This window comes from Adiantum capillus-veneris, chromosome 10 (assembly GCF_014529385.1).
Source record: "Adiantum capillus-veneris isolate H3 chromosome 10, ASM1452938v2, whole genome shotgun sequence".
In the NCBI taxonomy this organism is placed as follows: Eukaryota; Viridiplantae; Streptophyta; class Polypodiopsida; order Polypodiales; family Pteridaceae; genus Adiantum; species Adiantum capillus-veneris.
The window spans coordinates 19,015,194-19,159,372 of NC_140940.1; the positions used below are offsets into that span (position 1 = coordinate 19,015,194).

Consider the following 144,179-nt stretch of genomic DNA (forward strand, 5'->3'; position numbering starts at 1 on the left):
CCTTAGGCCTTCCTCTTGTTTCCACTGATAGTGCAGCACTTGATGATTCTCCTGTGCTTCTCCTTCGCATTTTCTCGCTTAGGAGAACACCCACAACATCATCAAACTTAAGAGTATTTGTGCCAGAGATAGAATTACTTACAGCAATCACAAGGCTGTCCCAACTATCCGGTAGAGATGATAGTATAAGGAGAGCTCGCACTTCGTCATCGAAATTGATTTTGACTGATCGAAGTTGACTTATGTTTGTGTTAAAGTCATTTAGGTGTTCTGTAACTGAACCATTCTCTGCCATCTTTAGATTAAACAAGCGCTTCATAAGAAATACCTTATTGGATGCCGATGGTTTCTCGTAGAAGTCGTCAAGTGACTTCATCAAGTCCTCCGTGGTCTTCATCTCCGAAACATTGAAGGCCACCGTTGACGCCAAGCTTAACCGTATTGTTCCCAGTGCCTTTCGATCAAGGACAATCCATGCTTCATCTGCCATTGTTGCGGGCTTCTTCGCAAGACCACCTAGTGGAAAATAAAGGTCCTTCTGGTAGAGATAGTCTTCAATTTGCATCTTCCAATGTTGGTAGTTTTTGCCATTGAACTTCTCAATCTTGAGCTTCGCTTCCTCCGCCATAACTCCCACTCAATTCAAGGAATCCTTTCCTTGAGATAATTTAGCTACGAGCAAACCTTGCTCTGATACCACTTGTTAGGAAATAAGACGTAGCTAAATAGATAATTGAGTAGATTACTTAATGGAGCGAGACAGATTTATATACACGAGATTATAGAGTAGAGAGAGAGAGAGAGAGTACACACGATATACGTGGTTCACCCAATGTGGGCTACGTCCACGGGAAAGCAGCCACTCAATGGCTTTAGTACTTCAAAACAAGAAGTAGTTTACAAAGGAATTATACCCTTAATGGAGCTCCCCCGAGGCCTTTAAAGTTGCCCCTCATTCTTGTCCGTGAATATTTTGGTTTTCGATGAGTGATTTTCCTTCACGCACGATGGCTTCTCCTCATAATGGGGGCCTTACAAATGTGCGCTTTTACCACAGAAAATTACAAGGGTAAATCAGGCTCCATACTTAACAGTTACCTGACTAATTAGGTGCACCCGTCCACGATTAACAACCTTAGTCAATCCCCACTTACCACTCCGCATTCACACATGATTCTTTTGTTTTCTAATTACTATCACATTGTTTTAACACTCCAAATAATAGTTTCTTTTAACTTTCCGTCACAACAATTCCTTCAATCAATTATTAAAGACATCATTGAAAGCATTCTTTTAGAAAAGAGACATCTTTAAACTTAAGACAGGGTACTGTCAATCAAAACATTGTCCATAATAACCATGACCAGTACTGTTCTTGTCTCAAGACCACCTAAAGGTGAAAAATCGGTACCCATTCCTTATTCACAATCCGGAGTGGATAAACCCCCACCCAAGGTTCCGGGTTCCCATACACCAAACCGGTTGCCCATACAACCGAGCGGCTCCCCTAGGATAAAAACGGTATCCTAACTTATGTAGAAACATCAAGACATGACAGGGAGTAAAAACTCATCGTTCATGGGGGTGACCGACTTATCCATGGCTGGAAAGCCATCATTATCATCAATTTATACAAAGGAGTCAGAGGTGTCTTGAGACAAGTTGTCTTAAGGGTGATGAATCATATCTTTCATAATTCAACCAGTTTTAACCCAAGCAATCCTTTCCTACTTTATAAACAATTGCACATTGGTTTCTTGAAAATTTTATTCCGTTCTCGACCAACTATTCCTTTTCTGATTCTTACTCACTCCTTACGTATGCAATGTTAACTTGTAAAAGAACTTAACCTATTTAAAGACTTAATTGAATAATGGGAAACCCACCTGGGACCGATCGGCCATTTGCTGTTGCGCTGGCACCTGAAGACTCTCCTCTGGAGGCCTACTACTAAGCCCAGCTTCATCATCGTGCAACACTCTAGTTCTTTTTAGAGCTCTGCCCTCATCATCAGATGTAGGATTGACTCGGGTCTTTTTAGGTGTCATAACTTCTTATCCTTATAAAAAGAACGTCTAATCATTAGATAAATTATTTAAAATCTAGACTTAACATTTGTATTCAACCGTAACCCATCCAAGGTTACCTAGTAAATTTTTATTTGCCTATATAGACATGATAGTTTTTTCCACAGCTCCCCTAAGGGTTTATTAAGATCTTTTTTTTAAAATATCTTTTTCCTAATTTCCCCATCAAACTTCTAAGCTTGGAATCTGCTTATTTTGAGCTTAATATTATTTCTATATATTTTCTCTTAAAGACTTCATTTCCTCAACTTTACATCATAGGTTTACACTTGCTATAGTTTTTCTAAAAACTTTTGACCACAAAGTCTATTTATTTTAATTAATCTTTTGCTAAAAATAGGACTTTTAGTCAATTATAATTTTCTAAACTCACTAATTAACCATGGTATAATTATCACAAGTAGATAAGAATTTTGTGACCTTTTGTAATTATCTCTTAATTTTCCAGCTCAATTATCTAATTTCCTTCTTTAATTTTCAACCAAAAGTAGTATAATTTAACTTAGATAAATATCTATACAAATTTTCTAACCTTGACATAATTTTCATGGCCTCTATATCATGTAATCTAGCTCTGATAAATAGCATGTAATCATATAACATGATTTACTAATTTCCCCCTTTTAGTTTTTAGCTAGAATTAGTATAATTTGACTAAACTAAATATCTATACTAAGTTTCTAACCTTGAAATAATTATCACAACTTCTTTATGATATAATATATCTTTAAAACATAGCATGTAATCATCTACCATGATTTACAAATTTTCCATTTATTGTTTAGGTAAAATTAGTATATTTGATTTAGATAAATATCTATACTAATTTTCTAACCTTGAAATAATTTTCACGGCCTGTTGATCATGTATTCTAGCATTGGTAAATAGCATGCAATCATCCAACATGATTTACTAATTACTACCTTTACTTTTATCTAAAATTAGTATAATTTGACTCAAATAAATATCTTTACTAATTTTCTAACCTTGACATAATTATCAAGTCCTTTTAATTATGTATTCTAACACTCCTACATAGCATGTAATCATATAACATGATTTACTAATTTCTCTCTTTAATTTTCTCTTAAAAACAATGTTTTTCTATCAACATAGTTAGCTAAACTAATCATTTGTGGTTAAGCTAATTATCACAGCTTCATTAAGATGTATTTTAACTCTAAAAATTATCTCAAAGCTATTTAGTATAATTTACTAATTTTCCTTGTTGAGTTTTCCTTAAAAACAATGTTTTTTTAATAGGATAATTAGCTAAATTAATTATTTATAGTTAACACTAGTTCTAAAATTGGACACTTAAGTGTCCTATTTTTTTACCAAGTTTCGGCAATTTATTTGTCAAGCTAAAAAGAAGTTTTTTACACCTTGATTCTACCATAGATTGGTTATGAGGGAAAGAAAACATTGGATTTTTCTCCATATCAAAATGCAATTTGTATAGAGAGAATTTTGGTAAGTTCTAAGACATAAATTTTAGTAAAATTTGAAGTTGTTTTGCCAAAAAAATCATATAACTATTATATCTTTTTGTAGAGATGACATTTTTTTTGTTCATAAAAGCCAAGTGCTAGCACTTAGGGTTACAAGACAATGGAATGCACTTCAAAGATAAGTTTTCAAGTCATATGCAAGCTATAGACATAATTTCATACTTGAGTACGTTGTAAATAAGAGCATAATTTTGGTGTTCCAAAGGTCCCCTCATGAAATTGATACTATTCTAGTGCAATTTGACAACTACAAATGACTTTATATGTTTAAACCAAGAAACTACGTAATTTTTGGGCTCCCTAACTCAATTCAATCTCGTTGCTTGAACTCTATCTTGAATTTGTTATCGTGCAAAAACTCTTGAAAATCTTGAGTTCTCCATAATAACATTGAAACCAAGATTTTAGGCACCCCAATTGTGTATGTACCACGTAATTTGATAGATTTAGTTGATTTACATGGAAAGTTAGATATTATTTGAGGTTTTGAATGCTTATGTCTCAAGAATGAAAATATGAAAGTTTTCTCTTATGCAGTTTTGAATATTTAAAATGATCCAATAATTGTTGCATATCAAAGCCCTTCTACTTGCCACCTTGAGTGCTCAATGGAAAGGGCAAGCAATGTATCACTTTTTAAAACTCACAAATACATCAAAAACATTTTTTTAAAAAATACAACGATATGCTTGAAATGACCATATCAAGCACATGGAACTTTCCATTATTTTATATACTCCAAAGTATGTTTTTTGCACATGAAACTTTCAATTATCTATAGACAAACTATGGAAGGTCCCCTAAAATTTTCTACAAGGTTGCTTCATTTTTTCTTGAGCTTATAAAGACAATTTCTTCAAAGTGTCAATTGCACTCTTACGAGGGTCAACTTGATGAGTATAGTTCTTGATCATGATAGATTCTAAAACTCAAGGTTATATTTTTAAAAGACCCTCTAGCTAACATATTTAAGCATATCAAGAGGGTTTTATTAAATAAACCGTCTAATGCAAGAAGTATTTAATTTAAATTTGTTAAAACAGGACACTTAAAGTGTCCTGTTTTGGTACCAAACTAGTGTTAACCTAATTATCATGGGTTTAATAAGATGTATTTTAACTCTAAAAATTATCTCAAAGCTATTTAGTCTAATTTGCTAATTTGCCCGTTTAATTTTTCCATAAGAACAATATTTCTCTACCAAGATAATTAGCTAAACTAATTAGCTGTGGTTAAGATAATTATCACGGGTTTCCTAAGATGTGTTTTATCTCTGAAAATTATCTCAAAGCTTTTTAGTCTAATTTGCTATTTCCCCCCTTTAATTTTCCCTTAAAGACAATGTAATTCTACTTAAATAATTATAGAAATTATTCAAAAAAGCAAGGGATAATTTTTCTAGCATGCTGACAGTCTAATACAGCACTGATAATTATCTTATCTCAATCTAAGTTTAGTTAGTATAACTATAATTAATTTATGATTAAAATGATTAATTTCAACTCTAATATAGCATAATGATAAATTAGATTAGTATCTCTAAGCTTAATATCACTAATCAACAGAGACTTAAGAATTGGGAGATAATTTTAGAGTGTAAGTAATTGTTGTCTTCTTAACTACTTGGATTAATTAAGAAAATGTAAGTAGATCAGCATAATTTTTTTGATTAAAAAGGTTTAGTGCTATTTACCGTGGATTAACCAACTAGAGTTTTTCTCTCTAGTGATTTCTGAGTAGAGATCTCTCTAGGTGAGAGAGAAATGGGCAGGACTTCGAGTTTGTGTAAAACGTGAAGCAAGGGGTCTTATCTATAGGTTTCTAGGCACTCATAAGCTCTCATAGGATAAAAATGGTAGTTTCTTGCAGGTCAAGCAGCCCTACAGCTCAAGCTGGCTCCCCCTGCTTCTAATTGTGTAACATTTAATGGCCTAATAACTTATTTGTAGCGGAAATTAGCATGGACATAGTGGGCATTTCATTAGAATAGATTCCTAATGAGAATTACAAGAGTGCTTGGGTGGAGAGAGCAACAAAAAGCATAACACCTAGTTAGATAGCATCAACAATACTTTCAAAAGAGAGAGAAATTAAGTTATTGACAACAGTTGAGGACCAGATTTTCATGGAGCCTGTCCCCCCTCCAAAAGGCTTTGTATTATGGTTTCTCCCATCAAGAGAGACATTGTACAATACAATTCTTTGTGTTCCTTCAAGACTAGCTAGTGCAATGAAGATGGAAACTTCATGAACTAAGCAAAACACTTAACAAACACAACTTGAATTATCCCCGTTCTCAGACCCAAGACCTCACACACCTTCGAAGATGGTGAGAGCTAGCAGGGTATAAGAGTAGATTGAGAGGAAGAAGGAGTATCTTACGAGAAAGATGTACATCTCCTCACATAATCACTCATATTAGCATAGCTTAGCTTAGTAATTATCTTGGTAGAGAAGATGAGCATGCATTGAAGCTTGGCTCTTGGTTGGATTTGCATCCACATGCTAAGAGAGTGTTGATGTAGGCTTCTATCCCACAAGCTTGGAGTAGGTGATGAGCTCTCCATTAAAGCTTGGGAGGAGATAGAGTATTCTTTCTTCAAACATGAGCTTGTGTGAGTGTGTGTGTGATAATGCCTTGCAAAAATCAGTCCCCCTCTCTCTCTTGGGCGAGCCCTTCTTGCTAAATTGGTCTGGCTTTTGCCTCATTGGACCTCCCCAAGTCAAGCCAATGGGTGTTAAGCAGCATAAGTGATAGCCTTCTGACATGTGTCCCCCTTTCCCCTTTTGTGAGAGCTTTAGGTAATTAAATAATTAAACTAAACCCTCATTGGACCCCTTTGCCTCCTGGCCAATAGGAATCAGGCAAGCCATTGGGCTTCTGAATGCTCATTGGACCCCTTGGGAGACTGCCCAATAGTCTTCTAGGAGACTTAATTCTCATTGTTTTCTTTTATTAAATGTTTTTAAATTAATTAAACTAGATTTACTCTAGTTTAATTCTCATTGGTCCACTTCAAGGGTCTTCCAATAGGAATTGGGCACACCTTGTGGGCATCTGGCCTAGGGAGCTGACATGTGTCCCTAATTCCATTTGTGTAAAGGGAGCCTGTGTGTGTGTGTGTGTGGCTTTCTCTCTCATCCCCTACTAAATGGGCTCGCCCCCTCCTTTGTAGGCTTTGAAGAAGACTTTTGTACACACACTAAGAATCCAATTTTCCCTAGGGTTGACCTTTGGACACAACCTTTGAATTTTGGAACCTTAGCATTTTGGAAGTCTTAATGGGCTGAACCTTAGGGTCTTTTTAGCCCATTGTTGCACATGGATCTTTTGCAGATGCCCCGCCCTTTTGATCCCTATTTTCCCTCCTTTGGATCCCTACTGTGGCCGGTCTATTAGCTTAACCAATATTCTAGCTTTTTCTCCCCTGGTACCTCCCCACATTAAATGATCAGTTTAATATGAGAAAATCATTTAGGAGAATTAGATATTGATTATTATGACATTACCTCTCTCTTGAAATCATAGTCGTCCTCGACTATGGTGTAGAGAAGATAAATCATATTCATGAGTCCTTTTCTTAGCGGGTAGAGGATCCCTATGTTACCCTACGACATCATTCCACAATGGATGACTAGTCCATTTGGCGCTTGAGAGCCTGAGGCTGCCGCAACCATGTCTGCACATTAGTCCTATCAGTCTTCCATAGTAGAGTGACAAGATCTACTTGGTGTTTGGGAGACGTCGTCTCTGCAAACTTGATCTAAGCATGCATACTACTTCATTTTTGTGCACAAATAAAGAAAAAAAGAGTCTTATAAGACAAAAATTTTGTTCATTTTTAACAGTTTGTACATTTGCTTACTCTTGGGAAGCATTGTAAGCATTGACAAGGTTTAGGTTATCCTTTAATTGTATGCCTTGCATCCATCTAGCATCTTCAAAAGGATAATTCTTAAACTTAATAAGATATCGTCGGATAGTCTTACCGCCTCTTAGTACCTTGTCTTCATGTCGGAGAATGGACTCGGGCTGCAGCACCTCTTCTTGGTCCTCGATCTCTGGTGGGTCTTCAATAGTTGGTTCTTGAGGTGGCTCTCCTTTGTAAGGCTTTAATAGGCTCACATGAAAATCATTGTGTATGAGCCAATGATTGGGCAACTTAAGTTGATAGGCCATGTCATTGATTGGCCTAAGAATCTGGAAGGGACAATAGTACCTTTTTTCTAGTTTAGCATAGTACTTTTGGTGGCCCATACGATTCTTGCCCGTCGTGTGGCTTAATCGAGCCTTGGGAAACTTTAACAAGACCCAATCGTTTTCTTTAAAGGCTTGGGCTCTTCTGTGCTTATCAAGAGTAGCCTTTTGCCTTTGCTGTGAGATAGAGATAACATCTTTAATCTTTTGAAAAGATTCTTGTAGGTCTCGGCTATACTCATCTGCAGCGAAGATCTTCCCATGTACCTTAAGTAGCAAGGGACTTTTTGATCTTCCCTCAATTACCTCGAAAGGTGCTTTTCCCGTGGAAGTATGTACAGTGTTATTGTAAGCATACTCCACTAAGGGTAAGTACTTCTCCCATTGGGATCTTTGATCTACTTCCGTTACATAGGATTTTAGTAGATCGAGAATTGTTAGGTTAGCTATTTCACTTTGGCCATCCGTTTGTGGATGATAGGCCGAAGAGAAATTTAGCCTTGTCCCTAAATTCTCAAAGAGACCCTTCCAGAAATTACTAGTCATTCTAGGATCTCTATCCGACACTATGGACATTGGCAAGCCATGGTATTTGAAAATTTGTGAAATGAAGAGGGTTGCCATTTGATGGGCTTTGATAGTCTTTTTGACAGGTATAAAATGAGATTGTTTACTGAACCTGTCTACTATCGTTCATATTCCCGTATTCCCATGGATAGACCTAGGCAATCCAAAGATAAAATCCATGGATATGCTCTCCCATGGTGAATTAGGGATTGGTAAGGGTTGAAGCAATCCAGGTTGCTTCCCTCTATCAAATTTTGTCTTTTGACATACCACACATTTGGAAACATACTCTTGTATGTTCACTTTCATGGTAGGCCAATAGAAATATGTTTCAATTCCCTTTAAGGTAGACTGAATCCCTCTATGCCCCGCATACGGGGGAGCATGAGATTCATACATTACTTTCTCACGCAGGGAGTTAGTAATGCATAGTCTATTGCCATAGAGAAGATAACCATCTTGTAAAGTAAATGGTTCTTCTTTCTTCCCTAATGCAAGGGCTGAAATCACATCTCTAAAATTGGGATCAATAGCATACTCATCTATCATTGAAGATAGATCATTGTGAGTTGCTATGGAAACCGCATTCACTCTCGGTCGTCTTGAGAGTGCATCGGCTACTTGATTATGCTTGCCAGCAATGTGAGCAATATGAAAATGAAATTGCAAAAGGAAATTTTCCCACCTCATTTGTTTGTCGAAGAGCTTGGTCTGCGTCATGAAGTACTTAAGACTTTGGTGATCCGTTCGCAGAATGAAAGGAGTCCCCAATAAATAGTGCTTCCATGAGTCTAAGGCATGTAGAACTGCAAGGAGTTCTTTTTCATATATGCCTAGAGCTTGCTCAATAGGGTCGAGCCTTCGACTCTCATAGCCTATGGCGTGCCCTTCTCGGAGCAAAAGAGCTCCAAGGCAATCACCACAAGCATCACATTGGACCTCAAATGGTTTTGAGAGTTCCGGTAGTGTAAGCACAGGTTGAGAGATAAGCTTTTCTTTAAGAGTTTCGAAAGCATTGTTCTCCTTAGCAGACCATGTATACCTAATGCTTTTCTTTGTTAGGTCATGTAATGGTCCCGCAATTTGTGAGAACTTTTCTATCAAGCGTCTATAGTATGCACACATACCTATGAAGCTTCTTAGTTCATGAAGATTCCTTGGTTTAGGCCATCCTTTTATTACCTCTAACTTGGATGGATCCATTTGGATGCCATCTTGAGAGATAATGTGACCTAAATAGTGAATCTCTTGCAAGAAAAATTCACTTTTCTTTCGATTAACATAAAGTTTATTCTCTCTTAAAACTTGAAATATTACCTGGAGGTGTTGCTTGTGTTCCTCCAATGAATTAGAGTAGATGATAATATCATCAAAGAACACTCTAGTGAAGGTTCGATGAGGCCTGAACAGCCTGTCCATCAAGCGGTTGAATGTGGCTGGTGCATTTGTCAAGTTAAAAGGCATGACAATGTATTCGTAAAGACTAAATGTAGTACGAAATGCGGTCTTTACAATGTCTTGATCAACTATCCTTATTTGATGATAGCCGCTTTTTAGGTCAACCCTACTGAAGTAGGTCGATCCTTGTAGCTTATCAAATAGGTCTTCTACCCGTGGAACGGGAAACCTATTCTTGATAGTGATCCTATTTGGTGCTCTATAGTCGACACACATACGATATGTGCCGTCTTTCTTTTGCACTAATAGCATAGGTGAGCAAAATGGAGATGAGCTTGGCCTAACCATACCCTTCTCAACTAACTCATGCACTTGCCGCATAATCTCCTCTTGTTGAGCTTGAGAAACTCTATAAGGAGGTTTATTAGGCGTTGAACTTCCTGGAAGAAGTTCAATTGCATGGTCATCATTACCTCATTTAGGAGGTAGCTCACAAGGGATGTCGTCAATAAAAACATCTTGAAACCCCTTGAGAAAATTGGATAACTCTAATTCCTTTTGGTTGCTTTTATTTTCTTTTGCTAAAGCATTAGGTTCATTTTGAGAGTCTTTAACAAAAATCATGTACATGGAAATAGAGCTCTGTATTGACTTGTTGAAAGCTGGTGTATGTACAATGGGGATGGTGTTACCCATTTCCTTAGCATCTATATACATGTCTTTTTCCCTGAACTTAAAGGAGATTCTCCTTTCAGGAAATTTAACATCGGCAGCCAGGCGGTCAAACCATGGTGCCCCTAGGATTACATCCTCATGCTTGAGAGGAGGATAAAGAAGTCCTCTTTGTCCACATAGCCTTGGACATGAAGCCTCAATTTCCCAATTAAGGGAGTGACTGAAGCTTCTTGCCCCTTGAAGGCACTGTCTGCGGGTAGGACATCTCCCATCTCGTAGGATTGTATGCCTAGCTTGGTGGCTAACTCCATAGATATAAAATTGTGAGTAGAACCAGGATCAAATAGAATAAAAGCATCATGTTCTCTTACCTTTCCCCAAGCATGGCATAGAGGAGATCCTTTGTGGTGAGTTTGGTGAGTCTCCTCCTCTTGGATTTCAACCAAGGAAGCTCTAGGAGGATCTTGGCGGTTGTTCTTTTGGGGACAAGCGTGGTGCGCATGCCCTTGTTCGCCGCACTTGAAACACCGGTTATCCTTACGATAACGCTCAAGCTCTTCAGGAGAGAGTTTATTATTACCTTTGTAAACTCCCTTCTCTTTAGCTTTGTTGGAGTTTCCCTTAGGAGACTTTTGGACATTTTCCTTCCCCTTAGGCTCATTGGAACCCTTGTTTACTGGGGGCTTATTATTTCTTTTTGCCCCCGTTTGGAAATTGATTCGAGAGGCGACCATAGTGTGGTGTATCACCACCGATATGGTACGTGGTCTTTGGGAGTTGACATACTCCGCCATTTCTTCGGTTAAGCCCGCACAAAATTGTTGCTTTTGCTCTCCAAAATCCAACTTTTTGAAGACAGTGGCTTTGAGTTGTAGGTCCCAAAACTTGTCTACATATTTGTGGATAGATTCATTGGGAGAGAGCTTTAAGCTTCTCCATTTGGTGAGTACTTTGTCTTTGGCATTAGTGGCCAAAACCTGCTTCAGAATGGAAGCTCTTAAAGCTTTCCATGTTCGTGGAGCTTCACCGTTGGCTCGTAGGCTAGACCACCATTGTCTGGCGGACTTTTGAAAGTGCATAGCTACATGGCGTAGCTTAGAGGACTCCGTGAAGCCCTCATCTCCAAATGCCGCAACGAATTGTTGGATAAAGGCCAAGACTTTGTCCGTAGCACCAAAGGTACCATCATAGGTAAGGAAAGAGATGCTCTTCCCTCCCTCTTTGAATTTCTTCAACTTGGACGACCTCTTCCATGCGGCATAGGATTTCCTATGGCCTCTTCTTTTTGATGGTTCAAAGGTTGCACCATCACTTTCTTCAGAAGATGAACAATTTGAAGAAGATGGAGAAGAGGGTGACCTCTTTCTCGCCTTTTTCTTGTCTTGATCTTTGTCGTCTTCACCATAGCTTTCATAAGAGGAAGAGGATGAAGAATATGGAGAAGAGGGTGTCCTCTTTCTTGCCTTTTTCTTCTCTTTCTTTTTATCATCCCTCTTTGAATTGTGGTGGGGAGAAGAATATAATGGTCTTCTCCGCTTTGGTGGTGATAGAGAGCGTTTAGCCCGCCGTCTTCGTGGAGCCATCTCCGCCAAGGTGGCGGGAGACCCGCTTCTTTCTCATTCCTTCGGTGGAGGCTCTTGAGTTCTCCTTTGGGAAGGAGATGCATCATCAATAAGTAAATTATTGAGCCCTTCATATGGATTCTCTTCTTCTTCCCGAATCGGAGAGAGACCTCTTTTGGTAGTCTCACAAGGAGGCTTCCTAGGTGTTCCCTCGTCATGGTGATGAGCTTCGAGAATCCCATGAGCACGGAGCTGCCATTGCACTTCACTTTTGAGAGATGGATTGCCCATGGCTTGTTGACGCCTAGAAACAAGATAGTTAACAAGCATTGAAGCATCATTAGTAGCTTGCTCATGAGCAAAATCAAAGTTATCAACATTAATTTCATTCTCTTTACTATTGTCAGCCATTCTAACAACTTTCAGGTGTAAACTTTTTAGGTGTACTTTAGCACTTCAAGCCCTAGTTGCTACTCCTCTTTACCCCTTTAGAAAAAGCACTCAAGCTACTGTACCCGCGGCTCAAATACCATTAATTGCAAGGAATAGAAGAGAGCGTCTTTCGACACCAAAACAGCACCGGCTCCTGTCAAGCTTCTAATAGCTCAATAGTGGTTAAGCCGTAGGCAAGCCCCGTAGGACTCCACTATTAAGACCATAGCTCTCGACGGTGATGCCCCGTTAACTGCACGAAGGCAGGCGCAGTGCAAGGCTGAAAAATCCCTATTCTACTTACTCACAGGAAATTAATAATACCAACCATTTGTAGCTAGCTTGAGGACCTCCCTTCTTGAGCAAGAAAAGAGAAACCTTGAGCTCTGATACCAATGTAACATTTAATGGCCTAATAACTTATGTGTAGCGGAAATTAGCATGAACATAGTGGGCATTTCATTAGAATAGATTCCTAATGAGAATTACGAGAGTGCTTGGGTGGAGAGAGCAACAAAAAGCATAACACCTAGTTAGATAGCATCAACAATACTTTCAAAAGAGAGAGAAATTAAGCTATTAACAACACTTGAGGACCAGATTTTCATGGAGCCGGTCCCCCTTCCAAAAGGCTTTGTATTATGGTTTCTCCCATCAAGAGAGACATTGTACAATACAATTATTTGTGTTCCTTCAAGACTAGCTGGTGCAATGAATATGGAAACTTCATGCACTAAGCAAAACACTTAACAAACACAACTTGAATTATCCCCGTTCTCAGACCCAAGACCTCACACACCTTCGAAGATGGTGAGAGCTAGCAGGGTATAAGAGTAGATTGAGAGGAAGAAGGAGTATCTTACGAGAAAGATGTACATCTCCTCACATAATCACTCATATTAGCATAGCTTAGCTTAGTAATTATCTTGGTAGAGAAGATGAGCATGCATTGAAGCTTGGCTCTTGGTTGGATTTGCATCCACATGCTAAGAGAGTGTTGATGTAGGCTTCTATCTCACAAGCTTGGAGTAGGTGATGAGCTCTCCATTAAAGCTTGGGAGGAGATAGAGTATTCTTTCTTCAAACATGAGCTTGTGTGAGTGTGTGTGTGATAATGCCTTGCAAAAATCAGTCCCCCTCTCTCTCTTGGGCGAGCCCTTCTTGCTAAATTGGTCTGGCTTTTGCCTCATTGGACCTCCCCAAGTCAAGCCAATGGGTGTTAAGCAGCATAAGTGATAGCCTTCTGACATGTGTCCCCCTTTCCCCTTTTGTGAGAGCTTTAGGTAATTAAATAATTAAACTAAACCCTCATTGGACCCCTTTGCCTCCTGGCCAATAGGAATCAGGCAAGCCATTGGGCTTCTGAATGCTCATTGGACCCCTTGGGAGACTGCCCAATAGTCTTCTAGGAGACTTAATTCTCATTGTTTTCTTTTATTAAATGTTTTTAAATTAATTAAACTAGATTTACTCTAGTTTAATTCTCATTGGTCCACTTCAAGGGTCTTCCAATAGGAATTGGGCACACCTTGTGGGCATCTGGCCTAGGGAGCTGACATGTGTCCCTAATTCCATTTGTGTAAAGGGAGCCTGTGTGTGTGTGTGTGTGGCTTTCTCTCTCATCCCCTACTAAATGGGCTCGCCCCCTCCTTTGAAGGCTTTGAAGAAGACTTTTGTACACACACTAAGAATCCAATTTTCCCTAGGGTTGACCTTTGGACACAACCTTTGAATTTTTGAACCTTAGCATTTTGGAAGTCTTAATGGGCTGAACCTTAGGGTCTTTTTAGCCCATTGTTGCACATGGCTCTTTTGCAGATGGCCCCCCCTTTTGATCCCTATTTTCCCTGCTTTGGATCCCTATTGTGGCCGGTCTGCTAGCTTAACCAATATTCTAGCTTTTTCTCCCCTGGTACCTCCCTACATTAAATAATCAGTTTAATATGAGAAAATCATTTCGGAGAATTAGATATTGATTATCATGACAAATTGAGTCCTTGGCAGGTCAATGATGACCCTCCCATTACTTGCCAACTTTAACACTAGGTTGATAACCTAACAGGACATAAAAGTGTCCTTTCAGGGTTTTGAGGAAAACCTTCAAAACCATAGTAGATCCACTCATTTTGTAAAATCCTTTCATGAGGTTATAGTTCAAGGCCTATTACACATGGAAAAAATAATAAACTTGTAAAATTTCTCATCTTTTGGTCAGACCAAGCCTCCAAAGTTGATGGACTAATACATTTTCATCAAAACAGTCATTTCTTACGTTTTGTTGCATAAAAATAAGATTAGGGATTTTTGTAGGACTTGAGATAAATTCCCTAGTTAACTTCAATGGGTTGGTGATCAGAACATATGATTGCTTCTCACTCACTATTTTTTGTTTTGCCAAAAGAAATAGGTACAAAAAAATTGAATTTTTACCATTCTACAAACCTATCATCAAAGTTTCTATAGCCACGCTCAATACAAATAATATATGCATGTTTTCTTAGTTCCCTATTGTCCTTTAAGTTCATAAGGAGCCATGGAGCATGTCAAAAGAATAATACATCTCTTACCTAGGAGAATCTTGGGGACAAAGATGAAGTGCTAAATACAGCAAACATGAAAAACCTGGGTTCAACATTATGAGTTGTAGAATCCCATAGAAACTATTCAATATCTAGCCAAATTTGATCCTTATGACTAGATATGGTTAGTACCTACAAAATGCATGTAGTTGTCACAAGAAAGTAACAATATTGAAAAAGCTATACTTGATATACTAGAATGTTTCGTTTTTCTTCTATAATTGAAAAAATCAACCATCGTTGTCTACTATACAAAATAGGGTATTAGGTGCCCCAAAACTCAAGGAATATTAGCTTTATGTTACAATATGCGACATAGAAAATCAAAACTACATTTGGATATCATGAAAGCCACCAAAAAAACCATAGAAGAGCTAAAATTGGCTAAAAAACAGGATTTGACAATTTTTGTAATTTGGTCATAACTTACAACTTTAACATTTATTTCTCCCTAGAAGCATCAGGACATGTTGAGGACTACTAAAGAGAGTTCTCTAGCATTATAGACCTCACAAACATGAATTCTAGAGTGGTATAGTTGCAAAAAGATGAAAAAAGCCAAAAACAGGACCCGTTTTTTCACATAGTTTAGGTTGTGAAATGTTGTGCAAGGACAAGGTTAAAGATGGAATTCATATTCCAAAAAAATGTCAAGTTTTTTTCAGCTCATGAGACAACTTTCTAGACAGATAACACCTCAAAATTCATTTTGAAACTCTTGACATAATTCAAGGAAAATGGTCACTTAACAGGACATAAAAGTGTCCCAGGACATAAAAGTGTCCCATTACCAACCTAGTGTTAAAATATCAATTCTGCTATATTTTAACCTATTTTTGCTTAATTGGTAACTATCTTGTAAATATCTTAGAGGCCTTTAGTAAAGTCTATGCTTAAATGATTACTGCAACAATTCAATTTTTCTTAATAATTTAATTTACATTGAATCTTTCGGAAGGACTAGAGGGGTCAATTTTTGTCCGAAGTGTAAAAATTTCTAGCCCGGGGTTTGCTGTGCTTAAGATTCCAAAAATACCATTTTTAATTGCTTTTGAAATAGTGCTTTACGTGTTTGTAAGTCCAATGCTTTCTCGTAAAACTTTGAGTTCATCCCTCTGCAGCTCGAAAGGTGGAGACCTTACAATCACCCAAATATAGCACAAATCTTAGGAGAGTTTGTAGAGGAGTTCTCAAAAAGGGGGATCAAACACAACACAGTGTCATAGGTCTACGCTTTCAAATAGAAAAAGGACGCAAAAGTGAAGGAAGCTCTACTTCACTTCAAACAATACATAGATAGATGCCCTATGAGAGAGCTACTACAAGATAAAAGATTATCAGTTCTCTTCATAGAGGGCTTGGTGAATGAAACTCTAAAAAAGGACCTACATTTGAAAGTATGTGCAACGATTGAGAAAGTCACTAGAGAAGCTCTATATCTAGTTGACAATTGTAAGGCCTACGGAGAGAAGAAATAGACAACGTGACTAGTAGTACCTCTTCTCCAAAGAGTAAATCTGCAACAACACAAGATTTTAAAACTCCTACAATGAAAAGTTTTTGATCAAGTGGTTGAAGAGGTGACTAGAAGAGTTAACCAAGGCTACAAACAGAACCCGAATGTACGGCAACCACATTTGAGGAGATATAATACTTGTGGAGGGGATCACCCCACTCCATGGCATAGCACTGAGCCAAAAATGCAAAAAATGCTAGGGCACCAACCACCTCTTAAGAATGGTGGTACAGTAGCCTAGTAGTCAACTACATTCAGCCAGCACAAATGTCACAACCTACAAGAAATCAGTACTCCACGGATGTGAATACACTCATCCTCATAGCCAATCAGGAGTATGGTTCAAAGAACATTCTTACCAGGCCATAAAAAACATTGGCTATATCACCGGCTATGAAACAAGAAGGTCCATGCTATGAGTGTGGAGGTGACCATTGGGCAAGAGGTTGTCCAAACAAGGGTCCAAAGATAGAATTATTTGGATTCTGTGATGAATGTGCGAGAGACCATCTACTCAAAAATTGTGCTAAGAATCCAGACTACAAAAGGGAAAGCAACAATGAATGTTGTAGGCATGATGTCTTCTTCAAGTGGATTTGAGGTAGAACCCACAATTTGATTAAAGGTGATGACTTGAGCTCAAGCTCAAGAAGATGCCAAAAAATGCAATCGTTGAGGAGTAAGCCACATTCACGGATTTAATATTTACGTAATTACGACAAATTTTGTCACAAGGTCTTATTGACACATTTACATGATTACACTAAACATGATCACAAAGAATCCGGTTAAGGGAGACCTGCAAACCCACTAAAGTCCCATCGGGCTTTTCCATTTTCCCTGCGGGCCCGTCGAGAATACTAAAAAGATCGGCGGGCTCACAGAATTATATATATGCGGGCCCAATCTAGCCCGCTGGGTGTTATTTCTTGCTTTCATCTTGAGAGAGAGAGAGAGAGAGAGAGAGAGAGAGAGAGAGAGAGAGAGAGAGAGAGAGAGAGAGAGAGAGCACCTTTGCGAGTACGTCGAGAGGAGAGAGGGAGAAAGGGGGTCATGTGGGAGCTTGCTCTATAGACATCGCAGCGCACGACAGCAATAGAGTACCTGACCACACTATCCGGGTATGTATTGTGTGTGTGTATACGTTGTCTGGTAGCATGCCTTTTGTCGTATTGCACGGCAGTGATAAGGTACCTTACCACACAATGGAAGTGTGTGTGTAAGTTGTTCTATGGAACAATTCTTATCATGGGGGCATCACTTCGGTTATGCGTGGAAGATGGTGTCCTTGTGGTAAGTATTGGCTTATTGTCTGGATACTACGTCAGTAATGAGAAGAATCTAGTATCCTTACAGTAAGTCAACTTCCCTTCCTCTTACCCAAACAACATATGGGCATCGATCGGTAATGCGGCTATATGATGCTCGTATGCAAGACATTATTTCTCCTTAGATTCAGGTGGCACTCGATCGATTACGCATCTAATAGAGTGTCGTTTGTTAGAAGCATCTATATTTGCATAAATGTGGCGTTTAGGTCATTAACCCGGCCTTATGAAAGTCATATAATTTGTATGTACATGTGCAATTATGAGATACTTGATCGGTAACACGACTGTGAAGAGTATTTCATATATAAAATGTATGAATTGTTTGATTTTGTTGTTTTTAATTGTCCATATGAAATTATATACTAGCTAATCATATTAAAACAGAATACTTTATTCATCAATCATCGCTATTTTAAATGCTTCATTTATATAAATTATATGCAAAAAAGTATTTGCACACAAATTGCATGTTAAATATTCTTTTTTATCTTTTTAAAGGACCTCAAGCATTATCGCTATTTTTAATGCTTCACTTACATAAATTCTTTGTAAAAAAGAATTTGCACACAATCTGCATGTTAAATATTCTTTTGTATCTTTTTAACGAGCATCAATTATCATTGCTTTTTTGATTGCTACATTTACAAAAATTCTATGTAAAAAAGTGTGTTAACTCAATTTGCTAGTCCAATTTGTATACTTCTAATGTTTTAAATGTTTTTAAAGTTTTTAAGTCGGTGTGTACTTTTTTTGAACTAGTATGTGTGCACGGAGGAAAATATAAGTTAAAATTTCAATATATGTTGAAATGTGCTAGACTGTTAACATGTATTGTTTGATTTGAATTAAGTTCTTATAAGCCACTTGTTTGATCTTCATTTTACATGTGTAATAGACTACAATTTTAAGTGAAGATTGTTTTCAATTTTTATCAATATTTCCTTGCACATTTCTGAAAGTCTTCAAGTGGTGGTTAAGGGTTTGCCTAAAATAGTGTGAGAGTGTTCGTGTCATTCGCAACCATGAATTTGTATTTGATATGCTTTTTTTTATTGTTCAGTGCAAATATGACACCAGATCAAAAGAAAAGTATTATGCATGCCATTCGTAAAGAATGTATTTTGGCAATCTCATCATGTGCAGATGATCACATACAACAGATTAGTGAAAGCGATGTCTTCATCAAAGACCCCCACTGTATGCCAATACGAGTTGTTGATTCCAGCAGAGATTCAAGAATTTGACCCCCACCACAAGGTTAGGACAGTGTTGGGCAATATAAAAGGAAGATATCCCACCTGCTTGCGACATGTCAAAATTAGAGCTTTGGGATAAATTGTGGGAATAACAAAAGATAATGATGAAGCATGTGAAAGCGCAGGACCAAGTAGCCTTACCCAAGAGATTGAACATGGCCCAAGATACGCAAGCAGCTTTGGGAGGTCGATCCGATGCCAACGACACCGGCACAATCATGCGCATGGATTTGAGTGCAAAGTGCGCTCATCTTTTTGGCATCCCTCACAAATCCTTGGTAGAAGGTATGAGGATTGGAGCAGGCTCCTTTGGTGTGTGCACATTGTACACCATCAAAGGCATCTCTTTTTCCCCATACCACATTACATATGTGGGAAAATGTTACAAGGGAGGGAGTGAGGTGAAATTTGACAACTTTCAGACAGAGCAAGGAATGCAAATGCTTCACCCCTCCATTGTAAGGTACATTGACTTTACTATGAAGCTCCTTGGATCATAATATTCCCATACTACAATGGGTGTACCATGGGTGACATGATGTGCCAGTTACCATTCGCTCAAAGATTGTTCAAACGACACATGCACAAGCTACAACACGGCTGGAGGTCATTGCCTATAGCAAATCTTCTTGTATAATAGATAGACACGATGCGGATCAAAGCAGTGATCCAGCAAATTCCATCCATTTTTCATGCCTTAATCGACGGTGTTGCGGTTGCCCACTCGGCCGGTATAGTGCACAGTGACCTGCATCTATTCAACATAATGTTGGACTTTACTCGCGCCACTAAACCCCACGTTGGCATCATTGATTGGGGTATCATGCTTAGAACACCAGCTAAGCGTATGAAAATTAGTTATCTGCATCCAAGCGCACAGCTGGACTCTATAGTTTTGGATGCATAGAGAGCAGGGAATACCTAGATGGCTAAGCGATCGTGGATTGCTCCCAAACTATACAATCCACTTTGCACATAAGAGAGAGACATTTATGCATTGGGATACCTACTCGACATGATGACTGATTTTTGGAGTGCAGCCAAAAAGTTTATTTTCCAAAAGAAGTTTTTCACCACCCGGACAAAGATGTTATGAGGGCTATTCGGATTAAAAGGGATGGTTGGATGAAGTTAAAAGAGTGGGAACAAAGAAGAAATGCTTCTGACGTGTTGATATTTTTCAAAGAACATTTAAAGACAGACCCTAACCCTATCCAACATCCCCTTGTTGAACTTGCACCATCATTTTATCCGATTTCAACATTTCTATGATATACATATTTCTTGTCCAGGGTATTCTATTTTTTACTGAAGTGTATTATCTGGTTTGAAGTGGTTCACCTAATTGAGTCAATTATCTTTATTCATTTAAAATTTGTCATGTTGAGTGTCAGTATTTCAAATTTGCCTTGTGGTTCAATTAGTCGCATTTGTTATGGTTTGATTTAGTGGATTTTGACGTCTTTTGTAGTGAACGAGAAGTTGCTATCTTGTGCATCTGTGAGATTGTTGAATAGTGAGAATATATATTTGCCAATGATATTGAATATTTGTCTATCTGTTAATTGCAGATCTAAGAGAAAATGGTTGATGAGGAACAAGATATTGGCACCCAATCACTGACCGATGATCAACAACGAGCGGCTATTAATGCATTTTAGTGCATGAAGTCTCTAGCACAAGGTATGTCAGTAGCACAACAAGCAACGTGCTCGACGACTCTCAAAATGGGCAAATCCAAACCACCTGCAATGGAAAGAGATCGATAAAGAAGTGACAAAGGACATGATCAACACAATATGGCCATGTGAGGATGAAGAGATCAAGAAAGGAAGGTGGATGGTTTTGAAGTGCAACCATGATGCGATCAGAGAAAATGCAGAGAGGATTTATTTGGAGGTTTATGGCCATCCCATGCACAATGTAGATTGTGCGCTATATTTTGCAAAAATGTTATATGTTCACTTTGTGCAACAGCGACCAGTAGACTTCTCATCAAAGGAGACAACTGTTGCCACTCATGATTTAAGGGAGAGTTGTGTCACTTTCACCTGAGATGAGCTGGAATTGATAGTAGAAGGTGTTGACCTATAATTAAAGAGAGAGAAGGATATTTAACGACACAATTGGGTAGTGAAAGATGCAAAAATAACATGGCTTTCTATAGCCACCCAGACACCCAAACCCTCACAAGTCTGGATGGAGAAAAGCATTCACCACTTAAGCCAAGAAGTTCAAAATCTGACACAGCGAGTGAATCCAAAACCTGTACAAGGGACATCAGCCACCTTGTCATGCATCCACATTTGGTCCCCTCGTCTACTTGAGATATATCCTCATCTTCCCAATGTCCAGTTTGCTACAAAATTTTGATGGATGGAGTGGATATTATACATTGACATGTGGTCATTATTATCATTTTGTTTGTCTTATTCGTTTAATGAAAAATAGAAGTCGATGTGCAATCTGTTCACAAGATATTCCACAAGAAATATATATTATGTTTTGCATGGAAAACGAATATAAATACAAGCAAGCCTACCCAGAAACCCCTAGCACAATTAGAAATTTGTTTAATAAGCAAAATGCTACTTCAGAGAGACAAAATTGAGATCGACAAACTATGTATAATCGCAAATATGAAGCATTGTAATTGCTCAAAACACATTTGAATACAAGGTCTTTTACAATGTTTTTTGACATTTACTCGTTCTACTCTCAAGCTATATTGAATTCGTTGAGTTGTTATCTAGTTCTAAGTCTGAGTGTTGTGGTTCTCCTTGTAGCTCAACCTCCATATCTATTATCAAATTCTCTTCTATTCCGTCTATAGTGCATTGAGATACACCAACATTGGACTCTTCTTCGTCTTTGTTTTGACAATCATACAACCAGGTTGGCATTTCCTCCTCGTAGCCAGCACTTTCGATGTGATTCAATATCTTTTCATTGCAAAACGTATACACTATTTTTTTTGCTCTGTTTGCTAACAATCTATTACGAATAGTGCTCTGAACATACTTGTATATACTCCAGTTTCTCTCTGTACTTGAGTTTGCTGCAAATTGTGCCAGTACTTCAATTGCAAGGGGACGTAAGGTAGAGTAATGCTCTCCACCATTCATCATCCACTAGTTCCATGCAGGTTGATCTTTTGCAATTACCTATACAAAATCATTCACAAAAGAACCTTCTTTTAATCTAAATGCACTCATTTCTCTGATGCAATCAATTTGATCCTGAACGTCGGAGTAGAACGTGTTGACCACGTGATAGAAATCGTTTACCACCTCTGTATTGGACATCATATCTAAATTCCAGTACTCTTGATTGAGCATTTAAGTAACGCTATGGAGTGGACTATGAGCACTCTTCCACCTTTTATAAAAATACTTGGGCAAAAATTTTCACTGTTTGCCAGAGAATGGTAATCGCCACTCCTTCTCTACTACAGACTCTTTCAGCTCTTCAGGATTTTCAAGACTTTGTTGGACTGACCACCATGTCATCCACACTTTGTCTAAGTTTGTCACCCTCTTATCAAGGTTGCGGATTGTGAACATAACGGGCATCATTACATGGTATGCGCCCATTACACTCCTCCACCAAGAAGCCTTGTTTACACTGCCACATAGACATGTATTTTTTTTTCACTTTTTCTTTCTGCTCAAGCTACCATTCATCAAAGGCCGCGCAATTGAATGTGTCAATCACATTGCATTTATTGTAGAGAAGTGATTCCAAGGTATAAAAGTGTGTGCAAAACCAAGTTTCAGCAGGAAGTTTCAACGTCACTGACATGTGCATCCTATACAAATCGAGCACTCTTTGTCGTTTCAAGATAATTTTCACAACGTGACATGTTGTATCAATTATTCTGGTGAACCATGTGGTTTCTTCACTAGTGTACCAATCTTTCAGCACTAAGTTTAAGCTGTGCGTATTACAACCATTGGAAAAATGTGTAGAAAGCATGTCTTTATTAATTTACTAACGTTTTTACAATTCTTTGTGTTGTCCATGACTACTAGAATGACATGTTCTGCACCAATTTCTTTAATTACATTAATCAAGACCTCAAAAATATATTTGCCACTTTTAATTGCACCAGAACTATCAATCACCTTTTTTAACGTTTCTCCCCTTGGACAAACCAGCATTACATTGATCAGCGATCTTCTTTGAACATTTGACCAGTCCACCACTCACAATCATACATCCTGAAAGCGAAATATTCCCAAGTATTATTTTGTCAACATGCTCTTTGACTTCGATGTAACATTTGTCCAAGAAAACATTTCTTATTGTGTGATAAGAAGGAGCTAAAAATCTTGGACCAAACTCACCAATTTTCTTCCAAGAAGACTTCCAATGATTGCAATCTACCATGACCAAAGAACTTCCAATAAAGAATATTACTTTGGCGAGTGCAATTTGTGCTTCTTCTAGAGACTGCACTTGAAACCTTTGATGTAATGATTTTTGACGCATTTGACTAAGTCCACCTTCATTGTGATGCTTAAAAGGAACACTACCTGGAATTTCCTCTCCTTGTGCAGGTTGTTCTCCACGGTTAGTTGGTGTTAGTACAGGATCTGCAGAGTTAATATTTGGCTCTCAGAACTCTTGACTCGAGGCCACAGAGCTATATATCTGTTGTCGCTTTGCAACTGCAGGTGCTTGAGGATGTTTACATTTCTTACAACTCTTTTTAACGCTACCCAGAAAATGATCCCTAATACGTGGTGCACTGCTTGATTTTGTTGTGTGACAAAATTTACATTGCCACTCCATATATTGGCCGCATATGTTGTGAGAATAATCCCACTCTTTGCTAGGAGCTTTTTAATTCTTTGGCTTCTTCGTACCACTTGTGCCCACATTTTGCTCCATTGCTTTTAAATTAAATTTGAAGACAAAAGAACCCGATGTTTAGTTTTTGAAACATTTTTCTTATTTTCAATCTATATTAAAATTTAAAACCCATTCAATATGAAAGTATCCATGATGCACAATATGAGATTTTCAATGCACGCTAGTCAATCCACATATCGATCACCTATATTGTGAGCAACCATACACATTGCAATGCAGTCTATGCATGGCATAACAATGCTATAAATCTTTCAATGCAATTATTATTATAATGATTATTTAAATGTCCACTTTGATTTGCAAACAATAAGACACATCTAATTTCATTTGCTACAAAAAAACAAACGAAAGCAATAAAATATATGATTGGTCATTTCATGCACTCATAATCTACCGTAATACATAATGGAATCTCTGTATAAACCAATGCATGAACTAACGCAAATAAATCTTCAATATAATCACTCAATTGAGGACTACTTGTACCCAGTGAAGGATTGTAGCCCACCCATGCAACCAATTCAATATATAAAAGCTATTTTAACCCAATTGTGCAGTGATAAGTGTAAATCCATTTTATTGCACTTGTATTACATAGGCAAGATGCGTTCATCTTCTGGAAGGCCCAGTTTTAGGAGTAGATGTGTTGCCTTTGAGCGGAAAATGAAGATTCACCACGTTCCCTATCTGCTGTGTCACTTCCTCCTTATCCTCCTCTGTGATGAGCCCAATCTTCTTCCAGCAAGAGAAAGCAAATTGTTCCTTCTTGTTCAAGCCGACTACTTTAGGGAGGCTCTAAAGGCAACAATCAATGTGTATGGCCTCTATCAATGCCGCAAGGAACTTGTGAGTCAATAGCTACAAAGATACATGCAAGAACAAGCATTTCTTTGTATATAGTCCATTTGCTGAGTTTATATAGATGCAAATTTACATGGAGAACGTAGCAAAACTTTATAACCATGGTTTTTGAGTAATTTAGATGGGTCAAAATTGGACCAAAATTGGACGAGTAGGTAGAGTGCAGGCTAATCACGCACATAGTTTCAAAGTCAAACTAAGACACATCGAGGGTACATCTAGTTATCAATAGAAGTGGCTCCTTAGTACTTTGCGAGTCGCTATGCTACATGCTCTTTGACTAGTTTTACTCATTTAGATAATGTAAGACCTAAATTTTATATGTAAGATAGGGGTATGATAGTTTTTTGCATGGATTGTTGTATAAGCGTAGAAAGGGGGGTCATATTCCCTAATATGAGTTGTGTATAGGGGTTTTATCAAAGTTGTCCGCTCGCAGGTGGCGTTCCATTTTATATATAGAGTGAATCCCCCGGGTCGGCTCCATACAATGCTTCTCCATTGGGAATGGCTTCCATGGCATCCCACGCAGACTTGATTTTATTCTCAAGATTGTCAGACATCGTGAAAAGTAAGAGAGGTGTGCTACGGAAGCTAGTGGACGCTTTCACACAAATATGGCAATTAATAGCCATTGTGGAAATATTATATTAATTTATACACGATTTAACACATAACCAATCAGTTCTCAAATTTGAAAAAAAAATGCAAATAAATGGGTATGTTAGTTCAACGAGCTAAAACATCCGAGCTAGAAATAACGAGCTTCGAAGTAATCATATTGTCTAGTTATAAATTTCTATTAGAAATATATATGTTAGGAAAATTGGTTACAATATTATGTAAATACGTTATTGTATAATTGGATATTTGATGTAAAATGTGAAGATAGCACAAGAAGACTTTTATAATATAAATTTGTGATTTTTTTGCTTCTATTATTTATGTTTTTTGAAATCATCTTAAAAGCATTACTTTAGCAATGAACATTATCGAGTTTACAATGATGCTTGTCAATAACATGAAACTCCGTGTGATTTTTTCAAAGTTAACTTGTCCAAATACACTAATTATGATAATTATGATGATGCTAATATCTGTCGAGTCTATTGGTCGAGGCCTATCTTGCCGCCCTCTCACTGACCTAAAACACCAAACCCTTTGCCAAGGCAGCCTCTAATTTGTGCGCCGACCTTGCCTTGCATACCTCCCAACACTACCTTTCAGGCGACCTAGATACTTGGTCTTTCTGCCCTCTAACATGCATGTACCCTGGTGCCCTACGTACCACCCAAAAGCGCTTTTAATACAGCCCAACCACCCTATAACCTTCATAAGACTTGTAGGACCTCCATCTTAATTGGCCCTAGCAATACCCACTGTTGTGATGACTGGCAACTATGGGCGAGAGAGAGAGAGAGAGAGAGAGAGAGAGAGAGAGAGAGAGAGAGAGAGAGATCAAAATGCTAACATATCAAAATGCACTAATTATAATAAAAATGATGATGAAAATATATCCAAATGATGCTTGTCAATAATATGAAATTCATGCAATTTTTCAAAGCTATACCATATTCCAATCAAAGCTATCATGAGCAAGTGAAGATACATAGAAAATATCATGTCAAATCAAACCATAATGTCCAACACCAAAATCCTAGCAATACAAAAAATTGAGCTCTATAAAGCTTCATTACTTGTAGTATCATCACTATGCAAAGCAAGGTCATCAACAAAAATCGATCGTGTCCTTCGCTTTTCCACCAATGGTCGATCAAAATGGTCATCTCTTTGGTACATGAATCTTGCCATATCTGCAACATAACATGGCAAAGACATATTTCTAAGGCTATATATCAACCATGTAAAGAATTGTTATGGAGACTACAATGATGTTTTTAGTTAGAAATTACCAATCTGTGGGCACTTGAAAGTCAAAGAGCTCAATATCATCATCCTCCATTGGTACATATGAGGAGGAGGCTCCCACATCCACAAAGTAAGAAGCTATCAATGGTTGAAGATGATTCTCAATAATGGAATGATCATTCTCCATTCCAAGACACCACCTTCCTGTATGTAGACATGCTCTTAAAACTGGTCCCGTCCCAGCTCCAAGCTCCAAGACAGTGCTATTTGAGGTAGTTAGAAACTCTACAAACATGAGCATGAAAACTAGACTTTTCTCAATTCCTCCTCGCCAACTTCCTATATTGCCTGCTTGTTTAGAGCATTGTGATGATGGAAGAAAATGTTGAAGGATATAAGAGTCCAAACTTTGTTGGAGCTCTTTTCCTATTGCATTGCCTCCTTCAAAATGAAGCAATGGTGTGCAACCAGGTCTTTTTAAAAGAAGCACATGAAATGTATTCTCCTGCCAAATTTAAAAAAAAAGACATAAATATCATTTAATGTATAATATATTAAATGTCAATGGAACATGTATAAAAATCTATATTCACTATAAAGAGGTACATTATGCAATTTTTGTTGAAACTCACCTTCACCACAAAATCACTCTTTCCAGTGTAAGCATATGGCTCTCTGTTAGGAAATAAGACGTATCTAAATAGATATTTGAGTAGATTAATTAATGGAGAGAGATAGATTTCACACACAAGAGATTATAGAGTAGAGAGAGAGAGAGAGAGTACACACGATATACGTGGTTCACCCAATGTGGGCTATGTCCACGGGAAAGTAGCCACTCAGTGGGTTTAGCACTTCAAAAGAAGAAGTAGTTTACAAAGGGATTAAACCCTTACTAGAGCTCCCGCCTTGCTTCACTCTCACCACCTCACACTCGCCTTGTTGCATCAACTTCACACTATCAAATGTGTGTAGAAATGGCCTCCTTTTATAGGCCAAAAGGGATGCCCTCTCTTATGAGAGGCAGCCATGTGTAGCTGTCCTTGTGCGAATAAGTTCAAATCAGACCCTCCAATCCGTCCATGTGTGGCCGCCCTTGAGAAGACAAGTCCGCTTTTGAATTCGGCCACCGGCCCCACCGGCCATTGACTTCCGACCATCGGCCACCGGCCATTGACTATCGGCCAACCGACGGTTGTTTTCCGAACACTGGTTTTTGACTGTGTGAAAATTTTGGTTTCCGGTGAGTGATTTACCTTTACGCACGATGGATTCTCCTCATAATGGGGGCCTTACAAATGTGTGCTTTTACCACAGAAAATTACAAGGGTAAATCGGGCTCCATACTTAACAATCTCCCACCTGGAGAGTGATCTCCAAACCAAACCTGTGATGACTGCTTTCCATTCTGGCTTCTTATCCTTGAATGCCGATTGAAGATGAGCAAAAGCTCAAATTCTCCTTGTTGACCACCTTTGTAAACATGTCTACAGGATTTTCACTTGTATGCACCTTTCCTAGTTTTAGCTGTCCCTCTTCCAAAAGAGTGCGTATGAAGTGATATCTCACCTCAATGTGCTTTGTCCTTGAATGAAAGGCTGAGTTCTTCGCAAGATGGATAGCGCTTTGGCTATCACTATACAAGACACAATTGTCTTGCTTGAATCCAAGCTCTTCAAAGAATATGTGAAGCCACATAATTTCTTTGCTTGCCTCCGTCATTGCTACATACTCTGCTTCCGTGGTAGAAAGTGAAACCACTTTCTGCAGCTTTGAAGCCTAGCTTACTACTGTGCCTCCAACCGTGAACACATAGCCACTAGTGCTCCTTCGAGTATCTTTGTCACCTGCCATATCTGCATCAGCATACCCTTCTAGGAAAATATCAGTTCCTTCAAAATACAAAGCATTTGTTGTTGTCCCTTTTAGATACCTAAGTATCCACTTCACAGCTTGCTAGTGCTCTTTACCTGGGTTGTCCATGAACCTACTTACAACTCCCACTGCATGTGCAATGTCTGGCCTTGTCCAAACCATAGCATACATTAGAGAACCTACCGCTACAGCATATGGAACTTTAGACATATAGGCTTTCTCCTCTTGTGTCTTTGGACACATATCCTTCGTTAGTTTAAAATGACCAGCCAAAGGTGTAGAAACTAGTTTTGCATTTTTCATTGCAAACCTTTCTAGTACCTTCTTGATGTAATCTTCTTGAGATAGCTTTATTGTCTTCTTCGTTCTGTCCCTTGATATTTTCATACCAAGTATCCTCTTTGCAGCACCTAAATCTTTCATTGAAAAAGATTTAGACAGCTCCTCTTTTAGGTCTTTGATGTCCTGCATGTTAGCACTTGCAATTAACATGTCAACAACATACAACATTAGGATGATGAATTTCCCATCTCCAAAATTCTTCGTGTAGACGCAGTGATCCGAGTTGCATCTTGTGAATCCACGATTCAACATCCATCGATCAAACTTCAAGTACCATTGTCTTGATGCTTGCTTTAAACCATACAAGCTCTTCTTTAATCTACAAACCATTTTCTCCTTACCTTTTACTTCATACCCCTTTAGTTGAAGCATGTAGATTTCCTCCTCTAAGTCACCGTGAGGGAATGCCGTATGTACATCCATTTGCTCGAGATTTAGATCATGAGTAGCCAAGGCTTAATACAAGCCTAATTGAGTTCATTTTTACAACAGGAGAAAATATTTCATTGAAGTCAATACCTTTCTTTTGAGAAAACCCTTTTACCACAAGCCTAGACTTGTACCTTTTGTTCCCACCTTCTTCTTCCTTCACCTTGTACACCCATTTGTTTTGAAGTGCCCGCTTACCTTTAGGCAACTCAACCAATTCTCATGTTTGGTTGCGATGTAGTGAGTCCATCTCCACTTGCATGCTCTTTGTCCATTCTTCTTTGGATTCATGTTTCATAGCTTCTTCGTATGATTCCGGCTCTCCAAAATCTGAGATCAAGAGATGGTTGAAGGAAGGAACAAACCTTTCTAGAGGGCTACTTTCTCTTGTAGATATTCGGGGAATAGGTTGAGGCTCCTCATTTGGTTGACGTTGTTGCACATTGTCACCGTTTGGAGTCCTTGATTCTTCACCGTCCTCAAGCTCCATGTACTCATCACCTGTTTCTTTTGTTTTTTTTCTTTTCAAATAATCTCTGTACATATTTTGTTCGTTAAAAATTACATCCCTACTCCTTAAGATTTTACCATCTCCAGGATTCCATAGGCGATACCCAAAGTCACCTTCTCCATAGCCAATGAAGAAACACTTTTTGGACTTTGCATCTAGCTTTGATCTTAGGCTTCTATCTATGTGCATGAAAGCCTCACACCCAAACACTTTGAGAAATGCATAATTCACCGGTTTACGTGTCCATGCATCTTCTGGAACTCCCCCATCCAATGCCGTTGAGGGTGACCGATTGATTAAGTACACAGACGTACTTACAGCATCCGCCCAAAGCTCAAGAGGTAGGCCTGCATGTAGCCGCATGCTTCGTGCTCGCTCCATGATTGTCTTGTTCATCCTTTCCGAGATCCCATTTTGTTGAGGTGTCCTTGGGATTGTCCTTTGCCTCCGAATGCCATTGCTAGCACAAAAGATTTCAAAAGCTTGGCTGCAATATTCGCCTCCATTGTCAGATCTGAGGCATTTAACTTTGGTACCTGTTTCGTTCTCCACAAAGGCTTTCCACCTTTGAAATATGGAAAATACATCAGATTTATTCTTCATGACATAAACCCATGTTTTTCTAGTCGCATCGTCTATGAATGTTACATAGTACAATGAGCCACTAAGTGATGGTGTACTTGCAAGACCCCAAACATCAGAATGAACCAACTCAAGTTTTTAATTTTTTCTTTCATTTCCTGATTTTTCAAAATTTTACCCTCTTTTGTTTACCATAAACACAATCTTCACAGAACTCTAAGTCCACTTCTTTCAAACCTAGTAGAAGCTTCTTTGTTTGAAGGATTTGCATTCCTTTGGCACTCATATGCCCAAGTCGGCAGTGCCACACCGCACTGTCAACTTTTGTAGTTGCTGCACAGGATGAAGGTTGCGTGCTAACAGTACACAAGTAAAGTGTACCAACTTTTTCTCCCTTGGCCACCACCAAAGATCCCTTTGAGATCTTCCACCTTTTGTTTCCAAATGCAATGTTGTCACCTTCATCATCCAATTGTCCTGTAGAGATCATATTTTTGCGAAGAGAAGGAACATGCATAACATCTTTAAGCTTCCATTCATTTCCATTAGCAGTTTTGACAGAAACTGTACCTTTGCCGACAATCTCATCATCTCCCAAGTATACATACCCAAAATTACCTTTGGTGTAGTCTTGGAAATGTTGCTTGTGTGGTGTCGCATGGAATGAAGCCCCTGAATCTACTATCCAAGAATTAGACACATTGTCTAATGAGAGAATTAGAGCATCTTGCTCTACTTTACCTGCCACATTGGCCTCCGATGTTGGCTTGTTGTCTTGAGACTCTGTCTGCTTCTTCTTCTTCTTGGACCAACAATCCTTCTTGACGTGGCCCTTCTTGCCGTAGTTCCAACATTCAAGAACTGACTTTGTGCTTGACTTGCTCCGTCTTGAGCGATCACGACCCTTTTGGTTTTTGAACCTCTCCTTAGGCCATCCTCTTGTTTCCACTGACAGTGAAGCACTTGATGATTCCCCTGTGCTTCTCCTTCGTATTTCCTCGCTTAGGGGAACACCCACAAAATCATCAAACTTAAGAGTATTTGTGCTAGGAATAGAATTACTTACAGCCATCACAAGGCTGTCCCAACTATCCGGTAGAGAAGATAGTATAAGGAGAGCTCGTACTTTGTCATCGAAATTGATTTTCACCGATCGAAGTGGACTTATGTTTGTGTTAAAGTCATTTAGGTGTTCTGTAACTGAACCATTCTCTGCCATCTTTAGATTGAACAAGCGCTTCATAAGAAATACCTTATTGGATGCCAATGGTTTCTTGTAGAAGTCGTCAAGTGACTTCATCAAGTCCTCTGTGGTCTTCATCTCTGAAACATTGAAGGCCACCGTTGATGCCAAGCTTAACCGAATTGTTCCTAGTGCCTTTCAATCAAGGACAATCCATGCTTCATTTGCCATTGTTGCGAGCTTCTTCGCAAGACCGCCTAGTGGAAAATAAAGATCCTTTTGGTAGAGATAGTCTTCAATCTGCATCTTCCAATGTTGGTAGTTTTTGCCGTTGAGCTTCTCAATCTTGAGCTTACCCTTCTCCGCCATAACTCCCACTCAATTCAAGGAATCCTTTCCTTGAGATAATTTAGCTACGAGCAAACCTTGCTCTCATACCAGTTGTTAGGAAATAAGACGTAGCTAAATAGATATTTGAGTAGATTACTTAATACAGAGAGATAGATTTCACACACAAGAGATTATAAAGTAGAGAGAGAGAGAGAGAGTATACACGATATACGTGGTTCACCCAATGTGGGCTACGTCCACGGAAAAGAAGCCACTCAATGACTTTAGCACTTCAAAAGAAGAAGTAGTTTACAAAGGGATTAAACCCTTAATAGAGCTCCCGCCTTGCTTCACTCTCACCACCTCACACTCACCTTGTTGCATCAACTTCACACTATCAAATGTGTGTAGAAATGGCCTCCTTTTATAGGCCAAAAGGGCTGCCCTCTCTTATAAGAGGCAGCCATGTGTAGCCGCCCTTGTGCGAATAAGTTCAAATCGGACCCTCCAATCCGCCCATGTGTGTCCTCCCTTGAGAAGACAAGTCCGCTTTTGAATTTGGCCACCGGCCCCACCGGACATTGACTTCCGACTACCGGCCACCAGCCATTGACTACCGGCCAACCGACGGTTGTTTTCCAACCACTTTCCGGCCGCCGTCCGGCCATAATATTCGGGCGATGGAAAAAAAGTTGCCCCTGGTTTTTGACTGTGTGAAAATTTTGGTTTTCGGTGAGTGATTTACCTTTACGCACGATGGCTTATCCTCATAATGGGGGCCTTACAAATGTGCACTTTTACCACAGAAAATTACAAGGGTAAATCAGGCTCCATACTTAACACTCTGTAGTCTCAGCCAACCATTGAAGATGAACCTCCATCCGTACTTTTGAGACCATACGCTCAACAATGGGGAGAGAGGATGTGGAGCACATAACAAGTGTCCATCCATTGTCATCCATAAAAGCTACCACAATGCCCAACGAGTAGAGTACACGATCATCAGAGATATCATTCCAAGAAGGCATAGCTTCATACCCTAGAATCAGTTATACAAGAAGCATATCAAGAATGCATACTAATATCAATCAACTTCGTGATTTAGTGCTCCCTAACAAGAAAAACATTACCTGGAACCATAGATCCTGTTGGTAAGTCAACAACACATAAATCAACACTCCAAGCGCAAGTATTCTTGTGTCGTTGCCTTCTCTCACCACCAGCCTTTAGAAAAAATGACCGTATCTTTTCAAAATCCCCACCTAGATTCCCCGCAAGAATGTCCTTACCCAAGATGATGTAGTCAGATTCTAAAACTGCTACACTCTCCTTAGGTGCACGATGAGAGATTCGAGAGAAGGATTGAATTGGCAAGTATATCATGTCAGTGGTGTCTTCTTTCTCTTCTCAGCATGTGTAATATCGACATCAACACTTTCTTTCCCTACATTTATTTACAAAACAATACATGACCAAATTATAAACTATTATGCAATGTACAACACAAAATATGCATGCAAGGTGAGTTTGTATACCTCGTGTGTCAGCAACAGTAACCTTTGGTCATCCTGTCTTTGCAGGCAGCTTTTCTAGTTGAAGTTTCTCGGCTTCTAAAATAGTTCTTTGTTGTTCTTGCACCTGTCTCAATGTATCTTCATTTATATTTCCAATTGACCCTGAGTCAGATCTACACTCTTCTTTTTGATGCCTTACATCTGCTTCATTTTCCTCCTCAATACAGCATCCTTTCTTCATATCAACCCACCATGGACAATTCTTTCTCTCCCAATCACTAAGAAGAAATGCACCTGAGGACTTCTTATCCTCTTTCACTACAAGAGGCTATTCATATTAGCGACGCTCACACAGCGACGCTGAAAAAAAAATTCCCGGCGTCGCTATGAGCGTCGCAAATTTCTTTGTAAATTTGCGACGCTCATAGCGACGCCGGCTGGGCTAAAAAAATAACAGAGCGCGCCCAAAAACTCAGATCTCAGATCTGAGTTTTTCGGCGCCCTCAAGCAAGGAGCAGGTAACGCTCTCCCTCTCTCTCTCTCTCTCTCTCTCTCTCTCTCTCTCTCTCTCTCTCTCTCTCTTTTTCTTCTCCACACACACACACACACACACACGAGGACAGGAAGGAGAGCCAGGTATGCTCCTTCCCTCTCCTCATTCTCATGTTCTCTTCCCCTCTTTCTCTCTCTCTCACACACACACATAGTGTTTTTGAGAGAGAGAGAGAGAGAGAGTACAAACATAAACAAAAACGCGCACACACACATACATAAACAAAGAATGCACACACACATTGAGAGAGGAAAAGAGAGAGAGAGCATGCATAAACAAAACACGCACGCATTGAGAGAGGAAAAGAGAGAGAGAACATGCATAAACAAAAAACGCACACATTGAGAGAGGAAAAGAGAGAGAAAACATGCATACGATCCAAAAAACGCACACACATTGAGAGAGAAAGAGAGAGAAACTAATTTAACGTCGTAGGAAACTAATTAAAATTAAAAGACCTAAAGATCTAGCCGACGAGGAGTTGAACTCAAGACCTCTTATTCAAGAGGGAAATGGCATAATCAATCTATCATACTTGGCATGGGTGATAGAAAGGTTATACCATTTATCTCGTTTTATTGGCACACACATCCACACACGCGCACACACACAAGAAGAAGAGAGTTATAACGTCGTAGGAAACTATCCTAAAAGACGTTAAAGATTACGTTAGATGTAGACTTATGTTAAATTAGATTTAGGTTTATTTAAGTTAAATTAGATTAGATTTAGGTTTATTTTTAATTAGATTTACGTTTATTTACGCTAGATTTAGATTTACGTTATATTAGATTAGATTTAGGTCTCCATAGACTGCGATGCCTGCATGAAGCGGGTGAAGAAAGCCCTCAATGGAATATAGGGTATTGCTGCCTTCACTCATGGTGGGCTCCGTCGATCCAAAAGTACTGGTGAAATTTCTTTAGAAGATAGGGAAGAAGGTGGATCTTCAGGGCGGCAAGAGTCACTACATCCCCGACACAATGACCATCTAGACAACCTTTAGTCATTCAACAACAACTTCAAAGTTAGTAACAAGAGCAAGAACGGTCTAAAGGGCCAATTGCTGTTGTCAGATGTGATGGAGATGAGGCAGTGTCACCGCCGGAAGTTAACTCTCACATCTTTAGTGATGAGAATGCCAACTCTTGCCGAGTTATGTGAAAAATTATGTGTTAAATCAGTTTTAAGGTTCTTATAATCCCTGTTAGTTTAGTTCTTTGTTTTTAATATAACATAATTTACGTTAGATTTAGATTTATGTTATATTAGATTAGACTTAGGTTTATTTAGGTTTACCCACACACACAAGAAGAAGAGAGTTTTAACATCGTAGGAAACTATCCCAAAAGACGTTAAAGACTAGGTTAGATGTAGACTTACGTTAAATTAGATTTAGGTTTATTTTTAGTTAGATTTACGTTTATTTAGATTTACACTTATTTACGTTAGATCGAGTCCACGCAAGAATTACTTACGGTTTAGGGTTTAGAGTTAGACGAACAGTGAAAAGATCTACTGTGAAAAGATGTTAAGATGCTGTGAAGTGCTACAGCTAGAGAAGAGGCAAAGGGGTTTTGTCCACTACATGCAGTATCATGTAGACGTGGGTCTGTAGATTTCTTGTACCCACAAATATAGGTATTGACCAATAAAGACAAGATTATAACCCGGTGGTTCTGATCTCCGTGCACCTCTAGACCGAGGTGTGCAGGGATTGGACATGACTAGAGAATGTGAGGTAAAGAGAGAGAGAGAGAGAGAGAGAGAGAGAGAGAGAGAGAGAGAGAGAGAGAGATAAGACGAAGAATGCCAATAGAATATTAAATTTGTTGTCCAGGTTATAAGATTTTTATCCTCATTATGAGTAGTGACGAGGATGTGGGACCGTCCAACCGAAACACCTATCTCTCAACGAGGGTCTTATGTCCTTGTAATCAATGCAAGCATGCTGTGCGACGGACAAGACGTGTTTCTTTGCAGCACGTTCGCGAATTTGGCGAGTTCGATCCATCTATTATAGATCGAGTTGTTGCCAATTATAACTCGTCGGACTCTGACGCTAGCCAACAAGCAGCAATCTTGCAAACCAATAGACGTGTTCGCAGGCGCTTTGGTCAAGCAGCATATGTGAGGCCACAAGATGTAGCCTCTGACAGCTCGGGGGATGATCATGCAGAGCACATTCCCAACGAGGCAATGTTTGAGCCCGAGATTGATGAAATGATCGAGACGATCATGGATTCAGAAAGGCTTATCTATGATGATATGAAAAGTGAAGCCGATATGCCATTGTATAATGGAGCACGTATGTCTAGATTGAAAGCACTCCTGGTTCTTCTCAACATGCAGGCAAAATTTGGATGGAGTGACACTAGCGTCACAACGCTTTTCAGGTGATCTATTACAATTAGTTTACTTTAATAAAACTCTAAATGTATAATGATCTGATAGATTTTTACACGACTGTATCGTATTTTTATGTTGTGTAGATTGCTTAAAGAGCACATACTACCACCTGACCATATGATGCCAGATTCCCGAGATGAAGCAAGAAAGATTTTGCGAAACTTGGGGATGGATTACAATTCTATCCACGCTTGTCCTAATGACTGCATTCTTTTCAGAGGGGAATACATAGACATGGAGAAGTGTCCGAAATGTGATTCCGAAAGATATCGAGTAGATCTCCACGGGACAAAAATTCCAAAAAAGGTTTTGCGACATTTTCCTCTGCTTCCTCGCATCAAGCATTTCTTCGAATGTAAGTCCATGGCCGCCCTAGCATCATGGCATGAGGAGAATAAATCTTCGGATGGTGTTCTACGAGTTCCTGCAGATTGCGCAGCCTAGTAACATATAGATGGAACATGGTCGGATTTTGCCAGGGAAGCTCGAAATTTGTGCTTAGGCCTGGCTATGGATGGCGTAAATCCATTTGGTCAAAGATCAACATCTTACATTGTATGGCCCGTTGTCATCGTCAACTACAACATTCCCCCGTGGTTGACTACGAAGAAGGGGCACCTATGGCTAAGCTTGATTGTGCCAAGGCGATATAGAGTGGGGAATATGGATGTGTATCTTCGTCCACTATTGGAAGAGCTACAACAATTGTGGATTGGCATAGAGGTGGTGGATATGAGCCGACACACAGGACGACGGAATGCTTTGATCAGAGGCATTCTAATGTGGACCATGCATGACTATCCCGGGCTAACAGAATGCTCAGGTGATCTATTGACACTCCTCACTCAGACACTGTAAATCTTGTTTTTTCCCATAGTTGATCTATTATCATGTGTATACATGCAGGGCTTCAAACAAGTCGATACAGAGCATGTGTCACATGTGGACCTAGACTGAATGCACGTAGGGCGCCCTCACTGAAGAAGCAAATCTACGAAGGTCATCAAGCGTATCTTCCAGAGAATCATGTGTTACGCGACGGCTTTTTGGGAAGAGAGCCACCAAGGATGTCTGCACAAGCATGGTTAGAGCAGAAGGAGATGTGAGATGACGGATTGCCTCCAGGGATGAAGAGACTATCTCTATGGTACGAGTTGCCATACTGACCCCGACTCATGATCAATCACTTGCTCTCCAATGCACATATTCAAGAATGTAGGTAATCTACTATGGGACCATCTGACCGGCAAGAAAGATACTTTGGGAGCCAGAGTTGACCTTAGAAATGTGGATCGTATGGAGCAATATTGGCCGCAAACATCGTCTGATGGATCAATAAAACTCCCTTAAGCACCATGGATTTTCACAGGAGCCCAAGAACGCAAAGTAAAAGAGACCATTCGATCTTTGCGGACCCCCACTGGCGTAATGCACTCGCTCCGAATGTGTTTTACTAAAGAAGGAAAGCTTACCGGTTTGAAGTCACACGATTGGCATAAAATGTGTCAGGTACGTTCATAGTGGACTTTAATATCATTGCATAAAATGTGGAATTTAATATCATTGCTGCACATACTTTACAGTTTATTTTACCGGTTGCCATTGAGGGATGTTTGTCTCTCGACATCCGTAACACAATCTACAAACTTGCAAAGCTGGTGCAATGGATCTCACAAAAGGAGATCAACGTAGACTCCATACCATTCGCCAAACTAAATGCTGCGGAGCTTGTGTGCATGTTTGAGAAACATTTTCCTACTACCATGCTAACCATTCAGGTGCATCTTCTTGTTCACATAGTTGATGAGGTGGAATTAGCTTGCACAGTTCATTCTAGATGGATGTTCTTCTTACAATGTTTTATGAAAACGCTTAAGGGATATGTGCGTCAAAAGGCACGTCCGGAGGGTAGCATGGCAGAAGGTTGGTTGGTATCAGAGTCCCTAGTGTACATTGGAGAGTGGCTAGACGGATTTGATAAAGCCCGGGACACGGTATGGCGAACCATAGATGATGAGCGCATATCTGGGATTGTCATGTGCAATCTCGGTGTTGAGAAGAAGATGATGGAAGATCTAGAGACTAAAATCAACCGATTTTGCATGCTTCACAATCCAGTGATGCAAAAGTGGATTTCACAATATGAGGATGCAAAGCAAGAGCGACAAAGGGCACGAATCGAGTGGAGATGGGGAAGACGACCACCGATGCACTATCCGACGGTTCTGGAGAGCCTACCAACCTTCATGAGCTTAAGATGGTTGCACAACCAACTGAAAAGCGCACAACAATGCGGTGACGAAGTGACTGAGGAAGAGTGGGAGTACTCTCGGGGTTGCACGACCAAGGTAAGTTTGCAATGTACGACTAGCAAGTGACTTTATTTATAAACGTTTGAACGGCCACTCATAATCTTTGTTCGTTGTAGTATAAGTCATACACAGCAGCATGGTGTAAAGGTCGACATTTTAGGGTGGAACGAATCGACAAAAAACGTTTTACTCTGATGGAGATCCTGTGGTGGCAGAACTCACTTACTTCGGCACGCTGCAAGAGATTTTGAGGATCGATTACAGAGGATTTTTTGTCGACTTGTTCGACGTGCAATGGTTCAAGATAATCATGGAGGGTCGCAACGCTACTGTGCGTAGAGGAGAGTCTGGTTTTCTTGAGGTGGATTCTACTCAGAAATGGACTGACCTAAGAGACACTTTTGTACTACCCGAGCATTGTGAACAAGTAAGTATGTAAATAGTTAACATCCCCCTTTTACAAGTTATGTGCTTGAAAGCTCTCATGTAAGTTATGTGGCTCTGGCAGGTAATATTTCATCCTACAAAGTCTACATCAAACTGGTGGTACGTCATAGAGGTAGCCCCTCGTAGTGCAAGGACGTATGAAGGCTACCATGTGCCAATCACAACGGCATCAATGGAGGAGATCAGAGAAGATGCTCAATCAGAAGCCGCTGCGGTGGTGCCAGACGAGCATCAAGATGCTACTACTCTATATGGGGTGCATGCAAAGGAGCTACAAAATGAAACAGAGGATATGTGTTTAAACGGAGAGCTCTATATAGATATAGGAAGTTATGCTGAGTTATGCGAGGATGAGAGAGAGATCTCTTAAAGCCACAAATATTGTATTTGAACAATTTTGCTCCGTGTTGTAAAAGCTCTCGCTCTCTAAGTACCTTCCATGGTGTATAACGCTCTTTTCTACTCGCGCTCACATCTTTTGATTGAAAATTGTGAGTTTTCCACTACAAGAGGCTCTTCACATTAGCGACGCTCACACAGCGACGCTTATAGCGACGCTCATAGCGACGCCAGCTGGGGTAAAAAAAATAACCGAGCGCGCCCAAAAACTCAGATCTCAGATCTGAGTTTTTCGACGCCCTCAAGCAAAGAGCAGGTAACGCTCTCCCTCACTCTCTCTCTCTCTCTCTCTCTCTCTCTCTTTCTTTTACACACACACACACACACACACACACACACACACACACGAGGAGAGGAAGGAGAGACAGGTATGCTCCTTCCCTCTCCTCATTCTCATGTTCCCTTCCTCTCTTTCTCTCTCCCTCGCTCTCTCTCTCACACACACACACATACACACACACATATAGTGTTTTTGAGAGAGAGAGAGAGAGAGAGAGAGAGAGAGAGAGAGAGAGAGAGAGAGTGCAAAAACGCACACACATACATAAACAAAGAATGCACACACACATTGAGAGAGAAAAAGAGAGAGAGAGCATGCATAAACAAAAAACGCACGCATTGAGAGAGGAAAAGAGAGAGAGAACATGCATAAACAAAAAACGCACACATTGAGAGAGGAAAAGAGAAAGAAAACATGCATACGATCCAAAAAAACGCACACACATTGAGAGAGAAAGAAAGAGAAACTAAGGGAGCGTCGTAGGAAACTAATTAAAATTAAAAGACCTAAAGATCTAGCCGACGAGGAGTTGAACTGAAGACCTATTATTCAAGAGAGAAATGGCATAATCAATCTATCATACTTGGCATGGGTGATAGAAAGGTTATACCATTTATCTCTTTTTATTGGCACACACATCCACACACGCGCACACACACAGGAAGAAGAGAGTTATAACGTCGTAGGAAACTATTTTAAAAGACGTTAAAGATTAGGTTATATGTAGACTTACATTAAATTAGATTTAGGTTTATTTTTAACTAGATTTACATTTATTTAAGCTAGATTTAGATTTATGTTATATTAGATTAGATGCGGGTCTCCATAGACTGCGATGCCTGCATGAAGCGGGTGAAGAAAGCCCTCAATGGAATATAGGGTATTGCTGCCTTCACTCATAGTGGGCTCCGTCGATCCAAAAGTACTGGTGAAATGTCTTCAGAAGATAGGGAAGAAGGTGGATCTTCAGGGCGGCAAGAGTCACTACATCCCCGACACAATGACCATCTAGACAACCTCTAGTCATTAGACTTACGTTAAATTAGATTTAGCTTTATTTTTAGTTAGATTTACGTTTATTTAGATTTACGCTTATTTACGTTAGATCGAGTCCACGCAAGAATTACTTACGGTTTAGGGTTTAGAGTTAGACGAACAGTGAAAAGATCTACTGTGAAAAGATGTTAAGATGAAGTGAAGTGCTACAGCTAGAGAAGAGGCAAAGGGATTTTGTCCACTACATGCAGTATCATGTAGACGTGGGTGTCTAGATTTCTTGTACCCACAAATATAGGTATTGACCAATCAAGACGAGATTATAACCCGGTGGTTCTGATCTCCGTGCACCTCTAGACCGAGGTGTGCGGGGATTGGACATGACTAGAGAATGTGAGGTAAAGAGAGAGAGAGAGAGAGAGAGAGAGAGAGAGAGAGAGAGAGAGAGAGAGATAAGACGAAGAATGCCAATAGAATATTAAATTTGTTGTCTAGGTTATAAGTTTTTTATCCTCATTATGAGTAGCGACGAGGATGTGGGACCGTCCAACCGAAACACCTATCTCTCAACGAGGGTCTTATGTCCTTGTAATCAATGCAAGCATGCTGTGCGACGGACAAGACGTGTTTCTTTGCAGCACGTTCGAGAATTTGGCGAGTTCGATCCATCTATTATAGATCGAGTTGTTGCCAATTATAACTCGTCGGACTCTGACGCTGGCCAACAAGCAGCAATCTTGCAACCCAATAGACGTGTTCGCAGGCGCTTTGGTCAAGCAGCATATGTGAGGCCACAAGATGTAGCCTCTGACAGCTCGGGGGATGATCATGCAGAGCACATTCCCAACGAGGCAATGTTTGAGCCCGAGATTGATGAAATGATCGAGACGATCATGGATTCAGAAAGGCTTATCTATGATGATATGAAAAGTGAAGCCGATACATCATTGTATAATGGAGCACGTATGTCTAGATTGAAAGCACTCCTGGTTCTTCTCAACATGCAGGCAAAGTTTGGATGGAGTGACACTAGCGTCACAGCGCTTTTCAGGTGATCTATTACAATTAGTTTACTTTAATAGAACTCATGGTGTATAATGATCTCATAGATTTTTACACGACTGTATCATATTTTTATGTTGTGTAGATTGCTGAAAGAGCACATTCTACCAGCTGACAATGTGATGCCAGATTCCCGAGATGAAGCAAGAAAGATTTTGCGAAACTTGGGGATGGATTACAATTCTATCCACGCTTGTCCTAATGACTGCATTCTTTTCAGAGGGGAATACACAGACATGGAGAAGTGTCCGAAATGTGATTCCGAAAGATATCGAGTAGATCTCCACGGGACAAAAATTCCACAAAAGGTTTTGCGACATTTTCCTTTGCTTCCTCGCATCAAGCATTTCTTCGAATGTAAGTCCATGGCCGCCCTAGCATCATGGCATGAGGAGAATAAATCTTCGGATGGTGTGCTACGAATTCCTGCAGATTGCGCAGCCTGGAAACATATAGATGGAACATGGTCGGATTTTGCCAGGGAAGCTCGAAATTTGCGCTTAGGCCTGGCTATGGATGGCGTAAATCCATTTGGTCAAAGATCAACATCTTACAGTGTATGGCCCGTTGTCATCGTCAACTACAACATTCCCCCGTGGTTGACTACGAAGAAGGGGCACCTATGGCTAAGCTTGATTGTGCCAGGGCGATATAAAGTGGGGAATATGGATGTGTATCTTCGTCCACTATTGGAAGAGCTACAACAATTGTGGATTGGCATAGAGGTGGTGGATATGAGCCGACACACAGGACGACGGAATGCTTTGATCAGAGGTATTCTAATGTGGACCATGCATGACTATCCCGGGCTAACAGAATGCTCAGGTGATCTATTGACACTCCTCTCTCAGACACTGTAAATCTGGTTTTTCCCCATAGTTGATCTATTATCATGTGTATACATGCAGGGCTTCAAACAAGCGGATACAGAGCATGTGTCACATGTGGACCTAGACTGAATGCACGTAGGGCACCCTCACTGAAGAAGCAAATCTACGAAGGTCATCAAGCGTATCTTCCGGAGAATCATGTGTTACGCGACGGCTTTTTGGGAAGAGAGCCACCAAGGATGTCTGCACAAGCATGGTTAGAGCAGAAGGAGATGTGCGATGACGGATTGCCTCCAGGGATGAAGAGACTATCTCTATGGTACAAGTTACCATACTGGCCTCGACTCGTGATCAATCACTTGCTCGATCCAATGCACATATTCAAGAATGTGGGTAATCTACTATGGGACCATTTGACCGGCAAGAAAGATACTTTGGGAGCCAGAGTTGACCTTAGAAATGTGGATCGTATGGAGCAATATTGGCCGCAAACAGCGTCTGATGGATCGATAAAACTTCCTAAAGCACCATGGATTTTCACAGGAGCCCAAGAACGCAAAGTAAAAGAGGCCATTCGATCTTTGCGGACCCCCACTGGCGTAATGCACTCGCTCCGAACGTGTTTTACTAAAGAAGGAAAGCTTACCGGTTTGAAGTCACACGATTGGCATAAAATGTGTCAGGTACGTTCATAGTGGACTTTAATATCATTGCATAAAATGTGGACTTTAATATCATTGCTGCACATACTTTACAGTTTATTTTACCGGTTGCCATTGAGGGATGTTTGTCTCTCGACATCCGTAACACAATCTACAAACTTGCAAAGCTGGTGCAATGGATCTCACAAAAGGAGATCGACGTAGACTCCATACCATTCGCCAAACTAAATGCTGCGGAGCTTGTGTGCATGTTTGAGAAACATTTTCCTACTACAATGCTAACCATTCAGGTGCATCTTCTTATTCACATAGTTGATGAGGTGGAAATAGCTGGCACAGTTCATTCCAGATGGATGTTCTTCTTAGAGCGTTTCATGAAAACGCTTAAGGGATATGTGCGTCAAAAGGCACGTCCGGAGGGTAGCATGGCAGAAGGTTGGTTGGTATCAGAGTCCCTAGTGTACATTGGAGAGTGGTTAGACGGATTTGATAAATCCCGGGACACGCTATGGCGAACCATAGATGATGAGCGCATATCTGGGATTGTCATGTGCAATCTCGGTGTTGAGAAGAAGATGACGGAAGATCTAGAGGCTAAAATCAACCGATTTTGCATGCTTCACAATCCAGTGATGCAAAAGTGGATTTCACAATATGAGGATGCAAAGCAAGAGCGACAAAGGGCACGAATCGAGTGGAGACGGGGAAGACGACCACCGATGCACTATCCAGCGGTTCTGGAGAGCCTACCAACCTTCATGAGCTTAAGATGGTTGCACAACCAATTGAAAAGCGCACAACAATGCGGTGACGAAGTGACTGAAGAAGAGTGGGAGTACTCTCGGGGTTGCGCGACCAAGGTAAGTTTGCAATGTACGACTAGCAAGTGACTTTATTTATAAACGTTTGAACGGCCACTCATAATCCTTGTTCGTTGTAGTATAAGTCATACACAGCAGCATGGTGTAAAGGTCGACATTTTAGGGTGGAACGAATCGACAAAAAGCGTTTTACTCAAGATTGTGGAATCATGGCAAAATTTGAACAGTCTAGTCGACGACGTTCCTCTGATGCAGATCCCGTGGTGGCGGAACTCACTTACTTCGGCACGCTGCAAGAGATTTTGAGGATCGATTACAGAGGATTTTTTGTCGACTTGTTCGACGTGCAATGGTTCAAGATAATCATGGAGGGTCGAACGCTACTGTGCGTAGAGGAGAGTCTGGTTTTCTTGAGGTGGATTCTACTAAGAAATGGACTGACCTAAGAGACACTTTCGTACTACCCGAGCATTGTGAACAAGTAAGTATATAAATAGTTAACATCCCCCTTTTACAAGTTATGTGCTTGAAAGCTCTCATGTAAGTTATGTGGCTCTGGCAGGTAGTATTTCATCCTACAAAGTCTACATCAAACTGGTGGTACGTCATAGAGGTAGCCCCTCGTAGTGCAAGGACGTATGAAGGCTACCATGTGCCAATCACAACGACATCAATGGAGGAGATCAGAGAAGATGCTCAATCAGAAGCCGCTGCGGTGGTGCCAGACGAGCATCAAGATGCTACTGCTCTATATGGGGTGCATGCAGAGGAGCTACAAAATGAAACAGAGGATATGTGTTTAAACGGAGAGCTCTATATAGATATAGGAAGTTATGCTGAGTTATGCGAGGATGAGAGAGAGATCTCTTAAAGCCACAAATATTGTATTTGAACAATTTTGCTCCGTGCTGTAAAAGCTCTAGCTCTCTAAGTAGCTTCCATGGTGTGTAACGCTCTTTTCTACTCGCGCTCACATCTTTTGATTGAAAATTCTGAGTTTTCGACTTGCCTCTTCTACCACTCGATTCATTGCGTCATTGTATTTATATGCGTCATTACGTCATTGTATTTAATGGTCTTTGCGTCATTGTCTACTCTATTCATTCAATATTAAGTTTAAATATTCGTGTGTTTAATGCAGGTATGGATGATGAGGAGTTTCTTTCTTCTTTGTCACCGCAGCAGAGACAGTGGTACGTGGAGCGTCATCGCTCTGGCGCATCATCGCGCGTTCCTACACCATCCGCATCTCCCTCTCTTTCGGAGCATTCGGCGCGCTCCGAAGCTTCGGCGTCGACGAGACGAGCGTCACACTCTTCTAGACACCGGCGCTCTAGTGGTGGCGGTGGCGGTTGTTGTGGGGATTCCGCCACCGATGCCTCCACACCGCCTCGTGTTCGACGAGGCTCTTTACCCTCCCCTTCTTTGCCCGCCCCCACACCAGCCACAGCATCGCCGTCTATGCCAGGTTTTGCACGGCTGACTGTTCCTAGAAGCTACACACCTCTACCTACTCCGCCAGGAGCCACCCCACTCGACACTCCTCGCTTCGGGGCCCAGACGCCGGTGGAGACACCTGACGTCCGTACCCCCATCGACACGCCGCTAGAGACCCCTGCCGGGACACCCAGGTTCACGCGTCACCGGCCAGAGGGCTTGCCTTACTCCGTCGACATCAGCGGCGGCATCATCATGGATGATGACGGCAAGAAGGTGATCTCGCGCATGCGTGGTCTTTGCTCTCAGCTGTTTAGACACTATATACTAAACAAATGGAGTGAAGTACCAAGTGATTTAAAAAACAGAGTCATCAGCATACTTCATGATGAGTTTCCCGTTCCAACACGGGATCAGCGCTTCAATGAAGAGCTGATGAAGATTCGAATGCGCGAATACTGCAAACACAAGCGTTCCGAAGTGCAAAAAGCAATCAAGAATGGGTGGAATAGGCCAGATTGGCTGGCCAAAGAAGATTGGAAGAATGCGAAGAACGCAGCGCGCGAGAATCCCGACAAGTGGAAGCAACAAAAGGATGCAGCCAGAGCGCGAGTAGAGGCAGGGAGCTCGCACCACTTGGGGAGCGGTGGATGGGCATCATTTGAGGCCGATTTTGTAAGTCTTTTCACATTGCTCTTTATGCATGTTCGATAGTTTAGGGTTTATGAGTTTTTTAGTTCTAACATAATGAAATCTTTGTATGTTTTGACAGTGGTCGATGACAGGACGTGATCCCACACCGTACGAGCGCGAGTACGCAGGCAGGAAGGGCTTAAACGCCCTGATGGACATTCTCAGTTCTCGCAGCGGCATGGTTAGTATTAGGGTTTACTCTTTTTTATTTTTTGTATTGTTTTATAAATGTCGTTATATGTTTATACTTACTGAAAACTGTCTTATTGTCTTTTTTTGCAGAATCCGACAGATACGCCGCTTGGACGCGATGAGACGTCTGATTAAACGACGTCAGTTTAGCCGTAGCTAGATAGCATTAGTTTAGGGTTTCTCATAGCTTATGTATCATGAGACGGATTTTATACGTCTTTTTGAACCATGTATATTATTACATTTGTCACCGCAATTCCTTTTGCCAATCAATTCTTTATGCCTATGATGTTGTACAATTGTCATTATTACATTTGCCAATCAATTCAGTTTGTCTATGATGTGTACAATTGTCAATTTTGCAAACAATGCGCCTTGTGGGTGACTATTTTGGGTCTATTATTTACCTTTGCACTTTTTTTAAAAAGTGAATCAAGTACAATATGGTTGATGGGTGGCAGGCATTCAATGCTCTGCCACCAAAAAAATATTCTCTCAGGCGTCGCTATAAGCGTCGCTATTTATGGCTCTGTAGCGTCGCTATATGCGTCGCTATACTCGTCTGTGAGAGCGTCGCTATCTGCGTCGCTATAGACGTCGCTATGATCGTCGCTATATAGCGACGTCTATAGCGACGCAGATAGCGACGCTCTCACAGACGAGTATAGCGACGCATATAGCGACGCTACAGAGCCATAAATAGCGACGCTTATAGCGACGCCTGAGAGAATATTTTTTTGGTGGCAGAGCATTGAATGCCTGCCACCCATCAACCATATTGTACTTGATTCACTTTTTAAAAAAAGTGCAAAGGTAAATAATAGACCCAAAATAGTCACCCACAAGACGCATTGTTTGCAAAATTGACAATTGTACACATCATAGACAAACTGAATTGATTGGCAAATGTAATAATGACAATTGTACAACATCATAGGCATAAAGAATTGATTGGCAAAAGGAATTGCGGTGACAAATGTAATAATATACATGGTTCAAAAAGACGTATAAAATCCGTCTCATGATACATAAGCTATGAGAAACCCTAAACTAATGCTATCTAGCTACGGCTAAACTGACGTCGTTTAATCAGACGTCTCATCGCGTCCAAGCGGCGTATCTGTCGGATTCTGCAAAAAAAGACAATAAGACAGTTTTCAGTAAGTATAAACATATAACGACATTTATAAAACAATACAAAAAATAAAAAAGAGTAAACCCTAATACTAACCATGCCGCTGCGAGAACTGAGAATGTCCATCAGGGCGTTTAAGCCCTTCCTGCCTGCGTACTCGCGCTCGTACGGTGTGGGATCACGTCCTGTCATCGACCACTGTCAAAACATACAAAGATTTCATTATGTTAGAACTAAAAAACTCATAAACCCTAAACTATCGAACATGCATAAAGAGCAATGTGAAAAGACTTACAAACTCGGCCTCAAATGATGCCCATCCACCGCTCCCCAAGTGGTGCGAGCTCCCTGCCTCTACTCGCGCTCTGGCTGCATCCTTTTGTTGCTTCCACTTGTCGGGATTCTCGCGCGCTGCTTTCTTCGCATTCTTCCAATCTTCTTTGGCCAGCCAATCTGGCCTATTCCACCCATTCTTGATTGCTTTTTGCACTTCGGAACGCTTGTGTTTGCAGTATTCGCGCATTCGAATCTTCATCAGCTCTTCATTGAAGCGCTGATCCCGTGTTGGAACGGGAAACTCATCATGAAGTATGCTGATGACTCTGTTTTTTAAATCACTTGGTACTTCACTCCATTTGTTTAGTATATAGTGTCTAAACAGCTGAGAGCAAAGACCACGCATGCGCGAGATCACCTTCTTGCCGTCATCATCCATGATGATGCCGCCGCTGATGTCGACGGAGTAAGGCAAGCCCTCTGGCCGGTGACGCGTGAACCTGGGTGTCCCGGCAGGGGTCTCTAGCGGCGTGTCGATGGGGGTACGGACGTCAGGTGTCTCCACCGGCGTCTGGGCCCCGAAGCGAGGAGTGTCGAGTGGGGTGGCTCCTGGCGGAGTAGGTAGAGGTGTGTAGCTTCTAGGAACAGTCAGCCGTGCAAAACCTGGCATAGACGGCGATGCTGTGGCTGGTGTGGGGGCGGGCAAAGAAGGGGAGGGTAAAGAGCCTCGTCGAACACGAGGCGGTGTGGAGGCATCGGTGGCGGAATCCCCACAACAACCGCCACCGCCACCACTAGAGCGCCGGTGTCTAGAAGAGTGTGACGCTCGTCTCGTCGACGCCGAAGCTTCGGAGCGCGCCGAATGCTCCGAAAGAGAGGGAGATGCGGATGGTGTAGGAACGCGCGATGATGCGCCAGAGCGATGACGCTCCACGTACCACTGTCTCTGCTGCGGTGACAAAGAAGAAAGAAACTCCTCATCATCCATACCTGCATTAAACACACGAATATTTAAACTTAATATTGAATGAATAGAGTAGACAATGACGCAAAGACCATTAAATACAATGACGTAATGACGCATATAAATACAATGACGCAATGAATCGAGTGGTAGAAGAGGCAAGTCGAAAACTCAGAATTTTCAATCAAAAGATGTGAGCGCGAGTAGAAAAGAGCGTTACACACCATGGAAGCTACTTAGAGAGCTAGAGCTTTTACAGCACGGAGCAAAATTGTTCAAATACAATATTTGTGGCTTTAAGAGATCTCTCTCTCATCCTCGCATAACTCAGCATAACTTCCTATATCTATATAGAGCTCTCCGTTTAAACACATATCCTCTGTTTCATTTTGTAGCTCCTCTGCATGCACCCCATATAGAGCAGTAGCATCTTGATGCTCGTCTGGCACCACCGCAGCGGCTTCTGATTGAGCATCTTCTCTGATCTCCTCCATTGATGTCGTTGTGATTGGCACATGGTAGCCTTCATACGTCCTTGCACTACGAGGGGCTAACTCTATGACGTACCACCAGTTTGATGTAGACTTTGTAGGATGAAATACTACCTGCCAGAGCCACATAACTTACATGAGAGCTTTCAAGCACATAACTTGTAAAAGGGGGATGTTAACTATTTATATACTTACTTGTTCACAATGCTCGGGTAGTACGAAAGTGTCTCTTAGGTCAGTCCATTTCTTAGTAGAATCCACCTCAAGAAAACCAGACTCTCCTCTACGCACAGTAGCGTTTCGACCCTCCATGATTATCTTGAACCATTGCACGTCGAACAAGTCGACAAAAAATCCTCTGTAATCGATCCTCAAAATCTCTTGCAGCGTGCCGAAGTAAGTGAGTTCCGCCACCACGGGATCTGCATCAGAGGAACGTCGTCGACTAGACTGTTCAAATTTTGCCATGATTCCACAATCTTGAGTAAAACGCTTTTTGTCGATTCGTTCCACCCTAAAATGTCGACCTTTACACCATGCTGCTGTGTATGACTTATACTACAACGAACAAGGATTATGAGTGGCCGTTCAAACGTTTATAAATAAAGTCACTTGCTAGTCGTACATTGCAAACTTACCTTGGTCGCGCAACCCCGAGAGTACTCCCACTCTTCTTCAGTCACTTCGTCACCGCATTGTTGTGCGCTTTTCAATTGGTTGTGCAACCATCTTAAGCTCATGAAGGTTGGTAGGCTCTCCAGAACCGCTGGATAGTGCATCGGTGGTCGTCTTCCCCGTCTCCACTCGATTCGTGCCCTTTGTCGCTCTTGCTTTGCATCCTCATATTGTGAAATCCACTTTTGCATCACTGGATTGTGAAGCATGCAAAATCGGTTGATTTTAGCCTCTAGATCTTCCGTCATCTTCTTCTCAACACCGAGATTGCACATGACAATCCCAGATATGCGCTCATCATCTATGGTTCGCCATAGCGTGTCCCGGGATTTATCAAATCCGTCTAACCACTCTCCAATGTACACTAGGGACTCTGATACCAACCAACCTTCTGCCATGCTACCCTCCGGACGTGCCTTTTGACGCACATATCCCTTAAGCGTTTTCATGAAACGCTCTAAGAAGAACATCCATCTGGAATGAACTGTGCCAGCTATTTCCACCTCATCAACTATGTGAATAAGAAGATGCACCTGAATGGTTAGCATTGTAGTAGGAAAATGTTTCTCAAACATGCACACAAGCTCCGCAGCATTTAGTTTGGCGAATGGTATGGAGTCTACGTCGATCTCCTTTTGTGAGATCCATTGCACCAGCTTTGCAAGTTTGTAGATTGTGTTACGGATGTCGAGAGACAAACATCCCTCAATGGCAACCGGTAAAATAAACTGTAAAGTATGTGCAGCAATGATATTAAAGTCCACATTTTATGCAATGATATTAAAGTCCACTATGAACGTACCTGACACATTTTATGCCAATCGTGTGACTTCAAACCGGTAAGCTTTCCTTCTTTAGTAAAACACGTTCGGAGCGAGTGCATTACGCCAGTGGGGGTCCGCAAAGATCGAATGGCCTCTTTTACTTTGCGTTCTTGGGCTCCTGTGAAAATCCATGGTGCTTTAGGAAGTTTTATCGATCCATCAGACGCTGTTTGCGGCCAATATTGCTCCATACGATCCACATTTCTAAGGTCAACTCTGGCTCCCAAAGTATCTTTCTTGCCGGTCAAATGGTCCCATAGTAGATTACCCACATTCTTGAATATGTGCATTGGATCGAGCAAGTGATTGATCACGAGTCGAGGCCAGTATGGTAACTTGTACCATAGAGATAGTCTCTTCATCCCTGGAGGCAATCCGTCATCGCACATCTCCTTCTGCTCTAACCATGCTTGTGCAGACATCCTTGGTGGCTCTCTTCCCAAAAAGCCGTCGCATAACACATGATTCTCCGGAAGATACGCTTGATGACCTTCGTAGATTTGCTTCTTCAGTGAGGGTGCCCTACGTGCATTCAGTCTAGGTCCACATGTGACACATGCTCTGTATCCGCTTGTTTGAAGCCCTGCATGTATACACATGATAATAGATCAACTATGGGGAAAAACCAGATTTACAGTGTCTGAGAGAGGAGTGTCAATAGATCACCTGAGCATTCTGTTAGCCCGGGATAGTCATGCATGGTCCACATTAGAATACCTCTGATCAAAGCATTCCGTCGTCCTGTGTGTCGGCTCATATCCACCACCTCTATGCCAATCCACAATTGTTGTAGCTCTTCCAATAGTGGACGAAGATACACATCCATATTCCCCACTTTATATCGCCCTGGCACAATCAAGCTTAGCCATAGGTGCCCCTTCTTCGTAGTCAACCACGGGGGAATGTTGTAGTTGACGATGACAACGGGCCATACACTGTAAGATGTCGATCTTTGACCAAATGGATTTACGCCATCCATAGCCAGGCCTAAGCGCAAATTTCGAGCTTCCCTGGCAAAATCCGACCATGTTCCATCTATATGTTTCCAGGCTGCGCAATCTGCAGGAATTCGTAGCACACCATCCGAAGATTTATTCTCCTCATGCCATGATGCTAGGGCGGCCATGGACTTACATTCGAAGAAATGCTTGATGCGAGGAAGCAAAGGAAAATGTCGCAAAACCTTTTGTGGAATTTTTGTCCCGTGGAGATCTACTCGATATCTTTCGGAATCACATTTCGGACACTTCTCCATGTCTGTGTATTCCCCTCTGAAAAGAATGCAGTCATTAGGACAAGCGTGGATAGAATTGTAATCCATCCCCAAGTTTCGCAAAATCTTTCTTGCTTCATCTCGGGAATCTGGCATCACATTGTCAGCTGGTAGAATGTGCTGTTTCAGCAATCTACACAACATAAAAATATGATACAGTCGTGTAAAAATCTATCAGATCATTATACACCATGAGTTCTATTAAAGTAAACTAATTGTAATAGATCACCTGAAAAGCGCTGTGACGCTAGTGTCACTCCATCCAAACTTTGCCTGCATGTTGAGAAGAACCAGGAGTGCTTTCAATCTAGACATACGTGCTCCATTATACAATGATGTATCGGCTTCACTTTTCATATCATCATAGATAAGCCTTTCTGAATCCATGATCGTCTCGATCATTTCATCAATCTCGGGCTCAAACATTGCCTCGTTGGGAATGTGCTCTGCATGATCATCCCCCGAGGTGTCAGAGGCTACATCTTGTGGCCTCACATATGCTGCTTGACCAAAGCGCCTGCGAACACGTCTATTGGGTTGCAAGATTGCTGCTTGTTGGCCAGCGTCAGAGTCCGACGAGTTATAATTGGCAACAACTCGATCTATAATAGATGGATCGAACTCGCCAAATTCTCGAACGTGCTGCAAAGAAACACGTCTTGTCCGTCGCACAGCATGCTTGCATTGATTACAAGGACATAAGACCCTCGTTGAGAGATAGGTGTTTCGGTTGGACGGTCCCACATCCTCGTCGCTACTCATAATGAGGATAAAAAACTTATAACCTAGACAACAAATTTAATATTCTATTGGCATTCTTCGTCTTATCTCTCTCTCTCTCTCTCTCTCTCTCTCTCTCTCTCTCTCTCTCTCTCTCTCTCTCTCTCTCTCTTTACCTCACATTCTCTAGTCATGTCCAATCCCCGCACACCTCGGTCTAGAGGTGCACGGAGATCAGAACCACCGGGTTATAATCTCGTCTTTATTGGTCAATACCTATATTTGTGGGTACAAGAAATCTAGACACCCACGTCTACATGATACTGCATGTAGTGGACAAAATCCCTTTGCCTCTTCTCTAGCTGTAGCACTTCACTTCATCTTAACATCTTTTCACAGTAGATCTTTTCACTGTTCGTCTAACTCTAAACCCTAAACCGTAAGTAATTCTTGCGTGGACTCGATCTAACGTAAATAAGCGTAAATCTAAATAAACGTAAATCTAACTAAAAATAAAGCTAAATCTAATTTAACGTAAGTCTAATGACTAGAGGTTGTCTAGATGGTCATTGTGTCGGGGATGTAGTGACTCTTGCCGCCCTGAAGATCCACCTTCTTCCCTATCTTCTGAAGACATTTCACCAGTACTTTTGGATCGACGGAGCCCACTATGAGTGAAGGCAGCAATACCCTATATTCCATTGAGGGCTTTCTTCACCCGCTTCATGCAGGCATCGCAGTCTATGGAGACCCGCATCTAATCTAATATAACATAAATCTAAATCTAGCTTAAATAAATGTAAATCTAGTTAAAAATAAACCTAAATCTAATTTAATGTAAGTCTACATATAACCTAATCTTTAACGTCTTTTAAAATAGTTTCCTACGACGTTATAACTCTCTTCTTCCTGTGTGTGTGCGCGTGTGTGGATGTGTGTGCCAATAAAAAGAGATAAATGGTATAACCTTTCTATCACCCATGCCAAGTATGATAGATTGATTATGCCATTTCTCTCTTGAATAATAGGTCTTCAGTTCAACTCCTCGTCGGCTAGATCTTTAGGTCTTTTAATTTTAATTAGTTTCCTACGACGCTCCCTTAGTTTCTCTTTCTTTCTCTCTCAATGTGTGTGCGTTTTTTTGGATCGTATGCATGTTTTCTTTCTCTTTTCCTCTCTCAATGTGTGCGTTTTTTGTTTATGCATGTTCTCTCTCTCTTTTCCTCTCTCAATGCGTGCGTTTTTTGTTTATGCATGCTCTCTCTCTCTTTTTCTCTCTCAATGTGTGTGTGCATTCTTTGTTTATGTATGTGTGTGCGTTTTTGCACTCTCTCTCTCTCTCTCTCTCTCTCTCTCTCTCTCTCTCTCTCTCAAAAACACTATATGTGTGTGTGTATGTGTGTGTGTGTGAGAGAGAGAGCGAGGGAGAGAGAAAGAGAGGAAGGGAACATGAGAATGAGGAGAGGGAAGGAGCATACCTGTCTCTCCTTCCTCTCCTCGTGTGTGTGTGTGTGTGTGTGTGTGTGTGTGTGTGTGTGTAAAAGAAAGAGAGAGAGAGAGAGAGAGAGAGAGAGAGTGAGGGAGAGCGTTACCTGCTCTTTGCTTGAGGGCGTCGAAAAACTCAGATCTGAGATCTGAGTTTTTGGGCGCGCTCGGTTATTTTTTTTACCCCAGCTGGCGTCGCTATGAGCGTCGCTATAAGCGTCGCTATGAGCGTCGCAAATTTACAAAGAAATTTGCGACGCTCATAGCGACGCTTATAGCGACGCTCATAGCGACGCCGGGAATTTTTTTTTTTAGCGTCGCTGTGTGAGCGTCGCTAATGTGAAGAGCCTCTTGTAGTGTGGAAGCAACAAAAGGATGCAGCCAGAGCGCGAGTAGAGGCAGGGAGCTCACACCACTTGGGGAGCAGTGGATGGGCATCATTTGAGGCCGATTTTGTAAGTATTTTCGCATTGCTCTTTATGTTCGATAGTTTAGGGTTTATGAGTTTTTTAATTCTAACATAATGAAATCTTTGTATGTTTTGACAGTGGTCGATGACAGGACGTGATCCCACATCGTACGAGCGCGAGTACGCAGGCAGGAAGGGCTTAAACGCCCTGATGGACATTCTCAGTTCTTGCGGCGGCATGGTTAGTATTAGGGTTTACTCTTTTCTATTTTTTGTATTGTTTTATAAATGTCGTTATATGTTTATACTTACTGAAAGCTGTCTTATTGTCTTTTTTTGCAGAATCCGACAGATACGCTGCTTGGACGCGATGAGACGTCTGACTAGACGACGTCAGTTTAGCCATAGCTAGATAGCATTAGTTTAGGGTTTCTCATAGCTTATGTATCATGAGACGGATTTTATACGTCTTTTTGAACCATGTATATTATTACATTTGTCACTGCAGTTCCTTTTGCCAATCAATTCTTTGTGCCTATGATGTTGTACAATTGTCATTATTACATTTTCCAATCAATTCATTTTGCCTATGATGTGTACAATTGTCAATTTTGCAAACAATGAGTCTTGTGGGTGACTATTTTGGGTCTATTATCTACCCTTGCAGTTTTTTTAAAAAGTGAATCAAGTACAATATGGTTGATGGGTGGCAGGGCATTCAATGCCCTGTCACCAAAAAAAAATTCTCTCGGGCGTCGCTATAACCGTCGCTATGTATGGCTCTATAGCGTCGCTATGAGCGTTGCTATAGTCTTCTGTGTAAACGTCGCTACAACCATCGCTATGACCGTCGCTATGGGCGTCGCTATATAGCGACGCTTATAGCGACGCTCGTAGCGACGGTTTTAGCGACGCCGGGGGTTATAAAAACCCAGTGTATTTCCGTCGCTAACAGCGTCACAAGAGCACACAACCTCTTGTAGTGTTTGCAAATAGTAGAAGTATACATGCAAAACGATGGAGGTGAAAGCATTGGCCATGCTTTACAAATATGAGGGAGAGTGTATATCTTCTTGCTACTCATTAGTGATAGGAGAAATCTTCACAATATATTAAAACAATTGAGATTAGGCAAGGCCTTTCAAAGTATCAACTAACGTTAAAAAAGAGATCAATTTTAGATACCTATAAAACAACTCTTCAAGCTGCATTTGGTAGATCAACTTGCTTTATTTTGTTGGACTAGCCACGGTCATTTCCTTTCAAAGAGGCTCAAAAAGGGTATCTCTATACCGAAACAAAATATCAATATAGTACTCGCTCAATGTCGGATTCTCTGGAAAAGTCAAGAGCTCCCCTCCAATATTTTTCTCCACCACTTGTGAAAGCATTCTTGAGGCTTCAGTCAAAATCTGCTCCATCTGTACCTCTTTTGCACACCATCTAATGAACTCATGGTCACCTCCAAGCATACCATAAGAGCTTTTCAAATTATCATCAGCACCAAGCAAAGCAAGCATAGAAATCTTCTTCTCATGAGAGCATGCTCAATTGAAACTTGGTATAATTTATCCAATGTGATCTTCCTAGAGTCATCAAACATTGGCAATCCCCAAAGCACATCAAACCAAGGCTTTCCCAATCTTGGATTGATGATACACAACATCTGCAAAAAGTAAGTGATTAACTTCAATTAATACAATTGTACTACAAATGTCATACATAGAAGCACTAAAAAGACCATATTAGGTATTTTGGTAAAAATCTCACATTATGGGAATCTCCAAATCGACTAAATTCATGTAATTTGGGAATTTTCCACTTAAAGTGGGAAAAATTGAGGTGTGTGGTTAGTAAATAAAGTGAAAATCTCATAGGATTGTGGTGTTGATAAACACCAAAAGTCAAGAGGATGTACAACACATGGATTTGAATAATAACTATAAATTACATAAAACAAAGGAAGATACAAAAAAGATTTTGTTTACAAACTGACTAGTATAGTCACAATAGAAGCTCCACATAATTCTACTCCACATTTGATACCATATCTGAACTTTGATCCAAGTGTGGTTGATGTGCACGATTGAGGCCTTCTTTGGCTTTTAGAGCATGCCTTTCTGGAATCTTTATTCTAGAAAATGGTCCTTCTTTGTTGGGTCTCCAGGACCAAACAATTGCATCTACAGTTTCCCACACTTGTGGGTCCTTATAGAATTGACAGCCCAATAACCCTTCCAACAATTGTTGTAAGCTTGAGTATTTGTCATCCCACTTTTTCTCGCGCAAGGTGCCCAATATTGAATCAAGAGTTTTCTGTAGTTTGGTGATGTAGGCTCATTATCAATGTCAGATAAAGCCATTGCAAGCCACACTGGATAGATTTTTGTGTCACTCGGAACAAGCATAAGAAAGTCACCTTGGTGCACATCAGACATAGGGTCAAACTCTTCCCTTGGCCTATCTCGTTGAGGCCCACAAAAATGATCGTTCAACTCTTCAAGGCCTAGGAATCTTTCTGCTCCTTATTGCAAATTCATTGTAGTGCTTTGTAGGTGAGAATATTCTTGAGTTTTTGGCCAAAACATTTCATACAAGACTCCCTCTGATATGATTGCTTTTCCAATCTCTTCAATTACCTTACTCCAATAATCTATCACGGGTCTATAATATCGCGGAATACTTGAACCATTCCCTAAATTTTTCCAAAATTTTATATAGTTCTTTAGCCCCAAAATGACTTCTTCGTGGGCCTTGACATACTCCGCCATTTGTACTAGAGGTGGATCTCCATGTGGTAACATTGGCTTGCCTTCTGTGTCTGTTTTCCAAAGGCGAATACTTCCACTCCAACTTGATACCCCTACATGTGCCTTATATTGCATCATTGGTGTCTCATCCTGCATAAAGAACCTGAACTGAAGCGGTTTGGAATGTCCAACAAGTATGTCTTGTCCATCACAAAGATAGCCATCACAATATTTCTTGGAATCGGGGATCTTTGTGAGAAAAAATAGAGCTGGAGATGAAGATGAGTTGTTTCGTAATGTATCCATCAAATGTGGCAAAGTATAGGTTTGTGTAACTCTCAGCTTCTCTGAAAACCTACTAAGCATGGCGTCTATGTTCTCATGTGTATGCCCAACCATTAAAAATCCCAGCTGGATGGTTTTGAAAACACCCCTTGCAACAAGCATTGAAAAATAGGCAAATAAGTATCGATTTTTGTTTTCCCCTACACAATTATCCAATTGTAGCAACAAGTTCTCTGGCAATCTGCGAAATGTTGACCCCAATTCCTCTTCTGCAATTTCTGACAACTGCACAACGGGCTCTTTTCCATCACTCAAGTTATGGTAGTCCAAAGCATCCCTTGAGTTCAAAGCATGTAGTAGTGAAATATTGCTCCTTGGAAGTCCATTTGTTACTAGATCACCAAGAGGATGCTTATCTATCCTCTCTAGGTTATGTAAACAATTAGCAATTGAGCCAATTGTAAGATTTGGATCAGCTGGCCACAAACCATTCAAGACAAAGTGTCCGTAATGACCTTCTCCACGTCCATGAGTGATCATGCCAATCAATGCCACCTGCAGATTATATCCTGAATCCACACCCTTGGGAACAATGCGTAATCTAGGAATGGAAGTCTTCTTTTGATCCATCTTATCATGGATTATGCATACATACTTTTGTGGTTGAGTTTCTGAATACGTGCGCCATGCATAATATAGGCTTCTGCAACTCTTTTGTTGTGCCATGTGAACTTCTCTCTCCCTCAAGAGAAGAGCTCTCTCTTCAAGAGAAGGTTTAGCTTCTAACCTTGCCTTGATTGAGCTACAAATATTGCACTTAGAGAACTCACTCGTCTTTGTTAAAGTGACATGTGGGTACTCTTTGTTCCAAATTCTACCAAAAGAAGATTGGGATAGCTTCTTCTCATAGCCCATTTGGTCAAGTGTCGTGTTGATTTCACATAAAATATCCACTTGTTTGTATGTTGATGGAATCACCAATTGAGTCTCTCTTGAGCCATCTAGCAGTGTTCTACTTCTATGTGGCATCTTCTCAGAGTTGTTTTCCACAAACTCATTTAGTAGTGCTCTTGCTAAACTAGTATGTTGAAGTCCCCTTCTCAATGTACATGTGTTCCCCTGTACATATTGGCGCACACCATTTTCAAAGTTCTCCTTGTATCGATAAAATTATGTCTTTGGTATTCCACGTAGCTCATACCATGCTCTACAACAAACAATAGAGCCATTTAGCCTGAATTGGTATCGTGACTTCTCATCTTTCTGATAACATATAGAAAGAACATCATAAACATAATTAGTGCGTGATTTTTGAGACTCTCCCCAAAACTGTTGTCGTAACCTTGTCACCATATCACGATCTGCAAACTGGCAACATTTTTGTGCACAACAATCAATGCATGATACCCTTTGAATTGATTTGTTTGAAAGGTAAAAAGTCAAAGCTGGTGCTGCTTTTGATTTTTGAGTCCTGTTCATGAAAGTGTATCGTCTCTTCCTTGACAACTGGACAACATACCTCCCATCAAGTTTTTTTCCAACATTGTCATCGTTGGATACATCCTCATATGTAGCATGCATGCCATCAACAGGAACAAATCGTTCTAATGGGCTCCCATTCAACATTATCGTCTGCTTGATGGGCCACTTTAGCAAAGTGATGCTACCCACTTCAACCACATCATCAATGCTTGCATTTTCTCTTTCAATACCCACACCCACACAATCAGGACCAAGTTTCTGAAAGTTGACATAATCATGTGGAAATACATATAAGATGGTCCCTTCATTCATGGTTTGCATCATTGTGTCATCTTTTAAAAGGACCCTCTGATTTCTCCAAGACTCTCGAATCATTGCTTCAAATTCTGGGCTTGTCATAGGTATTGCATCTGTAACTAGAGGATTAGAATGATCATGTTCTTCATCACCATTGTAGCTTTCCTGTGGATCAATTAAGTTCCCATTTAATACAAAAGATTGCAAAAGAAGCTTTGACCATCGAACAGCACTCCATAATGAGCCTTGGAGAGATGAAGTATCCATTGTAGGAAAAGGTAGGACCACATCCTTCAAGCATTCCTCCACTAGTATGGAGACATTTCCTTGCCCTATCTTTGTACCACCACAAGTGGAATCTGGATCTATTCTACACACACAGCCAATACCACCAATTTCATTGTCAAGTATGATATGTACTTTCTCCCCAGATTCAAAGTCCATCCTGTAAGTGAAAAAGATTACATTGTTAAATCCATAGTTATAGAAAAATACTCTTCAAACAAAAAATCATGCTACAACATGGAAAAGGTTTGCATAGGTTGGACAAATGGTGAACCTTGAGACCAAATCCTCCTTGCTATATTAATGGAAGCAAGGTTGGAAATTATGGTGGATCTTGAAACCAAAGCATCCTTGCTATATTAGAGCATAGGTTGGACATGTGGTGGACCTAGTTGTAATACCCACTGCCACCTATCAACTACTATAGGACTATGCTTTCCAATGTCCAAGTATCCCTTGAGGCTTTCAAGGTTGAACACGTGGTGGACCTTTAAACGAAAATCCCCTTTCTATATCAGAGCATAGCTTGGACAAGTGGTGGACCTAGTTATAATGCCCAATATCCAAGGTGAAATACCTTAGGACCTTGCTACCTTGCTTGCCAATGTTTACGTAGCCCCTCATTTATTTAATGGAAGTAAGGTTGGACAAGTGGTGGACCTTGAAACCAAAGCCTCTTTGCTATATGAGAGCATAGGTTGGACCTAGTTGTAATACCCACTACCACCTATCAACTACTATAGGACTATGCTTTCCAATGTCCAAGTATCCCTTGAGTCTTTCAAGGTTGAACAGTGGTGGACCTTGAAACGAAATCCCCCTTTCTATATCAGACCATAGCTTGAACAAGTGGTGGACCTAGTTATAATGCCCAATATCCAAGGTGAAACACCTTAGGACCTTGCTACCTTGCTTGCCAATGTTTACGTAGCCTCTCATTTCTTTAATGGAAGCAAGGTTGGACAAGTGGTGGACCTTGAAACTAAATCCTCTTTGCTATATGAGAGCATTGGTTGGACCTAGTTGTAATACCCACTGCCACCTATCAACTACTATAGGACTATGCTTTCCAATGTCCAAGTATCCCTTGAGTCTTGCAAGGTTGAACACGTGGTGGACCTTGAAACGAAAATCCCCTTTCTATATCAGAGCATAGCTTGGACAAGTGGTGGACCTAGTTATAATGCCCAATATCCAAGGTGAAATACCTTATGACCTTTCTACCTTGCTTGCCAATGTTTACGTAGCCCCTCATTTCTTTAATGGAAGCAAGGTTGGACAAGTGGTGGACCTTAAAACCAAAGCCTCTTTGCTATATCAGAGCATAGGTTGGACCTAGTTGTTATACCCAGTGCCACCTATCAACTACTATAGGACTATGCTTTCCAATGTCCAAGCATCCCTTGAGTCTTGCAAGGTTGAACACGTGGTGGATTATTGAAACCAAAATCCCCTTTCTATATCAGAGCATATCTTGGACAATTGGTGGACCTAGTTATAATGCCCCTCCTTTATTCAATGAAAGAAAGGTTGGAAAAGTGGTGAATCTTGAAACCCAAACCCTTTGGCTATATATAGAGGATAGCTTGGACAAGTGGTGGGATTAGTTGTAGTATCCAATGTCCAAGGTCCAAGGTGAACTATGTAAAGACCTTACTTCCAAAAACAAAGTCGTACAAGTGGTTCTCCTTCAAACCAAAACGTCCTTAGTGTATTAGAACATAGCTTGGAGAAGTCGTGGACTTAGTTGTAATGGTGAATGTCCAAAGCAAACTATTATAGGACCTTGCTTCCCAAATCAAGTTTGGACAAGTGGTGGATCTTGAAACCAAAACCCCTAGCATAGCTTAGATAAGTGGTGGACCTAGCTGCCATGGAAAATGTTCAATGTGAACTGCTACAGGACCTTGCTATTAAATGTCTAAGTAGAGCTAGCTTCTTTAATGGAATCAAGGCTGGGAAAGTGGTGCATCTTGAAACCAAAAGCCCTTTATTGTATTAGAGCATAGCTTGGACAAGTGAGGGACCTAGTTTTAATGTGTGATGTCCAAAGAAAAGTATTACAAGACCTTGCTTTCCAATATTTGAATTGGTCAAGTGGTTAAAACTAAGTATAAAACTTTGACCATTTTCTTCTCGAATTGCCAAAAAGCTAGTTTTAGACACCCCTAAATGAAAATGGTTTAGGGTGGCCTTAAGCAACGTTTTTTCAAAGACTTGAACAAAAGGGTTGCCGAAGAGTAATGAAAATTTATTATGGCTTGAAGTGCCTGAGTATGTGAAAACAAGCCTAGGTTTTCCACGAGGCAAAAGGTGACATAATAAGAACATTGGAAACTTAGGATTGACCATGTGGCCTAAACTTTGGCAAGTGAAGTGGTGGCCAAGTTTTGTGGCACAGTGTGCACTTGGTCCTATATGTGTTGACCACTTGGCTAAATCTAGGACCATAAGGCCAAACCTTTGGAACCTTAAATATAGTATGGGACATAATCTAGAACTGCTATAGTAAATTAGTAGTATAGTTAATATGTTAATATTTGTATTATATTTAAGTATATGCTAAATATAATTTATGTTCAAAATTTCACTAATGAAGAATGTTCCCATTTAGCACTCCAGATGCGGGGTCTTAGGGCAATGCCACAATGGGGTGACAAGGCAGCGCTTCCACGTGAGGTTTGGGGGTAGCGCTCTTGATGGGGATGTGGAATATAGTGCTCTCAATGGTGGGGCTTAGAAGGTTGATTTTGGGATATTGTTCCAGGCGGGGTCAAGGGGCGGCGCCCAAAGATTTTTTTTTTTAAAGTGAATTCATAGTATAGAGTTACACATGTTTGCATATTTTCAACCATGATTTCTTTAATTTTGGCTGTGTGAATTGGTTAATGTTTTATATTGCTTTTGTTTTTTTTAATCCTATGATCATACAACATGGACTTGTAGCATACGTGGCATTCTAATAAACCCTATCAAGATTAGGCACAGAGAGAGCGCACGAGCAACGCACACAGAGAAAGCAGGCGAGCAGCAAACACACAGAAAGCGCACACGGATCGCACACAGTTGGAGTATATGCGCACGTAGAGGAGCAAGCTCGGCATCGTACACAACAAACAGGTGGAGCGCACAGGATTGAAAGTTTGCGTACAAGATAAAGAAACAGCAGCGTACGCAACGCTTTCTAGAAGGGCAGGATCGGGCATAGCTTCTTCTCAGGAGACATTGCACACCTCACGAATAGAGAAAAAACAGGTATTTCTCTCTCTCTCACTCTCTGTCTTTCTCCATATAGAGAAGATGGTTCTCTGTAACTCTTCTTGCACACACACTCTCTCGTCAAAAGACAGAGATACGTAGTTTAAAAATATCCCCGCACACATACACATATTCCTACACATTGTCTTCCTCTCTTCCACATACATAACCATAGTGAAATCTGTTATCTTGTTGTCTCTCTCTTGAAAATACATCCACATATTCCCACACATCGTCTTCCTCACTTCCACATACATAGCCACAGTGAAATCTGTTATCTTGTTGTCTCTCTCTTGAAAATACTTGCACATATTCCAATACATCGTCTTCCTCTCTTCCACATACATAAACACAATGAAATCTGTTATCTTTCTCTCTCTCCTCTCTCTAGAAAACAGGTATCTCTCTCTCTCTCTTTCTCTATCTATCTATCTCTGTATCTTGCTATCTCTCTCTTGAAAATACATGCTCATGTATGTGTGCGTCTGTGTTATCTATGTGTATGTATGTATATTTGTGTTATTTCATTGTAATACTCATACATAATGCAGATACACAATTACACTTAATTACGATATGCACACATAGTATATATACATACATAAATATCACAAATAACTAACACATTGTAATACTAGTAAACTTGAATGGAAGACTTACTTGCGTGATCTGTTAAAGTCGATTCTTGTAGCGAGTTCTGGATGTATGCTGAGCTGATTTTCCTCTAATCCATTTGTAGATATGATTGTAACTTCTGTTTCTCAAAAATAGTAGTGTTGTTTAGTGATACACCTAATGGACATAAATGGTTGAAACTAGGACATGTAGACCAAAAATACGTGTATATATTTCTTTGGATGAATATATACACTTTTTGGTGACCCTTACCACAAGTGGTGGACCTTGAGACCAGTGGACTATAAGTACCTCCAAACAATACCTTGTACACTCAATCCTTCTTGGTATCTAGGTTGGAAAAGTGGTGGACCTTGTTCAAATTCTCTAACCACTCTCTCTAACATGGTGACATAATTTAGGTGTGATAAATTCATATCTATGCAAACTAATATCAGTTTAGGCTTGTTAATTTGAATTTGTTTGAATTTATGTACAATATAATGATTTGAGGTTTGCATATTTGAATTTAGGTGGTATAATGATATCTTTTTGTGGTAAACTTGAATTTAAAATCAATTTCGCGTGGAATATTTTAAATTTAAGTGTTAAAATTTAAATTTTTATAAAAAAGTTTGAATTTTAAAATTTGGGCGGGATTTTTTAAAATTTAGGCGTGATATTTAAAATTTGAGAGGGATATTTTAAATTTAGGCAATCAGATTTTGAATTTTAAATTTAGGCGGGAAGGTTTTGAATTTATAGCGAGATCTCCCTTACATAAGAGAGTATAGGTTGGATAAGTGGTGGACCTTAAAGCTACAGCATCCATGCTACTGGACATGATAGGTAGGGAATCTAGTTGAATATTGTATGTATAATATATATGTAATAGATCTAGCTTGGACAAGTGGTGGACCTTGGAGCAAAACCCCATGTAAAACATATCATGCACATTCCAAGTGGTGAGAAAAAATATCATTTAAGATAAAGCCTTATAGGTTGGACAAGTGGTGGACCTTAACACCAAGATATTCTTAATGTAATTACATAGAGTGGAAAACTGGTGAATCTTGAGACCAAACCATGCTACTAGCAATAATAGCTTGGACAAGTGGTGGACCTTGAAAGTAATCCCCCCATCTACGAAATATCGTGGGTTTAGGGTATTTTGATGGAGCCTAGCATCTTGGAGACATGGTGCAACTTGCTTCTCTTCATGTTTCAATGGACCCTAGCTTGGACAAGTGGTGGACCTTTGCTTCTCTCTATGATTCAAGTGGTGGACCTTGGAACCAAACCCCCATGTAAAACCTATCATGGTCACTCCAAGTGGTGAGAACGAATAACCTTTAAGATATAGCCTTATAGGTTGGACAAGTGGTGGACCTTAACACCCAAATATTCTTAATATAATGACATAGAGTGAAAAAGTGGTGAATCTTGAGACAAAACCACTCATACTACTAGCAATAAGGGCTTGGACAACTGGTGGACCTTGAACGTAAACCTCCCATGTTTCAATAGACTTAGCTTCGACAAATGGTGGAGCATCGTTCTCTCCATGTTTCAATGTAGCTTAGCTTGGACAAGTGGTGGACGTTTGTTTCTCTCTATGTTTCAATAGAGTTAGCTTGGACAAGTGGTGGACCTTGGAACCAAACCCCCATGTAAAACCTATCATGGTCACTCCAAGTGGTGAGAAAGAATAACCTTAATGATATATCCTTATAGGTTGGACAAGTGGTGGACCTTAACAACCAGATATTCTTAATATAATGGCATAGAGTGGAAAAGTGGTGAATCTTGAGACCAAACCACTCACGCTACTACCAATAATAGCTTGGACAAGTGTTGGACCTTGAATGTAAACCCCTCATCTACGACACATCGTGGGTTTAATGTTTTTTGATGGAGCCTAGCATCTTGGAGACATGGTGGAGCTTCCTTCTCGTCATGTTTCAATGGAGCCTATCTTGGACAAATGGTGGAGCATCCTTCTCTCCATGTTTCAATGGAGCCTAGCTTGGACAAGTGGTGGACCTTTGCTTCTCTCTCTGTTTCAATAGAGTTAGCTTGGACAAGTGGTGGACCTTGGAGCCAAATCCCCATGTAAAACCTATCATGGTCACTCCAAGTGGTAAGAGAGAATAACCTTTAAGATATAGACTTATAGGTTGGACAAGTGGTGGACCTTAACACCCACATATTCTTAATATAATGACATAGAGTGGAAAAGTGGTGAATCTTGAGACAAAACCACTCATGCTACTAGCGATAATAGCTTGGACAAGTGGTGGTACTTGAATGTAAACCCCCCATGTACAAAATATCGTGGGTTTAAGGTATTTCGATGAAGCCTAGCATCTTGGAGACATGGTGCAGCTTGCTTCTCTTCATGTTTCAATGGAGTCTATCTTGGACAAATAGTGGAGCATCCTTCTCTCCATGTTTCAATGGACCCTAGCTCGGACAAGTAGTGGACCTTTGCTGATCTCTATGATTCAATAGAGTTAGCTTGGACAAGTGGTGGACCTTGGAACCAAACCCCCATGTAAAACCTATCATGGTCACTCCAAGTGGTGAGAAAGAATAACCTTTAAGATATAGCCTTATAGGTTGGACAAGTGGTTGACCTTAATACCCAAATATTCTTAATATAATGACATAGAGTGAAAAAGTGGTGAATCTTGAGATAAAACCACTCATGCTACTAGCGATAATAGCTTGGACAAGTGGTGGACCTTGAACGTAAACCCCCCATGTTTCAATAGAGTTAGCTTCGAGAAATGATGGAGCATCCTTCTCTCCATGTTTCAATGGAGCCTAGCTTAGACAAGTGGTGGACCTTTGCTTCTCTCTATAATTCAATAGAGTTAGCTTGGACAAGTGGTGGAACTTGAAACCAAACCCCCATGTAAAACCTATCATGGTCACTCCAAGTGGTAAGAAAGAATAACCTTTAATATGTAGCCTTATAGGTTGTACAAGTGGTGGACCTTAACACCCACATATTCTTAATATAATGACATAGAGTGGAAAAGTGGTGAATCTTGAGACCAAACCACTCAAGCTACTACCAATAATAGCTTGGACAAGTGTTTGACCTTGAATGGAAACCCCTCATCTACGACATATCATGGGTTTAATGTTTTTCGATGGAGCCTAGCATCTTGGAGACATGGTGCAGCTTGCTTCTCGTCATGTTTCAATGGAGCCTATCTTGGACAAATGGGGAGCATCCTTCTCTCCATGTTTCAATGGAGCCTAGCTTGGACAAGTGGTGGACCTTTGCTTCTCTCTCTGTTTCAATAGAGTTAGCTTGGACAAGTGGTGGAGCTTGGAACCAAACCTCCATATAAAACCTATCATGGTCACTCCAAGTGGTAAGAAAGAATAACCTTTAAGATATAGACTTATAGGTTGGACAAGTGGTGGACCTTGAATGTAAACCCCCCATCTACGAAATATGGTGGGTTTAAGTTATTTAGATGGAGCCTAGCATCTTGGAGACATGGTGCACCTTGCTTCTCTTCATGTTTCAATGGAGCCCATCTTGGACAAATGGTGGAGCATCCTTCTCTCCATGTTTCAATGGACCCTAGCTTGGACAAGTGGTGGACCTTTGCTTCTCTCTATGTTTCAATAGAGTTAGCTTGGACAAGTGGTGGACCTTGGAACCAAAACCCAATGTAAAACCTATCATGGTCACTCCAAGTCGTGAGAAAGAATAAACTTTAAGATATAGTCTTATAGGTTGGACAAGTGGTGGACCTTAACACCCAAATATTCTTAACATACTGACCTAGAGTGAAAAAGTGGTGAATCTTGAGACAAAACTACTCATGCTACTAGCGGTAATAGCTTGGAAAAGTGGTGGACCTTGAACGTAAATCCCCCATGTTTCAATAGAGTTAGATTCGACAAATGGTGGAGCATTCTTCTCTCCATGTTTCAGTGGAGCCTAGCTTGGACAAGTGGTGGACCTTTGCTTCTCTCTATGATTCAATAGAGTTAGCTTGGACAAGTGGTGGACCTTGGAACCAAACCCCTATGTAAAACCTATCATGGGCACTCCAAGTGGTACGAAAGAATAACCTTTAAGATGTAGCCTTATAGGTTGGACAAGTGGTGGACCTTAACACCCACATATTATTAATATAATGACATAGAGTGGAAAAGTGATGAATCTTGAGACCAAACCACTCAGGCTACTACCAATAATAGCTTCGACAAGTTTTGGACCTTGAATGTAAACCCCTCATCTACGACATATCATGGGTTTAATGTTTTTCGCTGGAGCCTAGCATCTTGGAGACATTGTGCAACTTGCTTCTCGTCATGTTTCAATGGAGCCTATCTTGGACAAATGGTGCAGCATCCTTCTCTCCATGTTTCAATGGATCCTAGCTTGGACAAGTGGTGGACCTTTGATCCTCTCTCTGTTTCAATAGAGTTATCTTGGACAAGTGGTGGAGCTTGGAACCAAACCCCCATATAAAACCTATCATGGTCACTCCAAGTGGTAAGAGAGAATAACCTTTAAGATATAAACTTATAGGTTGGAAAAGTGGTGGACCTTAACACCCACATATTCTTAATATAATGACATAGAGTGGAAAAGTGGTGAATCTTGAGACAAAACCACTCATGCTACTAGCGATAATAGCTTGGACAAGTGGTGGCCCTTGAATGTAAACCCCCCATGTACAAAATATCCTGGGTTTAAGGTATTTTGATGAAGCCTAGCATCTTGGAGACATGGTGCACGTTGCTTCTCTTTATGTTTCGATGGAGCCTATCTTCCACCAATGGGAGATCATCCTTCTCTAAATGTCTCAATGGAGCCTAGCTTGGACAAGTGGTGGACCTTTGCTTCTCTCTATGTTTCCATAGAGTTAGCTTGGACAAGTGGTGGACCTTTGCTTCTCTCTATGTTTCCATAGAGTTAGCTTGGACAAGTGGTGGACCTTGGAATCAAACCCCCATGTAAAACATATCATGGTCATTCCAAGTGGTGATAAATAATACCCTTTAAGATCTAGCCTTATAGGTTGGACAAGTGGTCGACCTTAAAACCTAGATCTTCTTAATATAACGACATAGAGTGGAAAAGTGGTGAATCTTGAGACCAAACCACTCATGCTACTAAGGATAATAGGTTGGACAAGTGGTGGACCTTGAATGTATACCCCCCATGTACGAAATATCATGGGTTTAATGTATTTCAATGGAGCCTAGCATCTTGGAGACATGGTGCAGCTTGCTTCTCTTCATGTTTCAATGGAGCCTATCTTTGACAAATGGTGGAGCATCCTTCTCTCCATGTTTCAATGGAGCCTAGCTTGGACAAGTGGTGGACCTTTGCTTCTCTCTATGTTTCAATAGATTTAGCTTGGACAAGTGGTGGGCCTTGTAACCAAACTCCCATGTAAAACCTATCATGGTAACTCCAAGTTGTGAGAAAGAATAAAGTTTAAGATATAGCCTTATAGGTTGGACAAGTGGTGGACCTTAGCACCCAGATATTCTTAATATAATGACATAGAGTGGAAAAGTGGTGAATCTTGAGACCAAACCACTCATGCTACTAGAGATAATAGGTTGGACAAGTGGTGGACCTTGAATGTAAACCCCCCATGTATGAAATATCATGGGTTTAAGTTATTTCAATGGAGATTAGCATTTTGGAGACATGGTGTAGCTTGCTTCTCTTCATGTTTCAATGGAGCGTATCTTGGACAAATGGTGGAGCATCCTTCTCTCCATGTTTCAATGGACCCTAGCTTCGACAAGTGGTGGACCTTTGCTTCTCTCTATGTTTCAATAGAGTGTTCTTGGAAAAGTGGTGGACCTTGGAACCAAACCCCCATGTAAAACCTATCATGGTCACTCCAAGTGGTAAGAAAGAATAACCTTTAAGATATAGCATTATAGGTTGGACATGTGGTGGACCTTAACACCCAGATATTCTTAATATAATGACATAGAGTGAAAAAGTGGCGAATCTTGAGACCAAACCACTCATGCTACTAGCGTTAATAGGTTGGACATGTGGTGGACCTTGAATGTAAACCGCCCATGTTTCAATAGAGTTAGCTTCGACAAAAGATAGAGCATCCTTCTCTCCATATTTCAATGGAGCCTAGCTTGTACAAGTGGTGGACCTTTGTTTCTCTCTATGTTTCAATAGAGTTAGCTTGGACAAGTGGTGGACCTTGGAACCAAACCCCCAATTAAAACATATCATGGACATTTCAAGTGGTGAGAAATAATACCCTTTAAGATATACCCTTATAGGTTGGACAAGTGGTCGACCTTAACACAGAGATCTTCTTAACGAAATTACATAGAGTGAAAAAGTGGTGAATCTTGAGACCAAACCACTCATGCTACTAGAGATAATAGGCTGGACAAGTGGTGGACCTTGAATGTAAACTCCCCATGTACAAAATATCGTGGGTGTAAGGTATTTCAATGGATCTTAGCGTCTTGGAGACATGGTGCTGAGAGCGAGCTTTTTGAAATGGGGCCTCTAAACCCAAACCAATGGGCCTACCCTCACAAAATGTTCGTAAAGAGGTACGCACACTACTTGGGGCACCACCTTCTTTTGGGAGTGGAGAAGGAAACCAATCAAAATGACACTTGCACTCACCTACTCAAGCAACACACTTTGAAAACCCCCTTACTCTATATACACTTTGGACACTTGACCATCAACGATTATGCAACCCAATGCCGTGCATCAAAATGAAATATGCAATTTGTGGAATAGCATTCACCTTCTCCCCATAAGAATACCCATAATACACCCAAACTCTTCCTCTCTCAAGCACTCATCAAAAAATCATGCACACAAGACTTGCCTCTCATACACACAAGAGAATCACTTACATCAAACTAACACACTTTGCATAGAGAGCTCATCTCCATCTATGCAATACCGTGACACAAATAAAATCACCATGAGAGGTAGCCACATGCATATGTAATGAAGCAAAAGAGAGTTGGAGTGAGAAATTTATTTAGAACAATTGAATAAGTGTGGAGAAACAAACCAATGGTAAATTGAGAATAGAACACTTACTTGATTTCTCGCACACCTTTTAAGGGGAGGACCGACGCTTGCTAACCATCACGAATTGCGACACTTGAAAGTTTTGAAGATGATTTCATGATCATTAACATAACCATGAGAGAGATCATGATGTATTTACAAGTTATTGAGGTGCTACAAATGATTTATTGGGTTGATGGAGTAAGAGATTGTAGAATGGAAAGAGTGGAGAATAGAGTTGCACTTCCTCCAAAGAGGAAGGTTAGGAGGGAGGATGTGAAAGAGGGAGAGTTGGGGTTTTCTCTACTATTGATCAAGAAACAACATGAAGTTGAAAATATAGGTGTGTGTGTCCTTGAGTCTCTCCAAGGGGGTCTATTTATAGTTGTGTAGGAGTGGGATTATGCTACACTTAATTAGAGTAAGTGATTAGACCTAATTAAGTGTCCTTTGACCACTCATTGAATATTGGACATAAAAGGGACTATTTATTCACCAAAAATATCATTTTAAACCGTGAAGGCTCCATAGGGGTGCATAATGTCGGTGGGCCCCACCATGAGGCCCTACGGGTGGCTCCTGCGGGGTATCTCAACTTGTCTGTCTTGGCATTTAGAAAGCATCTTTAGGTTGGTCCCATCACATGAAAGTGACCTTGAACACTCATTGCTCTTCTAGAAGATGAGTAGGGGAAAAATAAGATCTCACTCTCTTGATTTACTTGATTTACAGTTCCCTTTTGCTGCGAATCTGACAGATTTACACTATTTTGACCATAACTTTTTACCTGTAGCTCGGAATGACATGCTTCAAAAGGCAAAATTGACCTTCTCAACATGTTTGATATGAATTTGGACTATTCTTCACGCCCATGCACCAAGGATTTCGGTTTGGAAGGTCCACACTAGGCTAGGGAACCTTTTGCTTCAAAGTCTTCTTGTATGGGCCCTTTGCTTGTATGCATCCAAGGGGAATCATGATTTTTCAAAAGGCTATGATGCTTAAACAAATAGAGGAGGGCCCAATATTATTTTCTTGTGAAAAGAATATACAATTGGAGTCTTTTTGAAAGGAGAGAAACTATATGTATATTCTTAAGAGATATTGGGCCACCTATGTAGGGGGCATAGAAGACTTGTAGAGAGGGACCATAATCTTTGGTAAAGACAAGTGGAGAGTTTATTTCCATGGGAATTTATCTATAAGGGGTGGAAGATGGATATATTATTTTTCTACTACTAATTCACAAGAGGTAAGAAAGTTTGGGGTTATATAGTTGGTTATTGTATGCTTATTCTATTTACAAAGCAAAGAAGAAAAGGGTGGTAATATAAATATATGACTAAGGTGACATTTTTTAGAAGAGTATAATGTATGTGTTGCCTTAAAAGTTAAACGAAGAGGGGGAATTTACTCTAGATAACTTAATAGCGTAGAAAAATATATACACATATGAGGAAGAGGACGTTGAGTAGGCTGACAAATGTTGCAAAAAGATGGTTACCATTTTATGCCACTCATATTAGCCCTCCCCCAAGCCTAGAGATATTCATATCTTTAGGAGGACGGTGTTGCTTCTTTTTCTTCTTTATTTTTTCTCTTTTTTTGTCATTTTTCCTTTTTCACTTTTTTTTTTCCCGATAGGAGGAGTGTCATGCACTCTTTTACTCCATTAGACCTGCTTTTCATTACCTCAATCCCATAACTCGGAGATGGGAGGGTTGCCTTGGGTATGTTCAGATTCCAAGGCTGGTTCTTCTTTGCACATCAAAGCTTTAAAAATAGGTGGAGCATTTGCCAAGCCGAAGGGAGCCATGTCAATTTGGAGCTTAGACGATGTAGACAGATGACTGCCTATCAATGGATTGATACGTTGAAAGTAGGGCTTTAATCTCCATTCATTGACTCTGGTTTTGTGGAGTTTTCCTGATAAATCTGCTAATCTGTAACAACCATTCCCAAAATTTGTTTTTATCATGAAAGGTCCCTCCCATCTTTGCAAAAACTTTTTGTCAAGTCGAGTATCAAGTCGGTTATCATAGCGAAGAACCAACATACCTTCCTTCAATCCTTTCCCCTTGAGCTTCTTGTTGATTTTATCCCTTTGGCTTGTCGCTTTGGTGATATAGTGATCAATGGACTCTTCTCTATCTAGCTCAAGTCGTTGGAGATCTAAGATCCTTTCATGTAGAACCTCCTTTGGTTTTTTTGCCACTCTTGCAAGAACGCGCAATCTTGAGAGCTCTACCTCAATGGGAAGAAGTGCTTCCTGTCCATAAACTAGATGAAAAGGGGTGAATTGGGTAGATACCTTGAAAGATGTCCTATACGCCCAAAGAGCAGCCGTCAAATGGCGATCCCAATCATTAGGCCGGTCCACAACCTGTTTAGAAATGATCTTACATATCATTCCATTCACTTTTTCCACCAATCCATTGCATTGAGCCTAGCATTTTGGAGACATGGTGCAGCTTGCTTCTCTTCATGTTTCAATCGAACCTGGCTTGGACAAATGGTGGAGCATCCTTCTCTCAATGTTTCAATGGAGCCTAGCTTGGACAAGTGGTGGACCTTTGATTCTCTCTATGTTTCAATAGAGTTAGCTTGGACAAGTGGTGGACCTTGGAACGAGACCCCTATGTAAAACCTATCATGTGCATTCCAAGTGGTGGTAAATAATACCATTTTAGATATAGCCTTATAGGTTGGACAAGTGGACCTTAACACCCAGATCTTCTTAATATAATGACATAGAGTGGAAAAGTGGTGAATCTTGAGACCAAACCACTCATGCTACTAGGGAGAATAGGTTGGACAAGTGGTGGACCTTGAATTTAAACCCCACATATACAAAATATCATGGGTTTAAGGTATTTCAATGGAGCCTAGCATCTCGAAGACATGGTGCATATTGCTTCTCTTCATGTTTCAATGGAGCCTATTTTGGACAAATGGTGGAGCATCCTTCTCTCCTTGTTTCAATGGACCGTAGATTGGACAAGTGGTGGACCTTTTCTTCTCTCTATGTTTCAATATAGTTAGCCTATGTTAGACAATTAGTAGACCTCGAATCTCTCCATGTTGTCTAGAGCTGAGCTTGGACAAGTGGTGGACCTTACTTCTCCCTTCCCTTAGTTTACTAGCTTAAAAGATTTCTATGTATACTTGCTTAGATCTAACTTGAACAAGTGGTGGACCTTGTATTCACACAAACTTAAATCATTACAAAAAAGTATATGCTAAAATAACATTTGGTTTTTTTTGTTTCAAGAAAGATGGCTCCAAAAAAACAGGTTGCAAGGGTTGTTGTCTCAGTTGACTATACTTGCAATGATGTTAGGAAATGGTATTTGGACATACATGGTATAGAGGGTGCACAATTGCATAAGGTGCATCTATTTATTGCCAAAAAGGAGAATGATAGCTTGTTTGATGATGTTGGACAAGTTGTGGAAGCATCTGTCTCTGTAGTTGATAGTCATCCGGAGGTGGAATGCATTGACATTCTAGTTCCAATGAATCTAGAATTTCAACTATCTCCAGGAGCATATGCATTGGAGCGCATGTCTAGAAACAAAGAAGAGACAATGTTTTCTCGAGGATGGAAGTTTGCAGAATCAAATCCAAACATCACAGCAGATCAACTTCAAAGCTCCATCATTGCCACACTACAACGAAAAAAGGTGAAAGCTTCACGACCTCCATCCACAAAGAAGCAAGCAAAAGTGCAAAAAGTAGCAGCTAAGCGAACTAGTTCCATTTTGGATGTAGACAAGGCATCTTTGGCATCCTCATCAACAGAGGGTTCAATGTCAAAGATGAGAATTGTGGATCCAGATGTTTTAGAAGCTGAGGCCATGAAAGGACAAGAAAAAGATACAGGTGGAATGAATAAGTACATAAATTATTTTCCTTTCCAATATAGGGAATTTGATATCCCTATTCAAAATTATTGGCTTGCTCCTGATCACTATAATGCACGTATTATGGATAAAAAACACGCTGAAAGTGTGTTATTTGGATTTTCACGGAGTACGACCAAGCCTGCAGCATGTGCATATTTGATGCCTGTTCGAAATGCAAAATCAAAGAAGGGGACTCCTTTGGCAGTAGAAGAGGTAGAGGAGCAAAAAATTAAAGATTATCATTATTGGATTCTTGATGGGCAGCATTCAATCTATGCTGCAAAAGTTTTTCTTCACAATGAACAAAACAACAAAGAGATATTTGAAAGACTGATTAGCGTGTATAAATTTAGAAAGGCTCGCATTGTTGTGAATGCTCCTCCATTTGTTGCAACTGCTATATCTGCCATTGCAAATGAGGAGGCTTAGGCATTGTATGTCAAGCAACCTTACAACCAAATATTGAGACATTTACGGAGTCAATGGATCTTCTCAGGACGACCACCAAATCCAGCAAGTGGAATTGCAGAGGGACATGCATCTCGTGCCGGATGGGATGTAAGTTATTTTCTTTGTCTTTTTGATAGTGTTTAATTAACAAATCTTGCTCAATAGTTTAATTATTTCTCTATTTATTTTTAGGCTTTTCTTCGATTGGCAAGAATGAGTGCAGTAGCAAGCTGGATTGCTAAACAGGCACACATGGTCACGTACTCTGATTTAGTTTATGATTGCTGGATAGAAATCATTGAAAAGCTAGAAGAGGAGAATAAGAAACCCCCAACAACTGTATTTAGATACCTTTTTGGCCTTGAGGAATCAGAGGTAAAGACTATTCAAGAAGAGATTAGAGATGAGAAGATTTTACTGTCAAAGAGTGCAAAGGATGCTGATGCAACTGACATGTATGATCGAATCAAGCAGTTGAAGCAAGACAAATTGATTCAAGATGCACTTCTTGAAGGCTTCAACAATTTGAATGAGTCTTCACCATGTAAAGACTGGGAGGAGGTGGTCAAAATGTATAACATCAATGATGTTGTTTATAAAACAATTTTAATGCTATGCGAGGAATGGATCAAATCTAGTTTGACGCGTGGAACAAAGAAAATGGCTTTTCCAGATGGAGCAATAAAATACATGCAATGGGCAATTCACCTTCAAAAGAGAAAACTGAGCCTAGAGATTTGCCATGGTCAATCTATGTGGTGAGCCTACAAATGGAAGGCAATCTCTACTTGATGCGCCACTTCAATAATAAAGTGCCTATTGGCTTATGTGTTTTAGATATGACAAAAAACGTTGGAGGCAATTTGAAGTGGAGTGAGGAGACATTTAACAATGCTTTGGATGGGATCTTGGCTATTGCTGGAGGGTCAACAGATCCTGGATTTGTCTTTCTTGCATTTGTGGATTTCACTAACTTCACAAAATTGCAATGTGCCTTTCACGCCATGGGAGATAATCTGAGCTACCATTGTTGTGGTGCATTGCATCACTTTCCATCAGCTCCTTGCAAAGGAGCAATTCAATTCCTAACAGTTATTGCCTTCTTGGGACAAGGCAATGCATTTGAAGACCTGAGAAGAAGATCAGAGGAACATCCCATGCCAATTGATTGTTCTCTTCTTCAAGTAGCAGATAACGATATGTCAGATTTGCAATATTTGGAGGCCAAAAAAAGAGCTTTGGTCAAGCACTACATTCGTACATATTGTTTTGAAGACCGCAAGCTTGTTGATGTTTTTGGTGATGGCTCCTTGGTTGCACAAGAAGGAATACAACAGAAAAAAGAAGTTATATGCTTAATTGATAGTGTGGAGGAGGCAAAAAACGTGGAGACCATGCTGCTAGACTTTGCTAAGTCTCATGAAGATATAGAAAAATGGGCTGGACTTCAACAATCCACTTCGCAATCAGATGACATTGTGCCTGTTACAGAGGAGTGCTCTCCACAAAGAGAAGAAGAACAACAACAACAACATCCTCTGTCAATGGAGGACTTTTTGGAAATGGAGACACGTATGTTTTGAGTTTCTTGTGCATGTTAGTGTTTCTTGTTACTGATTTGATACTCTTAATGTTAGATTTTGCTTTATATAGTATTGATTGAGTTTGTATTTTTTATCTCAAGCATTCAAGGTTTGAATGTAAATAATAAATTACTTGAGTTTTTGAATGGTGGATCTTTAGACTAAAACTATAACATTTAATACTCACAAAGACTTAATTACTTAAGAGCTTGAACTCAATAAGTTTTGGACCTTTTATCAATACCCCCTTGATATGATACATTAGATCGTAGCATGGTTAAATGGTGATGCTTCATAAATTGAACCTAGCTTAGACAGGTGCTGGAGCCTAAATTTAAACTAACCTTGCTAGAAGGGAGCTTATGTTTGGACTTTGAGAACTAGCATAAGTAATCAATTAGAGCATAGATTAGACATGTGGTGGTGGCCTTAGAGACCAAAATCTTAATGAGCTTGGAAAGGTATTTAAGTACTGCAATTTACTTAGTTTTAGTACTCACTAAAGGCATAGCTTGACAAAAGGTGGACCTTACATGGATCCTAATTTCAAGAGGTGTGGTAGACCTTCAAACCAAGATCATATAGCTTGGACATGTGGTGGACCTTGCATGGAGACTAGTTTAGACAAGTGTGGTACACCTTGTAACCAACACCCATTTGTTATATTAGCTTGGACAAGTGGTGGACCTTGCTTTTATGTTTCAATGGAGCATATTTTGGACAGGTGGTAGACCTTGTTTCTCTCCATGCTTCAATGGAGAGAAACATTAGCTTGGACAAGTGGTGGACCTTGCTTTTATGTTTTAAAGGAGCATATTTCGGACAAGTGGTAGACATTGTTTCTCTCCATGGTTCAATGGAACCCACCTTAGACAAGTGAAGTACCTTGAAACCAAACCCCCATAATACAACCTACTAAATAGGTTGGAAAATTGGTGGTATATGAAACCATCCATGATAGAGCATAGTATAGGTGAAAACGTAGTGGTCCTTATATCAATTACCCATGCATATCTTGGACAAGTGGTGGACCTTGATTCTCTCTATGTTTCAATGGATCCTATCTTGGACTATAGATATATCTTACTTATTTCCATGCTTCAATGGATTGTAGCTTGGATAAGGAGTGGACCTTCAAACAAAAATCCACATCATAGCATATATTAACAATTCATGGGTTTTATAGAGATTTTCTTGCCTATTTTGGAGAGTTAGTACACCTTTATTCTCCATTCTTCAATGGATCTGAGGTTGGACAAGCGAAGCTGGAGAAGTGGTCAACATTAAAATGAAACCTCCCATGCTACAACCCATCATAGATCGTATATGTAGTGGACCTTGAAACTCTTTTATGTCCCTAGCTTAGAGAAGCATTGCACTCTTTATTATCTCCATACATGAAGGCAAGGTTGGACAAGTGGTGGACCTTCAAACCAGAATCTCTATGCAATAATAGGCAAGTGGTGGAGCTTGTTTTCTCCATGTTCCAATGGAGCCTAGCTTAGACAAACAATGGAGCTTGCTTCTCTCCATGTTTCAATGGATCCTAGCTTAGAAAAGTGGTGGAGCTTTGATTCTCTCCATGTTCCAATGGACCATAGCTTAGACAAGTGGTAGACAGTGAAAAAACCCCCCGCATACAACATATTATGGAGTTTTCATGTTTCAATGGCACCTAGCTTGGAAAAATGATAGAGCTTGCTTCTCTTTATGTTTCAATGGATCCAATCTTAGCCAAGTGGTGGACCTTGAAATAAGAATCCCCCCCTCCCATGTACAACGTATTATGGGTTTTGAAAGCACTGGGAAAAAATAATAGCTTTGATAAGTGGTGGACCTTGCTTCTCTCCATGCTTCAATGGAGTCGAGGTTGGACACATGTTGGAGAGAAGATGGTTGCCCATGAAATAAGACCATGCATGCTATGATCAATCATATGTTGTACACATGACGGACCTTGCAATTGTTTTATATGCCTAACTTGGACAAGTGGAGGACCCTTGATTACCCCCAGATATCAACAACAAGCCAAGTTTGGACAAGTGTAGTACCACCAAACCAGAATCTCTATGCTACAATATAGTATAGGTAGGACACGCAGTGAACCTTGATATCAAACCATCCATGCTACTAGAGATGATAGGTTTCACATGTGGTGGAACCTTGTATCAATGTTCTATGTGTAGTTTTTGACTAGTGATAGACCTTGAAACTAATCCCTCTAGGCTACAAGAAAAAAGAGATGGATGAGGAGGCTAGACTACTTTTGTTGCATCAATGCATCCCATGTTACCACATATACTATAGGGTTCTTGGATAAGTGTTGGATCTTGTGTCAATGCTCCATGTCTAGCTTGGACAAGTGGTGGACCTTGGTTCTCTCTATGCTTCAAATGGGCAATAGATTGGAGACACAGTGGCCTTTTTTTTCCAATGATTTTATTTTTTGGAAACCTTGGAGGCACCATGTAAGAGGCACTCTAAGTCTTCCATACAATAGACCTATTGGACTATAAAATAATGATATCTTTCTTTGATATTGTCATTATTTTATGCATAATATTTTCTTCTTTTTGCAGACACAAAGGAGTTAAGTGATATAAAAACTAGATGTATTTCACACTATGATTGGCATGAAGATCCTTTTGGGACACCAACTTTTCCTATTCCCAAAGATGTAATTTTCCATATTAACGGTGTGGATTTTGAAGTGCGACTTTCATGTATTGAAGGAGCTGGTTATGGGCTATTTGTGCATACTACCCTGGAAAGTGGTTTGACTATTCTAAACTATGGAGGGCATAAGTATAGATTTCAAGACTGGAAAAAGATATGCAAAATTTTTCCAAGAGCTTATAAATATTCTCTTCTAGAGGATCCAAACATAGAAGAAGAGGAAGATCAATCATACATTATTGGTTGTGTAGAAGAAGGAAACGTGTCGGGCTATATAAATAGTTCTCACAGTACAAATGTCTGTCCCAACGTACGCTATACATTTGATCCAAATTTTCCACCTTGGCATAAATGCACCTCTTCACACATCAAGTCAGAAGAATATGGCCATGTATGCATTGAGACTATTTGTCAAGTTGAAGCAGGAGAAGAGTTGTTTGCTGACTATAACTTTACTTGACATTGTAAAGTATTGTACATGGATGGAAATCTCAAGTACATGCATCATTTTCATTTTTCATGGATGAAATCTCAAGTGAATATAACATTTGATTATTGTTTAGTTTATGCTCAACGAGAATCTAAAGTGCTCTTATGCTTTGTGTGTTGTCTAACTTATTTGACTACCTTGGCCATAGAATCTTGATTCTACTCTAGATTTGTGATAAATCTTACCAAAATTTAATCAATGTTTAGGTTGGACAAGTGGTGGGGCTTCAAACATTACTGTCTTAAACAAGTGGAGTTATCTTACTTGAATAAGTGGTGGCCTTTGAATCCAAATCTAAGCCAAATCTCTAATTGTTTGCTTGTAGTCTAGGTTGGACATTTGGTGGACCTTGTATCCATGTTTCCTCAACAAGGGTGGCTTTTAGTTTTCACTTTAAGTACTCATCTTTAATAAAGTGTAGGATGGAAAATGTTGAGTTAGTAGATTGTATTTTAGACAAGTGGTGTTTGGTGTACGAATGCTGAAAATGGTTGCAAGGATTCTAACAACGACTTTACCTTAAATAAATTTCTTACTAGGAGTTCTACATATAAATATGGTGAATAAAATTCTAGTGGTTTTGAGATACCATTTGTGTGTGTGTTTTCTTAGATTCACAAACTGGGATGGATAATGCTCATATGGTTCAGTCAACAACTATAGAATCCATAGATTCTATGGTTTCTAAAGTGCCCAAGATGGATGATATTTCTATACTAGAGTCTAGTGTTGTGCAACTTGAGCAAGCTTCCAATAATGAGAACCAAGAAATCGATGCTTCAAAAATGCAACATACATCAAAAGAGACTGAAAAGTCCACTCACGAGCTATTGCCAATTGGTACTACGTCATGTAGCATAGATGTTGAGAAATCCATGATTACAATTATATTGGATTTAAATGGTCTATTGTTGAAACGTTCCCCTCAACCATCCTCACACCACAACTCAGTGAAAATGGATTCAAAAAGATATATTATACTCAGGCCAAGTTGCATCCAATTCTTGAAGACTATTTTACAGAGGTTTAATGTTGCAATTTGGTCGACAGCTACTAGGAATAATGTGTATCAAATCCTTGCAGCACTAAACAACTTAGCTGAGGATACATTGCCTTTATTTGCAATTTGGTCGCAAGATGTTTGCTACACCGCTCAAACTCAAAAATTGTTTAGACCCAACAATCCAAACGTTGAGGCAATGTTCAAGCCTCTAGCCAAAATTGCCATGGGGTTTGAATGTGATCCACAAAGAACAGTGCTTATTGATGACTCTCCTTACAAGGGATGTATTTCACCAGCAAACAATTGCATTTTTCCACCACAATTTGATGCTGAGAAGATGGTTGACAATATTCTCTTGGAGGAGCTACTGCCATACTTGATTCAGCTTGATGAGAGAAGGGATGTGCGTGATTTAATTGCTTCTAATCGTTATGGACAACCTATAGTGACAAATGATAGTGAATACAAACAAATCATGGAGTATTGGAAGCAGAAAAATGATGTTTGGTCAGCTAAAGTGTTCTTTACAAGAAGAATACCACCTGCAAAAGGTGACAGGGATGAAACTATCATTGAAAATGCAAGTGACACAAGCCACCGCAATGAAATGAGAAGAGCCCAAATAGAAGAGATCTTAGCAAAGGAGCGTACACCCATTGAAAGCATGAAGGCGTCACAATTGACCACTTTAGCTAGGCAATTGGGTTGTAACACAAAAGGAGTTTTGAAGGAAACCACAGCAAAGGCTTATATAAATAAGGTGAAAGCTGAGAACAATCTTCTAAGGCTGGATAGAAAGCAACCCTAAGGTACTAGTGACATGTCATATATTCTTGATACACATACTTGAACACTCATGTGCATGGTATCTAACAAATCTTTCTTTTTATTCCTTCCTGCAGGATCTTACAAAGGATACTACTAGATGGAGCTCAATCAATAGAGATTTTGATATGTTTGCTCAAAATAATGAAGCAGTCACCTACATTTTTTGTTTATCAATTTCTTGAGAGACTTTCTTTTAGTTTGTAATCATCAAATGAAATGAAAAATATCCTTCTTATAAGATTGCTGATCTTTTTCTCGTTCAAAACTTTCAATTGTGATTTATAGTTTTGTTAGCATGAGATTGTGCTTTTTTAGTTTGAAACAAACTCTCAAAGATCCAAGTCTTTTTGGCTTTACTTAAGTTATTAATTGTGAAAGATCCAATTCTTTTTGCTTTACTTAAGTTATTGATTGTCTATGTAATAGTCCTTAAAACAATATCGGATGGATTTCTTGCTCCCATGTCTCACATTGGTCTTTAGGTAAGACAAGTGGTGAACTTGAAAGTATGGTCTCATATCTCGATCAAGTGAAGAGACATGAAGCTTAAATATCACTACTATGTATCTAGTGTTAAACTCCATCAAGACAAAGATACTAGAGTGCCAAATTGCAGTCTAGTTTAAGTGAAAATCCATTTGAGCTAAGGTAAAACTTATAGTGCCTCATTTTTCTAGGATTCTACCCCATCAAGGAAGTTAGAATCTAGCACAAACCAATTAAGACTCTTTTGGAGCCTAGATAGGACAATTCGTGGAACTTAAGAGACTTATTATTGAGTTAGAGTCTAGTTTAGATAAGCAAAAGATTTTCAAACCAGCACTTGACTTTCTTACTATTCAATATTCAAAGTCCCTTGGGGCTAACAAATTACATACCTACTTGTAACCTAACTAATGAGTAATTAAACCAAGGCAAGAGAGTAGCAAGGTCCACTACTTGTCCAAGCTCAGCTCTAGACAACATAGAAAGATGCTAGTTCTACTAATTGTCTAATTATAGGCATGGAGAAATGATAGAAGGTTGAACACTTGTCCAACCTATCATCTCTAGTAAGATGGGAGGTTTGGCCTTAAGATTCACCATGTAACCAATCTATACATCATTGTATTATGAAGAGTAGAAAATCAAAGCTCCACCACTTGTCCAAGCTAGTTCTAAAATCCACATGGAGATAAGCAAGCTCCACCATTTGTCAAATCTCTCTTCCATTAAAACATGAAAAAACTCAGCTATGTTGTACAGGGGGGACTTTTTTCCAAGGTCCACCACTTGTCCAAGCTAGGATCCATTAAAACATGGAAATAAACAAAGCTCCACCACTCGTACAACCTTTAGAGTTGCAAAGTGTATGGGTTGTCTAAACTAGGTATGGGAAAATAATTGAAGGTCCACCACTTGAAACATGGAGCGAAGCAAGCTCCACCATGTCTCCAATATGCTAGACTCCATTGAAACACCCTAAACCCATGATATTTTGTACATAGGGGATGTACATTCAAGATCCACCACTTGTCCAACCTAGTATCCCTAGTAGCTTGATAGCTTTGGTCTCAAGATTCACCACTTGTCCACTCTATGTCATTGTATTAAAAAGGATTGGGTGTTAAGGTCCACCACTTGTCCAACCTATAAGGTTATATTCTAAATGGTTTTTTTTCTCACAACTTGAACTACCCATGATATGTTTTACATGGGAGTTTTGTTTCAATGTCCACCACTTGTCCAAGCTAACTCTATTGAAACATAGAGAGAACCAAAGATCCACCACTTGTCCAAGCTAAGCTATATTGAAACATGGAGAGAAGGATGCTCCACCATTTCTCCAAGATAGGCTTCATTGAAACATGGAGAGAAGAAAGCTCCACCATGTCTCCAAGCTAGGATCCATTTAAATGTCCTAAACCCATTTTATTTTGTACATGGGGGGTTTTATTTCAAGGCCCACCACTTGTCTAACCTATTATCCCTAGTAGCACGAGTGGTTTGGTCTCAAGATACACCACTTGTACACTCTATGTCATTATATTAGGAAGAACTATGTATTAAGGTCCACCACTTGTCCAACGTATAAGGTTACATCTTAAATGGTATCCTTTCTCACCACTTGAAATGCCCATGATATTTTTTACATGGGGGTTTCATTCCAAGGTCCACCACTTGTCCAAGCTAACTCTATTCAAACATAGAGAGAAGAAAAGGTCTACCACTTGTCCAAGCTAACTCTATTCAAACATAGAGAGAAGCAAAGGTTCACCACTTGTCAAAGCTAGGCTCCATTGAAGCATGGAGAGAAGTAACCTCCATCATTTTTCCAAGATAGGTGCCATTCAAACATGGAAAGAATCAAGATCTACCATGTCTCCAAGATTCTAGGCTCCATTGAAACACCCTAAAACCATGATATTTTGTACATGGGGTGTTTACATTCAAGGTCTACCACTTCTCTAACGTATTATACCTAGTAGCATGAGTGGTTTGGTCTTCAGATTTACCACTTATCCACTCTATGTCATTATATATAAGAATAACTGGGTGTTAAGGTCCACCACTTGTCCAACCTATAAGGGTATATCTTAAATGGTATCCTTCACCACTTGACAAGGTCCATCACCACTTTTCCAACCTATAAGGTTATATCTTGAATGATATTTTTCCTTATCACTTGTAATGTCCATGCTATGTTTTACAAAGGGGTTTTGTTCCAAGACCCACCACTTGTCCAAGCTAACTCTATTGAAACATAGAGAGAAGCAAAGGTCCACCACTTGTCCAAGGTAGGCTCCATTGAAACATGGAGAGAAGGATGATCCACCATTTCTCCAAGATAGGTTCCATTGAACAATTGAGAGAAGCAATCTCCACCATGTCTCCAAGCTAGGCTCCATTGAAATACCCTAAACCCATAATTTTGTACATGAGGGGTTTACATTCAAGGTCCACCACTTGTCCAACCTATTATCCCTAGTAGCACGAGTGGTTTGGTCTCAAGATTCACCACTTGTACACTCTATGTCATTATATTAAGAAGAACTATGTGTTAAGGTCCACCACTTGTCCAACCTATAAGGTTATATTTTAGATGGTATCCTTTCTCACCACTTGAAATGCCCATGATATGTTTTACATGGGGGTTTCATTCCAAGGTCCACCACTTGTCCAAGCTAACTCTATTAAAACATATATAGAAAGAAAGGTCCACCACTTGTCCAAGCGAGGCTCATTGAAACATGGAGATAAGGAACCTCCACTGTTTCTCCTAGATAGGCTCCATTGAAACATGGAGAGAAATAAGCTCCACCATGTCTCCAAGTTGCTAGGCTCCATTGAAATCCCCAATACCCATAATATTTTGTACATGGGGGGTTTACATTCAAGGTTCACCACTTGTCCAACCTATTATCCCTAGTAGGTTTCTAGGTCCATCACTTGTCCACTCTATGTCATTATATTAAGAGGAATTGGGTGTTAAGGTCCACTACGTGTCCAACCTATAATGTTATAGCTTGAATGGTCTTTTTTCTCACCACTTGTAATGCCCATGACATGATTTACATGGGGGTTTTGTTCCAAGGTCCACCACTTGTCCAAGCTAAATCTATTGAAACATAGAGAGAAACAAAGGTCCACCACTTTTCCAAGCTAAGCTGCATTGAAACATGGACCTTAATACCAAATTATTTCTAGTAGCATGAGTGATATTTTTTACATGGGGGGTTTACATTCAAGGTCCACCACTTGTCGAACCTATTTCCCTAGTAGGTTTGGTCCCAAGTTCACCACTTATCCACTCTATGTCATTATATTAAGAATAATTGGGTGTTAAGGTCCACCACTTGTCCAACCTATAAAGTTATGTATTAAATGGTATTTTTCCTCACCACTTGTAATGCCCATGATATGTTTTACATGGGGGTTTTGTTCCAAGGTCCACTACTTTTCCAAGATAACTCTATTCAAACATAGAGAGAAATAAAGGTCCACCACTTGTCCAAGCTAGGTTCCATTGAAACATGGAGAGAATGATGCTCCACCATTTATCCAAGATAGGCTGCATTGAAACATCGAGAGAAGCAAGCTTTACCATGTTTCCAAGATAGGCTCCGTTGAAACACTCTAGGGGGTTTTATTTCAAGGCCCACCACTTGTTTAACCTATTATCCCTAGTAGCATGAGTGGTTTGGTTTCAAGATTCACCACTTGTACACTCTATGTCATTATATTGTGTTAAGGTCCACCACTTGTCCAACCTATAAGGTTATATCTTAAATGGTATCCTTTCTCACCACTTGAAATGCCCATGATATGTTTTACATGGGAGTTTCATTCCAAGATCCACCACTTGTCCAAGCTAACCATATTTAAACATAGAGAGAAACAAAGGTCCACGACTTGTCCAAGCTAGGCTCCATTGAAACATGGAGAGAAGGAACCTCCACCATTTCCTCTAGATAGGCTCCATTAAAACATGGACATAAGTAAGTTCCACCATGTCTCCTATATGCTAGGCTCCATTGAAATACGCAAAACCCATGATATTTTGTACATGGGTGATTTACATTCAAGGTCAACAATTTGTCCACCCTATTATCCCTAGTAGGTTTGGTCTCACAATTCACCACTTTTCCACTCTATGTCATTATAATAAGAGGAATTGGGTGCTAAGGTCCACCGCTTGTCCAGCCTATAAGGTTATACCTTGAATGGTATTTTTTCTCACCACTTGTAATGCCCATGACATGCTTTACATGGGGGTTTTGTTCCAAGGTTCACCACTTGTCCAAGCTAATTCTATTGAAACATAGAGAGAAACAAAGGTCCACCACTTTTCCAAGCTAGGCTCCATTGAAACATGGACCTTAATACCAAATTATTCCTAGTAGCATGAGTGATATTTTGTACATGGGAGGTTTGCATTCAAGGTCCACCACTTGTCCAACCTACTTTTCCTAGTAGGTTTGGTCGCAAGATTCACCACTTGTCCACTCTATGTCATTATATTAATAATAATTGGGTGTTAAGGTCCACCACTTGTCCAACCTATAAGGTTATATTTTGAATGGTATTTTTTCTCACCACTTGTAATGTCCATGATATGTTTTACATGGGGATTTTGTTCCAAGGTACACCACTTGTCCAAGCTAAATCTGTTCAAACATAGAGAGAAACAAACGTCCACCACTTGTCCAAGCTATGCTCCATTGAAACATGGAGAGAATGATGCTCCACCATTTATCCAAGATAGACTCCATTGAAACATGGAGAGAAGTAATCTCCACCATGTCTCGAAGATGCTAGAGTCGATTGAAATACCCAAAACCCCTGATACTTTGTACATGGGGGGTTTACATTCAAGGTCCACCACTTGTCCAGCCTATTATCCCTAGTAGCATGAGTGGTTTGGTCTCAGGATTCACCACTTGTACACTCTATATCATTATATTAAGAAAAATTGTGTTTCCATATCTAAATGGATCTTTGCTTGGATAAGTGGTAGACCTTGAGACCTAAATACCCATTCTACACTAGAGCATTGGTTAAGCCTTATGCACTTCAAGCATACCTTTAACAACAAGTAGTAGTTATTAGTTGACTTAAGTCTAGTTGGCCTCCATGGTATTGAGACTAAGAGAGAGTGTAGCATTAAAAAGAGTCAGGATTTTAATTTGACTTTGTTTCTATTAATGAGTAGATCATAGATGGATTTTGGTATCTAATAAAACCTTAGGGTAGACAATGTAAAACTCATGTCTATTGTTGTGTTTTCATTAAGTGTTCTTGTTCTTTAATTTCAGAACCATTACGAAAAAATGGATTGGCTATATGCTGGCATAAATTGAAGAAAACTATTGAATTACCCATCCAACCTCCTCCAAGACCTTGTCCAAGGAATGAATCACCTCTTTATCACCTACCACTTTCTTTCAAGGACATCAAAAGAGTACTTATCTTGGATCTAGAGGGGTTACTTCTCAAGACTTTGGAGACTCATTTTTTATTTGATTGGGGCCTATGTTGGGTCATATAGTAAAAGAAATTCATTTTTTGTCAATTCATATTGAGGTTCCATTTATTTGTAACTATGAGAGAATTGATGTTTGATGTCAAACTAAAACTTGTAAGTATGGATTAGAGAATTCATGGACTTTAAATATGTGAGAGGGATATTTTTCTTGGGCACAAATGTTTGCTTCAAGAATTTTGTCATTACATACTTTACGTGAAAGAGTTTTAGAACCTAGAAGACTTTGAAAGCAAAACTATGGAATCTAAGTGCATGTTCTTGAATGGCTTGAAAGTTGATGTATACATGCATGTCGCCTTGATGAAGATTTAGATCTACAAGATGCAAAGCTAGAATTCTTGGACGTTACCTTTGTCAATTTGGTAATAACATATTTAACTTTATTTTATTATGGGTGGAAAATATATTATTATGTGCATTTGGAACCTAATTGCTTGACCTTCAAACCAAGATTCCTATGTTATTTTTTCTTATACTTTTTTGTAATGAATTAAGATTGTGGATACAAGGTCCACCACTTGTTCAAGCTAGATCTAAGAAAGTATATATAGTGAGTCTTCAAACTAGTAAACCAAGGGAAGAGAGAAGCAGGGTCCATCACTTGTCCAAGCTTATCTCTAGACAACATAGAGAGATGTTAGGTCTACTAATTGTCCAATATAGTCATGGAGAAATGATAGAAGGTTGATCCACTTGTCCAACCTATCATCTCTAGTAAAGTGGGAGGTTTGGCCTTAAGATTCACCATGTAACCAACGTATACTTCATTGTATTATGAAGAGTAGAAAAGCAAAGCTCCACCACTTATCTAAGGTAGTTCCAAAATCAACATGGAGAGAAGCAAGATTCACCATTTGTCCAAGATAGGTTCCATTAAAACATGGAAAACCTCATATATGTTGTACATGGAAGCTTTTTTCCAAGGTCCACCACTTGTCCAAGCTAGGATCCATTAAAACATGGATAGAAACAAGGCTCCACAACTCGTCCAACCTTTATAGCTGCAAAGTGTACCGGTAGTCTAAACTAGGCATGGGAAAATAATAGAAGGTCCACCACTTATCCAATATATTATCTCTAATAGCATGGGAGGTTTGGTCTCAAGATTTAGGAATTGGCTAACCTGTATTTCATTGTATTATGATGAATTTGGTTTGAAAGTCAACTACTTATCCAAGCTATAAGTTTATATCTTGAATGGTATTCCTTTCCATCACTTAGAAAACCAATGATATGTTGTACATGGGGGGGTTGGTTACAAGGTCCACCACTTGTCCAAGCTAGTTTCATTGAAACATGGATGTAAACAAGCTCCATCATTTGTTAAATCTAGACTCCATTGAAATCTAGAAAATCCATTCTATGTTGTACATGGGGTTTTTGTTTTAAGGTCCAACACTTGTCCAAGCTAAGATCCATTGAAACATGGAGTAGAGAAACACTCCACCACTTGTCCAAGCTAGGAAACATTGATAGTAGTTGGCTTAGTTTGAAGATCCACCACGTGTCTAAGCTAACTCTATTGAAACATAGAGAGAAGCAAAGGTCCACCAACTGTTCAAGCTAGGCTCCATCGAAACATGGACAGAAGCAAGCTCCACCATTTATCCAAGATAGGCTCCATTGAAACATGGAGAGAATCAAAGGTCCACCATTTCTCCAAGCCAAGCTCCATTTGTCCAACCTTTAAGGTTATATCTTAAATGGTAATCTTTCTAATCACTTGGAATACCCATGATATGTTTTACATGGGGGTTTTGTTCCAAGATCACCACTTGTCCAAGCTAACTCTATTGAAACATAGAGAGAAGCAAAGGTCCACCACTTGTCCAAGCTAGTCTCCATTGAAACAAGGAGAGAAGCAAGCTCCATCATTTCTCCAAGATAGGCTAGCATGGATAAGTGCACCTTGAAACCAACCTTCCTATGAGGCAATAGAGCATATGCTACATATTTTATGTATGCCCCATGCCTCAAATTAAGAAGTTATAGATTAGAAGTGGACCGTGCTTGAATGTCACATGCAATAAATTAAGGAAAAATAGCCAAGTGGATTGTATTCCTCAATGGATCCTTGCTTTCACAAGTTGTGAACCTTGAGTCACTTTTACATTAACTTGGACAAGTGGTGGACCTAGAAACCAAGCTCTCCATGTTGAGATAAGTTGTAGGTAGGACAATAGGACATAGACAACGATAATGGATGCAATATACTCGTCTCCTAATAATCCAATTGATTGAAACCATGGTACTTTAGTTGTTTTCATTGTGTATTGTATGTGCATAAAGTGGAATGAGACCTTAAGAAAACTCAAATTTTTGACAAAATATCTATATTTTGTACATGATATATTGAAAGTTGTCCAACCTGGGAATTGGGATTTCCCACTTTACCTAATATGGTCTTTAAAAAGCACTTGCTTTAAAAACTCACTCTATGAATCTTTCGCACAAATGTTTTGGTCACAGCCTTTCTTATGACCATGAGCTTGTGATCCCGTTCTTCTTTGGGTAGATTACTTGGGATCTTCTTCTCATCCTTCTCCACGTTCCTTTTGTAGCTTGCCTAAGAGTTAAAAAGCTAATACATCAGAACATGATAAAACGTTTTGACTTTATATGCATAACAAAGGATGTGGTATATACACTCACCGAGAAAACCATCCGAGCAAGCAAGGATTGTGTAAGAGGATACCAAACTTTACGACCTCCCGAAGCCTCTTTCACACATGCTTTTTCAATAGCCATTTTCTAAACGGGTGTAAAATCCTCCATAAAATCATCCACATCACAAGAGCAAAGAGTGCTTGTGTATTGTAGATAGTCCCTTAAACTTGTGAGTACAATGGCATTCTCATTCATTCTATCACAAGAATTAACAACTATAAAAGAGATTAAAAGATTTGATATGCTACTTAATAAAAGCAAAGTAGAACTTACAAATTAAATCTCTGAAGAGCGGCCAAGAGTTTGACTTCATGTTTTGGCTCTGGATCAATGTACTCTGCTCTGATTCTAACATCTCTTTCCTTATCTCTTGACCAGACCTCCTTAATAACTTCCATCCAAGATGCAGTTCTATGGTTACCTTCCCAAACGTAAAACATCTTTCCAGACAAACACAACCAGACTGGGTCTTCCACAATCTCTCTCTCTCCAACTCCTCATTGTTGACAGCAACCCAATGCTTGTCCCATGTGGATTGGATATCGGCATCCACTAGTTTAGTTGTGCCATCAGGAAGATGTAGAGATAGAATAAAATGACCTTTGATGGGAACATATCCTTCATGGATGAAAGATCTTTTCAGATCTGAGAGATCTGGTCTCAACTCCCGAACCCTGGTGTTTATTAAACAACGAGATAAGGGTACTTCAGGAACTGCCTTACCCCTATGTATTGTAAGAGATTTTAAAATGTCGGATCCCAATGTCTTGTCAATGATAGCTGGCACATGCTCATCCATTTTTTGCTCAATGTCATCATCCACAACCTGGTTCTCATTCTCAGCATGCTCCACATCTTTTGGGATTTGTGTCTCTCCCTCGAGTTCCATAGGAGCCACCTCCAGAGGTTGAGGCTCTTTCTCTGAACTTATGCTTGTCGCACATTTTGTAGCCTTCTTACACTTGGGCTGAGAAATTGAACTTCCAACCAGTTTTTTATTTTTGTGGCCACCTGCATGGGTCATTCTAATGACCAAAATACAAAATCAAGCAGAAATAACTACTTTGATCAAATTGAAGTATTATCTATGACGAGCTTCAGAACACAACACTTGCCTTTTTATTTAAATGCAACAAATACAAGATTGAAACCTTGATGATTAAATAAATTACAACATGAGAGAACACATGGAATTGAGAGACCAGCATCATCTTGGTGGCTACCTACTAGAGATACATTGCTAGAACTGACAACTGCCATGATAGCGGGTAGGAGATGGCACTCATCTCACTGACTTGTTCTAGCACCTGAGTGCCCCACAAACCACCACACAGGGCGGGGCTGCCCCCTAGTATGCTGAGATTATGCAATTTCGCTGGCGAAATTAAGAAAACGTAATGGGTCAGAATTTCGAAAGCCAACTAAGCAGTCAGCGGATCCACTACAATAGGCAGCTAGCGGATTCACAACACTAGAATATTATGTGTGTTGCATGTAACTAGGCACCAAACCTATTTCGCTCGAGAAATAAGGTTGTGTGGACACCTTAGCACCTGCACAACCATGGCTCCATCAGGCCACTTTCACCCCAAGACAATCACACAATAATCATGAAATCCCCAACGGTTTCCCCAATGCAATTTTTGGTTCTAATCACCATACAAATTCAATTCCATTTTCTCCAATGCGTTTCTGTATCACATGCATTCCCATCAACCCTTGCTTTTGACTGGAGTTAATGAACATGCAGTGCATGAACCCTATTAAAGAGTTTAAAGCCCTTATCACATTGAAGCTACAAAGAGTCATGTACCCTTTCCTACTTGAATAGCATGATTAAGTTAACAGGTTTCTCCCTAAAGTCCATCTCTCTTACTTATCACTTCCTAAAGTCTCTGACCCTATGCCTTCTCTGCCTATACATTATCAATGACTAGTATCCAAATTGGGTTTTTTTGCTATAAAAAATGCATTTCAATCACTCTTGAAGGTTACAAAGAAGTTGAATAAAGGCTCTAAAATTACCTTACTTTTAATGAAAAAGTCCAACCACATTAGCTCTAGAATAACTCTTCTTTTGGATCCTAGAAAGGAAGTTGAATATAAAGCTCTATGATCAAGCATAACTAGATACCTCGGTAGTCCATCCTGTAGACAATGAGAGTTCGTTCTCAATTTGCAGATCGTGGCCTCAAATAATTCTCTAAAATAAAGGACAGCGAAACCTCAAATTTCACAACCAGGATATGGATCTCTCTCTCTCTCTTCCTTCCAGTTAGATTCAACACAAGAAAACCAGAGTGAAAAGACCCCTAGGGATAACAAAATTCAGAAAGAAATCTTCATCAATACAACAACACAAAGACAACCATGAATACACATGGCAATAAAGAGAAAATGGCAATAATTTGGGAAAACCAGAGTAGAAATTCCTACATCAGATAGGCTCCGCACATGCTCACGACAGACAGCTCCTCCCATAATTTTGTTGGAAAGGAACGCAAAGCTATACGGAGAATCATACCTCATTAATTTCATTGGCAAAATAGCAAGGAGGCTCTTCAATCTCTCTCCCTCGACACTTGTGTGTGTGTGTGTGTGTGTGTTGTGTTGAGGGTGGATGAGAGAGAGAGAGAGAGAGAGATTGAACGCGTGTGTTTCTTAATTTCGCTGGCAAAATAGCAAGGAGGCTCTTCAATCTCTCTCCCTCGGCAGTTGTGTGTGTGTGTGTGTGTTGTGTGCTGAGGGTGGATGAGAGAGAGTGACACAAGAACCCTCGGCTAGTCCTCTGGCTCTAGATTTATCTTTGATTTCCACAAATTCAAAGAGAACCTTCCAAAGAAAGATTTTGTCTCTTTGTTCACATTTGGCTTTCTAAATGTTCCCAACTACTTAAGACCGTTTGCTTGCAGCCCACCTTTTGGAGCAGGTCTTGTTGAGGTGTTCATACCAAGCCTTTGCAGAGCATACATTTTCATAAATCGATTCAATTTTGGGCAAGCAAAACAGTATTTCTCCATGCCACTTCCAAGCTTTTCGATCCAACTGTGTAGAGCGAGGAGGAAGGGTAATTAAGGCATGAGATTTTTCCAAAAAGTCTACCGATGAGGATCTCCTCTTGGAGTGAGAGATTGCATCATAGCTTAAGATGTTCCAAGGATTTCCATTCCCCTTTTTGATAGTCCCAAAAAGAATCCAAGGTGACAAAGAAGATGTTTTAAACTACTAGTGTCAATTTCTATTTTTCTCTCACAAGCACAACAAGCACCTCAAGCATCTTAGTCAGCAAGAATGGCAAGCACCTTAGTCATCAAGCATGACAAGCACCTCAAGCACCTTAGTGAGCAAGCACCACAAGAAACAAGCACCTCAAGGTTGGGCCGGGTTCCCACCTCATGATAAGCCCTAGCTTACCTAAGGTCAAAGTAATTTTACCACTAACCATTGGAGGTCTTTAATGAAGCTAACACCAAGGTGTTTTAATCTCCATTGGCTAGCCTTTGTTTTTGAAAAACAATCTCTCATTCGGACTCCTTTACCATTGGCCCCATGTTGAGATAGATCTCTAAGCACATGTCTATATTCTAACCCTTGTTTCCATTTATTCTCCCACATTAAATGATTAGTTTAATATGAGAAAATAATTTGGGTTGGTTAGATATTAGATTTTATGACATTGAAACTCGTGAAAATATTCCTATGGAGAAATAATACCAAAGATATGATACCTGGGAAGTGGGAAAAATGGGAGTGTGATTCCATACACAAGAAGTAAGGTGGTATTAGAATCCTCAACCCCATAGAGCATGCAAAGGCTGATTATGCTAAATTTGTGTTTTCAATCACAAAAAAATACCAAGGATGGGCCATCATATTGATAGAGGAAATGATTGAAAAGGTGAAGCTATACTCGCAAGTGGGCTTGTTAAAAGAGGGCGGGATTCATGAAAAACTATCATGAACGAGCAAATATACAAGTGTACCAAAGTCTCAAAGGCACTAGAATGGAAGGAACACTAGAATGGAATGTCTAGGCAATGTGCTTATACCAAATTTTGAGGCTGAATTTGGTTGGAAAGTGTAGCACTGGACCAAATAAAGAGCCTTCACTAAACTGCAAATAATATAAATCTACAACAAACTAGTCTTAAAATTATATTAGTTTTCCCCATGCAATAAGCCATGGTGAAAGCAATGGCCAAAGCCCATATATGGGATGATAGGAAGTAATATATGGGAACACTATTGCCCCCAACCATGAAGATATTTCTACGAAAGGTGCTATGGGGGCATATTTCTACTAGGTTCTAATATATTAACTAGAGGGAAAGGCTCAAATAGATGCTCATGATGCAAAGAAGCAAGTAGTAAGATCCGCTTCACTTGTTCCAGGTTGTCCCGTCACAAGAGGCTTTCGCATGTAGAATGTGCAAATGTATAAATAAGACCTAGAAGATCTTATTTTTAAAGATTGATCTACTCATGGGAGTTAATATTTTGAAGAACCAACTATCGTAATCTGCACACAAATTTTCTGCTTCTTCTATTTGAGACAAGTCTGGAATAGTCTAAGAGCATGCGTGTCTTTGAAAATGACCACTTGACGTCCACCTTCAAAAAGATTAGTTAGGAAATCAAGTAAGTGATTATATCTGTTGAAAAAATCAAGAACTCTGTATACCTGGCAAGATTTAAGTAGTGGTTATTAGTGAGCGACTATGTAGCACTGAAACATATATTGTGACCTCTCACAACACCTAGCATGCTTGAGGTTGATTGTACATTCCTTGTTGTATTAATAAATACATGCACTCACAAAAAGGAATGTAAAATCAATCTCAAGCAGGTTTGGTGCCATGAGGGGTCACAATATTTGATAAAAAATACAAAAGAAAAAATCATATTGTAATTTCCATAATCATAGTAAGCATTCATTTTTTTGGCAAAGCATGAGTGTAGCCCATCCGACTACAAAGAAAACAATTGAGTAGTTAGACTCTACATTGTAAGGTCTCCATCTTTCTAGCTATCGGGAATGATCTCAAGATTTAGGAGAAAGCATTGATCATGCAATCAAGTAAAAACACTATCTCAAAAGGAAGAAAAAATGGTATTTTTGGAATCTTAAGCACAACAAACCCGGGGCTAGAAATTTCCAGAAATGAATTTCGATAAAAACTGGCATAGTTATGGTCCCTAGAAGATTACACTGTTGATTAAATTAATTAAATAAATTGTAAGGTTTTGATAATCATTACTGTAAATTAATTTCATCATAAAATCCATAGATATTTACTGATAATTATTTAGCAGAAAATCGATGTTGTGTAAATAGAAGAAAATCGATTTTGTGTATCTGGGGGGCTATGTGGAGCAGCTATGAACCTGCCCAAGCCAATTTTAGCAGCAGGTGGTGCTAGGGGAAGGCTGGGGGTTTCTTGAGCTGCAAGCAATTACCATTTTCAGTAATGAGAGCATATGAGTGCGAAGAAACCTATAAATAAGAAACCTTGCTTCACAATGTGATAGACTCGGAGTCTTGGCCATTTCTCTCTCACATAGAGAGAAAACTCTACCCAAAAATCACTAGAGAGAAAAGATCAAGCTAATTATCCATGTTAATTATCCTAATCTCATTTTAATTAGTAAAACTATGCTAATTTACCTATTATTTTCTTAATTAATCTAATTAATTGAGAAGATTACATTTATTTATACTCTAAATTACTCTCTTAATCCTTAATATTTTGATGATTACTTAGATTAAGATTAGGGATATTAATGTAATTAATTATTAAAGCCATATTAGGATTAAAATTAACCTTTTTGATCATAAATTAAGGGTAATTATACTAATTAAAATTTGATTAGTATAAGATATATATGAGAGCTGTATTAGATTGTCTAGATGCTAGGAAAAATATCTCTTAATTTTTTGATTATTTTCTATAATTAGTTAGGTAGAAATTACTTATTTTAAATCCAAAAACTAATGAAAAAGCAGTGATAGTTATTTCAAGGTTAAAAAATTAGTATAGATATTTATCTAAGTCAAATTATACTAATTCTATCTGAAATTTAAAGAGAGAAATTAGTAAATTATGTTAGATGACTACATGCTATTTATCAGAGTTAGATTACATGATTAAAAAATCATGATTTTTATGTCAAGGTTAGAAAAGTAGTATAGATATTTATCTAGGTCAAATTATACTAATTTTAGCTAAAAGATAAAAGGAAAAACTAGTAAATCATGTCACATGATTACATTCAATTTGTCACAGTTAAATTACTAGTCCTTTTTTATAAGGATAAGAAGTCGTGATAATTATGTCAAAGCTAGAAAATCATTGTAGAAAATTATTATGTCCTTTTTTATAAGGATAAGAAGTTATGGTACACAAAAGGACCTGAGAAAATCCTACATTTGATGATATGAGGACGTAGCTCTAAAAGAACTAGAGTGTCGCACGATGATGAAGCTGGGCCTACTAGTAGGCCTACGGAGGAGAGTCTTTAGATGCTAGCATAGCAGCAAATGGCCGATCACTCCCAGGTGGATTTCCATTCATTCAATTAAGCCTTTGAATAGTTTAAGTTCTTTTATAAGTTAACATTACATACGTAAGGAGTGAGTAAGAAGCAGAAAAGGAATAATTGGCAAAAAACAGAAGGTAACTTCCAACGTGCATTTGCTTGTAAATTAGGAATGAATTGTTTGGGTTAAAACTGGTTGAATTAGGAAAGATATGATTGATCATCCTTAAGACAGCTTGTTTCAAGACACCTCCGACTCCTTGGTATATTTTGATGAATAATGATGGCTTTTCAGCCACGGATAAGTCAGCTACCTCCACAAACGATGAGTTTCTACTCTGTGTCATGTCTTGATGTTTCTACATAAGTTAGGATACTGTTTTTATCCTAGGGGAGCTGCCCGGTTGTACGGGCAACAGATTTGGCATATGGGCACCCTGAACCTTGGGTGGGGGTTTTTCCACTCCGGATTGTGAACAAGGAATGGGTGCTATTTTTCACCCTTAGGTGGTCTTGAGACAAGAAGAGTACTGTTCATGGTTATTATGGTCAATGTTTTTTATTAACGGTACTCTATCTTAAGTTTAAAGATGTCTGTTTGCTAAAAGAATGCTTTCAATGCTGTCGTTAATACTTGATTGAAGAAATTACTATAACAAAAAGTTAAAAGAAACCATTACTTTAAGTGTTAAAACAAAGTGATATTAGTTAGAAAACAAAAGTATCATGTGTGAGTACGGGGTGGTAACTAGTGGGGATTGACTAAGGTTGTCAATCATGGACAGGTGGACCTGATTAGTCAGGTAAGATCCATTCTTGCGTACTAAAAATGTTTAGAAAACTTCTTCACTTGGGAAAGGAGTCCACCAGTGGTTGTGCCCTCATATATGTTGGGGGGGGGCGGGGGTGGTGAAGCGTTGGTTGAGGATACCTTAGCCCAACAAGAAGAGTATTGGTAATGGTTATTATAGCCAATGTTTTTGATTGACAGTACCCTGTCTTAAGTTTAAAGATGTTTGTTTTCTAAAAGAATGCTTTCAATGCTGTCCTTAATACTCGATTGAAAGAATTACTATGACGAAAAGTTAAAAGAAACCATTATTTTAAGTGTTAAAACAATGTGATAGTAGTTAGAAAACAAAAGTATCATGTATGAGTACAGGGTGGTAAGTGGGGATTGACTAAGGTTGTTAATCATGGATGGGTGGACCTGATTAGTCAGATAATTATCCATTCTTGCGCACTAAAAATGTTAAGAAAACTTCTCCACTTGGAAGAGGAGTCCACTAGCGGCTCTGCCTTCACATATGTTGGGGGGGGGTGTTGGAGGTGGGGGGGGGGGGGGAGCGTTGGTTGAGGATACCTTAGCCCAACTTGTAAAAGCTATAGGGCCGACATAGTTTTGGACTTTTAAAATGTTGTCCCGTTTTCACTGTGAGACAGAACTAGGTCTTCTTTTAAGGCTATAGACCCAAACCATTGTCAATGGTAAACGCCTATTCCTTGGATTTTTCTTATTTAGAGACTCTGATTTTTATTAGGCTTAAAGACATGTCAAGGATCCCATCCCACTTGCGTGTCGGTGGGGTTGCTATGAAAAGTTTTTAAAAATACCAAAAAATTTATCAAAATACCCCTCTAGTTTGCGTAAATTCCCAAAACACCCCTCCGATTTTAAAAATTTCCATAATAACCCCAATATTTTGTCATAAATTTCCAAAATGCCCTTCAAATTTTCCAAAATACCTTGGTTGTGAGATTAAATATTTTCAAAAATAATAAAAGTTGTATGTTTTCATAAGAAGAATAATTGTCTAACTATCAATACAAGATGCTAAAAGTAGAACTTGAGTTGGTTATATAGGTTTTGGATATGAATTGCTTCATTATTTTCACACATAATTGCCTTCCTTTATGAGGTAATTTGTTACAAATTGCCTCGTAAAGAAAACACGAAAAAATGAATCTCAGTTGTCAAAAAGGAATAAAGATTAGAAAATTTTGAACAATCCAACAAGAATATATACAAGCGCATTTTTTGAATTTTTGAAAATTGAGGGGTCTTTTAGGAATTTCCACAAGTTAGAGGGACATTTTGGTAATTTTCCCAAAGTGTAAATAGGCGGCACAACCTAAATGAGTGCCGTAGAGAACTACATTGGAGAGGTTGCACAATGTCTCTAAAGAACAAGATAGCGGACTTGAAATTCTCCTCGATAACTTGATGCTGGTATTGCATTCCGGTCAGCTTGTTGAGTGACCTTGTTGTAGATGCTTTGCAATTGAATATAAAACAAAAGGTGTCAATTCAAGAGGTTGTCTCCATATGAATACTTGTTAGCATGAGGTTACAATTTCCTTGTATCTCTTATACATGATAGTGAGGCTATTCCATGCCCTTATGTAATTGAATGTGACCTTATAATTATTACCGAGATTTGGTGCAGTAAAAGGTCGGGGATTGAACTCTAGCTGCATGTAAACCAAGGGCCCCTGGCAAAAACGAAACTTCTTGCAGGAGGACGTCAACCCCTTGGAAGGCCATTGCAAGGACTAACTGTTTAGGGCCAACTGTTTTAAACTCCATCAGTGGAAGTATAGCTGACTGTACCTGAAGGACAGTCGCCACTCTGCACCAACTGCAAGAGTGGACCCTTCCGTTTCTTCATGAAGCGCTGTGGCTTCTCGCACTCCTGCACCGACATAACCCTCAACACAGCCAGCGGTAGCGGTCTTCTCAGTGCCTCGTGCGACAACTTTGACGGTGACCGCGTCTCCGCCTATATGGACCTCAACCAATTTATTCAGCAGGCGATGCATGACCGAGTCTCCGCCAACCAATGCATTCAAAATTACTTGGGTGACCTAAAATGGGTGTGCAAGGATGGCATGGACGAACCCAATGACGGTGAGATCATTGAGTTTATTACTTAAGATCCTCTTGTGTATTTATCCTAGTTCTGTTGAATTTAACATATCTCTCTCTCTCTCTCTCCCAATAAGTGACCTAGCCCCAAAGGAGAGCCCTCCCTAGCCCCAATAAAAAACACAAAGTTGCACCAAAAACATGCTCTTCTTACGCCTACAGTGGCTAGCTCACAGTTGAGGTGTTGTTTTTCAATACATGGACGGAGGGTTCAATCCCTACTGGCATCAGTGTTTCCATTTACGCTCAAGATCACCTTCCTACTGGTACACCATTTTGTTAGTGACCAAGATACGGATGGACGCAAGAAAATTAGTGATGTTTGGTCTGCAAGTGGCATTTTGCTGGGATTGGCACTCGGTTGGGGTGACGCAGCAAAGGTCAGTGTTAGCAACACATATTGAGCGTGCGTGTGTGCTAGAAAGAAGGAGAGCTTGAATGCCTGTTTCCTCTCAATCTAGGCAAGACTTGCTAACACACACAGACGCATGCTCAGTGCCTTTGGCAAAACCGAAACTTCTTGTAGGACGAGGTCAAGCCTTTGGAAGGCCATTCCAAGGACCCGTCGACTTGTCATATGACGTGGTGTGGATTAGGGCCAACTGCTTTAAACTCCATGAGTGGAAGTACAGCTGACTGTACCCGAACGACAAGGTGGAGAACAAGAATGGGGCATCGCTCTGCACAAACTGCAAGGGCAGGCCCTTCCATCTCTTCATGAAGCGCTGCGGCTTCTCGCACTTCTGCACTAAGATAACCCTCAACACAGCCAGTGGCAGGGGTCTTCTCAATGCCTCATGCGACAACTATGACGGTGACCTAGTCTCCGCCTCTATGGACCTCAACCAATGCATTCAAAATTACTTGGGCGACCGAAAATGGGTGTGCAAGGAGGGCATAATAGATGAACCCAATGACGGCAAGGGACCAACCGACCTTCCCATACTAGGATCATTGAGTTTATTACTTAAGCTCCTCTTGTGTATTTATCTTCATTTCGTTGAATTTAACAGCTCTCTCTCTCTCTCTCTCTCTCTCTCTCTCTCTCTCTCTCTCTCTCTCTGGAAAACTTTGTCTAGGGTAGAGGAGCTAGTAAGTGGCCGGGCCCCAAAGGAGATCCCTCCGTACCCCCAATAAAAAAGACAAAGTTGCACCAAAAACAAACTCTTCTCATGCCTGGAGTGGTTAGCTCAAAGTTGAGGTGTTGTTTTTCAATATGCGGACAAAAGGGTTCAATCCCTGCTGGCATGAGCGTTTCCATTTACACTCTGGATCATCTTCCTAATGGTGCACCATTTTGTTGCACGCAAATTCAAACATGTGATGCACCTTTTCACGACAATCTATCGTAGTTGGTGTCATCTTTTTCTATTTCTACTCCCACGCAAAAGCTTCTTTGTGCCCCCTCTCTCACTTAAAATAGTGAAGGAAATCTCCCTCAATGCTTCCTTCACATTCGTCATCTATGTACTGGCTCATCTACCCTATATTACGTTAGTCTCTATATTACATCTCCTACAATGCATCAATATACTTTTACGTATGGTTTTCCAAAAGCTTAGGCATTGACCGAGAATCCTCAATAAGTTTGTTTTTCGAGAGCACCCAGGGCAATGGAAAGGCATGAGAGTGCTTATCAAAGACTACTGCATTCCTGACTTGCCACATAAAAGAGAGCACTTTTAAAGACAACAAGCATAGATCAAGACCCACATCATCAGTTTGCATTAACCCAAAAACCATTTTATACTTCGTGGCGGTCTTCTCAGCGCCTCGTGGAAAAACCATGACAGTGACCGAATGTCCGCCTCCATGGACCTCAGACAATGCATTTAAAATTACTTTGGCGACCTAAAATGGTTTGCAAGGACCACATGTATGAGCCCAACACCGACGGTGGCCACCGGACCTTTCCATACTGAGATCATTAGTAATTAGGCTCCTCACCCAAAATTATTTTGGTGTAGAGTTCTTCTGTCTAGTGTATTACGTAAACCACTTACATGGAGTACCAAATGAATGCGAGAGTGCATATGTGATGAGAGTTTGTATGCCATATCACCAGCTTGCTTAAGTATAGAATCCCACCATTTTGAGCATGCCATGCATTCATATCAAGGTAAAAGCATGTATTAGTGGTACCACTTGTTGAACCTTTTGGTGGCACCCTTTAAACAAAGTGGGGATCGATAATTTTATTTGCAAAAAAAACTCAAAACTTGTCGGACTTTATACTTTTAGATTCTACATAAAACAATATATCCATTGATATAAAACATGGTAGTTTATTTTACATGTAACACATGGTGATGGGGCTTGGAAAGTGCTACCAAAGGAGTGTTCAAGACACCTCTTTTTTGGTACCACCAATACATGCTTTGGCCCATTAGAAAAATAGAATGATAAGAGTGATAACCCCTTGGCTCTGATAAGACCTTGCAATATGTGCCTTCAATAAATTCTACTCACATGGATACATCAGAGTCTGTCTTTGTAAACTGCAAGCTTATATCCTCTTGTTGCAAATGCCCCAAACCTGTCTACTATTGCTTTTGATTCCAAGGCAATGGGTAGTCTCCCAACACGGGAAATAAGCCTTGCTTCTCATGATGATTTCAAATCAGTTTGCTTTGCAAAACAAAATATTTTGTCCAAAGTAAATATTAAAATACAACAAAACAAGAAGAAATTGAAATTGTCTACCATGTTTGCCCCTCTCAGGTCAATTTCCTTTGATTAAATCTGGCTCATAGCTATGTATGCTGATAAATTTTGAGTTGTTCAGATGTACCCTACATGCCCTCGTGGCTTGGTTCATGAGACCTCCAATGAAAAATTAGGCAGATAGGTTGCAAAAGTTTCCCAAGTTTGTATGTTGATAGCATATTCCAAAATTTGAAAACTTCTATGAGATGTGCCATAAAGTGAAGCCTTGCTTCACAGAAGTCCATCAAAAAGATGAGAAAGAATGGATGCCGAGTGCTCATAGCTATCAGGGGTTCCTGTTGACACAAAGATGTCAAAGTAAAAGAGAATCAATCTTGTTGAGCTTTCGTAAAGAACCGACCTTGTCAAATCCTATGTCTTATGGAGAATCTTGAGATTGTCCAATATTGTGAGAGATAGCTCCGAAAGCTGAATTTTATGTAGCTGCCAAACTCTACTTCACTAAAACAACCTTTGCTTATCAAGTTGGCATTGTAAAAGTAAATAAGTTCAAAAGTGAACTTAAATTCAATGTACCTACCAATTTTTTGGAATCACCACCCTTGGCATCGGAAGTGTTAGGAAATAGGGTAAGATATTAGAGTAGTTTACTTAATGGAGAGAGATAATTTTCACACACAAGAGAGATTAGAGAGAGAGAGAGAGAGAGAGAGAGCACATGATATATGTGGTTCACCTAATGTGGGCTACATCCATGGAAAAGCATCCACTCAATGGCTTTAGTACTTCAAACTAGAAGTAGGTTACGAAGCGATTATACCCTTAATGAGACTCTTGCCTTGCTTCACATCACCACCTCACACACACCTTGTTTCATCAACTTCACAATACCCATTTTTTTGTGAAGAGAGGCCTCCTTTTGCCAGGCCAAAAGGGCTTCCCTCTCTCATGAGAGGTACTTGTGAGTAGCCTCCCTTGTGTAGACAAGTCCAAGTTGAAATTTTCCATGGGCCCATGTGTGGCTACCCTTGAGAAGCCAAGTCCACCTAGAAATCAGCCATTCGCCCATGTGCAACCGTAGACAAGTCTGCTTGAAACTCCTAGAGTGGCCATTCAATTTGGCCACCGTCCACCAGTCAGCTAATAGATTTTGTTTTATGGCCTTTCTTGATAACGGGGGCCTTACAAAGGTGTAATTTTGAAACTAAAAATAACAAGTGGTGAATCGGGTTCCATACTTAACAATTCTCCACTTGGAGACTTATCTCAACACTAGCCCTGTGACAGCTTTCCATCCTCGCTTCTTATCCTTGAATGTCAATTGAAGATGAGAAAAATTGCAACTTCTCCTTGTTGAACACCTTTGTAAAGATGTCTGAAGGATTCTCACTTGTGTGCACCTTTCCTAGCTTTGGTTGTCTCTCTTCCAAAAGAGAACAAATGAAGTGATATCTCACCTCAATGTACTTTGTCCTTGAGTGAAAGGATGAATTTGTTGCAAGATGACTGGTGCTTTGACTATTGACACAGTTTTCTTGATTATATTCAAGCTTCTCCAATAATCAGTGAAGCCACAAAATTTCATTGCTTGCCTTCGTCATTGCTACATATTCGTCTTTCATGGTAAAAAGTGAGACCACTTTCTGTAGCTTTGAAGCCCAAATTAATGTTGTGCCTCCAACTATGAACACATAGCCAATACTGCTCCTTTGAGAACCTACCATTGCAGCATATGGAACTTTAGACATATAGAATATCTCCTCTTGTGTCTTTGGAAACATATCCGTTGTTAGTTTAATTAAGTGACTAGACAAAGGTGTAGAAACTGGTTTTGCATCCTGCATTGCAAGCCTTTCCAGTATCTTCTTAATGTAACTGTTTGGTGGACATAGCGGACTGACACGTAAAAGGCAGATGTATATCAAACCTTGTAGTGCTCACTCATTGTTTTGAAAGAAACGACGTAATTCATCTAATAAATATTCGCAATTGTAATATATTTTTCCATGCCCTCTTAGTCTCTCTTGAGTCTACACTCCCTGTAAGTGGCCAAATGGCCGCGAGAAAGTCCCCTTAGCTCTTAAGTCAAAACCCTTAGTTTTTGACTAGCACATTTGTTGGAATTAGGGTTGCAGAGAAACACACACAGCTTGGAGAAGACGAAGGGAGCTCAAGGCACACAATAGAGAGTGTGTTACTTAGTGTGCAATGGAAAGATAGATAGCCCTAGAGTGATGGGTGTATATACAATGCACGGGGGAAAAAACCGCCTAAAGAGGGAAAAAATGCCCCGGCGGTCCTAGTGTGTTCACACACATCACTACCACATGTATATGGTAAAAAATCCCCCCTAGAGTGATGCGGTGAACGAGAGCTGGCACATGAGTAAAGGGAAGTGCCATGCCCTGAGGACAGGATCAGTCCACAAAGGGGAGTAAGCCCAAATCTTTACGGAAAGCTTCAAGCTTCTCACGAGACAATGCCTTTGTGAAAAGATCTGCAAGGTTGTCCTGTGTTGGCACATAAGCCAAGTTGATCTCTCCTGCTGAGAGCCTCTCCCTGACATAGTGGTAATGCACCTCAATGTGCTTTGTGCGAGCATGAAAAACTGGGTTCCTCGCAACTGCCAATGCGCTCTGACTGTCAGTGTAGATAGTGTTGGCAGTGTCCTGTCCAACACCCAAGTCAGCCATAAGGCGTCTGAGCCATACACACTCAACCGTAGCTGTGAAGACTGCCCTGTACTCAGCCTCACAACTCGAAGTGGCCACAGTAGGTTGCTTCTTGCTCAACCATGATATACATGAACTGCCAAGCATGAAACAAAAACCACTTGTGGACACTCGCGTGTCAAAACAACCAGCCCAATCTGAGTCCGAAAAAGCATGTAAGTCTGGCGGCAATGATCCCCCCTTGGGATAAAACAAGACAAGATGTAAAGTGCCACTAAGGTAGCGGAAAATCCTCTTGACAGCCTGCCAATGCTTAGACCCTGGGCTATGCATAAATCTGCTGACCTGCGAGACTGCAAACTGAATATCTCGCCTCGTGTTGCATACATAAATGAGGCAGCCAACAGCAGTTTGGTAAAGAGTGACATCAGCAGGATCGCTAGCATCATGTAGACTCAACTTCAAACCTATTTCCATGGGAGTGGCAATAGGTTTGCAATCCTCAAGTCCAAACTTACATAGCAATGTCTCTATGTAACTTTTCTGACACAAGGCAATACCACCATCACACTGCTTAAACTGTATACCCAAGTAATGATGCAACAGCCCCAAATCTTTCATCTTGAAAGTAGCATTCAAATCAGCCTTAAATTCAGCAATATGTCTCTCATTTGGTCCAGTGATCAGCAAATCATCAACATAAAGAACCACAATGAGAAATACATCATCCTCACGCTTTACATACAATGTGCTTTCTGTTGGACTGTTACGAAAGCCTTGTTTAACCAAATGAGTGTCAGCTTTCTCATACCAAGCACGAGGAGATTGCTTCAACCCATACAAAGCCTTCTTACATTTGCACACTTTGTCCTCTTGTCCTTTTATGACAAAACCGCGAGGCTACGTTACATAAACTTCCTCAAATATGTCACCATTCAAGAAAGCAGTAACAATGTCTGATTGATGTACATCCCAACCAAAATGAGCTGCCAATGCACATAGAAAACGCACAGTAGTCATACGACAAGTGGGAGCAAAAGTCTCTTCATAATCTATGCCTTTTTGTTGTGCATAACCCTTTGCAACAAGTCGAGCCTTATGGCGATCGATCTCACCATCCGGCTTGCGTTTCAACTTGTAAACCCACTTCGTACCAATGGCCTTTTTGCCAGGAGGCAAATCACATAAAGTCCATGTGTCATTCTCTATAACTGCATCATATTCTGATTTCATGGCAGCAATCCAATTTTCTGAATTCTGTGCTTCATCAAAAGACAGAGGCTCCTCAACATCATGTAAACTAGACACAGCCAAAGCATAACAATCTGATGCATAAGATGCATGGCGAGAGCCTGAACGAGTACGACTAGATAAAGGTGCATCCAATTTACTGTCACGCAAAGTGTGCACCAACCATTTTGGCATACCTCTAGCCTGCTCATTTTCAGCCCTTTCCTCATCAAGTACATCATGTACATCTGCATCAGTAATAGGCTGTTCTAAAACATTTTCAGAAACCCCCATAGGCTGTACATTTGCCTCATTGGAACTTGCATTCGTATTTCCACCACTGAAAAGAGGCAACAAAGTGTCATAAATGTCCTGTGAGCTTACATTACTGTCTCTAGTACATGACAGCAAGGGTTGAACAGAATCTTCCACAAACACTACATCCCGTGAAACCAGAATACGTTTTGTTTGCGGATGATACAACCTGTAACCTTTGCTTTCAGCACTATAACCAACAAAAATACATTTGACAGCCTTATCATCCAATTTTCTGCGCTGCACTTGTGGCACCAAAGCATATGCCAAACAGCCAAAAACACGCATGTGCTCAATAGAAGGTTTTCTATCATGCCATGCTTCATATGGAGTAATAGATTGCAAAGCTTTTGTAGGACACCTGTTAAGTACATAAGTGGCACACATGATGGCCTCAAGCCAAAAAGAATGCGGCAAAGCTTGACTTTTGACCATACATCGTGCCATTTCCGTGAGTGACCTGTTTTTCCTCTCAGCAACACCATTTTGCTGAGGTGTATAAGGCACTGTACATTGGTGTTTTATCCCACGACTAGCCAGAAATGCATTAAATTCATGAGACATATACTCCCCCCCTCGATCGGAACGGAGGGTGCCCATAGTACATTTTGAGACATTTTCAGCCATAGCCAAAAATTGTTTGAAGCACATAAAAACTTCGGACTTCGCTTTAAGCGGAAATACCCACGCATGCCTGGAGTAATCATCAATGAAAGTCACGAAGTACAGGTAATTGCCCAAGGACGGAGTTTGCATGGGCCCACAAACATCACTATGCACAAGCTGCAACCTGCATGTGGCCCTAACTGAACCATCCTTTGGAAACTTAGAACGCTGCATTTTACCCAGAATACAGCCTTCACAAACATGTTTGATAGGTGCTTCAAGAGGCGGCAAAGAAGCAACCATATCAGATTTCTGCAAACGCAGCAAACTGGCAAAATTCAGATAACCAAAACGTGCATGCCAAAGTTTTGCATCTGAAATAGCCCTTGAATCTGCAACAGCATTTGCAAAATTTTGTCCACACTTGTCATACAAAGTGAGCTTATACAGCCCACGACACAAAAGCCCAGATGCAACAATTTCATCACCAAAACTGAGATCATGAACTGTACATCTGTCATCCACAAATTTGACTACAAGTCCAAGTCTAGCAAGTGCGGATACAGACAAGAGATTCTTCTTGATCCCAGGTACATAAAGTGTATCAACAAGTGTGAAGGAACTGCCATTAGCAGCAGTGAGCACAATCTTTCCAACTCCCTGAACTGGATAAGAGGCGTTGTTGGCACAAGTGACTGAATTCCCATGAGGGACAGACTCCAGAGAGGTAAACAATTCACGATGTGAGGTAATGTGCTTTGTAGCACCACTGTTGAAATACCACACATGTGAATCTGCAGCAACTAACAAGCATGCATCATGGACAGCAGGATTGTAAGTGCACTCTGCGCTAAAAGCCCATTCTGCATCAACATCAGCATCACAATCTCCTTTCACAGAAGACTCAACAATGGCTGCATTTGTAGTGGACCCAGCATTTGCAGTGGAACCACCCTCTTTCTTCTTAGCCTCTTTGGCCTTCAACTTAGGACACGACTTGATCAAGTGATCATTGGCTTTACAATAATGGCAACGCATCTTCTTTTTGCCCTTATCACCAGAATTGCCAGACGAAGTGCTGCCAGCAGAAGCATTAGGAACAGAATTTTTGCCACTCGCAACAGAACCATAAGAAGTGGCTGCATTACTGTTACCACCCTTTCTTTGAGAAGCAATAAAAGCCTGTTCAACTGCACGCTGCCTAGTCCTGTTTTTTCTAGAAAGTGACTCTTGCAACAGCAATGTGCATAATGCATCAAACTTGACAACTTCAGGATTTCCTTGGGTCATCAGTCTCCAAGTACTAGCAAAAGTCTGGTAGGAATCTGGTAAGGCATCAAGAACAGTCTGCACAAGGGAACTGTCAGAAATGACTTCACCTGTAGAAACGAGTTTCTCATTGATATCCTTGACACTAGCAAGGAAAGTGTCCATATCATCTTCCTCATGCATAATCTTCGACTCTAGCTCTTTACGCAGCAAAGCAATTTTAGCCTCATTGCGGCTTGCATAAAGACCTGCTAGAATATCCCAAGCCTGTTTTGCAGATTTTGCTGAATGGATGTGAGGAATAATGGTGCGCTTCACAGAAAACGCAATCAATGCATGAGCCTGCGCATCCTTAACATCCCAACGAGCTTGTTCTGCCGTAGGCAAAACAACTCTAACAGCTGCAATCCTTGCAGCAAGACTTGCAACATCCTCAATATCGCCTACATCTTCAGAACCAGGACGTACATCAATGCCCTGCACAATGTTCCAGACACCTTTTGACACAAGAACATGTTGCATCATATAAGCCCACATAGGGTAGTTGTCCCCATCCAACCTGTCCTTAGCAGCAAACATCTTGAACACATCTGTGTTGTTGTTGTCAGCCATGGTAAATGCTGCACCTGATGTGAAAACTGCCCGAAAATAGGAGAAATGGAGCGGGAACAACTTGTGCTATATAGCACAAACCGTAGAAGACTATAAGGCACCTGTTATGCAGAAAACGGCACTGACAGAAAATCTGCACAAAATGACGAAATAGCCTGTGCAGTACTGCCCGTAGTGGAAACAGAGGCCGAAATGAGCCCAAATCAAAATTCTGAGCAGACCAAGCTCTTCGAGCTTGCCCAAAATATTTGTCGACCTGCGAACGCTCGCCAAAGCTCACTGAAATCGGAGAAAGTGAGCAGGCGTGTGCTGGAGCAGCTGGTGACTAAGCCCGGGAAGACGTGACCTGCTCTGATACCAATTGTTGGAATTAGGGTTGCAGAGTAACACACACAGCTTGGAGAAGACGAAGGGAGCTCAAGGCACACAATAGAGAGTGTGTTACTTAGTGTGCAATGGAAAGATAGATAGCCCTAGAGTGATGGGCGTATATACAATGCACGGGGGAAAAAACCTCCTAAAGAGGGAAAAAATGCCCCGGCGGTCCTAGTGTGTTCACACACATCACTACCACATGTATATGGTAACAACATTATCATTAGCTTGGAGGAGTATTGGACATTCACTATGAGAGCATCTTGTTGCTACAATTTGTAATCCACTTTTCTCCTTCTCTAGTAATCAAAATTCATTTCCAAATAGCACATTGTGTTCCTTGTCTCTTGCTCTACAATCTAAGTGTAATCATTCTCAATTTTGTTGTGGTTCAAAAAGTCTTTCTTGTGAGCTAAATGCATTGATTTGAGGTCTTAAATGGTTGTTTTTTGATGTTTTGACCTTGGATAAGTGTTTCTACGCTTAAGGGGGACCTTTTCGTATAGTTCTATTTCAGTTTTGTGCACATTTTTTGTGATGGATTGTGATTTATGTACCTTCCCAGATGGCTCCAAAACTTGGTAGGATTGCACCCTTTGGTGTTTTTATACCTCTCCTTAAGTTTCGTTGCATTCCAAATTTGTTTGGATGCCAAAAAGGCATGATAACCTAGAGTGGTGAGATCGGACATAAACTGATTTTCTGACAAGGAAGTGGTTGATTTGCTTTTTTCGTAGTATGAATAGTCCTCTGAGTTCACTTTGGTGAGATTGACACTCTCATTAAGTCTCCGTGCCCCATCCTGAGTCACTTCCTTGCATATTGACATTACGTTAGTACCAAAAAGCTATGTTGGAGACGTCCATCGCGGTGACCCGCTAACATTGGTGCCATTGCCGAGGAAATCGATCCTTAGGTGGTGAGTGACTCAGTTGTACAAAAATTCCCCTCCAAAGCTTTTGACACCCATCCCGTTTACACATGGAGAGTAAAGCATCTAGATGTAGGTTTAGTGCATAGTAGAGGCTGGAGACCGAGACTAGCCAGTGCTACTCCTTATGAGTGAAGTACAAGAGAGTATTTCATACTTTGATTTTCCCATGATTGGAAAGGATTGTTTTACCACACACTTTTTTATCGTTTTTGTACTGTTAAATTCATATATGTTTGTGCATCTATTTCAATTTATAGGAGTAGGTTAAATAACAATTTTCACCATCAATTTGGGCTAAAAGGATTAGGTGAAAACACTGTCAAAGTTTACTTTGGTGCCGAAGACCAGAACTCAAAAAGGTTGAAAAATTGATGGTCAGAGCCTCAAAGCTGAACCAAACCCAACAAAACTTGCAAAAAGGGGACATACAAGATTACTAGAGACAGACTGTGCAAAATCCTTCCAGTTTTCCTACCCAGCATGGATCGCAATCCATGTACCTTTCCAAAAAAATGAGTAGAAATTGTTTTCTTTGCTTACATCAGACTCTCAAGCATTAGAACCTTGAGTTTGACCAGAAGTAGAGTGCTAAAAGAACATTTAAATCAAGAAATTGGGTTAAGCAGAGAAAATTTGGAGAAACTAAACTTTTACTTGTCCAAATTCAAAAAGGGATGAGAGTTGGGATCAACGAGAAGCAGCGAATCAGGAGGACAAACAATCATGAACAAATGTTGTCTAACATGAATCGCGATCCCTGCACCTGATAGACATTTGTAAGGAAAATTGGACCAGTGCACTCCTGATTAGTAAGGGAACAACTTTTCAAAAGGAGCCATAGCCAAAAAGTGAAATAAACTGATCAAAATACCCAAAAAAATATGTTTGCAAAAAACCACAAAGCAGACACATAATCTTGATTTTGACTTGGAAAAAGTTGGTTAATTCCAAAAAGAGTTGGGAAAGAGCATCACCATACCCTCTATCACGGACTCACAAAAGATCATGCGAAAATCTTGCCAAACATGGATTGCGATCCATGTACCTTTTTGGAATTTTGAGCTGATAATTGGCAGGTAGAAAAGTGATAACATTTGAAGTACTTTCTCCCAATGAACTCTTATCAGAAAAGGTCAAAAATTGGGCCAAAAGGGCAAAGTGGGAAATCACTGGCAGAGACCCTAAAACTTTTCGTTGACCTAAAAAACTCCAAAATACCCAAAAACCATATAGCCAACATCAATAGATGAAGGACTAGCTGTGTGTCAAGTTTCAGTACATTGTGGCACTGAGTTACATGGATTGCGATCCATGTTCCTCTAACACAATTTGATACAAAATTTGCACCGTAGCTAGAGGACATCACAAGGAGTGTAGTGGCCCTTCCAAAAATAAATTTGGATATAAAAAACTAGACCAAAAGCCCAACCTTGTCAAGAAATCTGGCAAAGTGTCAGAATTGACCTAATTTCCAATCAAGAGGTCCATTTCCAAAAAAATTGATGCCATAGTATCTATTAATCATGTTGAATCTGATGGTACCAAGAAAAGTCAACTTGGCTTTCCAACATGGATCGCGATGCATGATCCTCTAAGTCAGAATAAAAGCAAAATTTCACCACATAGAGAGGTAGTCCACAGGAACCTCTAGTGGCTTTTTCAAAATTCAAATTGGACATGAGTTGTTGATGTTGTGAGTAAAATTGTGTGCTATTGAAAAACCTCTTTAAATTTTGTCGATTTGAAAGCTAGAACTAGGAAGAATGGCTGTAAACTCACATCTATCAAGTATTTTTTGATAGATGGCAGGTAATAAAGAATACTACCCAACAAGTAAGATCAGAAGAGGGTATTCAGGCTAGCTAATGAGGTAACCCGTTTTGGATTTTGCAATACCAATTCTTCAGAAATTTGCGATCAAGAAGATTGTATTGAAATAGGAATCCCAGCATCATAGACCAAGCGAGCAATCACTCAACTAAAGGTAGCATCAATAAAAGGCCACTGCATCCTTTAGAACCCATTGTAGAGGAAAGCTTTTCTGACACCTTGTCAAAAAGATCATACAACCTAATGATTGAGGACTCCAACAAGTTGAAACCTCAAGAAACAGATTCCATGGGGGCAGGTCCTTCTCAACTTGGTCTAATGTAAAATTGTTGTACTTGAAATCTCAATTTGAAAATGTGCTTAAGGTCAAAATATTTAACGATGGAATGGACCACTACTATGTTAAGTTGGAAACAAGCCAAGCAAGTTCAGAGACCTTGTAGATGTGGATTATGATGAGATAGGTATTTGGATAGAGAAGGAGTGATGTACTTAGTGGTTCACAACCCCTATATTATGGAAAAATGGGGGATGACTGGCACCAAGGACAAGATAGATGAAGAGATAGCAGATGAACCACCCAAAATGGACAAGCAAAACGTGGTGCTTAGAGGCACCAATGAAATAGAGTGGCTTAATACAGACAACAGTTACCTGGGGCTATATAAATTCAATAATGGAGAGAAAACACTCTATTATAGATGTGATGAACCCCACATCAAGGAACTGAGTGATTGCAGAAAACTATACGTTTTCACTTACATAGAGGGGAGAAGTATTTAGGTGGTCATAATGGACAAGTATGGCCAAAAATACTCTCCTATAGATCGTAAGGAGTTAGAATGATATACATATTTTGGGAGACCACTCCACCAATACTATGTAAATCTAGAAGAAGTGAAAACCATGACTACTCACACAAGACCAGAAACTGGGCATGTAAGTCCAGTGAGAACCAGAGTAGAAGATTCTTTTGGACATTAACGATTTTCGAACACAGGGCGTATGGGATCATTGGGATCTAGGGCTTCCATGAATGCACACAGGGGCAGTACAGCACCTGATGTGACTTACACCACTAGAATCCCTACAACTATTACACGAGATCGACTTGATGAACATATAGAGGATATGATACCAATTATAGTGCCAAGGGATGATTATGAACCTAAAGAACCCACACCAGAAGGACCAGGGGTGGTGAGGATGGTTGTGGAGTCCAGACGTGTGCGACCATCTCAAGTGGAAAAATGTGTACCCAAAACGTAAAGTGGATCTAGAGATCCGTATGCCCATGTTTCAATCTTCAAACAAGTGTTGAGGGCAGAACAGGTAACTAATTTCCATACTCAATATGAAGGTTTTGGGTTGACTTTCGAAGGGACTGTTTTGACCTGGTTTCAACCTTTCAACAACTTGGAATTCCCAAGTGTTGAGCAACTTCTCCAAGAATTCGCTGAGGAATTCTCATTTCTCAAAGAGAGGAATTAAGCATAATACTGCCTCCCAGGTCTATGCATTTATACAAAAGGAGAAGGAAAAAGGTGAAGGAATCCTCGCTTTGTTTCAAGCAATACATAGAAAGGTGCCCTGCCAGACAACTACCTCAAGATGATAGATTGTCAGCCCTTTTCATAGAAGGGTTGCAAAATGACACTCTCAAAAAAGACTTGCACTTAGGCAACTATAACTTTTGAGCAAGTCACGAAAGAGGCGTTGTATCTAGTAGACACATCAAGGCATATGGAGAGGTGATCGAAGACAGAGAACAAGGGATGAGTAGCACCTCTTCAACCACTAGTGAGTCCACTATGAAACTGGGTGTGCAAAACCCAAATTTGCCGGATGTTGATCAAATGATCAAGGAAGTGATCAAAAGGATCAACCAAGGAAACAGGACGAACCCAAACACACGACAATCACCCACCCAAAAATGTGACACTTGTAGAGGAGATCATCCAACTCAGTGGTTCAACCTTCAACAGAGGCTAAGAGTAAACCTACCGTGTGTATTAAAGTGGTGTGCTTATACTAAACAAAAATGGACAAACCATGAAACCCACGAATGTTTCTATAATAGAAAATATGTTCGAGAGAGACAATACGGGCCACATGGAGGGCAGCAGTTTCCACCCCCTCCAAGACACCAAGCTGGTCCAAATAACACAATTCAAGGGCAAGAAAAAACTCAACCTGTGTTAGGACATCAACCTCCTTTACCCCATGAAAACAGGGCCATGGTAAGGATTGATCAACCTATAGAAACACCTTCTGAGCAGAGTATGGTCTAGGTAGTTTCATACCAAGAAGATTTAGATAATACATATAAGAGGGGGTTTGACGAGAATGCATATGCTTCCAAGGGACAAATTCCATGGATGATTCTGGAATCTCTTCAAGAGACCTCATACATAGCACAACAAAAGAAAAACCATTACTTAGTCAATGAAAATATGCTTATGTTTATGGCAAACCAGAACTACAAACCTAGGGGATATCCTCCTAGAATACGACGATTGATGGGGGCTCCACAAGCTTCTCCACCACCGCAAGGACCATGCTATGAATGTGATGGTGATCATTGGGCAAGGATTTGTCCACACAAAGGAGAACAAATCAAACATTTTGGGTTATGTGAAGGGTGTACAAATGACCGTCTCATTCCACATTGTCTAAAAAAACCTAATAACAAAGGGAAAGCAACCATGAACAAAATCGGAATTGTGCTAAGGTCAAGTGGATCACAAATAGAACCAACCATTCCAATAAACGCGGTAACGAGATCCCAAGCACATGAGGCTGCAAGGAACACTCCAGCCATCCAAACAAAGATAGAAAATTTTTCTGTCACAACCCCTAGGAAATCTTGGAAGGAAAAAAGAGACCAGATAAAAGCCAAAAGAGAGAAAGAAAAAATGGCTTTGGAAACCAAATTACTACAAATAGAGGAACAATTGAGGATGGAAGAGACCTTACTAAAAAAGGTGATGTAGCCAAGCCACTAGCAATACCATCGGGAGGATCTGCCTTGGTGGACAAGGTCTTTGAACCCTTGGACATGATATCTTAAAAGCTTATGATGCTAGATTAAAGCCTAACCAAACCCAAGAGGATAGGTGGCTAACGTACCCTCACCCAGGGTATGAAAAAGAGAGGTTAAAGATGTGCACGAAGCTCATCCAAGCCGCTCAAGTGCTTATGGAGACACCTGTTATAACTGCTCCAAAGACTGAGGTGTTAATTCATGAAAAAATTCAAGAGTTAAAGGAACCTACAATCAGAGATGGAGACCAATTAAATTTTGTAAAGGAAATTCCCTTGGATACGAGGATAGCAGTCAATACGGTAGATGGACTATATTTGCAAGCACCTCTGTCAGTTCCTAAGGGGGAAGAACAATGGCCACAGGATTTGTGGGAACATATCAAAAATAGAAAAGACAAAAGAGCAACACTTCAGTCAGCACCGATTAGGGAGATCCACCTCGAGCATAAGCTCAACCCAAATGATATCTGATCATTGTATGGTGATGCAGGTACGGAGATATCAAAAGATAGTAAACCTCAATCATTGAAGACTTTACCTTCATTTATTGGCAATCATGAAACCAGATCAAAGGTAAAGAAAGTATCATCTCAATGGAAGGCTAATCTTAAGATGATGGATACCAAAACTCTTCATGAGCTGATGTCATCCCCTATCCGATGCACGTTAACTCTATCAGAGTTACTGCATATAAGAAAATAGGGTTGGTAATTTTGCCACCAAATGCTTCTGCAAAAACATTGAATATCCAAATCTCGAAACAAGCTAAACATGAGCCAGTGCCAGTGAACAAGGTACGAGAATATTGTGAAGGGAAGAAGGAAATACTACCCTTCCCGTGGAGTACAAAGATGTGAAGTCAATAGCAATATTGGATAGTGGGGCTGGAATAGCCATAGCAACCAAAGCAATGTGGGAAAAATGGGAAAAACTTGCTCTCCAAAAAACTAGAATGAAACTCCAATTAGCAGATGGGTATCTGGAGAGACCTATTGGCATTCTGGAGCAAATCGTAGTAACCTCTTGCAAAATTTCATATGAACACACGTTTGCCATTATGAATTGTGATGAGGGCAACAATTTTGATATCATATTGGGTAGACCATTTATGCGTCAGCTCAAAATGGTACAAGATTGGGATTACAACTACATCTATCTAAGAAACAAAGAGGTCACTACGAAGATCAGTCTCACGGACCATAGCTATAGAGATGTGGAACGAACCCCAGGAGAGGAACTAAAGTCCACAACTAACAAGAAGGAGAAATACTGGCCTGGCTACAAAATAAAGCTCACAATTGGACAAGTGAAACTTCTGAGGGTGGTAGTCATTAGGGCCAATTTGGATGAAAAAAGGGTTGTGTAAGGATCTAAAAAGGGACAACATCAAAATGACCATGAAGATCTTACCAAAACTATTCAACATGGGTACTCATTGGATAGAGCTCATCAAGTGCCATAGATGGATCATTTGAGCACTAAATTTGGAGTTCATATGCAAAAGTTATGGCTAAAATAGTGCAAAATATTCAAAAAGCAAGTAAAGGAGATCTTGACACGTGTACAAGAGTGCCATACTTTTAGAAATGTGGCTCCTCCTTGACCCTTAGATCAAGACACTACAAGAGGTTGTGTGCTCTTGTGACGCTGTTAGCGACGGAAATACACTGGGTTTTTATAACCCCCGGCGTCGCTAAAACCGTCGCTACGAGCGTCGCTACGAGAGTGTCGCTATAAGCGTCGCTATATAGAGACGCTCATAGCGACGGTTATAGCGACGTTTACACAGAAGACTATAGCGACGCTCATAGCGACGCTACAGAGCCATAAATAGCGACGGTTATAGCGACGCCCGAGAGAATTTTTTTTGGTGGCAGGGCATTGAATGCCCTGCCACCCATCAACCATATTGTACTTGATTCACTTTTTAAAAAAAGTGCAAGGGTAGATAATAGACTCAAAATAGTCACCCACAAGACGCATTGTTTGCAAAATTGACAATTGTACACATCATAGGCAAAATGAATTGATTGGCAAATGTAATAATGACAATTGTACAACATCATAGGCATAAAGAATTGATTGGCAAAAGGAACTGCGGTGACAAATGTAATAATATACATGGTTCAAAAAGACGTATAAAATCCGTCTCATGATACATAAGCTATGAGAAACCCTAAACTAATGCTATCTAGCTACGGCTAAACTGACGTCGTCTAGTCAGACGTCTCATCGCGTCCAAGCGGCGTATCTGTCGGATTCTGCAAAAAAAGACAATAAGACAGCTTTCAGTATGTATAAACATATAATGACATTTATAAAACAATACAAAAAATAGAAAAGAGTAAACCCTAATACTAACCATGCCGCCGCGAGAACTGAGAATGTCCATCAGGGCGTTTAAGCCCTTCCTGCCTGCGTACTCGCGCTCGTACGGTGTGGGATCACATCCTGTCATCGACCACTGTAGGTTGGTAGGCTCTCCAGAACCGCTGGATAGTGCATCGGTGGTCGTCTTCCCCATCTCCACTCGATTCGTGCCCTTTGTCTCTCTTGCTTTGCATCCTCATATTGTGAAATCCACTTTTGCATCACTGGATTGTGAAGCATGCAAAATCGGTTGATTTTAGCCTCTAGATCTTCCGTCATCTTCTTCTCAACACCGAGATTGCACATGACAATCCCAGATATGCGCTCATCATCTATGGTTCGCCATAGCGTGTCCCGGGCTTTATCAAATCCGTCTAGCCACTCTCCAATGTACACTGGACTTTGATACCAACCAACCTTCTGCCATGCTACCCTCCGGACGTGCCTTTTGACGCACATATCCCTTAAGCGTTTTCATGAAACGTTCTAAGAAGAAAATCCATCTGGAATGAACTGTGCCAGCTATTTCCACCTCATCAACTATGTGAACAAGAAGATGCACCTGAATGGTTAGCATGGTAGTAGGAAAATGTTTCTCAAACATGCACACAAGCTCCGCATCATTTAGTTTGGCGAATGGTATGGAGTCTACGTTGATCTCCTTTTGTGAGATCCATTGCACCAGCTTTGCAAGTTTGTAGATTGTGTTACGGATGTCGAGAGACAAACATCCCTCAATGGCAACCGGTAAAATAAACTGTAAAGTATGTGCAGCAATGATATTAAAGTCCACATTTTATGCAATGATATTAAAGTCCACTATGAATGTACCTGACACATTTTATGCCAATCGTGTGACTTCAAACCGGTAAGATTTCCTTCTTTAGTAAAACACGTTCGGAGCGAGTGCATTACGCCAGTGGGGGTCCGCAAAGATCGAATGGTCTCTTTTACTTTGCGTTCTTGGGCTCCTGTGAAAATCCATGGTGCTTTAGGGAGTTTTATCGATCCATCCGACGCCGTTTGCGGCCAATATTGCTCCATACGATCCACATTTCTAAGGTCAACTCTGGCTCCCAAAGTATCTTTCTTGCCGGTCAGATGGTCCCATAGTAGATTACCCACATTCTTGAATATGTGCATTGGATCGAGCAAGTGATTGATCATGACTCGGGGCCAATATGGTAACTCGTACCATAGAGATAGTCTCTTCATCCCTGGAGGCAATCCGTCATCGCACATCTCCTTTTTCTCTAACCATGCTTGTGTAGACATCCTTGGTGGATCTCTTCCCAAAAAGCCATCGCATAACACATGATTCTCTGGAAGATACGCTTGATGACCTTCGTAGATTTGCTTCTTCAGTGAGGGTGCCCTACGTGCATTCAGTCTAGTTCCACATGTGACACATGCTCTGTATCCGCTTGTTTGAAGGCCTGCATGTATACACATGATAATAGATCAACTATGGGAAAAAACAAGATTTACAGTGTCTGAGTGAGGAGTGTCAATAGATCACCTGAGCATTCTGTTAGCGCGGGATAGTCATGCATGGTCCACATTAGAATGCCTCTGATCAAAGCATTCCGTCGTCCTGTGTGTCGGCTCATATCCACCACCTCTATGCCAATCCACAATTGTTGTAGCTCTTCCAATAGTGGACGAAGATACACATCCATATTCCCCACTTTATATCGCCCTGGCACAATCAATCTTAGCCATAGGTGCCCCTTCTTCGTAGTCAACCACGGGGGAATGTTGTAGTTGACGATGACAACGGGCCATACACTGTAAGATGTTGATCTTTGACCAAATGGATTTACGCCATCCATAGCCAGGCCTAAGCGCAAATTTTGAGCTTCCCTTGCAAAATCCGACCATGTTCTATCTATATGTTTCGAGGCTGCGCAATCTGCAGGAATTTGTAGCACACCATCCGAAGATTTATTCTCCTCATGCCATGATGCTAGGGCAGCCATGGACTTACATTCGAAGAAATTCTTGATGCGAGGAAGCAGAGGAAAATGTCGCAAAACCTTTTGTGAAATTTTTGTCCCGTGGAGATCTACTCGATATCTTTCGGAATCACATTTCGGACACTTCTCCATGTCTATGTATTCCCGTCTGAAAAGAGTGCAGTCATTAGGACAAGCGTGGATAGAATTGTAATCCATCCCCAAGTTTCGCAAAATCTTTCTTGCTTCATCTCAGGAATCTGCATCACATTGTTAGCTGGTAGTATGTGCTCTTTAAGCAATCTACACAACATAAAAATACGATAGAGTCGTGTAAAAATCTATCAGATCATTATACATTTAGAGTTTTATTAAAGTAAACTAATTGTAATAGATCACCTGAAAAGCGTTGTGACGCTAGTGTCACTCCATCCAAACTTTGCCTGCATGTTGAGAAGAACCAGGAGTGCTTTCAATCTAGACATACGTGCTCCATTATACAATGGCGTATCGGCTTCACTTTTCATATCATCATAGATAAGCCTTTCTGAATCCATGATCGTCTCGATCATTTCATCAATCTCGGGCTCAAACATTGCCTCGTTGGGAATGTGCTCTGCATGATCATCCCCCGAGCTGTCAGAGGCTACATCTTGTGGCCTCACATATGCTGCTTGACCAAAGCGCCTGCGAACACGTCTATTGGGTTGCAAGATTGTTGCTTGTTGGCCAGCGTAAGAGTCCGACGAGTTATAATTGGCAACAACTCGATCTAGAATAGATGGATCGAACTCGCTAAATTCGCGAACGTGCTGCAAAGAAACACGTCTTGTCCGTCGCACAGCATGCTTGCATTGATTACAAGGACATAAGACCCTCGTTGAGAGATAGGTGTTTCGGTTGGACGGTCCCACATCCTCGTCACTACTCATAATGAGGATAAAAATCTTATAACCTGGACAACAAATTTAATATTCTATTGGCATTCTTCGTCTTATCTCTCTCTCTCTCTCTCTCTCTCTCTCTCTCTCTCTCTCTCTCTCTCTCTCTCTCTCTCTCTCTTTACCTCACATTCTCTAGTCATGTCCAATCCCCGCACACCTCGGTTTAGAGGTGCACGGAGATCAGAACCACCGGGTTATAATCTCGTCTTTATTGGTCAATACCTATATTTGTGGGTACAAGAAATCTACACACCCACGTCTACATGATACTGCATGTAGTGGACAAAACCCCTTTGCCTCTTCTCTAGCTGTAGCACTTCACAACATCTTAACATCTTTTCACAGTAGATCTTTTCACTGTTCGTCTAATTCTAAACCCTAAACCGTAAGTAATTCTTGCGTGGACTCGATCTAACGTAAATAAGCGTAAATCTAAATAAACGTAAATCTAACTAAAAATAAACCTAAATCTAATTTAACGTAAGTCTACATCTAACCTAATCTTTAACGTCTTTTGGGATAGTTTCCTACGACGTTAAAACTCTCTTCTTCTTGTGTGTGTGTGTGTGTGTGTGGGTAAACCTAAATAAACCTAAGTCTAATCTAATATAACATAAATCTAAATCTAACGTAAATTATGTTATATTAAAAACAAAGAACTAAACTAACAGGGATTATAAGAACCTTAAAACTGATTTAACACATAATTTTTCACATAACTCGGCAAGAGTTGGCATTCTCATCACTAAAGATGTGAGAGTTAACTTCCGGCGGTGACGCTGCCTCATCTCCATCCACATCTGACGACAGCAATTGGCCCTTTAGACCATTCTTGCTCTTGTTACTAACTTTGAAGTTGCTGTTGAATGACTAGAGGTTGTCTAGATGGTCATTGTGTCGGGGATGTAGTGACTCTTGCCGCCCTGAAGATCCACCTTCTTCCCTATCTTCTGAAGACATTTCACGAGTACTTTTGGATCGACGGAGCCCACCATGAGTGAAGGCAGCAATACCCTATATTCCATTGAGGGCTTTCTTCACCCGCTTCATGCAGGCATCGCAGTCTATGGAGACCTAAATCTAATCTAATATAACGTAAATCTAAATCTAGCATAAATAAATGTAAATCTAGTTAAAAATAAACCTAAATCTAATCTAATTTAACTTAAATAAACTTAAATCTAATTTAACGTAAGTCTACATCTAACCTAATCTTTAACGTCTTTTAGGATAGTTTCCTACGGCGTTATAACTCTCTTCTTCTTGTGTGTGTGCGCGTGTGTGGATGTGTGTGCCAATAAAAAGAGATAAATGGTATAACCTTTCTATCACCCATGCCAAGTATGATAGATTGATTATGCCATTTCCCTCTTGAATAATAGGTCTTGAGTTCAACTCCTCGTCGGCTAGATCTTTAGGTCTTTTAATTTTAATTAGTTTCCTACGACGTTAAATTAGTTTCTCTCTCTTTCTCTCTCAATGTGTGTGCATTTTTTTGGATCGTATGCATGTTTTCTCTCTCTTTTCCTCTCTCAATGTGTGCGTGTTTTGTTTATGCATGTTCTCTCTCTCTTTTCCTCTCTCAATACGTGCGTTTTTTGTTTATGCATGCTCTCTCTCTCTCTCTTTTCCTCTCTCAATGTGTGTGTGCATTCTTTGTTTGTGTATGTGTGTGTGCGTTTTTGTTTATGTTTGTACTCTCTCTCTCTCTCTCTCTCTCTCTCTCTCTCTCTCTCTCTCAAAAACACTATGTGTGTGTGTGTATGTGTGTGTGTGAGAGAGAGAGAGAGGGAGAGAGAAAGAGGGGAAGGGAACATGAGAATGAGGAGAGGGAAGGAGCATACCTGGCTCTCCTTCCTCTCCTCGTGTGTGTGTGTGTGTGTGTGTGTGTGTGTGTGTGTGTGTGTGGAGAAGAAAGAGAGAGAGAGAGAGAGAGAGAGGAAGAGCGTTACCTGCTCCTTGCTTGAGGGCGCCGAAAAACTCAGATCTAAGATCTGAGTTTTTGGGCGCGCTCAGTTATTTTTTTAGCCCAGCCGGCGTCGCTATGAGCGTCGCAAATTTCTTTGTAAATTTGCGACGCTCATAGCAACGCCGGGATTTTTTTTTTGAGCGTCGCTGTGTGAGCATTGCTAATATGAATAGCCTCTTGTAGTGAGAATAGAGAAACCCTAAAGAGCCCTTATTTCATCCAAATTGGCCCTAATGTTAAAAAAAGAGGATTGCATTCGTGATAGGTCAACATAAGACGAGGCATATGCAGCAGATCCTTTTCCAGAAGAGATGTTCAAACCGTTTGGATAGCAGCAAATACTAACCACTATTGATGTATGCGTGAATGAGGTGACCCTGGTCAAATTCTGTGATGAGGAAGTATATGATATCATATTATCCCAGATGATGAGTGCCAACCTAAATCCAAAATCAAAATTGAAAGTGCCTAACAGGGAAGAAGTTGCAAATTGTCGACGCATAGTGGATGAGATATCAGTAAGGGACCTTGATCGATCAAATAGATGAAGAAGCTTTCTAGGACTCCACGGATAATTAAGGTGTTAGATGACAACGCAAACGACGAGATTTCTAGTAGCTTAGATCAGAACATCAAATGAAAGGGTCGACAAGTGATCTACTACGATACTAGTTGAAATTTCCAGATGCTTCCCAACATGGATTGCGATCCATGCACCTTCTTGCAAAAATTCATATGTTTCCTAAGCCTTGGTGCGTATAGTATGTTAGGAAATATGACGTAGCTAAGTAGATATTTGAGTAGATTACTTAATGGAGAGAGATAATTTTCACACACAAGAGATTATAGAGTAGAGAGAGAGAGAGAGAAAGAGTACACACAATATACATGGTTCACCCAATGTGGGCTACATCCATGGAAAAGCAGCCACTCAATGGCTTTAGTACTTCAGAACAAGAAGTAGGTTAAAAAGGGATTATGCCCTTTTGGAGCTCCCGCCTTGCTTCACTCTCACCACCTCACACCCACCTTGTTGCATCAACTTCACACTATGAAATATGTGTACAAATGGCCTCCTTTTATAGGCCAAAAGGGCTGCCCTCTCTCATAAGATGCAGCCATGTGTCCCGGGGCAGTCACTTATCAAAATACCCCTATATCACGTGCGTCCAAGAGGTAATTAATAATACCCCAATATACATACTATACTTACACTGTGAGACTATTTAAAAAACCCCCACCCCCCTCTGTATGTATACATTTTTATACATTTTGTTCTTTTAATAATCCTCTCCGGTTAACTCACGTGATATCATATACATTATAAAAAGTGACCGCCCCGGGCCATGTGTAGCCGCCCTTGTGTAGTAAGTCCAAATCAAACCCTACAATCCGCCCATGTGTGGCCGCCCTTGAGAAGAAAAATCCTCCTTTGAAATTGGCCACCGGCCATTGAATTCAGCCACCGGCCATTGACTTTCGACCACCGGCCACCACTGGCCTTTGACTACTGGCCAATGGCAAACCGGCCAAACAATTGATCATTTTCCGAACACTTTTTGGCCGCCGTCCGGCCATAATATTACGGCTAAAAGGAATATTCCAACGTGGGCGTGAAATTTTTCATTTCCGGCAACTTATTTTTCTTCATGCACGATGGCTTCTCTGCATAATGGGGGCCTCATAAATGTGCGTTTTTAACAGAGAAAATTACTTTGAGGGGTAAATCAGGCTCCATACTTAACAATCGACCACTTGGAGACTGATATCTAAACCAAACCTATCACTGCTTTCCATCCTGGCTTCTTATCCTTGAATGCCGATTGAAGATGAGCAAAAGCTCAACTTCTCCTTATTGACCACCTTTGTATATACGTCTGCAGAATTTTCAGTTGTATGCACCTTTCCTAGCTTTAGTTGTCCCTCTTCCAAAAGAGTGCGTATGAAGTGATATCTCACCTCAATGTGCTTTGTACATGACACAATTGTCTTGTTTAAATCCAAGATCTTCTAAGAATCTATGAAGCCACAAAATTTCTTTGCTTGCCTCGGTCATTGCTACATACTTTGCTTTTGTGGTAGAAAGCGAGACCACTTTTTGGACCTTTGAAGCCCACCTTACTACTGTGCCTCCAACCGTGAAGACATAGCCAATAGTGCTCCTTGAAGTATCTTTGTCAACTACCATATCTGCATCAGCATACCCTTCTAGAAAAATATCAGTTCCTCCAAAACACAAAGCATTTGTTGTTGTCGCTTTTAGATACCTAAGTATCCACTTCACAGCTTGCCAGTGCTCTTTACCTGGGTTGTCCATGAACCTACTTACAGCTCCCACTGCATGTGCAATGTATGGCCTTGTCTAGACCATAGAATACATAAGAGAACCTACCACTATAGCATATCGAACTTTAGACATATAGGCTATCTCCTCTTGTGTCTTTGGACACATATCCTTGGTTAGTTTTAAGTGACCAGCCAAAGATGTAGAAATCAATTTTTCATTTTGCATTGCAAACCTTTCTAGTGTCTTCTTGATGTAATCCTCTTGAGATAACTTTATTGTCTTCTTCATCCTGTCCCTTGATATCTTTATACCAAGTATCCTCTTTGCAACACCTCAATCTTTCATTGAAAAAGATTTAGATAGCTCCTCTTTTAGGTCTTTGATGTCCTGCATGTTAGCACTTGCAATCAACATGTCATCAACATACAACATTAGGATGATGAACTTCCCATCTCCCCAATTCTTTATGTAGACGTAGTGATCCGAGTTGCATCTTGTGAATCCATGATCCAACGTCCATCAATCAAACTTCAAGTACCATTGTCTTGATTCTTGCTTTAAACCATACAAGCTCTTCTTTAATCTGCAAACCATTTTCTCCTTACCTTTTACTTCATACCCCTTTGGTTGAAGCATGTAAATTTCCTCCTCTAAGTCACCCCCATGAGGGAATGCCGTATTTACATCCATTTGCTCAAGATATAGATCATGAGCAGCCACAAGGCTTAAGACAAGCCTAACTAAGTTTATTTTTACAATAGAAGAAAATATTTCATTGAAGTCAATACCGTTCTTTGCAAGCCTAGACTTGTATCTTTTCTTCGCACCTTCTTCTTCCTTCAGCTTGTACATGCATTTGTTTTGAAGTGACCGCTTACCTTTAGGAAACTCAACCAACTCCCATGTTTGTTTGCGATGTAGTGAGTCCATCTCCGTTTCCATGCTTTTCATCCATTCTTCTTTGGATTCGTGATGCATAGCTTCTTCGTATGATTCTGGCTCTCCCGAATCTGAGATCAAGAGATATTTGAAGGATGGAATGAACCTTTCTGGAGGTCTACTTGCTCTTGTAGATCTTTGGGGAATAGGTTGAGGCTCCTCATTTGGTTGACGTTGTTGCACATTGTCACAGTTTGTTGTCCTTGAGTTTTCACCATCCTCAAGCTCCATATACTCATCACATGTTTCTTTTGTTTGTTTTCTTTCCAAGTAATCTTTGTACATATTTTGTTCGTTAAAAATTACATCCCTACTCCTAATGATTTTACCATCTTCAGGATTCCATAGGCGATACCCAAAGTCACCTTCTCCATAGCCAATGAAGAAACACTTTTTGGAATTTTCATCTAGCTTTGATCTTTGGCTTTTATCTATGTGCATGAAAGCCTCACACCCAAACACTTTGAGAAATGCATAATTTACCGGTTTACCTCATTACAAGAGGTTGTGTGCACTTGTGACGCTGTTAGCGACGGAAATACATTGGGTTTTTATACCCCCCAACGTCGCTAAGAGCGTTGATACGGGAATGTCGTTATGAGCATCGCTATAACGGTCTCTATAAGCGTCGCTATATCTGTCGCTATATAGTGACGCCTATAGCGACGATCATAGCGACGTTTATAGGCCACCTATAGTGACGTTTATAGCGACACTGCAGAGCTTTATATAGCGACGATTATAACGACGCTCGAGAGAAAATAATTTTGGTTCAATGCCCTGCCACCCATCAACCATATTGAATGTTTCAATAATTCATTCACCTTTTAACACTAGAATGGTAACAGGACACTTTTGTGTCCTGTTAAGTGACCATTTTTCTTGAATTAGTTGAACAGTATGAAAATGAATTTCTACGTGCTATATATCCACAAAGTTTCCTTATGAGCTGAAAAAAACTTAGCATTTTTTTTTGAGTATCGATCTCACCATTAACCTTACTCTTGCACAACATTTTTGAACCTAAACTGTGTGAAAAAACGGGTCCTGTTTCTGGCTTTTTTTCAATTTTTGGCAACTATACCACTCTAAACTTCATGTTTGTGAGGTTTACATGGCTAGAGGTTAGGCCTTCATAGTTCTCAACATGTTTTGATGCTTGTAGGGAGAGCTAAGTGTTAAAATTTAAAGTTATGACCAATTTACAAGAATTGCATAATCCTGGTTTTTGGCCAAAATTAGTACTTTTATGATTTTTTTGGTGGCTTTCTTGATATCCAAATTCAATTTTGATTGTGTAATTGTAATGTATAACATAAATCTAATATCCCTTGAGTTTTGAGGGACCTAATATGCTATATAGCATAGTATATGATGATGTTTGAGTTTTTTGATTGCTGAAGAATACGATACATTTTAGAGTAGCAAGTATAACTTTCTCAATATTGCTAGTTTCTTAGGCCAATTGTGTGTATTTTGTAGATAGTGACCATATCTAATCATAGACTACAAATTTGGCTAGATATTGAGTAGTTTCTATGGGTTTCTAGAGGTCATAATGCTAAACCCAGTTTTTTCATGTTTGCTGTATATAACACTTTATCATTGCCCCCAAGGTTCCAATTATAAGAGATCCATTATTCTTTTGACATGCTCCATGGCTCCCTTTGAGTCCAGAGGCCCAAAGGGAACTAAGAAAACATGTATATAGTATCTGTATTGAGCGTGACTATAGAAACTTTGATGATAGGTCTGCAAAATGGCAAAAATGCAACTTTTTTGTACCTATTTTTTTGCCCAAAAAAAAATTAGTGGGGTAAAAGAAACCATATATTTTGGTCACCAACCAGTTAACGGGGCATTTTATCTCATGTCCTACAAAAATCTCCACTCTTATTTATATGCAATCAATCGTAAGAAGTTGCTGTTTTGGGCAAAATACACTGGTCCATCAACTTTGGAGGCTTGTAGTGACCAAGGGATGAGAAAAATTACAAGTTTCTCATGAAAGGATTTTTCAAGTTTCTCATTACAAGTTATTGAACTATAAGCTCATGAAAGGATTTTTCAAAATGAGTGGATCTACTATGGTTTTGGAAATTTTTCCCAAAACCTTGAAAGGACACTTTTATGTCCTATTAGGTTACCATTCTAGTGTTAAAGAAAGTGCAAGCTTAGATATAGACCCAAAGTAGTCACCCACATGACAATATAACGTTTAACTCCATCATCCATAGCATTGTTTGTAGAATAAAGATACAAAACTGACAAAAGTAAATTGATGAAAGTAAATCAATGACAATTGTACACATCATAGGCAAAATCACTTAATTGTTAAACTTTGCAAATGTAATAGTTACAACACCATTGTCATTATTGACAAAATATACATGGTTTTCAAAAAGACGTATAAATGTCATCTCATGATACATATGCTATGAAAAAAGGAAACTAATTCTATCTAGCTACGGCTAGTAGACTGATGTTGTCTAATCAGACGTCTCATCGCGTCCAAGTGGCGTATCTGTCGGATTCTGCAAAAAAAACAATAAGACAACTTTCTATAAGTATAAACATATAATTTATAAAACAATACAAAAAATAGAAAAGAGTAAACCCTAATACTAACCATGCCTTCACGAGAACTCAGAATGTCCATCAGGGCATTTAAGCCCTTCCTGCCTGTGTACTCCTGCTCGTAAGGTGTGGGATCACGACCTATCATCGACCACTGTCAAAACATACAAAGAATCCATTACGTTAGAATTTAAAAACCCCTAAACCCTAAACTATCAAACCTAAAGATCAATGCAAAAACACTTACAAAATCAGCCTCAAATGATGCCCACCCGCCGCTCCCCAAGTGGTGGCGAGCTCCCTGCCTCTACTCGCGCTCTGGCTGTCTCCTTTTGTTGCTTCCACTTGTCCGGATTCTCGCCTGCTACTTTCTTCGCATTCTTCCAATCTTCTTGGCCAGCCAATCTGGTCTGTTCCACCCATGCTTAATTCATTTTTGCACTTCAGAATGCTTGTGCTTGCAGTATTAGCACATTTGAACTTTCATCACGTCTTCATTGAAGCGATCATCCCGTGCTTGAACATGAAACTCATCATGACGCATGCTGATGACTTGGTACTTTACTCCAAGTGTATAGTATGTAGTGTCTAAACAACTGAGAGCAAATACCGTGCATGCGCGAGATCACCTTCTTGCCTTCATCATCCAAGATGATGCCGCCACTGAAGTCGACGGAGTAAGACAAGCCTTCTCGTTGGTGACGCTTGAACCTGGGTAAAGGGTCTCTAGCGAGGAGTGTCGACTGGAGTGATTCCTGGAGGAGTAGCTAGTGGTCTGTAGCCGCTAGGAAAGGCCGTCAACCGCGCAAAACCTAGCGTAGATGGCAATGTCGTGGCTTGTGTAGAGGCGGGAAAAGAAGGGGAGGGTAAAGAGCCTCGTCAAACATGAGGAGGTGTCAAGGCATCGGTGGCGGCATCCCCACAACAACTGTCGCCGCCGCCACTAGAGTGTTGGTGCTTAGACGAGTGTGAAGATTGTCTCGTCTCGACATCGAAGCTTCGGAGCGTGTTGAATGCTCCGAAACAGAGGGAGACACTAAAGGAGTAGGAACACGTGATGGTGCGCCAGAGCGATGATGCTCCACGTACCACTATCTCTGCTAGGGTGACAAATAAGAAATAAACTCCTCATCATCCATACCTGCATTAAACACACAAACATTTAAACTTAATATTGAATGAATGGAGAAGAAAACATGGAAAAGTAGAGAGAGAGAGAGAGGAATCATAAAGGGTGAGGGATTCCTGTGTAGAGAGATTTCATTGAATTTCTGTGAATTTGTAAAAGCACTGCACTCCAGGTGTGATGGAGATTGAAGCTGCATCGCGAAGGTCTGCTCATAGAAGTTGCGTGCCCCACCACTAAATCTAATTGATCGGGACACTCAGAAGAAGTAGTAGTGCTTCTTAGTGTCTCTTTAACTAGAACAACTAGATCTAGAGGTGGGACGAGCAACATCTATATTGAGCAGACCAGCTTCACAATTGCAACTTCAGTCTCCATCCCACTCGGAGCACAATGCTCGTCGTCCTTGCTTGTGAGAACATACCTAGAGCATATGTACCTGGAGTGGATGCAAAGACCATTAAATACAATGATGCAATGATGCAATGACCATTAAATACAATGATGCAATGACGCATATAGACAAAAATGGACAAAATGCCACGTGAATACAATATGCATTATAAAACGAAGATAGATTGTTCAAATACAATATTTATGGCTTTAATAGGTCTCTCTATCATCCTCCCAAAGCTCGGCATAACTTCCTATATCTATATAGAGATCTCCATTTAAACAGATGTCCTCCGTTTCATTTTGTAGATCCTCTGCATGCACCCCATAGAGAGTAGCAGCTTGATGCTCGTTTGGCACCACCTCAGCGGCTTGTGACTGAGCATCTTCTCCGATATCCTCCATTGATGCCAATGTGATTGGCACATGGTAGCTTAATACATCTGTGCACTACGAGGGGATACCTCTATGACGTACCACCAGTTTGATGCAGACTTCGTAGGATGAAATATCACTTGCCAGCACCACATAACTTACATGAGAGATTCCAAGCACATAACTTCTAAAATTGGATGTTACCATTTACATACTTACTTGTTCACAATGCTAGGGTAGTACGAAATCGTCTCTTAGGTCAGTCCATTTCTTAGTTGAATCCACCTCAAGAATACCAGACTCTCCTCTACGCATAGTAACGTTGCGACCCTCCATGATTATCTTGAACCATTGCACACCGAACAAGTCGACAAAAAAACCTCTATAATCAATCCTCAAAATCTCTTGTAGTGTGCCAAAGTAAGTGAGTTCCGCCACCACAGGATCTGCATCAGAGGACCGTCGTCGACCAGACTATTCAAAATTTTCCATGATTCCACAATCTTGAGTAAAACACTTTTTGTCGATCCGTTCCACCCTAAAATGTCAACCTTTACACCATGCTGCTCTATATGACTTATACTACAACCAACAAAGATTATGAGTGTCCATTGAAACATATAGAAAGTCACTAGTTATACATTGCAAACTTACCATGGTCGCGTAACCCCGAGAGTACTCCCACTCCTCCTCAGTCACTTCTTCACCTCACTGTTGTGTAATTTTCAATTGGTTGTGCAACCATCTTAAGCTCATGAATGTTGGTAGGCTCTCGAGACCCGTCGGATAGTGCATCTGTGTTCGTCTCCATAAAAACTTTGTCTACATGTTGAAAAGAACCAGGAGCACCTTCAATGTAGACACACGTGTTCCATCATACAATGGCGTATCGGCTTCACTTTTCATATCATCATAGATAAGCCTTTCTGAATCCATGATCGCCTCGATCATTTCATCAATCTTGGGCTCAAAAATTACCTTGTTGGGAATGTGGTCTGCATGATCATCCCCCGAGCTGTAAGAGGCTACATCTTGTGGCCTCACATATGTTGCTTGACCAAAGTGCCTGCGAACACGTCTATTGCGTTGCAAGATTGTTGCCTGTTGGTCAGCGTTAGAGTCCGACGAGTTATAATTGGCAACAACTCAATCTATACTAGATGGATCAAACTCACCAAATTCACAAACGTGCTGCAAAAAAACACGTCTTGTCCATCGCACAACATGCTTGCATTGATTACAAGGACATAAGATCCTCGTTGAGAGATAGGTGTTTCGATTGGACAGCCCCACATCCTCATCACTACGCATAATGAGGGTAAAAAATTTATAACCTAGACAACAAATTTAATCTTCTATTGGCATTCTTCATCTTTTATCTCTCTCTCTCTCTCTCTCTCTCTCTCTCTCTCTCTCTCTCTCTTTGTTCACACTGTAAGCTACAGAGGAAGAGAGGGATCATCATTCGTCTAACTCTAATTTCTTTATCGTAATCTTGAAGGTAGACTCTAATTTAAAAACTCAATCCAAAATCTAACCTAATTGAACATGTGGTGATTTGCTCCATTGAAGGGTAAAAGACATACCAATGGGGCTACTAGCTACGTAGATGTGAATGGGCCTCACATATACAAATACTTCAGTGCAAGAGTTTAATAATCTCACCTCTCCACCCCGTCGACACGCAACAAGAGTTCACATCAAGACGGGATTATCCCATCACCTGGGGAGTGGCGGCTAGGCCAGCTTCAAGGAGGATTTTGTCCCACCATCTGTCTGGATTGGTCGTCATATCCACCCTGATACCCCTCCACTCCTCTCTTTCAAGCTAGTTAGGTCTGGCATCTGTGCATCTGACCTCCAATGCTTCATGTAGTCACGCATGCGTCTCCTCATCCAAGCATTGTCAAATGTATTCTCTAGAGAGGGAACTGGAAACTCCCCATGCATCGTAGCAATAAGATAATCCTTAGAGGCTTTATCCTGATCCCTCCAAGAGACCATGACAGACTACAGTGTGTCAGAAAACCTGTCTACACAACTGCCGTATGCGGCCCATCACCTGATTCCCCTGAGGGGTCATAATGATCTCATCGGACATACGATTGATGAGGTAGGCTTATCCCTTTGGCATGTCCCTCCCGTGAACTATAGCAACCATGTCCAGTGAATGCTCATTGTCCAGGCCTCTAGGCGACCCCGATGCAGTGTTCAGGTCATCCTCAGCATCTCTGATGCAGTGGCCGGGACAACACTCTCAAACGCGTAGGCAGTATAATCCTTCGGTGTAGTCTGAGCACCCTCACAAGCAGGGACACTCCTCAATGTGTCGTAGTGACTCTGCAACACATGAGCTCCAAAAACGACGTGCCCCTCGCCCCACAACAACCACCACCGCTAGACTGTCGTGGAATTGGTTGTCCGAATGGTCTATCGAACATAAATCTAGATCTAATTTAATCTTAAACTCAAAATAAACCTAAATTTAATCTAATCTAACTTAAATCTAAATCTAGCGCGCGTAAATAAACCTAAACTAATCTAACGTAAATCTAACTTAGAATAAACCTAAATCTAAGCTAACGTAAATCTAAATTTAACCTAATCTTAAACGATAAAAAGAGAAAAATGGTATAACCTTTCTATCACCCAAGTGTGGTAGATTGGTTATTCCATTTCCCTCTTGAATAACAAGTCTTGAGTTCAACTCCTCGGCGGCTAGATCTTTAAGGTCTCTTAAGATAGTTTCCTACGATGTTAAAACTTTCTTCTTCTTGGGTGTGTGTGTGTGTGTGTGTGTGTGTGTGTGTGCCAATAAAAAGAGGAAAATGGTATAACCTTTCTATCACCCCAGTATGGTAGATTGGTTATGCCATTTCCCTCTTGAATAATAGATCTTGAGTTCAACTCCTCATCGGCTAGATCTTTACGTCTCTTGGGATAGTTTCCTACGAGGTTAAAACTCTCTTCTTCTCGGGTGTGTGTGTGTGTGTGTGGGTGTGTGTGCACGCCAATAAAAAGAAAAAAATGGTATAACCTTCTATCACCCAAGTGTGGTATATTGGTTATTCCATTTCCCTCTTGAATAACAGGTTTTGAGTTCAACTCCTCGTCGACTAGATCTTTAAGGTCTCTTGGGATAGTTTCCTACGATGTTAAACCTCTCTTCTTCTTCTTCTTCTCTCTCTTTTCTCTCTCTCTCTCTCTCTCTCTCTCTCTCAAAAACACAATGTCTGTGTGTGTGTGTGAGAGAGAGAGAGAGAGAGGGAGAGAGAGAGAGAAAGAGGGGAAGGGAACATGAGAGAGAGGAGATGGAAGGGGCATACCTCCCTCTCCTTCCTCTCCTCGTATATGTGTGTGTGTGTGTGTGTGTGTGTGTGTGTGGAGAAGAAAGAGAGAGAGAAGGAGAGCGAGGGTTACCTTTGCTTGCTTGAGCGCCGAAAACTCAGATCTTAGATCTGAGTTTTCGGACGCTCTCGGTTATTTTTTTACCCCTGTCGGCGTCGCTATGGACGTCACTGTGAGTGTCGCTAAGTTACAAGTAAACTAGTGACGCTCCTATAGCAACGACCATAGCGACGCCGTGGGTTTTCACTTTTGAGCGTCGCACTGCGAGTGTCACTAATGTGAAGTACCTCTTGTAGTGTCTTTCCATGACTCATCCAATGCCATTGAGGGTGACCGGTTGATTAAGTACACAGACTCACTTACAGCTTCCGCCCAAAGCTCAAGCGATAGGCTTGCATGTAGCCGCATGCTTTGTTCTTACTCCATGATTGTTCTGTTCATTTTTTTGGAAATTCCATTTTGTTGAGGTGTCCTTGGGATTGTTCTTTGCCTCCAAATACCATTGCTAGCACAAAAGCTTTCAAAATCTTGCCTGCAATATTCACCCCCATTGTCGGATATGAGGCATGTAACCTTAGTACTTGCTTCATTCTCCACAAAGGATTTCCACCTTTGAAATATAGAAAACACATCAGATTTATTCTTCATTGCATAAACACATGTTTTCCTAGTTGCATAGTCTAGGAATGCTACATAGTACAATGAGCCACCAAGTCATGGTGTACTTGCAGAACCCCAAACCTCAGAATGAACCAACTCAAGTTTTTTTATTTTTCTTTCATTTCCAGATTTTTGAAAATTTACCCTCTTTTGTTTACCATAAACACAATCTTCACAGAACTCTAAGTCCACTTATTTCAAACCTTGTAGAAGCTTCTTTGTTTGAAGGATTTTCATTCCTTTGGCACCAATATACCCAATCCGGTAGTGCCACATCGCACTGTTGACTTTTGTAGTTGTTGCACAAGCTAAAGGTTGCATGCTAACATACACAAGTAAAGTGTACCAACCTTTTCTCCCTTGGAAACCACCAAATATCCCTTTGAGATCTTCCGCCATTTGCTTCCAAATGAAATGTTGTGATCTTCATCATCCAATTGTCCTGTAGAGATCAATTTTTTGGGAAGAGAAGGAGCATGCCTAGCATCTTTAAGCTTCCATTCATTTTTGTTAGCAGTTTTGACACAGACTGTACCTTTGCCGACAATTTCACAAGCTTCATCATCTCCCCATTATACATACCCAAAATTACCTTGGGTCTAATCTTGGAAATGTCGTTTGTGTGGTGTTGCATGGAATGAAGCCCCGGAATCTACTATCCAAGAATTAGAATAGAATTAGAGAATCTTGTTGTACTTTACCTGCCACATTGGCCTCCAATTTTGGCTTGTTGTCTTGATACTCTGAATCCTTCTTCTTCTTGGAACAAAAATCCTTCTTGAAGTGGCCATTCTTCCCGCAGTTCCAGCATTCAAGAACTGACTTTGTGCGTGACTTACTTCATCTTGAGCGATCACGACCCTTTTGGTTTTTGAACCCTTCCTTAGGACTTCCTCTTTTCCACTGAAAGTGCAACACTAGATGATTCTCCTATGCTTTTCCTTTGCATTTCCTCACTTATAAGAACACCCACAATATCATAAAACTTAGTGCCTATCGGTCAAGGACAATCCATGCTTCATCTTCCATCATTGCAGGCTTCTTTGCAAGACCGCCTAGTGGAAAATAAAGGTCCTTCTGGAGGAGATAGTCTTGAATCTACATCTTCCAATGTTGATAGTTTTTATCATTGAACTTCTTGATCTTGAGCTTTCCTTGCTTTGTCATTACTCCCACTCAATTCAAGGAATCATTTCCTTGAGAAAATTTACCTACGAGCAAAATCTTTCTCTAGTACCAGTTGTTAGGAAATATGATGTACCTAAGTAGATAATTTAGTAGATTACTTAATGGAGAGAGATAATTTTCACACACAAGACATTATAGAGTGGAGAGAGAGAGAGAGAGAGAGAGAGAGAGAGAGAGAGAGAGAGAGAGAGTACACATGATATATGTGGTTCACCCAATGTGGGCTACGTCCACGGGAAAGCAACCACTCAATGGCTTTAGTACTTCAAAACAAGAAGTAGGTTACAAAAGGATTATAAACTTTTGGAGCTCCCGCATTGCTTCATCTCACCAACTCACACCCACCTTGTTGCATCAACTTCACACTATTAAATGTGTCTAGAAATGGCCTCCTTTTATAGGCCAAAAGGGTTGCCTCTCTCATGAGAGGCAGCCATGCGTAGCCGCCCTTGTGTAGATAGGTCCAAATCGGACCCTCCAATCCACCCATGTGTGGCCGCCCTGAAGAAGACAAGTCCTCCTTTGAAATTGGCCACCAACAATTGAATTCGGCCACCGGCCACCAGCCATTGACTTTCGACCACCGGCCACCAGCCATTGACTATGGGCACTCCACTCGCAAGCCGGCCAACTGACTGGTCATTTTCTGACCACTTTCCGGCCAACTGGCCGGTCATTTTCCAACCACTTTTCGACAACTGTTTTTGCATTTTACATTGCAAACCTTCTTGATGTAATCCTCTTGAGATAACTTTATTGTCTTCTTCATTCTGTCCCTTGTTATCTTCATACCAAGTATCCTCTTTGCGAAACCTAAACCTTTCATTGAAAAATATTTAGACAACTCCTCTTTTAGGTGCTTGATGTCCTGCATGTTAGCACTTGCAATCAGCATGTCATCAACATACAACGTTACAATGATGAACTTCCCATCTCCCAAATTCTTTTTGTAGATGTAATGATATGAGTTGCATCTTGTGAATCCATGATCCAACATCCATCGATCAAACTTCAAGTACCATTGTCTTAATGATTGCTTTAAACCATACAAGCTCTTCTTTAATTTTCAAACCATTTTCTCCTTAACTTTTACTTCATACCTCTTTGGTTGAATCATGTAAATTTCCTCCTCTATGTCACCATGAGGGAATACCATATCTACATCCATTTCCTCAACACATAGATATGAGCATCCACAAGGCTTAAGACAAGCCTAATTGAGTTGATTTTTACAATAGGAGAAAATATTTCATTGAAGTCAATACCGTTCTTTTGAGAAAACCCTTTTACCATAAGCCTAGAGTTGTACCTTTTCTTCCCACCTTCTTCTTCCCTCAAGTTGTACACCCATTTGTTTTGAAGTGCCCACTTACCTTTAGGCAACTTAAACAACTCCCACGTTTGGTTGCGATGTAGTGAGTGCATCTCCACTTGCATGCTCCTCATCCATTCTTCTTTGGATTCATGATGCATAGCTTCTTCGTATGATTCTGGCTCTCTAGAATCTAAGATCAAGAGATGGTTGAAGGATGGAAGGAACATTTCTGGAGGTCTACTTGCTCTTGTAGATCTTTGGGGAATAGGTTGAGGCTCTTCATTTGGTTGCTGTTGTTGCATATTTTCACCATTTGTTGTCCTTGAGTCTTCACCGTCCTCAAGCTCCATGTACTGATCACTTGTTTCTTTTGTTTGTTTTCTTTCAAAGTAGTCTTTGTACATATTTTGTGCGTTAAAAATTACATCCCTACTCCTAAATATTTTACCATCTTCAAGATTCCGTAAGTGATACCCAAAGTCACCTTCTCCATAGCCAATGAAGAAACACTTTTTGGACTTTGCATCTAGATTGGATCTTAGGATTCTATCTATGTGCATGAAAGCCTCACACCCAAACACTTTGAGAAATTCATAATTCACCGGTTTACCTGTCCTTGCCTCTTCTTGAACTCCCCCATCCAATGTGGTTGAGGGTGACTGGTTGATTAAGTATGCACAAAGCTCAAGCAGTAGGCCTACATGTAGCCGCATGGTTCATTCTCGCTCCATGATTGTTTTGTTCATCCTTTTGGAATGCCATTTTTTTTAGATGTCCTTGGGGTTGTTCTTTGCCTCAAAATGCCATTGCTAGCACAAAATCTTTCAAAAGCTTGGCTGCAATATTCGCCTTCATTCTTGGACCTGAGGCATTTAACCTTAATACCTATTTCATTCTCCATAGAGGCTTTCCACCTTTAAAGTATGGAAAACACATCGGATTTATTCTTCATTACATCTACCCATGTTTTTCTAGTTGCATAGTCTATGAATGTTACATAGTACAATGAGCCACCAAGTGATGGTGTACTTGCAGGACCCCAAACGTCACAATGAACCAACTCAAGTGTTTTATTTTTTCTTTTATTTCTAGATTTTTGAAATTTTACCCTCTTTTATTTACCATAAACACAATCTTTATAGAACTCTTAAGTCCACTTCTTTCAAACCTAGTAGAAGCTTCTTTGTTTGAAGTATTTGCATTAATTCCTTTGGCACTCGTATGCCCAAGCCAGTAGTGCCACATCGCACTGTCGACTTCTGTAGTTGCTGCACAAGCTGAAGGTTGTGTGCTAGCAGTACACAAGAAAAGTGTACCAACCTTTTCTCCCTTGGCAACCACCAAAGATACCTTTGAGATCTTCCACCGTTTGCTTCCGAATGCAATGTTGTGACCTTAATCGTCCAATTGTCCTGTAGAGATCAAATTTTTGTGTAGAGAAGGAGCACGACTAACATTTCTTTAAGCTTCCATTCATTTCCATTAGCAGTTTTGATAGAAATTGTACCTTTGCCCCGACAATTTCACAAGCTTCATCTTCTCCCAAGTATACATACCCAGAATTACCTTTGGTGTAATCTTGGAAATGTTGCTTTTGTGGTGTCGCATGGAATGAAGCCCCGGAATCGACTATCCAAGAATTAGACACATTGTCTAATGAGAGATATAGATCATCTTGCTCTAATTTACCTACCGCATTTGCCTCTGATGTTGGCTTGTTGTCTTGAGACTCCGCCTCCTTCTTCTTCATGGACCAACAATCCTTTTTGACGTGGCTCTTCTTGCCGCAGTTCCAACATTAAAGAACTCACTTTGTGCGTGACTTGCTTCGTCTTGAGGGGTCCCGAACGTTTTGGTTTTTGAACCTCTCCCTCTTGTTTTCATTGAAAGTGCAACATTTGATCATTTTCCTGTGCTTCTCCTTTTGTAGTTCCTAGCTTAGGAGAACACCCACAACATTATGAAACTTAAGAGTATTTGTGCCAGAGATAGAATTACTTACACGCATCACAAGGATGTCCCAACTATTCGGTAGCGACGATAGTATAAGGAGAGCTCGCACTTCGTCATCAAAATTTATTTTCACCGATGGAAGCTGACTATGTTTGTGGTAATGTCATGTAGGTGTTTTGCAACTGCACGTAGACACTTAATGGGTTTAGTACTTCAAAACAAGAAGTAGATTACAAAGAGATTATACACTTTTCGAGATCCCACCTTGCTTCACTCTCACCACCTCACACCCACCTTGTTGCATCAACTTCACACTATGAAATGTGTGTAGAAATGGCCTCCTTTTATAGGCCAATAGGGTTGCCCTCTCTAATGAGAGACAGCCATGTGTAGCCACCCTTGTGTAGATAGGTCCAAATCAGATCCTCCAATCTGCCCATGTGTGGCCGTCCTTGAGAAGACAAGTCCTCCTTTGAAATCGGCCACTGGCCATTGGCTACTGGCCACCGGCAAACCGGCCAACCAATCGGTGGTTTCCAACCACTTTTGGCCGTCGTCCGCCGGCCATAATGTTCCGGCATGGGCATGAAAATTTTGGTTTCCGATGAGTGATTGTATTTTTCAGCGAGCTATTTTTCTTCACGCACGATGGATTCTCCTCATAATGGGGGCCTTACAAATGTGTGTTTTTAACACAAAAAATTACAAGGGGTAAATCAACCTACATACTTAGCAATCTTTCACTTGGAGACTGAACTCTAAACAAAATCTATGACTGCTTTTCATCTTGGCTTCTTATCCTTGAATTCCGATTGAAGATTATCAAAAGCTCAACTTCTCCTTGTTGACCACCTTTGTAAACAATTCTGCATGATTTTCACTTGTATGCACCTTTCCTAGATTTAGTTGTCCCTCTTCCAAAAGAGTGCGTATGAAGTGATACCTCACCTCAATGTGCTTTGTCCTTGAATGAAAGGCTGAGTTCTTCACAACATGGATAGCACTTTGGCTATCACTCTACAAGACACAATTCTCTTGTTTGAATCCAAGCTCTTCTAAGAATCTATGAAACCACATAATTTCTTTGCTTGTCTCCGTCATTGCTACATACTCTGCTTTCGTGTTAGAAAGTGAGACCACTTTCTGCAGCTTTGAAGCCTAGCTAACCACTATGCCTCCAACCATGAAGACATAGCCAATAGTGCTACTTCAAGTATCTTTGTCACCTGCCATATCTGCATCAGCATACCCTTCTAGAAAAATATCAGTTCCTCCAAAATACAAATCATTTTTTTTTGTCCCTTTTAGATACCTAAGTATCCAAATCAACTTGCTAGTTCTCTTTACCTGGGTTGTCCATGAACCTACTTACAACTCCCACTACATGTGAAATGTTTGGCCTTGTCCAGAGCATAACATACATAAAAGAACGTACCGCTGCAGCATATGGAACTTTAGACATATGGGTTATCCCCTCTTGTGCCTTTGGACATATATCCATGGTTAGTTTAAAGTGACCAGCCAAAGGTGTAGAAACCGATTTTTCATTTTGTATTGCAAACCTTTCTAGTACCTTCTTGATGTAATCCTCTTGTGATAGATTTATTGATGTAATTCTCCTGTGATAGATTTATTGTCTTCTTCTTTTTGTCCCTTGATATCTTCATAACAAGTATCCTCTTTGCAACACCTAAATCTTTCATTGAAAAGATTTAAATAGATCCTCTTTTAGGTCTTTGATGTCCTGCATGTTAGCACTTGCAATCAGCATGTCATCAACATACAACATTGGGATGTTGAACTTCCCATCTCCCAGATTCTTTATGTAGATGCAGTGATCCAAGTTGCATCTTGTGAATCCATGATTCAACATCCATCGATCGAACTTCAAGTACCATTGTCTTGATTCTTGCTTTAAACCATACAAGATCTTCTTTAATCTGCAAACCATTTTCTCCTTACCTTTTACTTCATGCCCCTTGGTTGAAGCATGTAAATTTCCTCTTCTAAGTCACCATGAGGAATGCCGTATTTACATCCATTTGCTCAACATATACATCATGAGCATCCACAAGGCTTAAGAAAAGCCTAATTGAGTTCATTTTTACAACATCAGAAAATATTTCATTGAAGGCAATACCTTTCTTTTGAGAAAACCCTTTTACCACAAGCCAAGATTTGTACCTTTTCTTCCCAACTTCTTCCCTCAGCTTGTACACCCACTTGTTTTGAAGTACCCGCTTACCTTTAGGCAACTCAACCAACTCCCATGTTTGGTGGCAATGTAGTAAGTCCATCTCCACTTGCATGCTCTTCATCCATACTTCTTTGGATTCATGATGCATAGCTTCTTCGTATGCTTCTGGCTCTTCAGAATCTAAGATCAAGAGATGGTTGAAGGATGGAACGAACCTTTCTAGAGGTCTACTTTCTCTTGTAGATATTCGGGGAAGTAGTTGAGGCTCCTCCCTTGGTTGACGCTGTTGCACATTGTCACCGTTTGCTATTCTTGAGTCTTCACCGTACTCATCATCTGTTTCTTTTGTTTGTTTTCTTTCCAAGTAATCTTGGTACATACTTTGTTTGTTAAAAATATCATCCCTACTCCTAAAGATTTTACCATCTTCAAGATTACATAGGCGATACCCAAAGTCACCTTCTCCATAGCCAATGAAGAAACACTTTTGGAATTTGCCAATCTAGCTTTGATCTTAGGCTTCTATCTACGTGCATGAAAGCCTCACACCCGGACACTTTGAGGAATGCATAATTCACCGGTTTACCTGTCTATGCCTCTTCTAATACTCCCTCATCCAATGCCTTTGAGGCTGACCGATTGATTAGGTACACAGATGTACTTACAACTTTTTCCCAAAGCTCAAGCGGTAGGCCTGCATGTAGCCGCATGCTTTGTGCTCGCTCCATGATTGTTCTATTCATCCTTTCGGGGTTGTTCTTGGGGTTGTTATTTGCCTCTGAATGCCATTGCTAGCACAAAAGATTTCAAAAGCTTGGCTTCAATATTTGCCTCCATTGTTGGATCTGAGGCATTTAACCTTAGTACTTGTTTCATTCCTCACAAAGGCTTCCCACCTTTGAAATATAGAAAACACATCGGATTTATTCTTCATTGCATAAACACATGTTTTCCTAGTCGCATCATCTATGAATGTTACATAGTACAATGAGCCACCAAGTGATGGTGTACTTGTAGGACCCCAAACGTTAGAATGAACCAACTCAAGTTTTTTATTTTTTCTTTCATTTCCAGATTTTTGAAAATTTACCCTCTTTTGTTTACCATAAATACAATCTTCACTGAACTCTAAGTTCTTCAGCAACAATCGCTGCAATACCGTCTTCCTCAGCTATTGATTTTGTTTTAGTTTTCATTTTGCTTCATTTTATTTTGTACCCAGATATTGTGGTAGACCCATAAGGGCTTCATCCCATAGCCTTTTGAAGACCATTAATATAAAACTTCATTTCATTTCTCTCTCTCTCCCCCTGGACAACTGCTTATAGTGGTGAATATGGGCGAGCGACCGCTATAATACTTTTTGGAACAATCCGTCATCCTCATCAAATGTTCCTTTAATGTTTATTATTGTGTATCCAAACATTGGATTAGATTCACAAGGATTGTATCATTTTGGCTGCATATTTCATTTTGGCACTTTGAAGACGGATAATGAAATATTTCATTTCATTTCTCGCTCTCTCTTCTCTTTCCCACTACGACCCCTTACAGCGATGGACATCGATGAAGCTCTTGAATGACCACAGGAAAAACTTTATCCGGACACCATACATCCATGGGCATTAACGATGATGAAGATGATTTCAGTCGATTTCAGTCTGATGATTTTCAACTTTTAGTTTTAATTTTTTCACTTTTGTTCATTTTACTTCTGTACCCAAGCATTGGTTTAGATCCACAAGAATTGTATCAACTCGCATCACAAGTACTCTTACCTTTTGAAGACATATAAGGTACCCTTTCATCTCACCTTGCTCTCCCTTTCTCCTCTTCCTGCTCTCCCCGTACCTCTACTGCAAAAATGGACATTGAAGACGCTCTTCAGTGACTGATGTACTACTTTCTGTGAACATCGCGCATTGTCGAGCATTCTCAGGCATTGACCATGATGATGACCCTTATAGTTTGATGTTTTTAAGCTCTTAGTTTTTACATCTTTCGCTTTAATTCATTTTAATTTTGCACCCATATATTGGATTAGATCCACCCGGATTCTGTCCATTTGATCTCATTATTGTAAATGTCTAGTCTCTACTCTCACACAATCAAACATCTCCCTCTGTGAATGTCTCTCCTCGTGTTGCCCCACTCTAGCATAAACAACCTAAGGACTCTCATAACTCTAATGAGTGGTCTCACTCACTAAAAATGCAAGTGGCTTCATATCTCATAGTATACTGGACGATGACACATGTGATGTATCTTTATCTTTGTCTCTATACCCTAGTCTCTACTCGTATTCCCCCCTACCCTCCCCCCCCCCCAAGAATTACATTGACGATATGCCCCATCGACGACTACAATGTGACTAGATATTGACGAATGTTACAAATTTGCAGTGCGTAACAACACTAATTAAGGCAGAAAGTATTTGGAACACAACTACGAAATGATATGCTGGAGACGACCACAATAAAGCTTCATAAAGTGATCATAAGACCTAGGTTTATATAACTCTAATATCTTCAATGGATTCCATCACACTATTTGCAGAGATTTTATTTTACTTATAATCTTTGGATTCTTATGGCATGATTTGCTTGATCTTTTTTCGATACGTAGCCCAATACTTTAAATCCTTTGTGATACCTAGCAATGTTGTTAGTATTTTATTTTCAGTTGGTTAATGTTTTTAATTTGCACAAGCTGGTACAAAATGTTCTATGCTCATACTCCTACTGCCATCTTGCTCAGTGACCATTTTTTGTAGCTTCATTTCGACTAGGCTATATTGCATGCTCTTTCTGCAATTCCTTGTAACGATTGACGTTATCAAATTTCATGCATTCTTAAATGGTGACTTACAATTGGTTGCACTTATAAAATTTTGAAGAGTTTTTATATTTTCTCCTCTTCAAATGGCACATTGTTATATTTTACTAGTTGCTGTATAGTAGCACTGCTCAACACCATTACCTTTATTTGGTTTACCACAATTTTTAGGAAATTAAAGTATCTATCTTACTTGACCTTAATCATGATCTTCATTTTTTTTTGTTGCATTTATCTAACTCA

At 40.2% G+C, this 144,179-nt stretch overlaps 1 pseudogene; it reads right to left on the reverse strand.

Moving 5' to 3' along the window:
* Positions 1–26,528: 26,528 nt before the first annotated feature.
* LOC147448517 (uncharacterized) lies at positions 26,529–91,511 on the reverse strand (annotated as a pseudogene).
* Positions 91,512–144,179: the final 52,668 nt, after the last annotated feature.